We start from the raw sequence: 144179 nt of genomic DNA on the forward strand, positions 1-144179 counted from the left end.
AATTAACATACACTGCCAGTAAAACTATATTCAGTTGCGTATCAGGGTTGTAGTAAATAGGTAAATCCGCAGGACGGACCTGATGCCAAGGAGTAGCTCCCTACACAAGTCAACTCAAAAAATGAAATGGAAGTAGATAAAGAAGAAAAAAAGCATTCAGAGAAAGTGAGTGAAATTATTTTGAATAAAATAATTGAGTATGTACTTAAATTAGAATGATTGACATTCTAATACATATTGTCAAAAGCATTCCAACTTTACAGTTTCTTTTTTTACTCCAACAATACTGATTATTTGTTGGTGACTGACATATAATGAGAATGTCCTGTAAAACTGTGACACTTGCAGGCCAAAATGACTGACAAGACTTATTCAAAGTTTCGCAAATTCTGCTAACTGTGAGTATCCATGGTCAATATATTCATGGCCACGGTTAGGGTCAAGGTCAATTAGTGTACTACTGCTCTTGTTCGAATAACACATCACTGAACGGTCTGAACTTACAGCTATGTAATTAATCAGCTGCCTCAACTCCCATCCATCAAACTGGGAGTAATTGTTCTTCTGCAGCCAAGTTCCCTCACTGACCACAGGGTACAGGGATGTGTGGGGCTGGGGACCAGTGACATCAGAGTATGGTCTCAATCCTGCCACGGCAGCTGAAAGAAAAAAGAAAAATGCACAATCAATGAAGTTTAAATAATTTTTTCTTTTTTCTTAGGTACTTAGGGAACACAGGGACATTAACTGAAGTTCTTGTAGGCATAAAGTCTCAAGCAAGATCTAATCTTAATCCATCATGCTTTTTCAAGTTTGACACAAATCAATATCGTGTGTTTAACACAGTGGTCACTTCAGTTAACAACCTTCTTTATCACACTGATCAGCCCATTTTGGGAACAACTTAGAAACCCAAAATGTCACATCTTTTTTTAATTGGATTCATGGGAAATTGAAGACTTTCAATGTGAATCCGTAAAGCGTACTTTGACTAAAAACTCCGTGGAAAATACAGATAATCTGTATGAGTAAACAGTTCTGCTGAAATCCAGTGCAAATCATTCATATTTTTTATTTAAACAGGTTGGGAACACTTCCCCTATAGCGAGATATTCTTGCTAAAACGCGATTATCCCTCTTTAGCCAGAGTAAATATATCCCGTACAACTGAGATAAACACCAGTGGAGTACATCTCTTCATGTTTCACGTGAAAAGAAAAAGTGCTAAAATGTCTGATACCTCTGCAAATATATTAATCAAAACAAAAACACTCACGATGTGTATTGGATTTCATACTGCTTCCCTCTTACGCAGCAACACTGATATGAAATTTCTTGACTATGTTGTCAATTTCATAGAATAAATTCGCATCATGTTGAGGGTGTGTCGCACTTATTCAGTGTTGCACAGGATTTGCCATTATTTTCAATAAAGATGCCAAAACATCTGTTTATGGCAATGTTTATTTCTCGCTAAAGAGGAGTAATCACGTTTTAGCGAGAGTATCTCGCTATAGGGGAAGTGTTCCCAACCTGTTAAATAGTTGCAGTAGTATCTGACATCTTTGCACTTTTTTTCACATGAAACACGAATAAATGTATTCCTAGGGTGTTTTTCTCCGTTGCACGGGATATATTTACTCCCGCTAAAGAGGGATAATCGCGTTGCAGCCAGAAAATCTTGCTATAGGGGAAGTGTTCCCAAAATGTCTGATGAGAGGCCAACCTTTTAAAGTAGCTGATGACCTAGAGAAAATGCTCAGCAAAGAATACTACCTAAGGTGCCTGAATAAACAAAGCATCAGAAGATGGGGATGTTAAGGGTGTCTGAGAAAAAAGCTGCATCAAACATTGGTGCATGGTGATAAACATGTCCCTATAGATTTCATTTTCAACGTTAATCTCACACCATTTAATTTACAGCTTGTTAAGGTTAAAAGAAATTCGAAATGTATATATCTATGAACAAACCACTAGGACATCCTGATTTGACTTGTTGTTTAACAGCGTTGGCGGCAGTAATGCCTATTCTTTTACATGCAGAGCGGATCATTTTGTTCGTGTTATGACCTTCCCCGGCTCCGTTGTGTTCAAGATTTACTGAGTGCTTCATTGGAACATCATGTACGGGTAAAATTAAGGAAACCGGATAAAATATCGCAGGCAGATATGCTGTTTAAGTTATGGTAGTATACGATATTTATTACTTTAAAATATCTAAATATGGAATAAGTTTTTATGATGTATATAAAGAAAAATCTCTGAATATATTCGACATTTAAAACTTTTACATCTTTGCTTTTTCCGTTTTCATCAGAGAATTATTATTTCAATTACAAGCTACCTAGTGACACAGATTCAAGATGGTCATCAAGTGAAGGATGGTAGATTTCTGTTCAAAAAAGAAAATGGCTCTTGCCATTTTCTTATTATTTAGGTAATCATACTGGTTATTTTTTTTTAAAGAAGAGTTGTTTATAGAGGATTGAAGGATTGAAGTCCATTTAGTGACACTTTAAATGAACCTTTTTAGTAGACCTACACGTGTAATGTTGTAGACGGATAGATAAACAGGTTGGGAACATTTCCCCTATAGCGAGATATTCTCGCTAAAACGCGATTATCCCTCTCTAGCGAGAGTAAATACTGTATATCCCGTACAACCGAGAAAAACACCCGCGGAATACATCTCTTCGTGTTTCACGTGTAAAGAAGAAAAAGTGCGAAAATTTGTGATGCTTCTGCAAATATATTACTCAAAACAAAAACACTCACAGTGCATATTGGATTTCAGACTGCTTCTCTCTTACGCAGCAACTTTGATATGAAATTTCTTGACTATGTTGTCAATTTCATAGAAACAATTCGCTTCATGTTGCGTGTGTGTCGCTCTTATTCAGCGTTGCATGGTATTTGCCATTATTCTCAATATTAAAGACGCCAAAATACCTGTTTATGGTAATGTTTATTTCTCACTAAAGAGGGATAATCGCGTTTTAGCGAGAATATCTTGCTATAGGGGAAGTGTTCCCAAGCTGATAAATCGGGTCTACGTGAACGTTTTAAAATGATAACTCAACTGACAGTTGGTGTGTAACCTGAAGTTCATTTAAACAAGACAAAAATAACAATTTTCGAAATTAATGTTATACAGCACAGCTGTTAGGGTGGTCAAAGCCAGGTTGATTTTATAGGTGGAATTATTTTTTAGTGGTTTAGTATTCTACTATGCATAAAACAACAATTGTGTTTGTCAAAACATTTCTTCCACTGTACTGTAAACAAAAACTGTTTCTGTGTTTTGGAATCTTTTAGTGCATAATAAATAACTTAATAAGTCAATAGATATAATTTTGTTGTAGTGATGACATTCGCAAAATCTGTGAGAATGGAAAAAAATGTGTAAGGGTCGGTTGGAAAAGTGGAAACCAACATATATTTTTTTTTTGGTCTTAGAGAAGTGAAGAGGTTGGAAACACTTCCCCTATAGCGAGATATTGTCACTAAAACGCGATTATCTCTCTCTAGCGAGAGTAAATATATCCCGTACAACTGAGAAAAACACCCATGGAGTACATCTCTTCATGTCTCACGTGAAAAGAAAAAAAGTGCTAAAATGTCCGATACTTCTACAAATATATAAATCAAAACAAAAACACTCAACGATGTGTATTGGATTTCAGACTGCTTCCCTCTTACGCAGCAACTTTGATATGAAATTTCTTGACTGTGTTGTAAATTTTATAGAGACAATTCGCGTCATGCTGAGCGTGTGTTGCACTTATTCAGCATTGCACTGAATTTGCCATTATTTTCAATAATGACACCAAAACACCTGTTTATGGTCATGTTTACTTTCTCGCTAATGAGGGATAATCATGTTTTAGCGAGAAGATCTCGCTATAGGGGAAGTGTTCCTGACCTGGTGAATAGGTGTATCCTACATCCACTTATCTTCGCAAAATTTCATGTTTTGATCCTGGAAAACGCGTAAACGTCAGGATCTGTGATGGTTTACAACTCTACACTTTGATCACAGGCACTCGACGTTTTAAATATCTATAATTAAAAAATTGTCCTCCTGTAAACATAATATTCACAAGGTATATCATGCTGCTATCTTGGTTTTCTTTTTTACCAGCTGCATCACTTAAAAAATTCGGAGAAAAGTTCGATATAATATGATAATTAGACCCCTACCGTTTAGAAGCAACTCTGTCAAGGTCTTACCTCTCGCATCTTCATGGTGAACTGGAAATAAAGTCCATTTATCGGCTATAATCAACCATCGCATGTAGCGAGGAGGGGGTTATTTTGCATCAAGCTTTAAGTTCACCGGTCATTCCACAATTACAATTATTTTCATCATGACTGGTTTAAAAAAGATCCACTGCATTATACATGTACCTTCTCTTCATACGTTAGATATTTCTACACTATGAGTGATAATTGATTTTCATAAGTAATTGGAACATATGTATTTGAAATGATATCTTGATAACAAAAAATAAGTAAAACATGACTTTTTTAAATTCACAATTTTGAAACGCTTAAAAAATTTTGTGTTTATATAGTATGTAAAAAAACATTCAAATAATCATCAAAACTGGCATTAATTTCCAGTAAGAACAATGATGACAGCCGAGTCGTGCCCAGTTGGGCAGACTTTTGGGAGATGCAACACCATTGCACCCTTTTAAAACTTAATCTTCTAAATGTGTGAAATACAATGTCCCTAAGAATGTTTTCTGTCAAAACATGGGTGATACACATACGAGCACAAGTTCAGTAGTGGGTATATAAATAGTACACAGGTGGAAAAAAAATCGGAAGAAAAAGAGCCTTTATTAAAATATATGTAATAAACAATGTAATTTACTTATTTTTCCTTTTGAATCGGAACTTCATATTTCTCTGTTAGTGTTGATTACAAATAATTGTTTCTAGACAAGCAAATGTTTATGAACTTCAGATGAAGAAGCTTTCATATTTACTGTCCCCGGTTTGCTCGGCAAACCACTGCCTACTTTTCATACTACTTAGAATGAAATTGTGATAAATTTTCACCCTCTCTGGACAGACAAATAGCTCTTCTTCTGCCTTAAAATCGACAGCTTTATGTTCTCCTTCAAATATACTGTCTTTTCTCTATTCCTAAAAATAGCTTCTTTAACAAAAAAGAATAAAGCTTTCGAAAAGTATCGTACTTTTTCATTAGATTTAATATACAATTCTGATAGTTTCCGAAGCTACACGATAAACGATTTTCACGATAAACGGAAAACCTAATACACACAAAACACGATCCACAATAGACCTGATAAACGCAAAACACGATAGAAAACAGAAAACTTGATAAACGCAAAACACAATATGATAGGATACACGCACGATACGATAGGATACACGCACGATAGAACAAGATAGGAATGTCCAGAATAACATTGCGGGTACTGTAAAACATATTTTTAGTGTAACAGAGACATGTTTATGCCTCTGATGGGATTTTAAACCCTGGTCTCTGGCACACAAGTCCTGCACTATACCATGCAATCGAGCCAGAGCAAGTAGGAATGTCATATCACTCACACTACCACACTAGCCCTGGGTTTGAATTATACCCGGCTTGTAATTAAAAAAAAAAAAACTTTTCAAGAAAACAAAATGCTTGTTTATTGATTTTTCCAAATTATCCAACATCGGATGTAGTGAATCAACAGTACATGATGTATACATAAGGAGTTAGAGGGCGGGAGATCTTTCTTATCAGTGACCAGACTCCATAACAAAAATGTGCATCATCCAATCGGTGAATTGATTAAAAAAAAAAAATCAAGAATTTTACTCTATTTGACATGAGCTCCCAACACTTTCCTTCTTAATTACATGAATGTTGGGGAGAAATCTCATATTTGAAGAATTATTAGATAGAATAAGACAGTTGGGATTTTCTTGGAAACGTCCAAAGTCAGCATAAGTTAGTAAATATTATGTTTTAATAAGTTCATGTGGTCAATATTTAAGGAAATATTTTCAGCGGATGTAAAATAATTGTGGGATTTTTTTAGCTCATAGGTATAATTATAATTTTAGTAGAAAATATTCTGGTGGACATGAAGTTCCAAAACCTAAAAATTGGTAGACAGTTCACATAAAAAACAACAACAGTAGTTTATTTATCTCCCAAGTTCAAGAGTGCTACATGTACCTTGGACATAAAAACTCCTGATATACAGAGTTATCTTTCTTGCAAAAATATGTTATTATGATTGCAGAAGCATTTAGGTGCAAATTTAGCTATAAAAAAATTTGGCCACAGGATACCAAACTGTTAGAATAAGCCAAAATATTCATTCATGGGAAAAAAACACTACCTTGTATCTGTTATATTACAGTAAAGTCACATAAAGAGATATGATTATTATGTACCATTAGGGGAGTTGATGCAGTCTGGATAGCTTAATGATGAAAATATAATACTACTCTAACTTTTCATGTAGTTAAGATGGTAACATTTACTCCGAGTGAATTGAAATAATAAGACAGTACCAGTTTAACTAATGATATTGAAGACAGAAAATCAAGTCATCCAGATCCGCAAAACAACTTCAGAATATAAAAATCATGAAATGGAAAATAGAAATATCCCCAAAATGAATGAATCATATGAAATGGAGTAGATAGTACCACACTTGTAAATGTTACACATGCAAGCTTAATATGCCGGCCTTTTGTTTCTTTACAGTATTTCTGTAGTGATACTCATGGTAGAAAGTGCTTGGCCCACACGCCATAAAATCCAAGAAGTGAAATATTTATCCCATCTTGGTAAGCTATTGCAATTTTCTTACATTATTATAATGGGGCCATCATCATTATAATGGGCCTTCATTCTTATGATGGGCCTTCATTATTGCTTCATTATTGTAATGTGCCTTCATTATTGTAATGGTCCTTCATTATTTCTAAAGACTTTCAATACATGTATATCAGAGTTCAGTCACCAAGAGATTTGTATTCCATTACTTGTACAGGTGTGTGGACAATTAATCTAGGGAGGATTTTTTTTTAGCAAAAGTATGTCTATAACTCACTTGTTTTTTAAGAAATGTTTTTTGTCCATAACTTTATAACTAGATTATTTCTGTGACAACATAATTAAGGTATAAAGTTACTTTGTGTGCAGCACTAAATTTTCTCAACATAGTCTTTCTACCAAATAACGCAGTTCAAATATTTCAAATATAAGAAGAAAATCATGGAAGCAGTTTTCAGTATGATTCCAGCTGTCAGAGTGTGATGTGAAACATTGCTTAACACAGACATTTTGATGACAGATGATAAACCTGTGGCAGTTTAACAGTGTAGGAGTTGTCTTTCTTGTCTGATGGACACTAACATTCCACATTTGATTCTTTTTCAGTGCCATTGAACAAATCATGTCCTTCAAAAAAGGCGAAGGCTATATCGGACTGTGAGAGGTGTAGTAAAGATGAGCTGGTAAAGTTTAACTTTAGTGTCACAATTCTATCAGCCTGTCACACATAACGAATTATTTATTCAGCAATCGTAGAATTATAGAACACTTTCCAATGTGAATGAATGTCTGACAGGAAATATGATAGAAATTTTTGTATGGGACTGTTGTTAAGAAATGATATTTGATAGGATAGACTAAGAAATTTTATAATGAGACTGTTGTTAAGTGAAATTTAATACGCACTGTATTATTATTTATGAAATTATGTGATTTTAGAGAAAATTACAACCTGAGTGTCAGGAAACAGGTTTTAAGCAGAAGATACAATGTGATAACAAGGAGACATTTTATCAAAAGTAAGTAAAGATTTCTGTATAACGAGTTTTTTCCGTGGGTGCAAATTTTGTTGATATGTATACAAATAATTTTTGCAGAATATATTTTGGTACTGAATGGAATTCCAAAACATAAAAAATTGACAAGCAGTGTAGTCACTATTAATTACTTCTCTTGAAAAGTTATGACTCTCTTCAGAAACAAAGGACATAAAGATAAATCTAATAGTTTATTTACCTCCCAAGCTGAAGAGTGCTACATGTACCTTTGTCATAATGCAACTGCTATGCAGAGTTGTCTTTCAAAAGAAATTGGCAGCATGATCCCAAACTGCTGAAATAAGCCAAAACTATCACCCTGTGGAAAAGAAAACGCTATGTGGTTTTATGTCAAGTTTCGAATATTCCACATATTTCATTCCACGCATATTCTTCAACTAAATTTTGCAGCCCTTCACCAGCAATGGTGACATCTCCTTATATAACCAAGCAACCAACATATTCTTCAAAATTCATTTAAGACAAGTAAAATAGCTTTGGTGATTTCATAGCAGTAATTTGACTACATTGATAGCACTTGATTCTTGCCTTTGTTTTAAAAATTTGCTGAAAAATTCTTCAAATCTGAGTGAAGGTTCTTTGTGTAAAAGGAATGGGCAGGCAACACATTGACATGTGATGTAGTGCATCCCAACATAAACCTACCCCTTCTCATAAAAACAAAATAGTGGTAAAGATGGGACCACTTAACCTCACAGTTAAGACAGGTCAATAACTAGGATGTTTTGAAATATTAGCTGGTGCTTCACTCTGTTAACTTGAACCACTAGTTGTATTTTTGCATCACAAGTAGTGTGATGTCACCACTTGACCCTGTGGCTGGGGTTAAAGAAACTGGGAGCTTTTCAGATTCAGCATTTATGGTTACTGTATGTATATTGTAACACCACTTGACCCCGGGGGGTATGGGATCAAGAAAAGGGACATTTAAGATGGAGCTGCACCCAGCATACCATATGGGATAACTTGATTCTGAGGATGGCCGGGATCAAACTGGGGTTATAAGCAACCACTCAGCACTGATAAGCCATTAGGTAAAGTTATGTAACCTATAGGAGACAGAAGGATTGACTTTATCTGTATATCTGTATTTTTTCAGCTGTGAGATTACCCCTTACATAGATGAGAGAAACTTTTGGATATTCCAAGTAGTGACATTTACACTATTTGCTGCGTCATACTCCATGGTTCGCGTGAGACAGAAAAAGCTAGACGGACTATTGATGGACAAAATCAACAGACAAATAGCATCTGGTATCTGAGAGTCGAACAATTATACAAAGATTCAATGTTCTGAAATTAAACTTTATTATTGAAGCATTTAGGATGTCCTATTTTTGTGATAATTTATTTAAGTTTAAGGCAAATTTTCAATAGCTGTGTTTGGCCAAACTTTTGTGTAGTTGTGTAAGGTCCTTCTCTGTTTAGATGTTTAAGACAATTCTGTGTGTAGCTGTATAAGGCCAATCTCCATGTAGCTGTGTAAGGCCAATCTGTATGTAGCTGTGTAAGGCCAATCTGTGTGTAGCTGTGTAAGGCCAATCTGTGTGTAAGGCCAGTTTGTGTGTAGTTGTGTAAGGTCCTTCTCTGTTTAGATGTTTAAGACAATTCTGTGTGTAGCTGTATAAGGCCAATCTCCATGTAGCTGTGTAAGGCCAATCCGTGTGCAGCTGTGTAAGGCCAGTTTGTGTGTAGTTGTGTAAGGTCCTTCTCTCTTTAGATGTTTAAGACAATTCTGTATGTAGCTGTATAAGACCAATCTCTTGTAGCCTTGTAAGGCTAATCTCCATGTAGCTGTGTAAGGCCAATCTGTGTGTAAGGCTAATTTGTGTGTAGCTGTGTAAGGCCAATCTCCATGTAGCTGTGTATTAAAGACCAATCTGTGTGTATGGCCAACTGTATAGCCATGTGTTGCTAATCTTGTAGCCAGTCTGAACTAGACAGAAAAACAAGGTGTAAAATGCTATGTATTTGTTCCTACCAGCACATGCATTCCTATTTCAGTGCGTGGTAAAAGTATTTTGTTTTGAACTTGTTTTACATTTATCATTTGTTTAAGGATCATATTTATAAAGATGCATAATCTTACAACATAGAGTTCAACATATGTGTAGGTATTTAGAGGTAGTTGTCGAAGTCATTGTTAGTTTGTGTCGCAACAAGAATGTGGACAAGAGATTTTTTGTTCAGACTTTATTTTGAACAATTTGTAACATACAGTGCTTGAAATTTTTAATTAGGACCTGATGATTAATTACTATTTAACATTAAAACCTGGAAGTGGAAGACTGTAATTTCCTCATGATAATCAGGAAATATACCACAATGAAATTTTTTTTTTTAGGATTTTGTTGTTATGTGCAAGTGGAGAGAGAGACAATGAGAGAGAGAGAGAGAGACACACACACAATGAGAGAGACACACAATGAGAGAGAGAGAGACTTGTTAATTGATGGGGAAATCATCAGTGTTTTATGATATTGTGCAGACTTTTTATCTGATTAAATATGAATTACAAAGAGAGAAGCACTTTGTTATGACTAACGAAGGCTAGTGTTATTGATGTTCATAATTGTGAGAACAGTACATGATATTTGGATACTCTCTATGCATGTAGTTGTTTACAGGAGGGGGGGGGGGTTACTGAAGGGATGCACCAACTTTAGAAACATGAAATGAATGGAAAGTTTTCTAAGAGTTTTTGACATTTTCTTGATAAGTGAACAGGGTGAATTTTTTTGCAGCAATTCCACCAGTTATTAACAATAACTTTTTTTGGGTTTGCCCAAGTGGCTGACCACACCATATACATTTGGCACATACACATTGTATACTACTCTTTCCCCCCAAAATTTTACCTCACCAAAAATAAAATCCGTTTTCTTCTTGTTTTGATGTTCCTTCTTTTAAACTGGATGTATTTTGAGGTACTAGTTATAGAATGGGTCACCACTACCAAGTGGCAATGGGAGAATGCATCTTGTTTTATGAGCTCAACTTAACCAGGGGCTCACATAATTATTTCTGACAGACAATTGATTATCCATTGTCTGTCCCTCTGTTTGCATATATCATGTCAGTTTTCACTATTCCAGCTTCTTCTCGAGAAGCGGTTATAGTTGGCTCACATGAAGTACCATACACCCTTGTAAAGGGAAATGGTTTAAATATTAGGGTAGGGTGTTTAGAAAAATTCATAAACCACTCAATGAGAAAAGGCATTACTTGTTTGAAATATTTTATGAAAGGTGAAGATAACGAACATTGATCAGTCTCATAACTCCTGTAAGGAATACAAAATGGAGAGTTGGGCAAACACAGACCCCTGGATATACCAGAGGTGGGATCAGGTGCCTAGGAGAAGCAAGCATTCCCTGTCGACCGGTCACACCTGCCGTGAGCCCTATACGTTGATCATATTTTATTTGATCAGATCATTATTCATTGTCTTCAGATGGGACCATAAGAAGGACTTAATCCTTGTAGTTTTCCTAAGACTGTACAGGACAATTCTTCCACAATCTTGTGAAGATCCACAAGGGTACACAACGTCAGCTATATACACAAGGATCCTCATGTTGTGTACATTCAATTTCATTCACTTCATGAGTCTGAGAGGCAGGAGGTGAGCGCTAAAGCGTATTAAAACTTTACACAAGAATACATAGGAAAACTAAAAATGCTGATTAATGTTGTACTTTGGGACCACGAGAGGGGTTTGGATTGATATAGCCCCACAGTCCTCTCGTAATTCCCGCCATTCCAAATTTCTTTTCATCTTGCAGTACTTATTGTCTGAATTTTAAACGGCATCTTCCAAGGGCTGCCTATAAACCAGCAAGCCATGGTGTGTACATCGTTCGATCAAGAAATAAATGAAAAAACGAAGCAACCATTATTTAAGCAGTTTGTGACTGCATGTTTACCAAATTAAAAAAATATTTATTGACAAACAGTAATAGTTTATTCAAATTTTAAAATGGCATTTTTGGAATTTTAACGTAGACTTTCTCCACAGAAAATGCTAAAACCCACGAGCTTTCGGAAAGTTCACCCCCAGACCCTCTCTGCCTTTTTTTTTTTTTTTTTTTTTGGCGTGCACATTCATCTGTTCTAGCTACATGTACGCTCCTGTCCTTTACCGAGAGTTTCTGATACGCTAGAGATATGTTACGTAAATGTATAACCCGACATTTCATATTTACTTCCGGCTGATAACGATGATGTATTGACATTGTTACGATTTATTGATCGGATTATGCGTGGTATAAGCACTGGTTGCCACAACGAGTTACTTCAACGTAGAGCCATAAATCCAGATAAGAAACTCTGTGTTTGGAGAATAGATCGGCCCCCATATCTGTCTGTATGGGTTAAAGATATTATTATCTCAAACTAAAGACCTACAAAACATTACACTCTCCTGGCATCATTTATTTCCATTGTTTTTACCTTCAGTATTTCTACCAATTGAAATGATAACCATTTCCGCTACCTGCAGAACTGTAGCTCTCTAAAAAAAAAATATTGAGACAGATATTTTTTTCCGGAGAGCTGCATGAATGTGAACAATGTGCGTATGAATCTTGATATTAAACAGTTTACGACTATTTCAGCTGCTGGGAATATCTGGACAGAAATGAAAACTAAATGTAAATATATAGAAAATTATTAAATTTTATTTTTGAAAGTGAATGAGAGTATGAACAACAACAATGCTTGACGCTAACCTACTTTACTTGACGCTAACCTACTTTACTTGACGCTAACCTACTTTTAATGAAAGGCTAACGTTAACGCGCTCTATGAAGAATGCTGGCATAAAGCGCCGCAGATTATGCCCTCGGGTATTTTCAAAACTGAAATTTATTTCTTAATGTATCGAAATCTGGCATTGTTCTGCACGAGCATTTGTTAATGTTTTTCCTTAGATACAATTAAAATATTGGTCAACCAATTTGAGATTTTATACTAAATGTTATCATGCAGACTTTGTAAGCAACAAGGGAACCAAGGACCAATTTAATCTCTCACCCGATTCATCTTGCTCATTCTGAAAACTCATTACATGACTTGGGGATAGCTCTTCGAATTCCTTAGTTTGAACTGACCTTCGTATATACACACAATCTGATTAGAATGAGATGAGGTGACTGGGGTTTCAACAGTCGCATTTAAAGTCAGCATTTCGTGAATTATGTGGTCATGATACCAATTGATAGGCCATTCTATGACTAGCAGTAGCGTAGCTAGGTTTGAAATATTTGTAAGCAGAGGTTTTTTGGGGGCGGCAGCCCCCCCCCCCTCTCCCCAGAAGCTGAAGACATTTTTTCGTAATATGTAATAAAAATTTAACGAAAAGATTTGTAAGCACGTGCTTACAGTGCTACAATGTAGCTACGCCACTGACTACGGATTACTCCGTTTACCTGATCAAGATATATAGGGCTCACAGCGGCTGTCACATGTCAACAGGAGATGCTTACTCCTCCTAGACATCTTACCCCACCTCTGGTATGTCCAGGGGCCCGTGTTTATCCAACGTTTTATTTTACATTCCTTATAGGAGTTATGAGATTGATCACTGTTCGTTATCTTCACCTTTCTTTACTAGAACACTTCCGCAGAAATACACGCGTCTTCTCAAGTTTTATTTCATATGATGGAGCGGCCCATAATAAAACACCGTAAACCTTGTTGTAACATCATGGACGAGCAGTACGAGATTCTGAGATTTATCAAGAAAAGCTCAACAACTTGTTTTACGTCCTTTTGAGAAGTTTTCATTCATATCGAGACTTCACCAGCTCTATAAGTGAAATACCATGAAATTTGCTCCATGCAGGGGTTCTACGTAGTAGTGACGGTTCTTCATCGTGCCAACGCTCTGTCATGACACAGGACCTCAGTGTGTAAAGTCTCAACCGAGAATCTCGCGATTCTCACTTCAAAATGTCTCACACTCTGATTCTCACTTCTAAATATCTCACACTGTGATTCACACTTCTAAATATCTCACACTCTGATTCTCACTTCTAAATATCTCACACTCTGATTCTCACATCTAAATATCTCACACTGTGATTCTCACTTCTAAATGTCTCACACTGTGATTCTCACTTCTAAATATCTCACACTGTGATTCTCACTTCTAAATATCTCACACTGTGATTCTCACTTCTAAATATCTCACACTGTGATTCTCTCTTCTAAATATCTCACACTCTGACTCTTACTTCTAAATATCTCACACTCTGATTCTCACTTCTAAATATCTCACACTGTGATTCTCACTTCTAAATGTCTCACACTCTGATTCTCACTTCTAAATATCTCACACTGTGATTCTCACTTCTAAATGTCTCACACTCTGATTCTCACTTCTAAATATCTCACACTGTTATTCTCACTTCTAAATATCACACCGTGATTCTCACTTCTAAAAAAAAAAACCCGGGTATTTCCCTGCAAAGGTAAGTTTAAACCTGCAGTGGTTTATTTCTTTACCCAATTTAACATCCAAAGACTCGATTGGTTTTAAAACCTTCCCAGTGAGAATAAGTATTTTCTATTGATATTTTTTTTTAAATATGCATGTGACCTAATGTTATTTATGATTAGCCAATACCCTGACGGGTTTATAATAAAACAGGGAAGTAGAGGGGGAATATTGCATTGTGGCGACCGCAGGGTAAGTTAATCTTTGTAGAATTTTGTTACATGTGCATTATTCAATTTTCCAAATTTTGGTTCAATACGAATAACATGTATTGTCTATTCATAAAAATAGAGAGATAGATGAATAATACATGGCGTATATGCACACGTGGTTCTGTGTTGTGTGTCTGTATTGTGAGCATCTACAACACTCATCAGCTGTGAAAGACGGAAAACTGCATCATTGCGCATAGCGCATGATGCAAAAAGTTTTCCTTCTTTTTTTTCGTGGTATACCTCCATCCAACGAAAAAATAATAAATTCATTCCTTATCATTTGATATTTTAAAACATTGAGTTAATATGATAAAACATGATTTGATTTGATTTGAATTAACGAGTTATTCTTGGACTACATTCTGTGTCATTTCGAGATGGGCGTAGTAATTTGTGATAACACAACTTTAAGAAAAAACTAAATCCGTTAGGCCTAATGGCGACTTCCACGAACTGTTGTTTACTGTTGAGCAAACGGGTTTCTTGTGGACTGAAGAATACAGTGTTAAAAGGATGAGTTAGAGATAAGTCCTGTTGAGAGAAATTGCAGGAATTTTGTTGAATGGAACTGGAATTAAGTGCAAAGTTCGATGTCGGCACTAACGGAAAGCATGGGACATGTGCATAATCAAGATGTGGGATACCAGGTAGGGTTCTCTTGAGGGTTGTCACGGCTTCCAGGTGGACAAGTGAGTGTTACAGAGGTTTTTCGAGTTTTATCAGTGAATTCCTAAGGCGTCACAGCTGTTGTAACGTCGTACGGAAGCCTCGTTTCGATGCCCACTCAAAAACATATTATTCCGGAGTTAGAAACCATAGTCATTAAGGGCTACGATATTGGAGTATCTCTGAGGCAGTGTGCGGTGTATCTGGCATTTGAGTTTGTGACATTAAGGAAGTTGTCACAAGGTGCAAATTGGACTATTGTCATCCCCGGTTGAATACATTTAACTCTCAGCCCGGAATTGCAGAAGCAGACGTGTGTTGTTTGGGGGGGGGGGGTGTCCTCAAATAGCCATGTTTATTTCATTTTGCATAATTAATTATTATTTATATTTGATTTTATTTAATAAATTTATACAGATCGATAGAACTGTTAAGTTCTTCTTTTCTGGATTCCCTAATCTATATATAAATACGAAGCATCCAGAGGAATCCCCAGCATTCCAATAGAAAGTAGTTCCAGCCATTTATTTTTTTTTTCGTTGGATACCATATTCCATTAATTTTTCAACCAATGAAAAAGCGTGTAACATGTAAAATTAAATGATATAAAATATATACATGACATCACTGAAATACAAAGTATATCTATCACTTGTTTGAATTATGTCTGATTTGATGCTTTTAAGAATCGAGTGAAAAATCACAAGTTCAATTAATACAAAGAATGGGATTCATAAAATTACTTACTTACTTACTTAATCCACTTCTTCCCATGGAGGACATAGGGCAACCACAACAGCAGCTTTCCACTTTTTTCTGTCTTGGGCTTTTCTTTTGGTTTCTCCCCATGTTTTATTGATGGCCTGTAGCTCTGTATTGATCCCTCTACGCCATGTGTTTTTCGGTCTGCCTCTCTTACGTTTGCCTTGTGGCTTCCATTCTAGAGCTTGTTTAGTTATGTCGGTGTTAGGTTTTCTTAAGGTGTGTCCAATCCACTTCCATCTTCTTGTTCTAATTGTTATCTCAATTGGTTCTTGTTTGGTTCTTTTCCACAGTTCTTTGTTACTAATCGTATCTGGCCATCTCGCACCAAGGATGTTTCTTAGACAGCGGTTTAAGAAGACTTGGAGTGTCTTGATGGATGCTGATGTTTCTCTCCAAGTTTCGGACCCATAGAGAAGGACAGATTTGACATTAGAGTTGAAAAGCCTTACTTTGGTACTAGTTCTCAAGGTGGTGCTTCTCCAGACTGGTTTTAGCATGGCAAAGGCTTGTTGAGCTTTCCTTTTCCGAGCTTTTATGTCTTCGTCGGTTTCACCTGTAGTGCTGATGATACTGCCCAGGTATGTGAATTCTTCTATATTTTCTACTTTGTGTCTTATTTGTAGTTTCTCTGTCCGAGCAGTGTTTATTTTCATTATCTTTGTCTTTACTGGATTGATTAGAAGCCCTGTATGTCTTGCTGTTGATTCATAACTGATGGTCTGTTCTTTTGCGTCTTGAAATCTATGTGATAGCATACATATCTCATCAGCAAAGTCAAGATCTTCCAGGCGGTTTTGCATTGTCCACTGTATACCTTTTGTGTTTTTATATGCTGTTTTAGTTACCCAGTCTATAACCATCAAGAATAGGAGAGGGGACAGGAGACAGCCTTGCCTTACACCAGTAGTGACATCAAACGGACCGGTCAGGTTTCCATCATGAACTATTTGGCAGTTATATCCATCATAAAGCTGTTGAATGATAGAGATGATTTTATGAGGTATGCCATAGTGTTTGAGTACCTGGTGATCGATACTGTCAAAGGCCTTTTCGAAGGCTACAAAGATCATACAAAGAGATGTTTGCCATTCAATTGTCTGTTCTACTATGATTCTTAAGGTTGCTATCTGGTCTACACAGGAACGCTCTTGTCTAAATCCTGCTTGTTCATCTCTAAGCATTTTGTCTAATTTTGCTTTAATGCGATATACATGTAGTATGACATAACATAGGATTTTGCTTGGAATGGATAACAGGGTGATCCCTCTTACATGAGGAAAGGTCACCTTTCTTTGGAAGTTTGATAAGGAGTCCTTTTCGCCAATCATCTGGAATTTGTTCTTCCTTCCATATTCTGTTTATCAGGCGGTGAAGGGCCTCAACTGAAATATAGTCCATGGCTTTAATTGCCTCTGGTGGAATGTTATCAACTCCTCCTGATTTCCCATTTTAAGATGTTTTATTGCTCTATCTATTTCATCTCTTGTAACTTCTTCAATATTTATGTCTAGTGGTTGCCCCGTTTCTATATCAGGTGGATTCGTCGGTGGTGGTCTATTTAGTATTTCCTGAAAATGTTCTTTCCATCTCTTAAGTTGTTCGTCAATCTTGGTTATTACATTTCCGTTTTTATCCTTTACCGGTGTATTGGTAGTGGGTGGCTTACCACTCAGTTGTCTGGTGATGTTATAGAGAGTTTTGATGTCTCCTTTACTACATGCTGTTTCTGCCTCTTGTGCTAGATGTTCTACATACTTTCTTTTGTCTTTTTTACAATTATTCTTCACCTCCTGATCTTTTTGGGTGTAGTTCTCCTGTGCTTGACGTGTTTGGTGTCTGGTTGTAGCTCTTACCACTTTCTCTTTAGCTTGCCTTCTTTCCTCTACTCTAGCCCAAGTGTCATCTGACATCCAATGTTTACTATTCTTTTGGACATAACCTATGGTTTCTTCACATGTTTGTATAATGGCATTTTTAGTTTTCTCCCATATAGTATTAATATCTTAGAATTGATTCATAAAATGCAGAGTCACAATTACAATGTCAAAAAACTGCTGACAAAGTGCGCTCTTTGCATCAAATTCAGAAAATTCCACCATAGTGACCTAATTTTAGACAACAAACATGGATTATCTTTAGAAACCAAGTGTTTCCGTGTAATGCTCTTTCAATTAGCAACAAACCTCAAGGGAACCAATTTAATTTGCATTGTTGGTAAATAAAGGGCTAAAACAGGGCATTAAGTTCCTTATCTATTTTCGTTCCGTACATGTTGTACAGTGACCCATTAGATGATTTAATGTATCGAAATTAGGAAATGAGATATGTTCAAACCTTTCATTTATTAGTATTACCATCACCGCCCAAACAGGTGATAACGAATGGAGTGTATGCATAGGCAGAATCTCATCTGCACTACATACATGTATGTCAATTTCAACCTATAATTGGGAAATAGGAATCACATTGTGGTGTCGGTGACCTAGTGGTTAGGCCGTCAGACTCTCGACCGAAAGGTCGTGTGTTCGAGTCCTGGCCGCGGCAGGGCTGACGTTGTGTCCTTGGTAAAGACACTTTACATGAATTTCCTCACTCCACCCACGTGTAAAAGGGTACCTGGCTATAGACAGTGAAAGATATTGTTAGAATGTTAGTGCTTTAGCGCTTGTAATGTATGCTTCCTAGGAGGCTGAGGAAGTTCTAGATTGATATAAGGTCTGCTGGGGTAATAATGTACATTGATTATTGTAAAGCGCTTTGAGCAGCATACCCTGGATAAGGCGCTATATAAAACCAATTATTATTATTATTGCCTGTCTAGGAAGGGTTACATTTTCTCACAAATATACCGAACTTTAATTTCTATGATGTATTTTCATGAATCCCAAAGTATTGTGATATTATCAGTTCACAGTCGCTTTCCACAAGGTTACTATCACAAGAGGCAACACGTGTTCTCCCTCTCATGTGATTTCGAAAATGAGTTTGCAAGGCAGTAAATAGAAACTTTACTAAATGTTGTTGAAATGTTTTAAAGAAACTTTCCCTTCCTTTTTAGGTAATAAAAATGGGAGAACACCTTTACATCCCATATGCCATCTTTTCAATTTTAGCTGCATTTGTGAGTGCAACAAACAGATGTGATACGTGCCAGTCGACATCTACCATAGACCTTTCAAACTGCAATTTCCACAGTATGTCACAAGCCATAAATAAATCTTGTAATGCTGCACGAAGTGCGCAGATTTTGAAGCTGAACGGAAATTTCATCACCAATATTTCCAGCAGTGATTTCACAATGCTTGACAACACCGGCTATTTCTGGCAACTTAAAAAACTCGAAATAAGTAACAATAACATCTCTTATATCGCTGAAGATGCCTTCTGGACATTGCGCGTTCTAGAGCATCTAAATGTCTCATACAACGCCATAACAGATTTGGACGATTGGATTCTTAAAGACAAGACTGCATTAAGAACTGTTGATTTTTCTCACAATAAGATAAATTTCATTAGTGTAGAAGCCTTTACAAGATATCATTCCGCGCTGAAAGAAGTTCACCTTGCACATAACCAACTCGTGTCCATGGAACCCTGGGCGTATATTACCCCAGCTTTGACGAAATTTGATGTTTCAAACAACTTTATCGTAAACTTCACAAATAGGATGAATTGGACGTACAATTTGATAGAACCTTACCATGCAAGCGTCGACCTACGTAACAATGAATTAAGACACTGGAACGATAACTTTTTTCGTCAGTACAACCCTGACCCGAAAGAGAATTATTATAACGACTTCATTACATACAACGTGGACATCCGGGACAATCCGTGGTTCTGTGACTGTAACTTGCATGGCTTTTCAAAGCGATTCCAGAACTCCATCTTCAAACACGCGGATACGAATCTTATTGAAGTTAAGTGCGATGGACCACCAGAACTGAAAGGAAAATCTATTTTAGAAGATGTCGATTTGAATGACTTAATTTGTAATGTGACAGAGGACTGCCCTCCGGATTGCTTATGTCAGGACAAACCTGATGATAACATGTTTCATGTCATTTGTAACAACAGAAGTCATTTAAAGTTACCGAATACGTTACCATATAACACATACGAAAGACTGAAATTGGAAATGGATAATAATCACACAAAACATTGTCTATCAGAAACTACACATCGTATCTCATCGATCTTTCACTCTCCGGAAATGGGCTTACATCCGTTGAAAGTACTGCAATTAAAGAAATGAAACAAATAACACATTTGAACCTGGAAAACAACGATTTGCAAAGCATTCCGAAGGACCTTCGGTACTTAATGCGATACGAGTTAACAGAATTAAAGAACAATCCTTTCAAGTGCAGTTGCGACATGGTTTGGATGGCAGAGTGGATCAATTATGCACCTTCAGACAACCCTAATCGTAATATCCAATGTACATCTGACGATGACGACGTCTACCTGATACGTGAGGTGACGGAGAGGTTGCTGAACTGTACTTATGACGTTGCTATTGGGCTGACAATCGGCTTTGCAATCTTGCTAAGCTTAGTCATCGTTTCGGTTATCTGGGCCAAAAGGTGCCCCTACGAAACCAAAGTTATCTTGTACAGAATTTTTCGGTACCATCCGTGGGACAAGTATCGCGTCGACCGAGAACTTCTAGCGGAATATGACGCTTATGTATCGTTCGATGACAACAACATCCACATCCGCCAGTGGGTGCTTCGAAAATTCGTCAAACGGCTTGAGGAAGAGAAACCGTGCTATAGGTTTTTTGTTCCCGTGCGGGACCTCATCTTTGGTCAAGACAAAGCAGACTCCATCATAGAGAATATGGAGAAAAGTAAACGAGTGATTGTTATTTTATCTGACAAATATGACGAGAATGAATGGTGTAAATTCGAGTGTCAGAGAGCGGAAATATTAGAATTAAATAATGGACGAATTATCTTTATCAAATATCATCCTGATGCAGACGAAATGATAGAAAACGAACCGTGGAAGTCTCGAGTAAAAGGAAGAAAAGTGTTTTCTCCCGGAGAGAAGAAAAACGAGCGGCGGTGGTTCTGGGGCAAAATCAAATACGAATTACCAGTGCGTTAACTTGTGGTGTTCCTATTTACATATGGAACAGTTAACTGTAATAAATGTACATTATCTCATGTGCGAATCCGTCCCATTATGTATATAATACTCACCCCTTATGATCACACAACATGCATTTTGTACAGAAATAACTTTTGTAGCATAGTAAAAGACATGTGTATGATTACTAATCTGATATATATAATATGTGTCTAATGTCGAATTATGAAAATGATGATGACGTTTTAGCATATTGTATAAAGGTAATATGTACAATGTACAGTATTTTGCATGTGCAATGATCTGCTTTTATGAAAGGTGAAGATAACGAACAGTGATCAATATGAAGCGCTTGTTGAGAATAAAACAAGAAAACAATTTTTACGGGGATTTTGTTTTTAATATCTCAACCTCTTCAATCAATCTATCAGGTAATATAAACTCCACATTCTTGCTGAAACTAAAGCACCACATCTAATGTAAATATTTAGCCTGGTCTTCAATGCTAAATTTAATCTGGTGTATGCATAATTTACACCGCCTTCAAACTAGATCAACTCCCAACATTTCCAACCCCAGTTCGTTATCGCTTTTGACATTTATCAAAAACAGTCAATGAGAGACATCCATTATTCATAAATATGGGATTAAAACAAGGTGTGTTATAAGATTTGGTATGATCTAAAATCACATAACATGAATTCAGAGAAATGCTCTTCAATAACTGAATGGTTAAAATAAATTTAATTTCACAGTGTAATATGTACATAATTGTACGATACTTTTTGACTGAGAAATTGAAATAACAATTATCTTTACGTATCTACATGTGAATTACCTGTCATGGTGTAGAATGTGTAAATGGATTAAGTGGACAGCAATTCAAATTGTTTGATTTAATTTTTTTGCGTATTTAGACATGTAAGGACTAAAATGTACCGGGAATACGATCCGATATATGTCTGAAATATCGCCACTTAGGCTTGAATAAACAAAACGTGTAACATACATAAATACAGATACGTATAAATAAAGATCAGTATTATATACATCAAAATATAATGTATGTGGGAAATCAAATCTACATATCTATTTTTAGAAAAAAGTAAAATTTTAGACTAGTTAGCCTATTTTGCAATATGACAATAATTACATAGCTAAACACCTTAAACAAATTTTAATGCAGTTCGTAATATACACACATCACTATATTACACCAAACACACTACACTAATAACACATTGTCACATGACACATTTACGCATCGTCACATTGCATCAATACACATCATCGCATTATAACAATACACAGCGTCGCATTATATCAATACACAGCGTCACATTGCAATAATACACAGCGTCACATTACAACAATACACATCGTCACATTACAACAATACACAGCGTCACATTACAACAATACACAGCGTCGCATTACAACAATACACAGCGTCTCATTACAACAATACACAGCGTCACATTACAACAATACACAGCGTCACATTACAACAATACACTGCGTCACATTACAACAATACACAACGTCACATTACAACAATACACAGCGTCACATTACAATATACAGCGTTACATTACAACAATACACAGTGTCACATTACAACAATACACAGCGTCACATTACAATATGCAGCGTTATATTACAACAATACACAGTGTCAGATTACAACAATACACAGTGTCACATTACAACAATACACAGTGTCACATTACAACAATACACAGTGTCACATTACAACAATACACAGTGTCACATTACAACAATACACTGCGTCACATTACAACAATACACAGCGTCACATTACAACAGTACACAGCGTCACATTACAACAATACACAGTGTCACATTACAAAAATACACAGCGTCACATTACAACCATACACAGTGTCACATTACAACAATACACAGTGTCACATTACAACAATACACAGCGTCACATTACAACAATACACATCGTAAAATTACACTAAATTCACAACAGGTTATTTTTATAGAAATCTTATGTGGAACCAGGGTAGATCCATCACAAAGCGTGAATTAACTTGACACATTCTGCCGACACTTTCGTTTTCACTAAGGACAGGGATCTGAGAGGAAACAATCTGAGTCTAGTGAACTAATCTGTTGATGTCCGGATGTTCTGTTTGCAGTTTTTCTATGGCGTCACTGAATTTCATTAAATTCTCCAAACTCTTCATGCCCAATTTCTCTTCTATGCATCTATAGAAATATTCTGGAGCCTGAGGAAGATAACAATCAACAATCGATAGAAGTACTCGATAAATCATATGTAGAAGAACACGATAAATCATCTACAGAAATACTCATTAAATCATGTATAGAAGAACTCGATAAATCATGTATAGAAGAACTCGATAAATCATGTATAGAAGAACTCGATAAATCATCTATAGAAACTCGATAAATCATGTATAGAAGAATTCGATAAATCATCTATATACTATAGAAACTCGATAAATTATCTACAGAAATACTCGATAAATCATCTGTGGAAGCACTCGATGAATCATCTACAGAAGTACTCGATAAATCATCTGCAGAAGAACTCAATAAATCATCTATAGAAACTCGATAAATCATGTATAGAAGAAATCGATAAATCATCTATATACTATAGAAACTCGATAAATTATCAACAGAAATACTCGATAAATCATCTGTAGAAGTACTCGATGAATCATCTACAGAAGTACTCGATAAATCATCTGTAGAACATCTATAGAAACTCGATAAATCATGTATAGAAGAAATCGATAAATCATCTATATACTATAGAAACTTGATAAATTATCTACAGAAATACTCGATAAATCATCTATAGAAGAACTCGATCTATCTCGTGTTATCAAAAGTGGATAGTAAATTTGTTTGTTTCACATCCTTTCGAGAATATTTCACTGAAATTGAGACGTCACGAGCTGCAAATTCAGATCTATATCATAGAGGATTCTTTAACTTGCTAGTGCCTGCCGCTTGAGTGTGCGAAGAAGAAATAACTACCTATTCTTACGTATTTTCATGCGGCCAACGTACGAGCGGAGTTCGAACTCACATCCTCTTTCTCACAAAGTGAACGCTCTAACTACAAAGCTATAGCAACCAGCCTCTGTTTGTTTTGTATAAATCATGTCGATGTTCAAGAAATAAGATAAATCATATCAACATTCAAGAAATAGAATATACATGTATCATGTCGATGCTTATAGGAAATAAAATAAATAATGTTAATGTTTCGGAAATAAGATAAATCATGTCAATGTTTCGAAAATAAGAATACACGAGGGCACGAACTGCGACGCTATTGGCGATAATGTTTGCAGTTCATACCATTATGTATTTTACAAAATTGAATTTACATTTCACTTTCATTTCCGTCAGAATTCTAGCCGTTAAAATAGTCGTACTATATTTTCAAGATTCATACGCTCATTATTCACATTCACGAGGATATTGACTATCATTACAACTGCTAAAGCTATCGAAGGCAAATCATTGGAAATATGAAATTTTAACGGTTGCCTGGCTAGATGATTTCCCATCTGACAATCAGAGACAACATACCCATGCCTGGTAGATAATTTCCCATCTGACAATCAGAGACAACATACCCATGCCTGGTAGATAATTTCCCATCTGACAATCAGAGACAACATACCCATGCCTGGTAGATAATTTCCCATCTGACAATCAGACACAACATACCCATGCCTGGTAGATAATTTCCCATCACTTGCCTATCTTCTAATCCTGCCTTGTCTTGAAAAGGATCGTCGATGCATTTGTCAAGTAGCGTATACAATTCTGAGAATGTATCTTCTGTTACTTTGCCGTCCATCTCTTTAAGCTGTAAGTAATTGATATCTATATGGAAATAAAACTGCATGCTGATTTTATATTTTGATGAAGCAGAATTTATTCAAAAGCTTCTACATGAAAAGAAAAAATAATCTTGCTGTGGACTTCAACTCGACATTTAATATATCGACGATGTTTTGTCTATTAACAATAATCATTTTCAATGACATGTCCAATTGATACATCACTGTGAACTCGAAATAAAAGACACAACAGAGTACTCCACATCTGCTTCGCACTAAAATATTTTATTAAAAATAGATATTTACGGCAAATAACTTAACTTTATGACAAACCGGATGAATCAGCTTCTCCATTGTCAACTTCCCATATTTATGTAACAATAATTGATTGATCACAAATGTACATAAACTTTCAATTTGGGGAAGCAAATACTGTAGATGCCTTATTTTACACGAGTACCCGGCGAGATGTATATACGTCAAATTGCGTGATCATAAATTCGCGTTTGGTCTGTTAATCAAGATTTCTTACATGTGTTTAAACGACAGAAAAAGAAAAGCTTATGGTTGTATTTCGCTACTGTTGTCTCTAGCGATATTACGCGATGATAAATTGATCGCATATATTTAAAAATTTACAGTAGTTGCTATGGTGTCTGTCTGTCCGTCAGAGCTCATATTTCCTAAACTTTTTATCAAAAATTAATTTGTTTGATCACAAATGCCATGGTCATTTTGAAAAGGTTGATTTCACTCAGAACGTGTAAATGTTCCTTATTTCAACAGGTTTTTTATATAAAGTTCCCATCTCCTAAGACATTTATCAGAAATTTATCATGATTCATTACAAATATTCCTTTGGCCTTTGGATCAAGGGCATTTTGGAAAGGTCAAGGTCACTCAGAATATATACCTTATACAAGGAAAGAGTTCCTCATTTCAACAGTGTTAGGCAGTTATTGGTCATAGATGTACATATATATCACCCAATTAAGTAACAGGTAAATGGGTCTCAAAGAAAGGCCACTCAAAAACATTTTGTAAAGGTCAAGGACACTCAGAACATATACCTTGTAAATAAAAAATTCCTTTCAAGAATTATTGATGACTCTCAAAGTCGTTTTGGCAAGGTCAAGGTCAATCAGAACATTAAATATTCTACAATCAAAGCTAATAAAAATAATGAAATTGTACAGTTAGAAGTAATGAAAAGTTTGAAACTTTAAAGTCAAATGTAATGAAAAATTATTGATTACGGTTTTATGCTGTTTTGGCAGTATTTCATCCATTTTACGGCGGGTGAAAACATTGAAATACTGAAACTCTAAAGTCAAAGGTAATGAAAAGATTGAAATTCTACACTTATAAAGTAATTCCACCCTCCTGTGATGTCATTAGTTTTGCGAAATCAATGATTTATTTAGATTTATTCATGATAGGAACATAAATTTGGTTAGAATCTTTTAAGATAGTTATTGCCAAAAAGCATGCTAAAAAACTATTTCAAAAGTTATAAGATGAATAATCAATGATATGTTTCAAAATATTGAATCCAAAGGCAATAACTGTTTTTAATAGCTCATCTGAGCTGAAAGCTCAAGTGAGCTTTTCTGATCGCCTGTTGTCTGTCGTCTGTCTGTCTGTCTGTGAACTTTTTACATTTTCGACTTCTTCTCCAGAACCACTAGGCCAATTTCAACCAAACTTGACCAAAAGCATCCTTCGGTGAAGGGCTTTCAAGTTTGTTCAAATGAAGGACTATGTCCCTTTCAAAAGGGAGTAATCACAAAAATGCAAGAATAGGGGGTCATTTAATTTTTTTTATCAAGAACCACTGGGTCAGAAAAGCTGAGATTTACATGAAAGCTTCCTGACATAGTGCAGACTCTAGTTTGTTAAAATCATGCCCCCCCCCCCCCCCCCCCCGAAGTTGACATTTACATGTATATGGAAAGTCTTCAGATATGGGCCAGGGTGACTCAAGTGAGCGATGTGGCCCAATGGCCTCTTGTTGATTTCTTAATCAAGTCTATTATGCAATAGATTTCCTTTATTTTTACAGACATTTTGTATATTTTTGTGAAGAAACAGTTTCATGAAATGCTTATGAATCCTTTTGTATCATCATATCCAGTTTTTATGAAATTTTGATAACACTGTTTAAGGAAAATTACAATTTTTTCTGATGGTGATATATGATTCTGTTTATGTCTCGCATCTTTTAAAAATAGTATTACGACCCGCATGCATATATTATATTTGATAATTTATCAGTCTTAACTTTAATAAATGGAATTAAATATACTATTTAAACTTGCATTGGATAAAACTGCAAGTATGGGGTTACCTTAAAAGTAATGAAAAGACAGAAATTGAAAAGGTTGTTATTTCATAGCAAAAAGTAATAAAACGATAATAATTCAGCTGTTAATCCTCTCCTTACCTTGGAAATGACTGTCGAACTCCCTCAGCGTCGGGTTCAATTCTGGGTGTTTCAGTAACAGACCTTCAAAGACCCCCCCCCCCCCCTACCACCGATTTCGTCCTCACCGGACGACTCATCTGTTCCATAACTACGTGATGAGAGTGTTTTTTCCTGTAACTACAGCTGATTAAAATGTTTTGTTACCGTGAGAATTGTCTAAAGCTCTTATAGTAAAAATAGTTCTATCATTATTTTGTGATAACATACGTTTTCGTAGCACTAGCTTTATCTTAACTTAAGTACATGTGTACCGGAAGCCCCCTATTTTGTAGTTGTACCTATATGGTTGTCTTCCTCGCCCTCGCTGCTGACCAACTCCGTTTTAGAAAGATGTTCAGAACTGCTTGAAGATCTTATCCTCCATATTAAGCATCATCTTACAAAGCATACTTAGAAGTTAAAGAGAAATCCACTCCAGTCTAACCGGAACTTTGCTTATCAACGCTTCCTACACCCCCTTCCCACCTCATTCTACGTGCCTGGAAATATCTGGTGTCGCTCACATTAGACCTACTGTGTTATAACACACACACACACACACACACACACACACACACACACACACACACACAAGGTCGTATATATATATATATAAAGTCACAAAATGAAATCCAATTCTCAAACTTTTATCTATCTTATTTGTTTATGTTTATCTGTTTGAGTATTGGATTTTATTTTTTGACTTTATATATATATACGACCTTTGTAAAATAACCCGGGTATTTCCCTTTAAAGGTAAGTTTAAACCTGTAGTGGTTTATTTCTTGACCTAATTTAACATCCAAAGACTCGATTGGTTTTAAAACCTACCCAGTGAGAATAAGGCTTTTTATTGATACTTTTTTTTTTAGATATGCATGTGACCTAGTGCAACCAATAAGCTGACGGGTTTATAATAAAACAGGGAAGTAGAGGGGAATATTGCATTGTGGCGACCGCAGTCAGCAGGGTAAGTTCTGTGTGTTGTTGCATGTGCATTATTCAATTTTTCAAATTTTGGTTCAATACGAATTACATGTATTGTCTATTCATAACAATAGAGAGAGAGATGAATACAACATGACGTGTACACACACGTGGTTCCGTGTTGTGTGCCTGTATTGTCGGCATCGACAACACTTGTCAACTGTAAAGCTATCTCCTTTTCGGTGTACACTTGTTACTTGTATACGAAATAGGTTCACTTAAAAGCACTAACAATATATATTTGTTTCGTGTCCATAAGCAGCAGTTTAAAGATCAAAGTACCCGTAATACGCCATGGTATGATTGTGGAAAATGGAAATTTTAATTCCCTTTTATAAACTTCCGAATAACAGTGGGCATCTTCCTTTAGTAAAGATTATTCCATCAAACGTACAAAGCTGTAAAAAGTTTCCAATACATATATTCTATTTACATACCCGTAAGAAGATTATAAACCAGATACTTTAAGTCTTCCATAGCATAAGTTTACTTATACATTAGCTGTTACAGGTACATTTATGTAGGCCTAATGATAATAATAAATTCTTTTCTTTAGACAGGATATTACAATTAGTATCAAATGACTAGTTCACACTGTGGTCCTGTATAAAACATATTTATAAACAGGTAAATGAGAGAAAAAAAAACCAAGACTGTGTTATATACAAAAATATATACGTAAAATATATACATGACATCACCGAAAATCAAGTATATCTGTCACTTGTTTGAATAATGTCTGATGATGCTTTTAACAATCAAGCGAAAAATGACAAGTTCAATAATCAATACAAAGAATGACTTCATACAGTGCACAGCATTCATAAAATTCAGAGCCACAATTACAATGTCCACAAACTGTTGATAAAGTGCGCTCTTTGCATGGAATTCAGAAAATTCCACCATAGTGACCTAATTTTAGACAACAAGTACGGGTTATCTTTAGAAACCAAGTGTTTCCGTGTAATGCTCTTTCAATTAGCAACAAACCTCAAGGGAACAAATTTAAATTGCATTATTGGTAAATAAAGGGCTAAAACAGGGCATTAAGTTCCTTATCTCTTTCCGTTCCGTACATGTTGTACAGTGACCCATTAGATGATTTAATGTATCGAAATTAGGAAATGAGATATGTTCAAACCTTTCATTTATTAGTATTACCATCACCGCCCAAACAGGTGATAACTAATGGAGTGTATGCATAGGCAGAATCTCCTCTGCACTACATACATGGATGTCGATTTCAGCCTATATAAGAGAAATAGGAATCACATTGCCCGTCTTGGAAGGCTTACAATTTCTCACAAATGTACCAAACTTTAATTTCTATGTGTATTTTTATGAATCTCAAAGTATTGGGATATTATCAGTTCACAAGGTCACTATCACAAGGTCACTATCACAAGAGACAACACGTCTTCTCCCTCTCATGTGATTTCGAAAATGAGTTTGCATGGCAGTATAAAATAGAAACTTTACTAAATGTTGTTGAAATGTTTTAAAGAAACTTTCCTTTCCTTTTCAGGTTAAAAAAATGGGAGACCACCTTTACATCCCATATGCCATCTTTTCAATTTTAGCTGCATTTGTGAGTGCAACAAACAGATGTGACACGTGCCAGTCGACATCTACCATAGACCTTTCAAACTGCACTTTCCACAGCATGTCACAAGCCATAAATAAATCTTGTAATGCTGCACGAAGTGCGCAGATTTTGAAGCTAAACGGAAATTTCATCACCAATATTTCCAGCAGTGACTTCACAATGCTTGATAACACCGGCTATTTCTGGCAACTAAAAAAACTCGAAATAAGTAACAATAACATCTCTTATATAGCTGAAGATGCCTTCTGGACATTGCGCGTTCTAGAGCATCTAAATGTCTCATACAACGCCATGACAGATTTGGACGATTGGATTCTTAAAGACAAGACTGCATTAAGAACTGTTGATTTTTCTCACAATAAGATAAATTTCATTAGTGTAGAAGCCTTTACAAGATATCATTCCGCGCTGAAAGAAGTTCACCTTGCACATAACCAACTCGTGTCCATGGAACCCTGGGCGTATATTCCCCCAGCTTTGACGAAATTTGATGTTTCAAACAACTTTATCGTTAACTTCACAAACAGGATGAATTGGACGTACAATTTGAGAGAGCCTTACCATGCAAGCGTCGACCTACGTAACAATGAATTAAGACACTGGAACGATAACTTTTTTCGTCAGTACAACCCTGCTCCGAAAGCGGATTATTATACCGACTTCGTTACATACAACGTGGACATCCGGGACAATCCGTGGTTCTGTGACTGTAACTTGCATGGCTTTTCAGAACGATACCAGAACTCCTTCTTCAAACACGCGGATACGAATCTTATTGAAGTTAAGTGCGATGGACCACCAGAACTGAAAGGAAAATCTATTTTAGAAGATGTCGATTTGAATGACTTAATTTGTAATGTGACAGAGGACTGCCCTGCTGATTGCTTATGTCAGGACAAACCTGATGATAACATGTTTCATGTGATTTGTAACAACAGAAGTAATTCAAAGTTACCGAATACGTTACCATATAACAAATACGAAAGACTGAAATTGGAAATGGATAATAATCAAATCAAAACATTGTCTATCAGAAACTACACATCGTATCTCATTGATCTTTCACTCTCCGGAAATGGGCTTAATTACGTTACAAGTACGGCAATTAAAGAAATGAAACAAATAACACATTTGAACCTGGAAAACAACGATTTGCAAAGCATTCCGAAGGACCTTCGGTACTTAATGCGATACGAGTTAACAGAATTAAAGAACAATCCTTTCAAGTGCAGTTGCGACATGGTTTGGATGGCAGAGTGGATCAATTATGCACCTTCAGACAACCCTAATCGTAATATCCAATGTACATCTGACGATGACGACGTCTACCTGATACGTGAGGTGACGGAGAGGTTGCTGAACTGTACTTATGACGTTGCTATTGGGCTGACAATCGGCTTTGCAATCTTGCTAAGCTTAGTCATCATTGCTGTTATTTGGGCCAAAAGGTGCCCCTACGAAACCAAAGTTATCTTGTACAGAATTTTTCGGTACCATCCGTGGGACAAGTATCGCGTCGACCGAGAACTTCTAGCGGAATACGACGCTTATGTATCGTTCGATGACAACAACATCCACATCCGCCAGTGGGTGCTTCGAAAATTCGTCAAACGGCTTGAGGAAGAGAAACCGTGCTATAGGTTTTTTGTTCCCGTGCGGGACCTCATCTTTGGTCAAGACAAAGCAGACTCCATCATAGAAAATATGGAGAAAAGTAAACGAGTGATTGTCATTTTATCTGACAAATATGACGAGAATGAATGGTGTAAATTCGAGTGTCAGAGAGCGGAAATATTAGAATTAAATAATGGACGAATTATCTTTATCAAATATCATCCCGAGGCAGACGAGATGATAGAAAACGAACCGTGGAAGTCTCGAGTAAAAGGAAGAAAGGTGTTTTCTCCCGGAGAGAAGAAAAACGAGCGGCGGTGGTTCTGGGGCAAAATCAAATACGAATTACCAGTGCGTTAACTTGTGGTGTTCCTATTTACATATGGAACAGTTAACTGTAATAAATGTACATTATCTCATGTGCGAATCCGTCCCATTATGTATGTAATACTTAGCCCTTATGATCACACAACATGCATTTTGTACAGAAATAACTTTTGTAGCATAGTAAAAAGATAGGTGTATGATTACTAATCTGATATATATAATGTTTGTCTAATGTCAAATTATAAAAATGATGATGATGTTGTAGCATATTGTAAATGTAGTATGTACAATGTACAACATTTTGCACGTGCAAAGATAGCCGGTTCATGATTGTATATTGTGAAACTTGGTGTTATATATGATATGCTTTTATATGAAGCGCTTGTTGAAAATAAAAGAAGAAAACTATTTTTACGGGGATTTTGTGTTTAATATCTCAATCTCTTCAATCAACTACCAAGTAATCTAAACTCCACATTCTTGCTGAAACTGAAGCATCACATCTAATGTAAATATTTAACCTGGTCTTCAATGCTAAATTTAATCTGATTTATGCATAATTTACACCGCCTTCAGACCAGATCCACTCCCAACATGTCCAAACCCCAGTTCGTTATCGCTTTTCACATTTATCAAAAACAGTCAATGAGATACATCCATTATTCATAGATATGGGATTAAAACGAGGTGTGTTATGAGATTTGGTATATTCTAAAATCACATAACATGAATTCAGAGTAATAGTCTTCAGTAACTAAATGGTCAAAATAAATTTAATATCACAGTGTAATATGTACATAATTGTACGATACTTTTTGACTGAGAAATTGAAATAACAATTATCTTTACGTATCTACATGTGAATTACCTGTCATGGTGTAGAATGTGTAAATGGATTATGTGGATAGCAATTCAAATTGTTTGATTTAAAATTTAAAAACAAATTGCGTATTTAGACATGTAAGGATTAAAATGTACCTGGAATACGATCCGATATATGTCTGAAATATTGCCGCTTAGGCTTGAATAAACAAAACATGTAACATATATAAATACAGATACGTATAAATAAAGATCAGTATTATATACATCAAAATATAATGTTTGTGGGAAATCAAATCTACATAATCTATTTTAAGAAAAGAGTATAATTTTCGACTAGTTAGCCTATTTTGCAATATGTTAAATCAACATTTTAAACATATTTAAACGCAGTTCGTAATATACACTCATCACTATATTACACCAATCACATTACACTAATATTACATGGTTCAATACACATCGTCACATGACACCAATCTACATCGTCACATTACATCAAAATTGGTACCGAATAAGTTTTACATCAATACACATCGTCATATTAGACTAAATTCACAACAGGTTATTTTCATAGAAATGTTATGTGGAACCAGGGTAGATCCATCACAAAGCGTGAATTAACTTGACACATTCTGCCAACACTTTCGTTTTCACTAAGGACAGGGATCTGAGAGGAAACAATCTGAGTCTAGTGAACTAATCTGTTGATGTCCGGATGTTCTGTTTGCAGTTTTTCTATGGCGTCACTGAATTTCATTAAATCCTCCAAACTCTTCATGCCCAATTTCTCTTCTATGCATCTATAGAAATATTCTGGAGCCTGAAGAAGATAACAATCAACGATCGATAGAAGTACTCGATAAATCATCAGTAGAACACGATAAATCATCTACAGAAATACTCATTAAATCATGCATAGAAGAACTCGATAAATCATCAGTAGAACACGATAAATCATCTACAGAAATACTCATTAAATCATGCATAGAAGAACTCGATAAATCATCAGTAGAACACGATAAATCATCTACAGAAATACTCATTAAATCATGCATAGAAGAACTCGATAAATCATCAGTAGAACACGATAAATCATCTACAGAAATACTCATTAAATCATGCATAGAAGAACTTGATAAATCATCAGTAGAACACGATAAATCATCTACAGAAATACTCATTAAATCATGCATAGAAGAACTCGATAAATCATCTGTAGAACACGATAAATCATCTACAGAAATACTCATTAAATCATGCATAGAAGTACTCGATAAATCATCAGTAGAACACGATAAATCATCTACAGAAATACTCATTAAATCATGCATAGAAGAACTCGATAAATCATCTGTAGAAGAACTCGATAAATCATGTATAGAAGAACTCGATAAATCATGTATAGAAGAATTTGATAAATCAGGTATAGAAGAATTCAATAAATCATGTATAGAAGAATTCGACAAATCATCTACAGAAACTCGATAAATCATCTTTGAAAGTATTTGATACATCATCTATAGAAGAGGTCAATAAATCATCTATAGAAGAACTCGATAAATTAATTATAGAAATACTCGATAAATCATCTGTAGAAGAACTTGATAAATCACCTCTAGATATACTCGCTAAAACATCTAAAGAGGAACTCAATAAATCATCCATAGAAATACTCTATAAATCATCTATAGAAGAACTCGATGAATTATCTTTAGAAGTTCTTGAAAAGTCATCTATAGAAGTATTCAATAAACCATATGTACAATTATTCAATAAATCATCTGTACAATTATTCAATAAATCATCTGTACAATTATTCGATAAATCATCTGTACAAGTATTCAATAAATCATCTGTAGAAGAACTCGATAAATCATCAATAAAAACTCGAAAAATCATCTACAGAAGTCGATAAATCATCTGTAGAAGACGTCGATAAATCATCTATAAGAGAACTCAATAAATCATCTATATAAACTCGATAAATCATCTATAGAAACTCAATAAATTATCTATAGAAGAACTCGATAAATCATCTAGAGAAATACTCAATAAATCATCTATAAAAGTGTTCGACAAATCATCTATAGAAATACTCAATAAATCATCTATAGAAGAACTTGATAAATCATCTACCGATAAAGAAGAACTCGATAAATCATCTATATAAAATTCGGGGCCTGGAGAAAATAGCAATCGATAAATCATCGATAGTAGTATTCAGATGCCTGGAGATTACAACAATCGATAAAGCATTGGTTAATTGATGGGATATTGTTTAACATCCATATATGTACGTAAGTGTATATATGGATGTTACAATTACACGTGAAACAATTTCTAGTCACAAATTTTTTACGAAGACTACCTTATCAATGGAGGAAAGACGACTCTTGTATTTCCCCAATTTCAGATATGACAATTGTGTTACTTTTCTTGAACGTATCAAGTATTTCTTTTTTCTACTTGCCCTTCGAAATAATTTATAAAGGAATACAAGTTGTTCGCCTGATAGATTCTTCAATCCAGAAAACCTATTAAAATAGAATAAGGATGTTTGTTATGAGTACTAAATTATGTTTGTTACTCTTCGAATGTGACATATACAATGTTTATGATAAGATATTTGATCAGAGACCCAATTTTATCTAGCTCACATTCCTTCTCTTTGTACTCACGCTGTTAATTGATTGTGATTCAGCCATTTCTGCATATCAGCTTTCGTCCACTTCAATAAGATAATGGTTTCGTCTTCGGATGATGACATCAGGGATCTCTGACCACCATTCTGCAATCAACAAGAACTACTTTGTAGATGACCACAGTTACTTGAAAACTGCAATTGATTGACTACAACGCAACCAATACCCGATTTTGAAGTGGAGAGCATTTGTCTGTTTGCAAAAATAAACTGGGGTATCATGCAGCAAAAAAGAAAAAAGTTAATTAATCTAAAGAAAAATTAGCAAAGGAGAAAAATCTAAACATTTTCTTATATTTTCCTTTGCTAATCATCTCCGAAGTTGAGCGTACGATTAATTTATAAACGTTCTTTAATAGTGATCAGACAACATACCTCAGTAATGGTTGACAATTTCGGTCCCTTTGTTAATATTTTTCCGGACAATGCGGAATCAAGTTCTCCGAATTTTTTGTCGAAATCGTACTTGCCACTGAAATCGTAAAATAACTTGGCCCCAATCATGATGCCTAGCCATCCCGTTGCTGCATAACCTTTCTGCATGCGAAGTGGCACGATATCTTTCTTCTGTGAGTATGCATATTCCGCCTCTGTCAAGACATTTTTCATCATTACTACAGGATACCTTTCTCATGCAAGAAAAAGAAACATACTACTGTGACCGACAATAGAGGCATAATACAGTAAAACACGGTGACAGCGAACATGTTCATAATGAATTCACACATACAGTGAAGTGATTCACATTTCCTGTTGTTTTAAAACATACTTATTGGATGAAAGAATCACGTTTAACAGGGGATACTTACTCCTCCTAGGCACCTGATCCCACCTCTGGTGTGTCCAGGCGTCCGTGTTTGCCCAACTATCTATCTTGTATTGCGTGTAGGAGTTATGAGATTGATCACTGTTCGTTATCTTTACCTTGCATACATGTAACAAATTGAAATTGCTCACCTCCATCAATTCACTGTAAGCGTGTTTTACGGTGGTACTGTACATGTAATAATGATAATCTTTATTTATCCAGGATTTTACACATTATTATGTAAAACTTATACGGTACCAATTTTGATGCACCAGATGCGCATTTCGACAAATAATGTCTTCAGTGATGCTAAAGACGAAATTTTGGAAATTCGAAATGACAAAACACTTGTAGAGCTAATAGGAAAACTAGAGTGCCAAAACAACTGGAGCCAAATTCGTCCAAGGATCAGAGCTATACATGAGGGGGATATCATCCTTAAATTTGAAATGAATTTCTAAATTTTATCCCAGCAATTAAATATACATCCGTAAATACAGCTTTTTTACATTGTGGTCCTGTATATCCTATGGAGATTATTCTATTTTAGAGGTCCAAGCTTTACGACGTCTTGCAGTTTTTTCTGCATGTCTTGACAGAAATAGTTTTGAACAATTATTGCCGTTTCTTCTTTTTCGCTTGAATACTGATATTCAATGTTTTTATGCTTGTGACCAGACCTCGAAATCAGGGTCTCCGCGAAATATTGATTGTTTGTTTTACGTCTTGTCGCGAATTTTTCACTCATATTGAGACGTCATCACCTGTAAGGGAAGTACCACAAATTTAGACCTATGCTTAGCTCTCAGGTTCGTAACAGTGAGGGTTCTTTAAATAGCATGCCAACGCCTGCCCCGACACGGACATCCATTTTAAAGGTCATGTCCGAAAGACCCGTTATTCTCACTTCTAAAATGCCAAGCGTTTGGCGAAGGAGCAATCACTACCTATGTTAACGTCTTAGGTTTGACGCGGCCATGGCATGAGCGGGGCTTGAACTTATGACCTCCCGGTTACGAAGCGAACGCTCTACCACTGAGCTACCGCGACCGATCTGTGAAATGTAGTTTTTGCTCATGACAAAACACCATATAGTAGCTTTCCACGAAATTAATATACAATGAAATTGTATTTCGCTTATTAATCCTTGAAAATTTATACCAACAAAAATGTATGAAAATACATTATCACAAATGCTCAAGTTTTAATAATATTTAATGAATATCTTGATATTAAACCAAGTCATCAACTCTCAATCTTTACAAAGAAAATGTGGAAATAACGAACAGTGATCAATCCCTAACCTCTACAATGAAAACAAAATTGAGAATTGGGCAAACACGGACCCCTGCACACCAGAAGTGGGAACAGGTGCTACTGATTTAAGGTCAAAAGTGATTAGCTGTGACCGGTCGATAGGAGATGTTTACTCATTCTATTCACTAGAGACCACCTCTGGTATATCCAGGGGTCTGTGTTTGTCAAACGCTCTATTTTGTATTCGTTATAGGAGTTATGAGATTGATCATTTTTCTTTATCTTCACCTTTGTTTTAACGTCACGTTTTTTTTCCCTACCAGTTCTACAATTCTGACTGTCTTTGTACTTTTCGGAGTAGCAGACGAGTACGATCCTGGCGTCCTCTACTGCCCTCGCCATAGCTTCGAGAATCGATCCTTCCATATTGTCCACGTCCATCCATACCGACATCCCTCGCTGCTGCAGACGATCCCGGATCTGAAAACGAAACATGAATAAAGAAATGTTTTGGCTATATGTACATGTATATATAGTATTACCGTCTTTAGGTCATTTAAAAACCTGAAGCTACATCTACATATTTCCTCTATTGGTGATGATTGTGTGTTTTCCTACTCTGATTAATTTGAAATGAGCATGTTTAATATCATGGAATCTATATGCTTAAAGATAAATATTTTCTAAAACTGGTCATTTACCTGTAACAGAATTTTCTGATCTGCCCAGTTGTAGCTTAACATGATATGTCCTTTATTTTTCTCCTTGGGTTTGGACTTTTCTCTTTCTACAACGAAAACAACACACATATACATGGATACTTAATCTAGTAATTACCTCTTAAATAAAACTATATATGCTTCTTGATATAAAACAATGGTCCAACATTTACCTCTATCCTGTCCTTCATTTATAACAAAACAAGCGCCTTGGGCTGCCTTTGCAAGTTCTTCAGTTTCACTGTTGCATAGAGCTTGAAGAGTTTTCCAAACCTCTTTATCATTCTGAAATTCAACAATAAAATTTGAATGACAAAGATCAACAAAAATAACAACAAATCCACGAACGCACACCACTTTAAGTCTATCTAGATGACGGTCTCTCCTGTTACCTTAAATAGATCTTTATTTTTCTTTGAGAAACACAATTCCCAAATGACATTGACAACTGCAATCTGTTCAGCTTCAATTCCGTGTTTTAAAATTCTCTTAAGAGATGCAAAGGCACCTTTGTTCATAATTTTTTCTTTGTTTTCGTCATTTTTGGCCAGTTTTGCCAAACCATTTATGAGTTCGTGAATAGAAAAGCCCCATTGTCTGCGATCTTTCGACTTCTCTGCCTTGTGCACCATGTCAAGAAGAAAGTCAAATATGGATTCATCAGCAGAAAGTTCTTTGTTTTGTTCTTCATTTACCATATAGGACAATGCCAACAGCACAACAAGTTTAACATCTGTTCCAGGAAACAAAGGTAAATACAATAACATCTCTGGTATTCTAAAATTTGAGTTGCTTTATGTTTACTTTCAGAAAATTGTGGTAAATAACAATTTAAAAAGATTTACTTTAACATTAATTATATGCAAGACTACATATAAGTATGATCATATGCAAAAAAAAAAATCAAAAAAAAAAAAATCACAAAATATGCATAATTCACTTACAAGTTATATCCGTTTTCAACAGGTTTTCCAGTATCTCTACCATATTAGCATCTGCATTGGTTTTCCCGCCTTTTTTCATCAGACGTTTGACATTGTACACTTCCTTTGTAGCAGCGTTCCTAGCGCAGTTGTTGAGTATTCCGAGAGTAGAATTAAAAGGAAAGTGGTTTTCATTCTAAAATAAGAAAATGTATATATGATTACTCATATCTGAATTTTAAAGATTTGTGGCGACTTTGTGTAAAGTATTTAAAAAACATTACTGTGATTTCGTCCTCTAAATCTTCCAAGTCATCCTTCACAGCTAGTAAGTCCTCTGTTAGATATTGAAAAAGGGGCGTGTCATTTACAATAGATTCAGCAAATTTAGAACTTCCATCGGCATAATTCCATAAAATTGTTCGGATCAGTTGTAAAAGTTTAAAAAATGCCGACTCGGATTCGTCCTCTTCTAAATCATCGTCAAAGAATTCTAGATCATGGTTCGACCACACAGCTTGGTACACGTCAACTAAATAAGGCACAAACCTGGAAATATATATGAACAGTTTCGATAATTTTACGATACAGCTTAGACATACATGTACAAATGTGCATAGCCAGCTATGGCATGTGGCTCCATTAGATAGTATCTACAAGTCTGGTCGTCGCGGTTTTTACTTTGTTATGATATAAAAATGAAATAATGGTGTTATAAAGAGTGGATAGTAAATTTGTTTGTTTTACATCCTATGGAGAATATTTCACTCAAATTGAGACGTCATCAGCTGCAAGTGAAGTACCAGAAATTCAGATCTATATCATAGAGGGTTCTTTAACTTGCAAGCGCTTGCCGCGACACGGAGCGTTGCTTTTTAGATATGATACAAAACGACTCGTGACACTCGAGTGTGCGAAGAAGAAATAACTACCTATTCTTACGTATTTTCATGCGGCCAACGCACGAGCGGAGTTCGAACTCACATCCTCTTTCTCACAAAGTGACGCTCTAACTACAAAGCTATAACAACCAGCCTCTGTTTGTTTTGTATATAAATCATGTCGATGTTCAGGAAATAAGATAAATCATATCGACATTCAAGAAATGAAATATATCATGTCGATGTTTATAGGAAATAAAATAAATCATGTCGATTTTTAGGATAAAATAAATCATGTCGATGTTTAGGAAATAAGATAAATCATGTCGATCTTTAGGAAATAAAATAAATCATGTCAATGTTTCGGAGATGAAATAAATCATGTCGATCTTTAGGAAATAAAATAACTCATGTCAATGTTTCCGAAATGAAATAAATCATGTCGATATTTACGAAATAAAATAAATCATGTCGATATTTACGAAATAAAATAAATCATGTCGATGCTTCAGAAATAAAATAGATCATGTTGATGTTTCAGAAATAAAATAGATCATGTTGATGTTTCGAAAATAAAAAATAAAATAAAAAAAAAAACATGTGGGCACGAACTGTGACGCTACTGGCGTGAAAGTTTGCAGTTTATACTATTATGTACTTTTCAAAATTGAATTTACATTTCACTTTCATTTCCGTCAGAATTCTAGCCGTTAAAATAGTCGTACTACATTTTCAAGATTCATACGCTCATTGTTCACATTCATGAGGACATTGACTACCATTACAACTGCAAAAGCTTTCAAAGGCAAACCATTGGAAATATGAATATTTAATGGTGAATGAAGCAGTACAGGAATGTATCATTGTTAAGGAATAGGTATGAGACGTGTATCAGCTATGTCTATTTTATCGACAATCAGAGACAACATACCCATGCCTGGTAGATAATTTCCCATCTGACAATCAGAGACAACATACCCATGCCTGGTAGATAATTTCCCATCTGACAATCAGAGACAACATACCCATGCCTGGTAGATAATTTCCCATGACGATCAGAGACAACATACCCATGCCTGGTAGATAATTTCCCATGACGATCAGAGACAACATACCCATGCCTGGTAGATAATTTCCCATGACGATCAGAGACAACATACCCATGCCTGGTAGATAATTTCCCATCTGACAATCAGAGACAACATACCCATGCCTGGTAGATAATTTCCCATCTGACAATCAGAGACAACATACCCATGCCTGGTAGATAATTTCCCATCTGACAATCAGAGACAACATACCCATAATTAACTAGATAATTTCCCATCTGACAATCAGAGACAACATACCCATGATTAGCTAGATAATTTCCCATATGACAATCAGAGACAACATACCCATGATTAGCTAGATAATTTCTCATCTGACAATCAGAGACAACATACCCATGTCTGGTAGATAATTTCCCATCTGACATTCACAGACAACATACCCATGATTAGCTAGATAATTTCCCATCTGACAATCAGAGACAACATACCCATGCCTGGTAGATAATTTCCCATCTGACAATCAGAGACAACATACCCATGCCTGGTAGATAATTTCCCATCTGACAATCAGAGACAACATACCCATGCCTGGTAGATAATTTCCCATCTGACAATCAGAGACAACATACCCATGCCTGGTAGATAATTCCCATCTGACAATCACAGACAACATACCCATGATTAGCTAGATAATTTCCCATCTGACAATCAGAGACAACATACCCATGCCTGGTAGATAATTTCCCATCTGACAATCAGATCTATTGAAAGTAGACATTAACGGCAAACTAACAACTCAACTGTATGACAAACGGGATGATTTCAGCTTCTCCATCGTCAGCTTCCCACATTTATGTAGCAATATTCCATTATCACCTGCATATGGTGTTTATATATCTCAACTGATTCGATATGCAAGAGCTTGTTCTGGGTATAGTCAGTTTTTAAATCGAGGTAAGCTACTGACAAACAAGTTCATGGTACAGGGATTTCAACAGTTTCGATTGAAGTCAGCATTTCGCAAATTCTATGGTCGTTATAACGATCTAGTTCGTCAATACAACCTCGCATTGGGTCAAATGCTGTCTGACGTGTTTCATACCGATTGTTAAGCCGTTCTTGGCACATTGATTTTGACTGCGGATAACTCCGTTTACCTGATCAGGATATGGGGCTCACGGCGGGTGTGACCGGTCAACAGGGGATGCTTACTCCTCCTAGACACCTGATCCCACCTCTGGTGTGTCCAGGGGTCCGTGTTTGCCCAACTATCTATTTTGTATTGCTTGTAGGAGTTATGAGATTGATCACTGTTCGTTATCTTCACCTTGCATACAACATACCAATGTTTGGCTGGATAATTTCCCATCTGACAATCAGAGACAACATACCCATGCCTGGTAGATAATTTCTCATCTGACAATCAGAGACAACATACCCATGCCTGGTAGATAATTCCCATCTGACAATCAGAGACAACATACCCATGTTTGGCTAGATAATTTCCCAACACTTGTCTTTCTTCTAATCCTGCCTTGTCTTGAAAAGGATCGTCGATGTATTTGTCAAGTAGCGAATACAAATCTGAGTATGTATCTTCTGTTATTTTGCCGTCCATCTCTTTAAGCTGTAAGTAATTGATATTTATATGGAAATAAAACAGTATACTGATTTTATATTCTTATGAAGCAGAATTTATTCAAAAGCTTCTACGTGAAAAGAACAAAAATTCTTGCTGTGGACTTTAACTCGACATTTAGATATATCGACGACGTTTTATCTATGAACAATAATCGTTTCCAATGATATGTCCATTTGATACATCCCTGTGAACTCGAAATAAAAAACACCACAGAGTCCTCCACATCCGCTTTGCACCAAAATATTTTATTGAAAATAGACATTAACGGAAAACTAACAACTTAAGTTTATGACAAACCAGATAATTAAGGTTCTCCATCGTCAACTTCTCATATTTATGTAAAAATATTCCATTATCACCTGCATATGGTGTTTCTATCTCTCAACTGATTCGATACACAAGAGCTTGTTCTGCATTTGATCAGTGTTTAAATCGAGGCAGGCTACCGACAAACAAGTTGATGTTACAGGATTTTTAATAATCTCATAACTCCCATAAGCAATACAAAATAGAATCTTGGGCAAACACGGATCTCTGGATATACCAGAGGTGGAATCAGGTGCCTAGTAGGAGTAAGCATCCCCTGTCGACCGGTCACATCCGTCGTAAGCCCTACATGTATATCTTGAGCGGGTAAACGCAGTAATCCGTAGTCAAAACCAGTATGCCAAGAATGGCCTAACAATCAGTATCAAACACATAAGACAGCATTTGACCCAATTTTAGGTTGTAATGGCAAACTAGATCGTTATAACGATCATAAAATTTGCGAAATGCTGACTTTAAACGAGACTGTTGAAATCTCTGCACCATCAACTTGTTTGTCAGTAGCCTGCCTCGATTTAAAAACTGATCATACGCAGAACATACGCAGAACAAGCTCTTGCGTATCGAATCAGTTGAGAGATATACACACCATATGCAGGTAATAATGGAATATTGCTACATAAATGTTGATTTATTTTATTTCATTTTATTTTTCTGTTCCCCATAAAATTTCAATTTGGGGAAGCAAATACTGTAGATGCCTTATTTTAAGCGAGTAATCGGTGAAATGACTGGTATATACGTCAAATTGCGTGACCATAAATTCGCGTTTGGTCTGTTAAAATCTGTTAATTTCTTACCTGTATTTAAACGACAGAAAAAGAAAAGCTAATAATTTTATTTCGCGATTGATGTCGCTAGCGAAATTTCGCGATAATAAATTAATCGCGTATATTTAGAAATCTACAGTAGTTGCTGTGGTGTCTGTCTGTCCGTCAGATCTCATATCTCCTAAACCTTTTATCAAAAATTGATATGATTGATCACAAATGTTCCTTGAGACAAGGTCTCCCATGGTCATTTTGAAAAGGTTGATATCATGCAGAACATATAAATGTTCCTTATTTCAACAGGTTTTGATATAAAAGTTCACATCTCCTAAGACATTTATCAGAAATTGATCATGATTCATTACATATATTCCTTGTGACTTTTGGACCAAGGGCATTTTGGAAAGGTCAAGGTCACTCAGAATATATACCTTATACCAGGAAAGAGTTCCTTATTACAACAGTTTTAGGCCGTTATTGATCATACATGTACATCTATATCACTCAATTAAGTAACTTAAGAACATTTTGTAAAGGTCAAGGACTCAAGAACATTTTGTAAAGGTCAAGGACACTCAGAACATATACCTTGTAAATAAAAAATTTCTTTAAACAGTTATTGATGTCTCTCAAAGTCGTTTTGGTAAGTCCAAGGTCAATCAAAACATGTACCTTAAACATTCTACAGTCAAAGATAATAAAAAGAATGAAATTGTACAGTTAGAAGTAATGAAAAGTTTGAAACTTTAAAGTCAAAGGTTATGAAAATTGATTGATTACGGTTTTATGCTGTTTTGGCAGTATTTCATCCATTTTACGGCGGGTGAAAACATTGAAATACTGAAACTCTAAAGTCAAAGGTAATGAAAAGATTGAAATTCTACACTTAAAGTAAATCCACCCTCCTGTGATGTCATTAGATTTTGCAAAATCAATGATTTATTTAGATTTATTCATGATAGGAACATAAATTTTGTTAGAATCTTTTCCGATAGTTATTGTAAAAAATCATGCTAAAAATAAACTATTTCAAAAGTCTAAGTTATAGATGAATAATCGAAATATTGAATCCAAATGCAATAACTGTTTTTATTGATTTTTTAATCAAGTCTATTATGGAATAGATTTCCTTTATTTTTACGGACATTTTGTATATTTTTGTGAAGAAACAGTTTCATGCAATGGTTATGAATCCTTTTGTATCATCATAACCAGTTTTTATGAAATGTTTATAACACTGTGTAAGGAAAATTACAATTTTTTTCTGATGGTGATATATGATTCTGTTTATGTCTCGCATCTTTTAAAAATAGTGTTACGACCCGCATGCATATATTATATTTGATAATTTATCAGTCTTAACTTTAATAAATGGAAATAAATATACTATCTAAACTTGTATCCGATAAAACTGCAAGTATGGGGTTACCTTAAAAGTAATGAAAAGACTGAAATTGAAAAGGTTGTTATTTCATAGCTACAGGTAATAAAACGATAATAATTCAGCTGTTAATTCTCTCCTTACCTTGGAAATGACTCTGTCGAACTCCCTCAGTGTCGGTTTCAATTCTGGGTGTTTCAGTAACAGACCGTCAAAGACCTCCCCCTCTACCACCGACTTAGTCCTCACCGGACGCCTCTTCCCGTCCATGACTAGGTGATGTGAGTGGTTTATTCATGTAAATACAGCCGATTAAAATGCTTTCTTACCGTGAAAATTGTCTAAAGCTCTTATAGTAAAAATAGTTCTATCATTATTTTGTGATTACATACGTTTTCGTAGCACTAGCACTATCTTAACTTAAGTACATGTGTACCGGAAGCCTATTTCTCTACTTAGTAGTTTTACCTATATGGATGTCTTTCTCGCCCTCGCTGCTGACTAACTCCGCTTTAGAAAGATGTTCAGAACTGCATGAAGATCCCATCCTCCATCTTGAGCATCATCTTACAAAACATACTTAGAAGTTAAAGAGAAATCCACTCCAGTCTAACCGGAACTTTGCTTATCAATGCTTCCTACACCCCCTTCCCACCTCATTCTACGTGCCTGGAATACCTGGTTTCGCTTACATTAGACCTACTGTGTTATATACCCCCCCCCCCCCCACACACACATAGTTTGTAAAAAAAAGAATCCAGTATTTGATACAGTAAATATATCCAATAATAAAAGTCAAGAAACAGAAAACTCGAATAACATTTCACTGTTGGCGCTTCCTGCTTTAATGCCTCTTTAGACAGTTATAAAATGTAAAAATATAAATCATAACTGCCTGAAGAGGCATTAAAGTCGAAAGCTCCAACAGTGAAATGTTATTCGAGTTTTGTGTTTTTTTGACGTTTATTATTGGATATATTTATCCAAATAACTCTGTATGTGAAAGAACTATGATGCGGCTATAATTCATACACCAACATCTCTGAAACGAAGAGTACTATACTTTAATGAATGCAATGTGTACAAATTTTTAATGCATCTTTTTCAGACAATTTGGTGGTAAAAGTACATGTAAGGTATGACCTCATAAATGCATTGTTTTTCTCATATTAATTTTAATTTTTTCATATTTTCGAAAATTTTGACGTCAAATTTCAAAAAGACGAAATCAGTGGGAAATATATTTAATAAAATTTGTTAAATACGTATTGGACATTGAAATACTGTATTTGAAATTTTCAAAGATTTTACTTCATATCTAACGTATGAGTTACATGAACAAGTGAAGATAACGAACAGTAATCAATCTCATAACTCTTATTTAACAATCAAGAGAAAAGCGACACATCCTCCTTAATTTCTGTATCCTGATCAGGTGAAGGAAATAATCAGTAGTCAAAATCAGTACGTAGGGAAGTAATCACTATTCAAAATCAGTACGTAAGAAAGTAATCAGAAGTCAAAATCAGTACCCAAGGAAGTAATCAGTAGTCAAAATCAGTGCGTAAGGACGTAATCAGTAGTCAAAATCAGTACGTAAAGACGTAATCCGTAATTTTAAAATTTTAATTTTAGGAGAATTACCACTTATTAAAGACAACATGAAAATTAACTTTATTATTTTGTATACTAAACAGTATATTTTCAATACCTCATTACAAGGTAAAACACTAAACATTTTAGGTCTTTTGAACCATTTGAAAATAAAATACAGTATTGAAAGGTGTATATCTATTTACAATTCCAATCAGTTATCTTTTGAAAAACAATAGAATTTGTGGAACAATATATTTGAATCCACGGAATAGTATAGTTTTTATTGCATTTCTTGTACAAATTTATATTTTTTTGATACTATTGTAGCAACCTCAATAATTTTTTTTTTTTGTTGGTATAATTTCAGTTAATTTTGAAATGTATGAGTGGAGTATGAATGGTTGGTATGAGTGATTATATATCCATTGTACATCTTACCTATAAAAGTATATACTATGATGCATTTAATTTCTATTTGTACAATGGACAATGCTAATAAAAAAAAAGAAAGAAAGAGGCAATCCGTAGTCAAAATCAGTATGCAAAAAAGTAATCAGTAGTCAAAATCAGTATGTAAGGACGTAATCAGTAGTCAAAATCAGTATGTAAGGAAGTAATCAGTAGTCAAAATCAGTACGCAAGGAAATAATCCGTAGTCAAAATCAATATGTAAGGAAATACTCCGTAGTCAAAATCAGTACATAAGGAAGTAATCAGTAGTCAAAATCAGTACGTAAGGAAGTAATCAGTAGTCAAAATCAGTATGTAGGGAAATATTCAGTAATCAAAATCAGTATATAAATAGGTAATCAGTAGTCAAAATCAGTACGTAAATAGGTAATCAGTTGTCAAAATCAGTACGCAAGGAAATACTCCGTAGTCAAAATCAGTACGTAAAGAAGTAAGAGAGTATACAAAAGAGTTGAAATACCTCCTCAAACAATCACTGCTTTTCTCTCTTCTTCTTTTTTTTTTTTATAGTATGTCATTCATCCGATTACCCCTCCCCCTCCCCCGATTGGATTTCTCAAAATCGTAGTCATTTGTTTTCCTTGTCTAGACGTATATTTATAGATGAAGCCATTACTATTTAACTTGGTGACAAGCAATGAAACGGTGAAGATAACAGTGATCAATCTCATAACTCAATGGAATACAAAATTAAGTGTAGGGCAAATATGGTCCCCTGGATATACCAGAGGTGGAATCAGGTGCCTAAGAGTACTAAGCATCCCCTGTCGACCGGACACACCCGCCGTGAGCCCTATATCTTGATCAAGTAAACGGAGTAATCTGTAGTCAAAATCAGTGTGCAAAGAACGGCCTAAAAATCGGTATGAAACACGTCAGACAGCATTTGACTCAATGACAGGTTGTGTTGGCAAACTAGATCGTTATAACGACCATTTCAAACGAAGACGACACATAGGCTACAATGCATTTAAGTACTATTGTATGTGGATACTGTTGTACAAATGTATGTAAACCAATTATGAAATATTGTATGCACTTATGAATGAATCGATAATGAGTTCAGGACAATCATTGGTTACTAAAAACAATATCGACATCCATAACTTGCACACACACAAAAAACCGGGGACATATCAAGCAGGGAGATATACATGTAAATCAAACCTTATTGAAATAAACTTCATTCGATTAGCACAATTGGCATGATACATGAAGCGTTCAACTTATCATAATTACCACACGAACCGGTTATTTCCTTAGGCTGTCTAGTAATGATAAAGTTAAACTTTAAATGTCCATTTCCTATCTTTAAATGTCCAGACAATATGTCAGTATGACGGATCTTCACGATTGGAGTGTTGTTTTTTCGTCATGGTAAATAAACAGTCGTAAAATTTGTAACAAAATGAAGACAACAAATTTGGATACATTTCCATCTTGTCGCTAATCAATGCAAAACAACTGTAAACCGTGCAAGTCAATTCTCCGTGATTTTTAACCTTAACGTACATAAATATAATCTATAGAACTTACAGAGACAATGACAGATTCTGTACAATGACACAATAAGTTATATGTTTATTACGGCGACACATCAACATCATTCTTTCTGGTAGTAAATCAACATTCGTGACAGATGCGAAAATATTTGGCAATAAATTAAAAAAAAAGTTAATTGATTAAGAAATGCATGTTACCTTACCTGCACCCTTCACACGAGCATTATTCTTATCGCCGTTGGTATTTAACTTCCGGGACACAGGTAAACAGTATAGAGCGACATCTATTGTGCTGAGAGAACGCGTAAAAACACCCGAAAATCAATAGCTGTACAATAATCGATGTCTGTGTGATCAATAAATAGTTTAAATCCTGGTATATTTGATGACCGTAGTATTTGTTACATTACATGCAAAGTATTCAAATTTGCTTCAACTGACTGTCACAAAAAAATGGTTATTACATTTTAAAATTCATTTCATTCTGATGTTAATTAAAATAAGACAAGCATGTAAATGTTTCGTAAGCTTGGAAAGAAAGAATCTAGGAAAATACTAATCAAGATGGATTTCTAAGCACATGCACCAAGGTTATATTATTTACTGATCATTTTCCTAATGTACAACTCATATAATATAGGCAATGCCTGTTGTCTACTCCATGTATGTTTATACATAATAAAATATTGTTTAAATCAATATAAGGAACAGTGATCAGTCTCTCTAAAAACCCCTAAAATAACTTACAGCTTAATGCAATATTTACTTATCTAAATGGATGTACAGAATACGTGACTTACAACTCAATGTACCAGTCGCGGTTGTTCAGAGGTAGAGCGTTCGATTCGTAACCAGGAGGTTGTGAGTTCGAGCCTCCCGCATGCCATGGCCGCGTCAAACCTCAAACCTGGCAGGCTTTGGTATGATCTACAACTGGTGACGTCTCAATATGAGTGAAAAATGCTCGATGGGACGTTAAACAGAAGAAAAAAAATCAACTCAATAGTGAAAAATTGTCGAAGAGTCATCAAACAAACAAAAATACTCCCAAGACAGTTTCTTAGTGATTGTAAGACATGACGTAACGAGTGTATAACGTTTCGCGGATAATTGAATTTCTGGTGAAAATGCTCATATTGTGAACTAGACTATTATAGATACAACATATGTAAATGTGTCTGTCAAAGATACATCACTGGTATAAAAATCAAATGTGGCAATGGAGTATCTAAATGTTTTGGAAATTTAGAAAGACCACTAATAATTACAGTTTTGCCCCCCCCCCCCCCACCACCACCAAAGAGAGATGACGACATACAATAAAGATAGCGCGAAAATGAACATTAAAATTTTCACAAGAATGAAAGCCTGCAAAAAAAAAAAAAAAAAAAAAAATTGAAGGGCCAAAATGATAAGTAGTAAAATACGCTTATCATATTAACTAATTCATACTCTCATTGAAGTTGAACTATTTAAAGGGATCTGGTGTAAATAAATTAACATATAAGAACGACTGCATTAAATACCTGATCCTGAACAGAAGACCCTTCAGAACTCGTGAAAGCCGCACTGCTTCACACAATGTAAAGAAGAAATTCGAGAACTTGTCATTTTTCATAATGAAACAAAAAGACTTCACTCGTCTAGAAATTTCACTTACATTAAATAATGGGTTCCGTGAAGGGATTTTTCAAACTCTTACATAAAATAAGCTGTATTTGCCTGTCTAACATAAATACCACTCGCTGTGTTCTGTTTCTATGTTGCCTTCTCTTGAATATCTGAATATTTACTCAGAGATTTGAGTTATCGTGTAATTCTGTTGATATTAGCCCTCAATGAATCCTCGTTGTCAAGACAAGTACCGCGAAAGGAATGAAAAAAATGATATGCAGTAAGTATTGAAAGATTCCATGAGGGATCATTGAAGAAAAGGTAAATGCATTTTTGTACAGATGTAAAATCTAAAAGTTTGAATATACTTGGTGTGATATTTTTAGTAAACGTGGAGAAAATATTGTTTCCATATTTGATTTTTCCTTGCATGTGGCATGAATGGGTGGAAATATATTGTTGTTTTCCATATTTGATGTTTTCCATATATATATATATATATATATATATATATATATATATATATATATATATCATATCTTCCTTGCATGTAGTATGAATGGGTGGAAACAGCAGTAAACAGACAGAAACATCCTCTCGTCCTAAGCAGGTATAGTGCGTTCTCAATTCCAAATAAATGTAATCAACTATCCTACAGACAACTACTCAATAATTCATACAGCATTACAATGGCCATATAAAACACAGTAGATTACAATCACGACAGCAAAATGTCTCTGATTCAGGATAAAAAGCAGAACAGAGAGGATGGCAGACAGAAGGCAACTGGACATCAGAGAATCTCGCAACGGACACACAGAGCAGGTGGTGGGCTCAAACCCGTGCCTCCATCCACCAGACGAAAAGATATCTTCAACAAAGACTCACTTAAACAGGCGACTCAGAATGCTTCTCTAGAGGTAAGGACTTAGTCAGTGCTATGGTTGGTTGGTTGTGTATTGTTTAACGTCCCTCTCGCGAATTTTTCACTCCTATGGAGACGTCACCATTGCCGGTGAAAGGCTGCAAAATTTAGGCCTAAGTCCGGCGCTTACGGCCTTTGAGCAGGGAGGGAACTTTATCATGCCACACCTGTTGTGACACGGAGCCTAGGTTTCCGCGGCCTCATCCGAAGGACCACTCCATTTAGTCGCCTCTTACGAAAAGCAAGGGGTAGTGAGTGGAGGTAGTTATGTATATGTTTATGTATAATCTCGGTTGAGATTCGGCTTGGCTGAATATTTGGACTGACGCCATCACCGAATCTCGGAGCAGTCCTTCATAATTCATGTCTAGAAATTTACTTTCAGCTTCGACCGGTTCTAGCAATTAATGTGCACTTAGATGACACTGCCGTTCACTTCAAATCAGTTAGTTGAATATCAAACCAAATCTGTATCACTATTAATGCTGTATTATTTACCGTCTAAATATGTAAATTCCATAAAATAAACCATCACTAATTTTTCCGTTCAAATGAAGACTTCTATGGCGCTATGTCTTATCTCCCAAAATCGAAGAGTTCCTATAGTTTTTTTTAATTAGCGAAATGCAAGTAGGTATACACATGTATAGAGATACGATGTATCAGTAACTAGATAAAGCAGACTATAGGAACTCTTCAATTCCAGGAGATAAAATATTGTGCCATGGAAGTCTTCATTTGAATGGAAAATTTAGTGCCTATTTTCATTTTGGGATTTTTGTACCTAAACGGTAAGTAATACAGCATTATTAGTGCTAGAAAGTTAGTTTAACAGTCAAATAACTTATTTGAAGCGAACAGCAGTGTCACCTAAGTGCAAATTAATTGCTAGAACTGGCCGAAGCTGAAAGTAAATTTCCAGACATGAATTATGAAGGACTGCTCCGAGATTCGGTGAAGGCATCAGTCCAAATATTCAGCCGAGCCGAATCTCAACCGAGATTATTTTATGCACTGTTTTGAACTTCTTCTCAGATGAAGTTCGTTTCAAGAGTGACAAATCGTTCAACACACTACTACGCTTTGACATTTCATATGTGACCTTGGCACTATATCAATTTTTAAAATTGTATTTTAAAAAAAAACAAAAAACTACACCAGTATTGTTATACTGTTTGCAATTTTTCAGTTAATTCAATGTAAACAATATTTTATCATGTAGAAAGTATAATTGGATTGGACAATAGTCATTGGCTATATAAGCCCTCTCCATACAATTTTTCAGTTGATGCAATACATAATTTGTAAACTGTTCACAGGTTTCCGCAAAAGAGTTGAATTCCTATGAAACTCTCGTGTCCCGACTTACTGAAGGATTAAAGGACGATGTGGAGAAAGCGTGGGTGTTTTACCTCTGGGTTGTGAATTTGGATCTTAAAATCCAGGAAACACCAAAAGGTGGTGCTAAGAATACACCAAAGGGCGACTTAAAGGAAGTCAAGGGCGGGAAAACTCGTATTGCAGATTTTTTCACGTCGCTTTGCAGGTAAAATTTTCAGTGATATTTCATTTAGAACGAAGTAATCAGGAGGCATATTTATTTTTCTGATCAAAAGATGTAATTCTCAAATCAAACTGAAACAAACTGCAATCACAGAAATTTATAACATTTCTACTTTAGTAAAGGTGGGTTAAAATGCAAGAACATAGAGGGATTTCAAAAAGATGACAACTTTGAAATTGGATGGACTGAGAAAAAATTAGTCGAAGGGAAGTGGAATGCTATTTACATCAGAGAATCTTGGCGATTACTACATTTAGAATATGGAATGTCTGCCAATCAAAAGGTAACTCAGTAAAACATAAAAATCAGAAGAATATATTTACAATATCCATATACTGTGGAATCATCATTGTTCGCGGGGGTTTGATGTTCGTGGATTTCGTGGGTCACTCTTACACACGAATTCACGTGTCTTCGAACATTTTTTAAACCAAGTAGAGTTATCTTTCCTTGTGACATCGTATCGCTTAACCACGAAATTAAGTCCCCATGAACCAGTAAAAATTTTGCTTACCCACGAACATTGGCCCCTACGAATTAAAATGATTCCACAGTATTGCTCTGATTTTGCAAATTTTAAAGTATTTTTTAATCATTCTATTGCAGTGGAAGGCCCTGTATTTTCTCATTGATCCGGAGGACTTGATACATTGGTGCTATCCAAACGAAATTGAATGGCAGTTACTGGCTACGTCAGTTACCAAACAAGACTTCCTGTCCATGCCAAACTGTCGACGGAAATGTTTAGAAATGGGAGTCAAAATCATACAGCCTGCACTCGGAAAAGTGAAAGTAGACCAAGGACGAATTAGTGTGGAAGTTTTCATTGACAAAACGTATTCACAAAACACTGTTCTAAATTACACATTACGGGGTAAGAAGGTTAAGAATGGAAAACTAGAACCTGACACGGGAAATGCAGGAAACACGACCGCTAGAAAAAATGGAAAACTAGAATCCGACACACCCGGAAATACAGGAAACACGACGGCTAGAACAGATGGAAAGCTGACAGATAGAAGTTACACGAAAGAACATGAAACGCAAAATATGGACAACACCGAGGGGGAGCTCGCGGACAAACCCAATTCACAATTCCCATCAGACCTGGAAAAATATGTGTTCATGAATCGCGCCGATTCTCGGGTGGTATTCGACGTAGTGTTTCCGGTTCCCGGGTCCTATGTTTTGGATATTGAAGGAAAGACATTCAGCGAGAAAGGTGGCCACAACACCATGTCTGTACTTTGTCAATTTAAATTTGCTTGTGTTAAATGTGTCCCACGGGATGATGAAAATGTCCCATTACCAGAGGTTCCGGAAATTGGATGGGGGCCAACACCTCACTGTATTAAATATGGTGTTCGTCCCGTGTCACATGGATATGGAACTATTTACATTCTACCAAGTGAGCCGGTGAAAGTGCGCTTTGAGTATACAGGAAAATACGAGTTTAAAACGGACTTGATCGGTATGAATCCATCCAGTGGGACAGAAAGTAATCCTACATGCGCAGTTTCTCCCAATAAACTAACAGTCGAAGTGAATATTGCAGATGAAGGTCATTACGCCCTAAAAGTGTTCGCTAAAAAAGATGGAGATAGTGATTTCATTAATATCATAAACTACATGCTGATTTATAACAGAAAAAACGCAAATGTTGAGGTAATGGTTTAGGGTCTACTCTTGTACAGTTTACAGTAATTCCACACGTACTTTACTTAGAAAAAAGTACTTTTGTCTAGCATATACCCGACTCTCAAACTCCACAAGCGTACTTTATTAGATAAATGGGTAATTTTCGTCAAGTACTTGCCCGACAAACGTTTTGTACTTATTTCATTTGTTTGATTTTCGTCCCACTCGAGAATTTTTTCAATTTTACAGGGACGTCACCAGCTTTGGGTGTAATTTCACAAACTAATCAATGGCGCTCAAAGCAGTAGCAATAAAGGTTATGTATCGTGTCGACGCCTACTTTGACACGGGCACTCCGTTATAAAAACCACGTCCAAAAGACCCGTGACTTTTACTGCTACTGCTTGACGCTTAACGAAGGAACAATCACTGTCTATTTTAACATCCAGGGTTTGACGGGTGGGGAGCAATAGTTGATCCTGGTTTCGAAGGTTGGTTGGTTGTATGTTGTTAAACTTCTTGCTCAAGAATTTTCACTCATATGGAGGCGTCACTATTGCCGGTGAAGGACTGCAAAATTTAGGCCTATGCTCGGCGCTTGCAGCCTATGAGCAGAGAGGGATCTTTATCGTGTCATATCTGACACGGATCCTCGGTTTTTGCGGTCTCATCCTAAGGACCTCCCAATTTAGTCGCCTCTTACGACAAGCAAGAGTACTGAGGACCTATTCTAACCCAGATCTGCATGGCTTCGAAGGAGTTTACTTGATAATTTGGTGCTTTTACCAGTATGATTTACTTAACAATCATACGTAAATTCACACATACTTACCAGACTGTAATACTATAAACGTACTTTACATAGTAAATGAGTACTTTTCGTCAAATATTTAGTCGACTATCAGACTTCGCACATGTACTTTACATGGTAATTTGATGTTTAAGATTTTCCCGATCATATGGACTCGGTGCTCTTTGAATTCCGAGTATTGTAAAATCACTGTAGTGTTTCATGAGTCCATATGGTTTTGATTTTGAGGTGAAGATTTCTTTTTTCATGGTACATGTAGTTATTTGATTAAGTTTGTGGAGAAATTGAATTTCTGGGTTTTTTTGTAGTTACTTTACTGTGGCTGTGGAAAATTAAAATTTATGGATAAACATATCACAAAAGCATGGGGAAATATACGTAACAAAATTCTCATTTTATAGTATCACGTTCCACGTTGAACTAATGTTCACTTTAAAGGATGTAAAATACTAGTTTGATTATCTATTGATTTCTATAATTTTTGGCTTTAGCAATGTCTGAACATACATAGAAAGAAATAACTGATACACATGATTGCCTTAATGATATGATGTTTTACAGAAGTTCAACAAGCGAATGATGCGCGAAAGGTTGTTGAAAGCGACAGAAAACGGAACGGAACGGGAAGTGGATGAAGCGCTGCAGAATTTCATATTCCACAGAGTTCCAGACCAAGGCGAGGTTCCAAAGGCAAAACTAAAACTAAAGTCCTTCGAGGCGAAAAGAGGTCTGCTGCTTGATTTGTTTTAAATACTCTATGTTTCACACAGATTTGAAGTTTAATAGTTTTTTACTTCTTTCTTTTACGTCCGGTCGTGGTAGCTCAGTGGTGGAACATTCATTTCGTAGTCGGGAGATCCTAAGTTCGAGCCCCGCTCGTGTCATGACCGCGTCAAACGTAAGACCTAAATATGGGTAATGATTGCTCCGTCGCCAAACGCTCGGCATTTAGAAGTGAGAATGACAGGTCTTTCGGATATGACCTTAAAAACGAAGGCCCTTTGTAGAGGCAGGCGTTGCCACGTTAAAGAACCCTCACTGCTACGTCCCTGAGCGCTAAAGCATAGGTCTAAATGTGTGGTACTTCACCTACAGCTGACGACGTCTTAATGTGAATATAAATTCTCGACTGAGCGTAAAATAAACAAACCCTTGGAGAATATTTCGCTCATATTGAGATATCACCAGCGGTAGGTAAAGTACCATGAATTGAGCGCTCAGTGTTTAAAAAGCTGTGATTCTATCTATTTGGCGAAGGAGCAATCACTATCTAAATCTACGTCTTAGATTTGAAACGGCCATGGCAAGAACGAGGATCGAATTCGTGACCTCCTGGTCTCGAAGCAAACGTTCTACCACTGAGCTATTACGACCGAAAGTTAGTAAAACAGAACAGTCGTACGAATTTAAAGTAAATATACATGTGTATAGATAAACTGTATTCTGATTGTAGAACTTAGCAACGCCATGCAACGGAGAAATGTTAAAGTTTTAGAAGCTGCTATCGAAAATGCTAAAAATTCTCCAAACATGGATGAACTGAAAGAAGACATCAAAAAGGCAGAGGGGTTACTCAACAGATTAAGGAATCTGGAAGGGTCTTTACACCCAATCACGAAAATGGAAAGCAACACGCTGTCTGAAATACGGCGGTATTCTAATCCTACGCCAGCAGTCAAAGACGTCCTAACGGCAACCTATATCATACTTGGTCATGATATAGAATCCGCAAGGGTACATCATTTCTCTTTTAAGTATTGTTGCAATGCCTGATTTCGTAGATAAAGTTTAGAGGGAAAAAGGAATTGAAAATAAGCCGGTGTGGGGGAAATAAGTGTTACTGTCACCGAAAAGTTTCGCATACGATTAAAACTTGACTATCGTATTCAATTGTATGTTACAGATATATATATATATATATATAATTTTCAATATTGCCCTGTATTCAATTATATGTCTAAGAAACAGACCTTAGTATCGCCCTATATTCAATTTTATATTACAGAGACATGCTTTAATACTGCCTCCAGTGGCGTAGGTACACTGTAGCACTGTATGCACGTGCTTACAAATATTTTCGTTAAATTTTTATAACATATTACGAAAAATGTCCTCAGCTTCTGGGGGACTGCCCCCCCCCCCCCCCCCGACCCCATGCTTACAAATATTTCAAACCTAGCTACGCCACTGGCGTCTATTCAATTGTTCATGTATGTTACAGAGACAATTTCTAATATTGCCCTGTATTCAATTGTATGTTATCCTGACATACTTTAATATTCTCCAGAATCCAATTATATATTACAGAGATAATCTCTGATATTGCCCTGTATTCAATTGTATGTTACAGAGACGTATTCTAATGTTTCTCTGTATTAAATTTTATGTTAAAGAAATATATTCTAGCATTGCCCTGTATTGAATTATGTTACAGAGACATATTTTGATATTACCCTGTATTGAATTATACATGTATGTTACAGAGACATATTTTTATATTACCCTGTATTTAATTGTTTGTTACAGAGAAATATTTTGATAATACTCAGTTTTTAAGTTGTATGTTACAGAGGTGGGACTACATCCAGTCACAACTAACCAAGACAGGGCGCGACGGATTACAAAGCTTGGTGGTACATTGTGATATCGAGTCTGTGTCGCGCATGAGGGCTGAGCTCGCTGACCAGTTACTGAAACCGCTAAATCAGAAAGCAATACGGGATGCCAGCACAGGAGCCGCCTCAGTTTATCACTGGGTTTGTTTAACCCTAATTCTATTTACTACATTATAAACAATCATTCTGAGAGTATTGCATGACAATACATAGTCCCCTACCGGTTGCAAAAATTACTGTACCACAACAGTATTCAAAGTTCATTATGTAGGTTATGGTAAAAGGGAAAATTGGGGAACCAGGATAGGAAATCAACTACTATTCGAGTAGAGACTAGACCAGGGGAAAAAAAGAGAAATTTACATTTAGGTTTAATTAGGTCTTTCACCAAGTCAATAAACTGTGACATGTAGGTGATAATGAATAATTGAGTTATATTGTTGTATTACTACATGTATCCTAGAAGTTTTAATGAGTGTAGTACTCTTATCTACAGAGATAAGAAACTTGGATGTAAACTAACAATCCATGTTATTTTTCTAAGTCTAAGGGCCATTACTTAATGAAAAATCAACGGACCGAGACGAAATTCGAACTTGATATGTAACTTGTTATGGCAAAGCAATGTACCAAATATCAAATGAATATCTGCAAGCACAACCAAAAAAAGTCCGGAAAACTGATAATTCTTGCTATTTTTCTAAGTCCAAGGACCTTAACTTAATGAATAATCAACGGACCGAGACAAAATTCGAATTTACTTGTTATGGCAAAGCAATGTACCAAATATGAAATAAATATCTGCAAAAACAGAGAGAGAAAGGTGCGGAAAACTGGACTGGCGGACGGAGCGCAAAGCTAAAGTCCCCTTCGACTTCGTCGGTAGGAGATAGCTTGGCAAAGTACATATTGCATCTTAATTTATCTTACCGTATTCAAATTTGGCACAAATTGAGGTTATGTACAATATGATATAACCGTGATCTAGTGTTTCTCCTATGTGCGAAAGTGGACGAATAGGCCTTTCCGAAAACGTGAGTTATCTCTCTTTGTATTCTTACATTTAGTGTGAATATGACAACTTCCGGGTAGTAACCCACTCATACTTCGCATATATTATAAGAGTTATATTAGTATGGGTGCTGTTCAAACTCGAAAACAGTTGAAATCATTTGTATGAGAGAGTAAGAAAATGTTAATGGAAACAAAAACGAATTTCTTGATCGAGTCGGGTGTGATTTTTCGGGGTGGGGTGGGGGGGTTTAAAAATTAAATTGGAAATCATGCAGACATTCATTCGTTTACATATGTCTCCAATAACGACTGACATAATTATTTTGTATGAAATCAGAACAGAACTTCTGATTCTCAAGAGATGATGGCATCTCATCAACTCAAAGCTCGGGTTTTTACAAGGATCGACACGTGCAAAGATCTTGCATAACATCCCCCCTTTCCAAAATAGTAAAAAAAAATAATTAAATTAGGAAATCAACGCTCTCATTGTTTTATCAGGGCTAAAATTATCCCACCACTACCAATCGACTCTTTCAAAAATAAACCAGACTGCAATGTTTGGGTAACTTTCTCCAAAGTATCTGGACGTGTTCATTCTGTGTGCAAATCATTTGTACACTGCAGCATGAGGCCGGAATTGTTAATATCAACTGATATGTTTAAAATGCAGAAAAATAGGTAATTAAATAAAAGAAATTTAAAATTAATCTTGGTCAATATTGCTCGATTGATATAAATTATTTTTCATACATCTGTGTAATCCCGGGGGGGGGGGGGGGGGGGGGCTGCCATATTCTGAAATGTACTCTCTGGGGGAAGGTAAGTTTAACCCCCCAATAGAATGCTTTTGACGTCTTGACGTCTCTGTATCTTCCCTCTTTTATTCGTTTTAGCCCCCTTGAAATGTACTTGATTATGTATAGGCACGTATCGTGTCATAACAGAAATTGCAATGACAGATTTAGACCCCCCTTTTCGCCACAAATTTACAAAATAATTTGAGTAAAACTCCAAATGTTTTAATCAAAATGGCTGTATTGACAGGTACACACTCTTGCCGACTATAAATTCAGAGCGTTCAATTTTAAGTTATTTTATTTTCAAAACATTGCATGTGTAAATGTCACTTTAAAGATGGTTTGTGACGACGAATTTCTTTATGGTTATACTTGTATTTGTAACTGTATAAAATTTGTGGGCAGACAGCTGGAAATCTGTCAGTGGCCTTTCACTTACAAGTACAGGCTGGGATAAATTTTACTCGCTAATCGAAGAGATGGACATTTTCAGAATCCAGAGGTGTCAGTCCGACATACCTAGACGTACATCGTGGCAGAACTTTTATCGCTGAATGTACTTCATTGATATTGAACAAGTAACTTCTGATATTTTATTATAAATCTGACTATTAAAACACGGGCTAAAGATTCTGAGGAAATGTATGCAATGTATGATATATACTAATTTCAGTCATACAACACGTACAATCTTGGAAAATGGGGGGGGGGGTCTAGTTAGAATAATCTAACTGCGTCTCGGGAAAGGCCCTTCACTTTAACTATAGAACATTCTATCGGGGGGGGGGGGGGGGTCCTCCTCCACTTACAACATTAATTTTCTATTATTTTTACATGCAAAGTTGGTTATTTTCACGTGTATGAAGTAAACCTATGCATTGGGATTTTGTTGTTAATGTTAAAATATTTGTTGGCGTGATTACTGTAAAATTATACAGCAATATCTTTGCGGCCTTCTGCACTGTTGATAATGACGCTTCTCGAATATACTACCCGGAAGTCTTAAACTACTGTTACGCAAGCACACTACGTCCCGGATCAAGGAAAGATAACTCATGTTTTCGGATTGGCCTATAGGGATTGTATTTTTTTTTTTTACGATAGACTAGCATTCTTGCTTCCTTGCCAAAGTCGCTAAAATATTAATTCCGCTAAAAAAAAAGTACACATACAGTAATTTACCGATGTGATTATTTGAGAGGAATAAACAGTAAAACAGTACACATTTGAATTTAATTTGACTTGACTTTGGAAAGAAATATACAAACTAATTTGATTAACATTTTATCGTTTTAGGCTTCTGAAATTGTTGGGGTCAAATTAAAGGAACCAGAAAAAGAGCCCGAAGTGGCAATTAAAATTGAAGAAAAAACTGCAGAAACTGAAACCAAGAAAACTCCCAAGAGATCCTCCATTACACCCAGAAATCCATCGCTTAGATCGATTCAACCTAAAGTGGACTCTGTGTGGAAGAAAGGCGATAAAGCGATTATACCCAAAAGGCACCACGAAGAAACCGTGCCATCTTCCTCAGACCGGTTTATTTGGCCCAAACGATAGCGTCCATATTGGATTACTGCATATTCATAAGAAATGATGGATTTTGCTTAAATTTCACAGCGAGCAGACGCTAAAGTCAGAGTTTACCTCAGATACATTGGGGCTCGCTTTCTGTATTCGTGTTGTGTTACGATTTTATATTCTACTATAATTTCAGATGCAATATTTGCACTATGATTATGGCGAAATACCGGTGACAGTACTGAGTAGTCTATTTTTTTGGTAGCTCGCTTCTCATGTCCGGGATGTCCGGGGTTCGATTCTCGATCCTGGTGCAGCTTCAAACCCGAAACGATAACAAGAGTGACTGTTCCTTCTCCAAGGACTCGGCATTAAAAGTGAAAGTAAAAGTCATGCTGTGATCTCAAAAACGAATTCTCGTGTCGCATTTGGCTTTAATATGATCTAAAGTAACCCTTATTTGATGCAACCTTCAGCACTCTGCATAGGTTACATGTAAACTTCACTTACAGCTAGTGACGTCGATATGTATGTGAAGAATACTCGAATTGAGTGTAAGCCACATACATGTATAATACCGTAGAAATTGATAAGAAACAATTTATGTTCCAAGTTTACTTATATGGTCATTAAATTTTGCTCTGACCAATCAGTTCTGTCTGGAGATCGCTACTTAAATTTATATTTATCCCTTTTTAAAATCTAAATCCTATGTCGATGGTCAATTAATGATTTCATAATTTTATAAACCCCTGACAGTAATGAAAATATGTGTGCAGTTAATATTATGAAACCATGGTGTTTAAGAAAATAAAGTCTGGGTTACAAAAGTCGGAACTATTTTACCTATCAACATTCAGAACGCACACTTTCAAGCCGTTTCTCCTCTTTCTTTGTATGAAAGGCGAAGATAACGAACAGGGATCAATCTCATAACTTCTATAAGCAATATAAAATAGATAGTTGGGCAAACTCAGACCCCTGGGCACACCAAAGGTGATATCAGGTGCCTAGGAGGAGTAAGCATCCCCTGTCGACCGGTCACACCCGCCGTGAGCCCTATATCCTGATCAGGTAAACGGAGTTATTCGTAGTCAAAATCAGTGTGCGAAGATTCCAGTGCATCCAGTTCCCTTCACAAGAACTATTCTTAGCTATCAGATTGTTATACTACCCAAGGTTATTTTTCAAGGTATACATATAGCGATTGTCACTTCCGCAGACATATGGAGGAAAAGAGAGATTATACATTAGTTCAAATGTTCCCCCTTACAGATGAGCCCTTTTTTATTTGTGTATACCTTCAAAGAAGAGGGGCATATTGTTTTACACCTGTCAGTCGGTCGGCCGGTCGGTAAACCACATGTTGCCCGCTCAATATCTTGAGAACCATTCACTTGATCATAATGATATTTCATATGTGGGTTGGTTATGAGTGCCGGGTAGAAGGGGCCCTATTGATTTTCAGGTCAAGAGTCAATCCACTCTGGACATAGGAAGAATATGTCTGCGCAATATTTTGAGAACTCTTTCCTTGACATACATCAAACTTGAATACTTGTACATTCTAAGGAGTAGATGATCCCTATTGATTTTGAGGTCAAAGGTCAAACTGGACATTAGGAATGTGTTCAATATGTTGAGAACTCTGCTTGACAGACATCAAAGTTGGTACATCCTAAGGAGTAGATAACTCCATTTGATTTTGAGGTCACGTGGTCAAGGGTCTCTGGACATAACAAAATATCTTTAGAACTCTTTGCTTGACAGACATCGACTTTGGTACACTGGTACATCATAAGGAGCAGATGACCCCTATTAACTGTGGGTTCACATGATCAAAGGTCAAGATGGACATAGTAATATATTGTATCCTATACTTTAAGAATCATTTGCTTGATTGACACCAACCATGGTACATCCTAAGGAGTAGATTACCCCTATTCAGCTAAGTACTTCGAAAAGCAAGCGATACACACGTATCTTCAAAACGAAATCCTTATTCAGTATCCAGTTTTATATTCTTTGTGGTATTTAAAAGATTGATCATTTGTTCTTTTTGAGAATAGGAAATCGGCTTGCTATATGGAAGAAGAAGACCAAAACAAAAAATTCAAATATTTCATCTGGTGCAACAATTTACACATTACTTGGGATATACATATAAATATAGAAGGAATAAATAACAAATGTTTGAAATGGTTTCAGGTCGTTTACGCTTCATAAACCACGAAAATGCGTAAAGGACCTTATTTTTTTTTTACACGATATCTTATCAATTCAATTCTTATTATTGCAAACAATGCACATGTATTACTGCACATTTGGTTTTTTAAATCACTGATATAATCTTTCTCATCAATTGAAATAAATAATTTTTGTTGAATGGATTTCTTGCACAGAAAGCGCCTTAGCAATTGTTCTAAAGATATTGCTGGTGCGCCATACATCATTTCAATAGCTTTCATATGTAACAACTTCATGTCTGTCATCAATTGTAAGTCACCTCTGGTTTCAAGCGATTGATACAATCACTGTCTGTTTCTATATGCCCCACATCTCGCACGTGCATATATCGGATGGGCAGAAGTCCATCTGGTTCGGCTTACAGTTCGTTGCACACAAGTTGTTCACGTGTTGATCCCACGCGTCTATTGCAAAGCATTTCGGTCCCCCGCCAGTGGGTGACGTATTTCCTTTCACAAAAATTCGTTTTCTGGCGGGACATGTGCACATGCACATCGACATTGGGCAATGTCCTTGTGGGCAAATAGAGCCACAGAATCGGTCGTTTGAGCGTCCATCTCCCCACATTGTATTACCTTTACAAGTCGGCTGCGCACTTTCTGCGCATTCTACATAGGCATTATCACTTCCGGTCTCACCGGCAAGCGTTGACAAAATGGCAGCGGCCGCCATGACAGACTGCGAGGTATAATACTGCCCAGCTGTTGCTGCTTGTAATGACATCGAGGGCCCGGGCTGCCGCGAGGTTCCCGCGGAATTAAAATCAAGCAAAGGGGGAGCATTGGGGGTAAGGAAATCATTGAAAAACGGATTGTAAGCTGGTCCGAAATTTTGATTTGTAGATGGTTGTTCCACGTACTGGTTTTGTGTTGGTTGCTGATTATTCAAGGTATCAAAATGCAGTGATGGGTCAATATATAATGTACTTTGACCAATAAGATCCAGGAATACGCGATCCGCAATAGCCTCTTGAAAGTTTTCATTATTAAATGCCGATTCGTGATATTGATGTGGTTGGTACTGCTGAGCGATATCCGTGCGCGGTGTCTTGGGGATTTCTTTCCTGGTAATTGTGGTCCGTGTTACACTCAGTTTCGGCCCTTGGGTAATTGGTGCTCTGGTGGTAGCCGGCTTGGGAATGCGGCTAATAGCCTTATCCCCAATAGCTATATCTGCACAGTTCACAAAATATTCTTGCGGTCCGCATCCAAAGCATTCCTTTCCTGTTCCTTTGTCGATGCCTCTATTTTGTGCTACAATAGAAAGGAAAGCATGCATCATTATGTAATGAGGATAAATGATTTATAACTTTGAACTTTGAACTTCTATTTTTTAGGATAAATGAATTAGCATAATATTGTTATCAAAGGTTACGGTAAAGTTGTCAATAGCTGACAACGTGTGGCAGGCACCTCATATTAATTTTCATAAAAACCACATTTACCTGCTCTCCATTTCCACTGCAGGACACACTGGGAGCACTTCAGGCCCGGCGGAAGTAGAAGTTTCATATCCAACATGAGAGTTTTCTCATCATAGATCATGTATCGTTTCCCGTATCCCATTATGTTTAACACGTGTTTCTCTAAGCAAGCTTCTGTAATGGGGGTGTAAGGATTGTTCTGTGGACAGAGCCGGAACTCAAAATACCCCTTGTGGTTTGTTGTGAGTTCTATTGTGATATTGATCACCGATCCCACTTTATACTGTTTGGTTATAATTCCAAGAGCGTATTTCCCGCCAGCCTCGTTTTCGCGAGCCTTGAGATATGGATCACCGCATATTCCACACTTTCCATTCGCCTTTTCCATCATTTCCTGTTAAAAATAGAAAATTGATAATATAGCTGTTACATCAATCAGCTGGAAAGTACCTAAACTTGTTATATAGAGAGGGTTCTTGTTTGCTCTGATTGTGTATTCTGTATGGGGTTTATGTATGGGATTAATCACTGAAGTCTGCACCCTTTTTTCATCATAGGAAATGAACCAGATCCAAAGTATCAGATAATATTTACGTGGGATTGTTCCAAAATGAGAAACAAAAATATTCTTTAAAAAAACTAAATTTAAAAAAAAAAAAAAAGCAGCGTCCAATGTTATCACGCAATTCTTCGATTTTCTTATTTTCAATTTTCTGAAATTCATCTTCATGGAAATTCAAGCAATTTATATACAGTATTTGACGAATTTTCGTCATCTTACAAACAGGCCAAGTGCCCGATATACAGTCGTCACTTCGAGCAAATGAAAAATATGCCGACTTTCAAAGACATTTAAGAATGCATCGTCTTCTAATTGTCGAATTAAAACCTATAGAGAATTCAATTGAACCTGTTATCATCAGGAACATGTTAAACATTCCGTCCACCGGTAAGATTACACACGACGCACTTCTTTACGGTTATAATGATCGCAATCCTATTCAAGTATACATCAACAACTCGTTTCATTTACCACAAGAGGTTTGACCGCAACCAATAACTCATTCAAAGACAATAAATATTTCAACTTTACTCGATGTGAAGGGCGGTTTTTTTGTGTCCCAGTGCACCAAGAGGTCATGATTGAAGAATCAGCGAATTTCCACACGAACTGTCCAATTACATGAAAGGTGAAGATAGCGAACAGTGATCAATCTCATAACTCCTATAAACAATACAAAATAGATAGCTGGACACACCAGAGGTGTATATTTCATATTCATCGATCGTGAACATTAGACAAGCTGAATACAAAATTTCCGTTACTTATGTAATATAAATAGTTTTGGATATACAAATGTACTTGCACTAGATTAAGTATCCTTAAAAAGGAAAATTGCATATTATGAAAAAAAATATCTTAAATACACAATAGATTTTCTTATGTACTTATACTGACACATTTAGACGATGGGTGTTTAAACGTGACGTCACAATTACTTTTCCCCATTCATCGAGGTCTAAGTCTAACCTACTTTAAAACACAACCAGGGGTACATTTCCTACGCCCCCTGACTACACCTGATGAATTGATAATTATATCTCCGCCTAGAAAGTGCGCTTAATTTGAATCTAAATACCGTATTATTACATTTTGCATATAGTTATATATTACTTATCCAAATATCAACATACTTGCATAAAAAGTTTGGTGGCAAACCTACTTAAATTTTTTTTTTTTTTTTTTTTTTTTTTTTTTTTTTTTTTTTTTTACAAATTTCCCTTATCATCACCACCTTCTGACTCTGTACAAGTCTGTGCTCCATAAATTCCCTCCATTATCTTGTATATTTCGGATGAATTTTCACGCGTATTATGTATGTTGTTTACTTCTTCATCATATTGTGCACTCAGGTACCATTTAGTGATTTGAGACTGAAATGGATAAATTGAAATTGACTCGCGGTGCAATCGCATTAGCAGCAGATGATAAACTGCATATAAATTATTCATCAATATATCAGCGGTAACGTGCATCGTCTATGATAAATACCCGAAGTAAAGCCGGAAGTGGAGCTATTCTCTGGACAATGGTGGTCATTCACTATCCCTGGTCAGGTGTTACTTTATCATTTAATGGTTACTATCTACTTTATCATTGTTACTGGTCACCATCTATACAAACACCTGTTTTGCCTATTCGGTAATTTTAGACATACTTCTTTATGATATTAGTCAGGCTTTTTATAGAGAATAATGAATATATTGATTTGCGCCTTTGAAGCAGGTCATGCACTTCATGGATATGGATATCCATCACACGTCTGTGGAGAGTATTTCTCGGATTTTCAAATCCTTACCCAAGGATTTTTTTTTTCTTTCAACAACTGATTACAATCAAATGAAAATAACCAGTGGAATTAATTACTTAATATTTAGTATGTGAAATGTAAAGATATTTTTGAAGACCTTACGACCCCCCCCCCACCCCCAAATAAATTGTTGTTACCTCCAATTTCGAAAGAAATGGGCTTTTGTAGGGACATTCGAGTGAGATACAGTTGACGTTTCCATGAACGGACACTTGTTCATTTCACTGGACGCTGTAGCGGTCAAAACGTCACCACTCAGATACGTAGCGAGCAATAAACGCCATCATCATTGACAAAGTTTACCTTCCGCTGCGAGGAAAACCGTGTCAGTTTCTCTCTGAAAATGGTATTAAGCACTTCTGCACGTGACGAGTTGTCTAGTAATGTTGCATTAGCTTTGATGAAAATGTAGAAATGTGTAGACAGCTTCGCACGTGGACAGCGGATATGTATTATTTATCATATGCACATAGATTAATTCTTTGGTGTGTGTGTTGTTAGGAATTATAATATTTTGTCAGCCCAATAACACTAGATTTTCTTTTAGATTAAACGAGTGAGGTAAATCTGTGCAGATATACATGCATAAATGAAATAAAAATTCACAACACAACCCTCCCTGAGATTGAAATATAATGTATATACACATTTTTCCAATGTTTTCGCCTTTGATATCTATAAAATGTAACCAAAGCCATTTTCTCATGAACGTAGTTGCAGTTGTAAATAATGCGCGGCTGAATCCTGCTAAATATAGAACGTCTGTTTCTGTTTCAACGAATGAGATTTCCGACAGAAAATGAAAGCAGAATGTAATTAGAAGAAATAATTAAGTTTTGAAAATACATGAGGATAAGAACGGCAACGCTTCACGCCGGTCTACTTTTGATGACGCGCTGCACTTCCTGCAGTACGCCGGAGTGAATCGTCGTAATTCATACCCTCCTGTATTTTCAGAAATGTTTATCCCATCATTAAACGGTCGTTGCTGTTAAATAATTACATTGTACTTTCATCAAATCACTTCTATACTCTTAAATCGTATGACTGGCGTATTTTGTGTACTTTTCAGTGTGGTTTTCAATACACTTTCCCCCAATAAATTATATTAACAATTCTGTATGCAAAAGCGTATTTCAAAATGGTTATTAATCAAAGACAATATTAACCACAAACATGAAAGTTTAATGATCGTAATTAAAGTCTTGTCAAATTGTCATTTTAATGTTTCCTTGCTATGTATAAAATTCAATCAAAATCGCATTCAGAATGACATGAAACACATTCCCACACATCATTAAGAGTTTTTAATTACACGAAAGGTTATAACCGTACGTCTGCGAAAATTTCATAATGAGCTAAAACAAAAGATCAGCATGCAATTGCACCTCTCAGGGTTAAGCAATGACATTGACCTTTTTATATGTAGGTGAATTAGGTCACAGCAATGAGTCTCATCAACCATCAAAGCATTAAAAGGTGCATAACCAAATCACGATAATAGAATTTTCGCAATTTTTCCCGCATTGCTATAATGATTTTTTTAAGTCCAGGAAATAAAAGTTAGACTTGATGGTGTTTGATCAATGATTATATAATTACAAATGCTAAAGGAAAAAAATCATTTTATAACCCTTCCATCAAAACCGCTTCCAATTTCATGGATGAAGAATCAGCTAACATGACTTTAGTAGTAAGAAATTGAAACGGAATCTGATGATTGAAGAATTATCAAACATTCTTACACTCTAGATTTCTATTTCCCCAGGACTGAAAAATACTCTAGGACTTAATACAACAAAATTTCAGAATGGAAAACAATATTTGCATTGCAATATAGTTCTTTATTTCTTAGGGGTATAATGCATATGTCTTTGTTCCTGGTTCACTGGTGTGGCGAAGCAGCAATTATTACATTCACATATATATTGACGCGGAAGGACACGAGCAGGGTTCGAAATTCCGGTCACGAAGCGAACGTTCTAACCATTTGGCTACCGCGACCGGTCATGTGATCAAGTGAAAAGTACTCACAACTTATGATAACTCCCTTTAATTTGGAGTTAAGGTATCATTTTTACTTTTATATTTGTTGGATAAAGAGGGAGGAAAATTAGATAACAAAAGTTAGATTATAGTTGTACGCCTGAGTGCCAAAGTTTCTGTTCCGCTCAACGATTATAACAGGCGCATTACGTACTATAGGAATTTATGTGTACATACATGTATATATCTTTTCTAAAGAGATGTTTACGTGTTATTTACAGTATATCAAAATATTGGTTTGTACCTCATGTAAGGATAGGGCTTTAATACGCGCCCAAGCCCATCAATCCCATCAAGCCCTCCCTGTTGGTTATCGAGTAATGTTTTATTAGTAAACCCAGAAAGACCAGCATAAGCCGCACGGAAGGCGCCGCTAAGAGGTTTCTTCTGTCGTGTGCCTCGGTTCCACCGCTCAGGTGATCTATGTGTAATCTGATCGCCGACCTCGTGTCATTCCCGACAGTAATGAACATCTAATTGCCATCGCTTAGTGTGTATTTCATATAGGACAGACACATTGTGTGTATAAATATAGACCCTTTTATGTTAATGTTTACAGTGATAATTGACAAAGTGGTCTAATTAAACTTAGACGTGTAAAGTATATAAATGTCATATTTTACAGCGTTAATTAAAATGAATTTGTTGTACCACAGTGTTATGTTAATGCTGATCATTATTGTCATCAACTATTCAAATTGATATATATCATTATAAAGAACCGTGTTCTAGTAAATTGTCCAAAAAATTTACTCTTTTTTTGTATTTAATTTTCTCTTGCACTGCCTTGTAGACTTAAAAGTAACAAGTCATTTCATAGTTTTACAATCTTTAACACTGCGATTAAACCGATATATACGGAAGCTCATTTAGGACCTATGAAAAAAATATTTTTAATTTGAAATAGCGAATTTCAGAATTCGTTATTTCGATTTTAATTCGTTACATCGGATTTAATTCGTTATAACGAATTTGTAAACTTCGTGATAACCGATTTCAAAAAACAAATTAGATTTAAAATAACGAATTCTGAAATCGTTATATCAAAATGCCTAATTCGTTACAACAAATCTTTAAAGAATGCACTGATGGAAAGGTGAAAACAACGAACAGTTATCAATCTCGTAACTCCTATAAGGAATACAAGAGTTGGGCGATCATGGATCCCTAGATATACATGTACCAGAAGTGGGATCAGGTGCCTGATTTTGTGACATCTTCCTCCAACTACATTTTATTAACTACTCGCTTTCACAAATTGTAGTAATTTATTTTAACGAATTAAACTCCGAGTTAATGAATTGAAAAAACCTTATGATTTCAAGCTATTTATTCTATACTTACTAATTCTGCAATTTGTTATTATGAATTTTATACTAATTTGATATCAACGATTTCATAAATAGTTATATCGAATTTGATAATTTGATATAACTACATGTATTTCTAAAATTCGTGTTTTCAAATTGAATTCGTTAAAACAAATTTTTTAAATTTTATCATAACAAATTCGCTACAGCAAATTTAATCCGTTATAACGAATTTTAAAGTTTGAAATAAATCTGTAATCATAACGAAATCTGGAATTCATCATTTCAAATTTAAAAATGTTTAATGGTCCTAAATGGGCTTTCGTAGATATACATGTAATTGAGATAATTACAAATACACTTTTTTCCTGAAACTTTTACATCTTTCAGATTGATATATTATGGTGAAAATGATTAAAGAAATAATATTCCCCAGTGCAATAGATAGCTTGTTCTCTAACTAAACGTAGATAAGGTGGTGTAATAGATAACTTGTTCTCTAACTAAAGGTAGATAAGGTGGTGTAATAGATAACTTGTTCTCTAACTAAAGGTACATAAGGTGGTGTAATAGATAACTTGTTCTCTAACTAAAGGTACATAAGGTGGTGTAATAGATAACTTGTTCTTTATATGTCTAAGTCTTCCTGCATAATGATGTAATAAACACGAATAAATATGCAATAAGAAACAATCAATTAATACGACACCTCATTAAACAATGCACTTTGCTACTCAAGGGTCGTCCGCTTAATGTCCACGTCCATAAAATTATTCACCTGCAATGACAGGGCATATCGCTTCGGATTCTCACTTCGAAGTGTTCTATATCATATAATGAGCAAAATTACACGGTTAGAAGTGTTCTATAATGAACTGGAGTGTGAGATTTACATAGAAGTGTTCTATAATGAACTGGAGTGAGAGATTTACATAGAAGTGTTCTATAATGAACTGGAGTGTGAGATTTACATAGAAGTGTTCTATAATGAACTGGAGTAAGAGATTTACATAGAAGTGTTCTATAATGAACTGTTGAGAGATTTACACAGTTAGAAATGTTCAATAATGAACTGGAGTAAGAGATTTACGTAGAAGTGTTCTATACTGAACTGGAGTGAGAAATTTACACAGAAGTGTTCTATAATGAAATGGAGTGAGAAATTTACACAGAAGTGTTCTATAATGAAATGGAGTAAGAGATTTACATAGAAGTGTTCTATAATGAACTGGAGTAAGAGATTTACATAGAAGTGTTCTATAATGAACTGGAGTGAGCGATTTACATAGAAGTGTTCTATAATGAATTGGGGAGAAATTTACACAGTTAGAAGTGTTCTATAATGAACTGGATTAAGAGATTTACATAGAGGTGTTCTATAATGAACTGGAGAGAGAGAGAGAGAGAGAGAGAGAGAGAGAGAGAGAGAGAGAGAGAGAGAGAGAGAGAGATTTACACAGAAGTGTTCTATAATGAACTGGATTAAGAGATTTACATAGAGGTGTTCTATAATGAACTGGAGAGAGAGAGAGAGAGAGAGAGAGAGAGAGAGAGAGAGAGAGAGAGAGAGAGAGAGAGAGAGAGAGAGAGAGATTTACACAGAAGTGTTCTATAATGAAATGGAGTGAGAGATTTACATAGAGGTGTTCTATAATGAACTGGAGTGAGCGATTTACATAGAAGTGTTCTATAATGAAATGGAGTGAGAGATTTACATAGAGGTGTTCTATAATGAAATGGAGTGAGCGATTTACATAGAAGTGTTCTATAATGAAATGGAGTAAGAGATTTACATAGAAGTGTTCTATAATGAAATGGAGTGAGAAATTTACATAGAGGTGTTCTATAATGAAATGGAGTGAGCGATTTACATAGAAGTGTTCTATAATGAAATGGAGTAAGAGATTTACATAGAAGTGTTCTATAATGAAATGGAGTAAGAGATTTACATAGAAGTGTTCTATAATGAAATGGAGTAAGAGATTTACATAGAAGTGTTCTATAATGAACTGGAGTGAGCGATTTACATAGAAGTGTTCTATAATGAATTGGGGAGAAATTTACACAGTTAGAAGTGTTCTATAATGAACTGGATTAAGAGATTTACATAGAGGTGTTCTATAATGAACTGGAGAGAGAGAGAGAGAGAGAGAGAGAGAGAGAGAGAGAGAGAGAGAGAGAGAGAGAGAGAGAGAGCGATTTACACAGAAGTGTTCTATAATGAACTGGAGTAAGAGATTTACTTAGAAGTGTTCTACAATGAACTGGAGTGAGAAATTTACACATAAGTGTTCTATAATGAACCAGGGGGGGGGGGTGGGGGGGTGGGGGGGGGGTTACACAACTGGAGTTTTAGGTATTAAACTGCGGCCTTGGTACTTGAAACACAAAGTAATGACTACATGTAAATTTTGATACTCAAATACTCCATCTTTTGACTTTTCTTCATAAACAGTACCAATTAATAAAATACCACGATAGTTTTCAAGTACATTTCAAATTGATAAGTAGCTCGTATAGATAATTTTTTGGGGATAAATCCACTCGAATAAAGCTATGATTGTGAATAGCAAGGTTTATTTATATACATGAACCATCTGCTTATGAAGTTAATTGATCTACTATCGTTGATTAAAACTGAAATATTTAACCCGCCAGAAGGTAATATCGCTTGTTAAAACGAAATGTTTGCTCCGCCACAATGTATTATCGCTGTTAAAATTTAAATACTAGTATGTTTGATCCGCCAAAATGTAACACCGCTTGTTAAAGCTTAAATGTTTGATCCGCTAAATGTAATAGCACTTGTTAAAACTTTAAAAATGTTTAACCCACAACAAACCCTCCACAATATGACATGGCTTGTGTATATAAGTTAAACTCACCACAAAGCCGCCACAGTTGAGTTCGTTATCATTATAATTTTTTGGCGTGTTGAATCCATACCGCCACATGGAGGATCGCATGGGTGGATCTATCATTCGTCCGTGCCCTTCCGCGTAATAGAAGATGCTGACCAGAGCAATAAGTCCAAACAGAAATTCCATCACTATTCACTACTTTTTCACTTCAGTTTTCTCTTTGTGTCGATTAAAAAAAAAACTTACACTAAAACCTTAAAGTTTTCTTTTCTTTTTGATATAAATAAATTTCTTAAAACAGAAATTAACGAATCGGCCGATGTGAAGAATACCGCGGTGATCTAATTTCATGAATGTCTTTGGGGCCGTGAAATGGTATTGTGAGAGCTATACGGAGCTGTCATTGAATATAAGGCTCGGTAGACCAGAGAGAAATATGACATATTTATAACGACAGGAACGACTCCAGTGAACGCGCCATCATTCACTAAATCACGACTTCCTCAGTTATCAATTAATACAGATACATAAACAGCACGGTCATCTATATATGCACATGTTGACCGCCGCCTTAAAGTTCTTGTAATACATGTGTTGTCGGGTTTGGAACCCCTTCCTGGTAAAGCAGAAGTGATGTATCGCTTTGTTTGATTTACGTCTCTTCGAGAATTTTCACTCATATCGAGACTTCATGAACTGTTGGTGAAGTACCACAAATTTAAACCTATGTTTAGTGGTCGGAGCCGTAGCAGTGAGGGTTTTTTTAACGTGTCAACGCCTGCCGCGACATGAGACCTCCGTTTGTGGGGTCCCATTCGAAAGATCCTTTAAAGGTAATGAGAAACGGTGGTTTGTATGAGGATCTGTTTGGGTTTTACCGATTCAAACAGGTGATATCAGCTACTCAGATGAGTGACGTCATCTATTCAAATTCAATAGGTTATATTATCTATTAAAATAAGTAGTCCAGAAATTATTGAACGGGGGAGGCTGTAACAGGATGTGGGTCTGGGCGGTCTTTAAGTCCTCACGGAGTCTAGGACAGAGCCATGGTGGAGGTCCAAGAGGCAAAGGCCTTTTAAATTACCGATTTCTGACAAAATAAGACGTGTATATTTTAAGACATATTTCTATATTAAAAAAATATTGTCAGACTTTACAAGTAATATTAGATTTATCAATAAACGAATTTTGAGGATTAAAAGATTCTCCTTTGAGCCACACTCTGGATGACCATCAAATTACCGAAACAAAGTTTGAGTGATTGTTTATGTAATATTTCAATCATTGTACGGCGGTTAACTAACTGAAAGTGCATTTTTTGTCGCTTTGGTGTTGCCATGAATACCAATATGACTTAGAATCCAGCAGAACTAAACAATTTTCCCTTGTTTAGTTAGAAGTGCTGGTTCAAAATATCTAAAATTTATGGATGATCAATATTCATGTTGTTTATTGAATGTAGACAAGATAAGGAGTCTATGAATATAGCAACATGTTTGTCATTAAAAATTTAGCTATACTCAAAAGCAAGTTTAAGGTAACTCCATACTCGCAGTTTTATTTGATACAAGTTTTAAAAGTGTATTTATTTCCATTCATTAGAGTTAAAACCAACAAATTATCAAATAAAATACATAGGTTCATCACACTTTTTAAGATGCGATACATACATAAACAGAATCGTATATCACCGTCAGAAAATTGCAATTTTTCTTAAACAGTGTTATCAAAATTTCATACAAACTGGTTATGACGATATAATAGCATTCATAACAATTTCATGAAACTGTATTTTCACAAAAATATACAAAATGTCCAAAAATAGAGTACATCTATCACATAATAGACTTGATAAAGAAATCAATGAAAACAGTTATTGCCTTTGGATTCAATATTTTAAAACGTATCATTGATTATTCATCTATACCTTAGACTTTTGAAATAGTTTATTTTTAACAAAGATTTTTTACACAATAACTATCGGGAAAGACTCGAACAAAATTCATATTCTTATCATGCATAAATCTAAATAAATCATTGATTTTGCAAAATCTGATGACATCACAGGAGGGTGGAATTACTTTAATACCCTTTAATTTGGCGGTATAAAATTGTTGTCTCATTCAGAAGTCATGTAGAGAAAACGTCGTTCGTGATTACTGCAACATCAGCGGGTTTTAGCAAATCAAAATCACTCGGGAAAAATACAAACTGAGTCAAAGCAATTTTGAAAGCAAGTAAATGTTTGGATCCACCCGAAAATATGCATATGCTCATTTTACATAGTTTTACATTCAATGAATCTTTTCTCTTGTATTTCTTTTGAAATTGATATTGCTTTCATCCTCGACAATGAATACATGTTTTAGCACCACTTCTCCTCGTAATCATAAAACAAAATTTTATTGTTTAAGTAGGATCATTTACAGACTAAATGATGAAGTTTAACTTCACGTATAGATGTTGTAACAACAGTAATTTAATTCATTTCATCATACATTTTTAATCAATTGTTCTTTTTTGAAAGAATGACACATAATATTTTAACCATTCTGGTTATTTATAGTCTCGACCGCTCCAGGTATCTATATTTTCGGAATCCCCCGTGACCTGATTTCTGTCTGGTGAAGTGATATATGAATGAACGGCGGAAACATTGTCGCATGTGATAGGGGGTACATCACAACAGAAAGAACAAAAGAATGCGGCAATACCTGTAAACATGGGCACATGATTCCACCTCTGGTGTTTCCAGGGGCCCGTGTTTCGTGACTTTCCTTGAATCGGAAATTGAATTTTCAATACATTCAAAGCCAAAATTGATTTTCATTTGCATTTTTCGTGAAACTATTCTCAAAAGTACCTAACTAGATAGACGTAAAAGAAAATGTGTGACTTTGTATACACATATAATTCCAGTCTTCATGTAGATTCACAGAACCGAGAAAAGCATTTTTATTTATTACTATCAGTATATTATTAATATCACTGTAATTAGTATTATTAATCATTACGCGTTTTTATGTTTGTCTAAATATTTTTAAACAGTTGCGTTTAGATACGTACATTCACCACGTGATAATTCACTCCCTTGTGTCACTATTTTCTGTGTCAAGTGTTAGCTTCGTCATAACGTCTGCGTGAGTGCGCATGTTTGGGACTTCGGTAGGACGCATTATATAAGTCGCAGACGCACGGACGGAGCATTTCTAAGCGTTTCATTTCCTACACTGCAATTTGTTTGATGATGTAATAATTCTACAAGAGTACAATTGATTGGTTGTTGGTTTGATGATGTAATAATTCTACAAGAGTACAATTGATTGGTTGTTTGTTTGATGATGTAATAATTCTACAAGAGTACAATTGATTGGTTGTTTGTTTGATGATGTAATAATTCTACAAGAGTACAATTGATTGGTTGTTTGTTTGATTATGTAATAATTCTACAAGTGTACAATTGATTGATTGATTGTTTTCCGTCCCGTCGAGAAGTTTCCACTCATATTGAGACGTCACCATCTGTGGATGAAGTACAAGCATAACGCTCATAGGTGCTCAGTGAGGGTTCTTTAACGTGCCAATGTCTGTCGCGACACGGGACCTCCGTTTACTGTACATAAGGTTGTTCCTAAAGATGGCAAGCTTTGTTAAAAAGCTATACTTGTAGGGAATCTCTTACTCCTGCAGAGGAATCGCCAGTCTTGACAGAAGTGCACCAAATTTTGACGTCTGCATGTAGTTCAAGGTCGTAGCGGTGGTGATTCTTTAACGTGCCTACGGATACCGCAATATAAACTTCATTTTCAAGGTCATTTCTTAAAGATTCTCAAATGAAACAATCACAACGTAGGTTACATGTCTTAAGTTTGACGTGACAGGAAGATCGAAAATCGAACCAGACCTCCCGGATGTGAGGCGAGTATGTTATTAATCAGACTAAGGTTCTTAAAAAAGATCATGTATTTATACTGAATACAGAAATATCGCGCCTAAACGCATTGCAAGTAATTTCTTCAAAGGTCGTTTCGCCCTATGTTGAAGTATAAATTAATCCATATTCGCGTGGTTTTAAATTCGCTTAAAGGATGAGAGAGAAACAGGCGAAAAATAAAATGGAAACAATGATGTACAAGATAAACTTGCAGAAATGCGTTGGTGCATTCTCCTCAATCCTGGTTATCTATGTCTCACTTTTACTGATTTCGTGAATGTGAAGTAAATTCCCCAAGAGATTATACAATGTTGTATTGTTATAGGATAACTGTACAGTGTATGTAAGTGTCACATCATTCGTACAAACACTTGACTTATTACAGGTGTCAGTCAAAGAGGTTTATCGTGTTCTTAGACTTAGCAGAACATTCTACAACCACCGTACCCTACAGGTATACAACTGATATTAAAAGCAGAACATTCTACAACCACCGTACCCTACAGGTATACAACTGATATCAAAAGCAGAATATCCTACAACCACGTTACCCTACAGGTATACAACTGATATCAAAAGCAGAATATCCTACAACCACGTTACCCTACAGGTATACAACTGATATCAAAAGCAGAATATCCTACAACCACCTTACCCTACAGGTATACAACTGATATCAAAAGCAGAATATCCTACAACCACGTTACCCTACAGGTATACAACTGATATCAAAAGCAGAATATCCTACAACCACGTTACCCTACAGGTATACAACTGATATCAAAAGCAGAATATCCTACAACCACCTTACCCTACAGGTATACAACTGATATCAAAAGCAGAATATCCTACAACCACCTTACCCTACAGGTACTAGTATACAACTGATATCAAAATTTCAAAAGTGTTCAAGACGTTGACTTTGTTAACATCAGCCGATACTCCATTGTTTCTGCAATCACAGCATCCGCCATCAGCCTTAAAGCATCCGGAAATAAAGTAAAATTCAACAAAAATCCACATTACATCACCATCATGATACGGAGTGCCATGAAGCTGATAGAATTTCTAAAACACAATGTCAGAGTCGTAACAATGTGTTTTCCTTTAAACGTTTATAATGGCCCTTACCTATGATCAAAATCTTGGAGATTTAACATTACTTTGTAAAAATCACTGCAGATTTGTGTTGATTGCTGTCGCGGACAGTAGGGGGGAACCCAACCAGCGGAATGAGTATCGACTACCTGATGAAAGGTGAAGATAACGAACAGTGATCAATGAAAGGTGAAGATAACGAACAGAGATCAATGAAAGGTGAAGATAACGAACAGTGATCAATGAAAGGTGAAGATAACGAACAGTGATCAACGAAAGGTGAAGATAACGAACAGTGATCAATCTCATAACTCCTATAAGCAATACAAAATAGAGAGTTGGACAAACACGGACCCCTGGACACGTCAGAGGTGGAATCAGGTGCCTAGGAGGAGTAAACATCCCCTGTTGACCGGTCACATCTGCCGTGAGCCCTATATCCTGATCTGGCAAACGGAGTTATCCGTAGTCAAAATCAATGTGCCAAGAACGGCCTAACAATCGGTATGAAACACGTCAGACAGCATTTGACTCAATGATAGGTTGTATTGACGAACTAGATCGTTATATCGACCAAGTCACCATAGAATTTACGAAATGCTGACTTCAACCGAGACTGTTGAAACCCCTGTACCATCAACTTGTTTGTCAGTAGCCTGCCTCGATTGAAAACCTGGCCATACGCAGAAGAAGCTCTTGCGTATCGAATCAGTTGAGAGATATAAACACCATATGCAGGTGATAATGGAATATTGCTACATAAATATGGGAAGTTGACGATGGAGAAGCTGAAATCATCCTGTTTGTCATAAAGTTGAGTTGTCTATCTCAAAACTCCTATAAGCAATACAAAATAGATAGGAGGGAAAACGAGGACCCCTGGACACACCAGACGTGGGATCAGATGTCTAGGAGGAGTAAGCATCCCCTGTTGACCGGTCACACCCGCCGTGAGCCCTATATCCTGATCAGGTAAACGGAGTTATCCATAGTCAAAATCAGTGTACCAAGAACGGCCAAACAACTGATAAACATTAATAGTTACTCTAACTCAGCCACATAAGTCTTTACTAAGTGACAAACATTAATAGTTCTCTAACTCAGCCACATAAGTCTTTACTAAGTGATAAACATTAATACTTACTCTAAATGCCACACAAATCTTTACTAAGTGATAAACATTAATAGTTACTCTAACTCAGCCACATAAGTCTTTACTAAGTGACAATCATTAATAGTTACATATGTACTCTAACAGCCACATAAGTCTTTACTAAGTGACAATCATTAATAGTTACATATGTACTCTAACAGCCACATAAGTCTTTACTAAGTGACAATCATTAATAGTTACATATGTACTCTAACAGCTACATAAGTCTTTACTGAGTGATAAACATTAATACTTACTCTAACAGCCACATAAGTCTTTACTAATTGATAAACATTGATAGTTACTCTACTTCAGCCACATAAGTCTTTACTAAGTGATAAACATGAATACTTACTCTAAATGCCACACAAATCTTTACTGAGTGATAAACATTAATACTCACTCTAACTCAGCCACATAAGTCTTTACTGAGTGATAAACATTAATAGTTCCTCTAACTCAGCCAGATAAGTCTTTACTAATTGATAAACATTAATATTTACTCTAACAAGCACATAGGTCTTTACTGAGTGATAAACATTAATAGTTCCTCTAACTCAGCCACATAAGTCTTTACTAAGTGATAAACATTAATAGTTACTCTAACTCAGCCAAATAAGTCTTTACTAAGTGATAAACATTAATAGTTACTCTAACGCAGCCACATAAGTCTTTACTAAGTGATAAACATTAATAGTTACTCTAACAAGCACATAAGTCTTTACTGAGTGATAAACATTAATAGTTCCTCTAACTCAGCCACATAAGTCTTTACTAAGTGATAAACATTAATAGTTACTCTAACTCAGTCAGATAAGTCTTTACTAAGTGATAAACATGAATAGTTACTCTAACGCAGCCACATAAGTCTTTACTAAGTGATAAACATTAATAGTTACTCTAACTCAGCCACATAAGTCTTTACTAAGTGACAAACATTAATAGGTCTTGGATTGAAACTTTTAGAGGCTCTCCTAGTTTTATGGTTTTAGTTTCTCATCCTCTATGCAACATTCATATCATTTGGTCTACTACAGGTTTATTTAACTTCATAAGTACAATTAAAAGACAACTAATAGAGAGCCTCGATCCCCGTTCAGAAATCTGAATAGTCACAAAAAATCTGTATTCATCAGTTTTTAGATGTCTAACTTTGGAAATATCCAGTCAAACGTATTCGCTTAAATTCATTATTAGCTACCAGTAATTCATATATTAATTGATAAGTGATTTATCAATCTAGAAATAAAATACACCTGCAATCCTACAGTTATTTACACGATATGGAACGAACCACATATGATGATATAGAAAAATGACAAGAACATTATTGTAAAAGTCTATTGACCTCGGACTTTAATTTTATGTACTTTTTCTTAGGTCGATAATTCAGGTATTGACCTCTTCAAAAAGTTATAATTTCATAAATTATTTGACGACAGAGTCAGTAAATATAGGTAACTATACATAAATAGTTTTGCTAATTACAAACATAATTAATCAACTTTCTTTCTTACATGTAAGCGGAATGGCAGGTGCTGGCGGATACCGTATTGCCTAATTTGTGTAAATCTCATATGAAATACATATTTACGACAATACTTGTATTGTATATTGATAATATATTGTTTAACGTCCCACTCGAGAATGTTTCACTCATATGGCGACGTGTGACAATATTTGTAAGCACTAGAATTATTTGAATGATTTATCATTATACTAAAACATGATAGTGGTATTGTTATATCGTAATTATCAGATAACTCCATTACATGCTTAATTATTCTAGTGATTTGTCTACATTTCAGACTGGTTCTTAAAGCCTGGCGTCTCTTAGGTTGGGGGGTAACATTCTGGGATCGCCATCTACTCAATAATATGCACAAAACTTTGATATCAAATATTTAGGTTATTATTGAATGCCAAATAATTCAACAGCAACAGGTGATGCAATGGAAATGGGTAAACGTAAGTTTCTACACGGTATTCAATTATACAATTACAAGACTCATGACGCTTCACTCGAGAATCGTGGACTCAAATTGACACGTGACCAGCTGTAGACAAAAGTGCCATAATTGCTGACTATGCTGGTACTTTAAATATGCCCGATATGTGAAAAAAAAAAGATTGACGGAAATGAATATAAAAACTGCCGGAAATGCTGAGTATAATGCCGGAAACAAAATGCAGCGTATGCAAGGCGCTCAAGGTCGTAAACATGAAAGTTCCTGATGTCGACGTCTTAACTGACACGAGACTTGTATTTTTATTGTCTCAACAGAGGGACCTGAGACTTTCATTTCTAATGTCGGGATTGTGGTGAAGGATTGGTCACACCGTCACTCTTTGACGTTTCCTAGGTTTTACGATAGACCACTTACCGAATACTGATGTTATAATACCCTGAGTAGAGAGTAAAAGAGAGAAGGTCTACAACATGACCTAAACTTTTCCGGTGAAATTCCGCATACCATCGAATCAGCAACTTGAAACATATTGAACATCAGTAAATCATTTTGGGGTTCGTTGACCGTTCACCTGTATCTTTGTTTCAATCAAATCAGGCGTCTAAGTTGAGTTTAAGCCCTTTTTTCTAAGGTCCTCCATCATTCTCACTTCATTGCTTGATGCATTTCAAGTGACGGATGGTGTCACATTAACGATGTCTCGCATTATTTACTGAAATAAGAAATTACTCAAAATAACCTCTTCTTGTATGGGAAACATTGAACATAACAAATCTGTAGCAATCATCCAGATGACAAGTTTCAACCTTACGCCAACAACGAAAACTGATATTGCATCCAAATTAAGTGAGCATAGTCACAGAACGCAGGGACAACCTACCTACAGAGTAAGCAACAAAACACATATCAAACTCTGCTCAGTATCGACTGCAACAAGGTCCTTTCAATGCAGGTCGATCAACATCACGTCAGGAGGCCTCAAGACCATAAACGGAGAAACGACTTCAATCTAAATTTCGAATCTAACTAACTTTTCGAATTTAATCATGGTGCTCATACTAAATACACCATTGGTAGAGAATTACACCATTGGTTGTATATCGGTAATTTTGTTTGTAAAATAAGAAAACGGGTCTATATCACGCAACCTTCTTATCTAAAAACGCAAGGAATGAAACGAGTTTTCACTCAAAATTAATAGCTCTAAAAATCTGCTTTTATCGTAAGCCACCTCATTTCAATATTTATTCCATTGATACACCATAACCAGGAATATTCAACAGTTCTCTGCGATCACTTCTTGTGTCACCCCTTTATCTAAAGAGATCTATTATTTAACTGCCCTTCAATTTCAAATGCTAATAGTTGAATATTGAAGAACAATAGTTTAAGAACTCTTTAAATATTGTGATGCTGTTACATCAAACATAAATTTCTTAACACAAAAAGGTTCATATAATTCTATTCAATCAATGTAATGTATATTGACAATCGGAACACCTCGCCCTTTACTCCGTTCCCCCTTTTTATGAAGTAAAGGGCGAGGGGTTCCGATTGATATATTGAGTGTGGGATACCGGAAGTGACATTATCTATGGTTATCGAGATAAACAACATCTTGCCATGAATCATTACTCAGTAATGAAGACCGTCTTCTTGAAAAGTTATTTCTGCTATTACATACATGTTCCCGTCCAGAATCACTCCAATGAACAAACCCATACTTGGTTCTTGCTTTTATTTGTGTATACATAACATTTTTTACTAAATAAAATGTTTCATGATGTATGAAAATGAAAAGCTTACTTGACATAATACAGATTAAACCGGTCGCCTAGCGCTTAATGTGTTTCATTCACAACTTCCCATATTTATGTAGCAATATTCCATTATTACCTGCATTTAGCGTTTATATATCTCAACTGATCCGATACGCAAGAGCTTGTTCTGCGTAGGATCAGTTTTTGAAATAAAGACAGGCTACTGACAAACAAGCTGATGTTACAGGGGTTTCAACAGTCTCGTTAAAAGTCAACATTTCGCAAATTCTAAGGTCGTTATAATGATCTAGTTTGCCCGTATAACCTATCATTGGGTCAAATGCTGTTTGATGCGTTTCATACTGATTGTTACGCCATTCTTGGCACACTGGTTCTGAATACGGACTACGCCGTTTGTCTGATCAAGATGTGGGGATCACGGAGGGTGTGACCGGTCGACAGGGGATCTTACTCCTCCTAGGCACCTGATCCTATCTCTGGTATATCCAGGGGTCTATGTTTGCCCAACTCTCTATTTTGTACTCCTTATAGGATTTATGAGATTGATCACTGTTCGTTATCTTCACATTTCACAACCAGGAAGGCCCGGTGGTGCGTCAAACCTTAGCATCAACCTATTTGTTAGTAGCTTGCCTCGGTTAAAAAATTGATCATACCCAGAACCTGCTTTCACTCATCGAATCAGTTGAGTTGTGTTCGAATTATTAGGACTTATACTTATATATGTGATTGAAAAAGTTAAAGAACACTGATCAAACTTATAAATACCCCAGGTACACGAGAGCTACGAAATTCAGAAATATTGTCCTGTCGGCCTATTATATTTTCAAAGAAATCATTCTCTGGTTTATACTCAGATTATACTGGGTAATTATGGTATATATGTCAAGAAAATGATGGAGAAAACTCAGGAGATATTCTTGATTTTAAAAGGTTAATAATGTTCCACTCTCATGTGACATCATGTAGGTTTTTATAAAATTTTAATCTAATTAAACTTGTACACGTTAAAATATTTTTAAAGGAAATTTATTTACTAGGTACAATAAAAAATGTAATAAACTATTTAATTGTGAAACAGTTTAAATCATTCCATGTGATATTTTATATGAAATAATCAATTATTTTCATTTATAAAATCATATCAAGAGCGATAACTCCTATGCTGGTATTTTATCTATTGTATGTCTATGATACAATGATTTATTATATACCCATCAATGTATCGTTCTTTGATACTGTGGATTTCACAGCGTGTGATCTGGTTTTCCGGATCATCACACTGTGGTTTTCTGATTCCATATCAGTATCCTCTGAAACTGATGCCGTCACAATGCATCAACGCAACGTTATTTGTGGAAAATATTGAACGCGTCACAAACGGAACTGCGTACACAAAACATAATTTCATAGTATGTCTGTGTTTTTGATAGTTTGGATTACATTTATTATCTTAGAAATGTGGATTTAAAATGCAGAAGGGGGTATATAATAAATTTATCATTACTACAGTAACTTGATCCGAAGAGTTGGATCACGTCTTTGCGTCTCGTGTGATCTGATGATCCGCGCCTGTCAACTCGACGTGATCCGACTCTTCGGATCAAGTTACTGTAGTAATAATATATATTTCTCTGAGGAAAAGAACGTGTTATTTAACCAGTTTTTATGTAGTTTTAGTATACGGTGTAATGAAAAACTGCAATTTTTTATGTTGATACATACTTCTGTTTGTGCACGTCTGAATTCTTTGAAAGGTGGCAACAAGACTTAGTACATTTTCTTTGATTATTGGTTACATTAAATTATATTAAGTGGAACGATTTTTCTACTTTGAACCCATAACAGTCTCAAGAAAATTCGGGAAGTATTACATTTGTAGCGGTCAGTATAAGAGGGAACTTATACTGTCTCACCAAAGAACTAGCTTTTCTGGGGATGTGATAGAGTCTCTCTTTTGATCACACAAGTTAAGCAACGGCGAGCGTGATCAGCACTTGACTGGGTGACTGCAAATTGATGGTTTGTTAAATGGTTATTTATAATAATTCATATCAATATTAAAGCATTTTACATTATATTACATTTTATAACCTGATTTCTAGGAACAGATTTTTCTACCTCTAATCAAAAGGAGTTGTAATTAAGAGCAAATAATTAACACTGGTATTAAAGTTAATAATCAGTTACTTATGAATTCTATTTTGCATTAAAAGATTTCATTAGCAAAAATTGCATTTAAAAAAAAAGAAAAAAGTATACGAGCTTAAAATGTAGGCAGGAATCCAGAGTTATCGTGTGTAGTTCTTGTTATGATTTCATAGAATAAAGTTTTTTATACTGTAAATCATAGGTGTAATTTATTTGTAAAATTGTTTGCATCTATTGTAAGCTACAGTGCTGCAAGTTCAACTTGTCAGAATAGGAACATTCTTCCACAAAATGAGGGAATGTAGTGATTTGAAGTGGAGTTTAGAGTTTCCGGTCGGGCTCGGCGTTCTCGGGTATTGCAGGTGTTGCCATCAATCTCTACCCAGAGTTATCGTTCATTACACCCACTTACACCTTTGTCAACGTCTCAAGGGTTTTACAAGATTTTTGTAAAATGGCACGTATGCTCAAATAAAGTATTTTTTTTTACTTCAATTACAAAAATATACGTAAATAAATAAATATTGAGCAAATGTCAAGTCTTTTTGTGACACAAGAAGCACTGATTTGGATTGAAACGTGGATATTGGATAGTTCTATTGCACCAGGCCTATGTCATATGTTCATGAAGAATAGTAATGGGAAAGAAATCTACAAATACTTGCTTGTCCTACATTTTCCCGATATTTTATGAAATAGTTCTTAGTTTTAGTAGCTGTAAAAAAAAAAAAGAAAAAAGAAGTGGATTTACATATGGAATAACATTGCTTATTTTGAGACGTTAACAGAGGTGTAAGTGAGAGCAAGGAACGACAACTCTGGGTAGAGATTGGTGTTGCCCTGTCTCTATTGCTCTCGAACTCTCAAGGCGAGCGGACGAGTTTTGTAGAGCGCAGTTCTACAAGTACATCTAGTCAAGTTGTTCTGTTTATCAGGGGTTCTGTTTATTAGGGGTTTTCTGGTGTTCTAGAAAGTCACTTTAATATGAAAACCCTCATTAGAACATTCTGTTTATAGAAAATCACTAAAATATAAATACCAGACCATCAACAATCATTTTATGTGACCTTTGATGTGTAGTCATTGAAGTGATTCTGTTGATCCATGCACTGAACGTATTTCCTTGTACTGAGTGTTGCTGTTTTATAATGGGCGCCAAACTTCAAGGTTTTATACCCGTAATTCTCCAATCAAAATGAACTTGTACAGTATATTTAAAGGAATAAATGTTTTGATGGGCGAATTTTCTCATTTTCCTCATTCTTTTCTCTTAAAAATTGTTGTACCCCCGATTAGGAAATTTTGTGTAATTTGGAGTTGTCTACAATGGAGCTATCGGTATTTGATGTTGACAGCTGAGACTACTTCCCGAGGTGCACTCGGGCCGTTTACACACCTGAAAATCATGTGGATATGAGTGTTGTGTGAACTATGTCACCATCCCCTAAATGCTGATCATTCGTACGCTCCGTAACCGGGAGGTCGTGCGTTCGAGCCCCGCTTGTGCCAATGCCGCTTCAAACCCAAGACGTTAACATAGGTAGTGATTGCTCTTTCGCCAAACGCTTGGCATTTAGAAGTGAGAATCATAGGTCTTTCGGATATAACCTTCAAATCGGAGGTCCCGTGTCTGGACAGGCTTTGGCACGTTAAAGAACTTCACTGCTATGGCCGTGAGCGCTAAGCATATGTCTAGTACTTCACCTACGGTGATGTCTCAATGTGAGTGACGTAAAACATACAACCAACCACATTCGCTAATCGTTAACTGTTATCGCCGCCAGCTTTAGGTGAAGTGCCACAAATTTTGACCTTTGAATGGAGCTCAACACCGAAGTAATGAGGATTCTTTAACGTACTAATGACGGCCTCGTAAGCTTAGCTTTTAATGCCGGACCCATGGTGAACAAGATATACTATCGTTTCAATACCGGATCGCCGAGCGTTTGGCGTTTACGTCTAAGGTTTGACGCAGCCAAGACATGAGCGGGGCTCGAACTCGAACTCACGACCTCCCGGTTACGAAACGAAGGTCCTACTACTGATCTACTGTTATCTCGAATGTTTCATTAAAAGACCAAAAACAACTCCTACAATTACTATGGCAGATATATCGGAACAGTTTATATAAAATGTTTTCCCAAACTTCTCGCATGCCGTACTAACTTTCTGTATTAACTCATCAGCGATAGCATCGTAGACAATGAGATTAAAATATATAGTCCGTGTTTTATTAAGCCATTTGTGTAATTAAATAAATGAGATAGATATAAAAGACGTTCATAATCTTAATTTTTCATGCAGTAACTAGTCTTCATTAAAATGTTACAATAGTTTTACATAAGATACAGTATTTAACAATTTATGCCGCCAATATATCGTTTACTGCAGTAAACTGAATAAATACAAGTACATTCCCGTTACAAAGAACTACACTACAGAGATTGTCATCCATTATCTCTCGTACTGTCCAAGAATACATTTTCGTTTCTTCAAATCTTCATGATAGTGGAAACGTATTTCCGTAATTGGAAACACAATTTCACGTATTCCTGATGGATAAAATTGGGTGTGTCCTCTTTGAAATATAAAAATAACGATAATTTAATACAACGAAAATAAATTATAAATAGATATGAGACATACATTAATATCGCTTTCTTACAATCACAGTACTGCAGTAGATCATTCAACAGCCAATGATTCACTAAAACATCCATTAGTTGTTATTCTAGAATAAAAGTTCTGACAATGCAATTCCCAGGGATGACCCCTACAACTAAAACGTCCTCAAAATGTCTGGCAAAATTTCTTGCTTTCTCGTTCCATGGAGAAATATGCAGATCTAAAGTATCTTCGTCCGTCAAATCTATTATATTACATGTATTTATGTTGATGTTCATTTCCACAGCCCTTTTGGGATACGTAAACGTATTGGCGCTGAATCTCTTTATGGCCGACATTGACTTGCAGCAGGATATAAATTGCGAGCCCGGCCCTTTCGATCCATGCTCCACATGATCTTCGACGCTCATATTGGAATTCGATTTTTTTGCACTGAGGCCAACCGCAGGATCCTCATCTGGCCGCAGTAGTCTGTACAATGTTATCTGGAAATAAAATTCCTATTTAAGATATCTTATACAGAAATGTTTTGCATCCGTTCCTCCGTCCAAAAGTATATGAATCATGATTATAGATCCTGATTAAATCGGTAACAAATATACATAATCAACACATTAGTACATTTAAAGAAAAATTCAGAACAATGAAAAAGTAAAGATAACAAACAATGATCAATCTCCTTTTCATTTATACGTAAAAATTCAGAACAATGAAAAAGTAAAGATAACAAACAATGATCAATCTCCTTTTCATTTATACGTTGATTTAGTCCCGTGAGGATCTGGGTTAGAATAGGTCCTCAGTATTCCTTGCTTGTCGTAAGAGGCGACTAAATGGGGCGGTCTTTCAGATGAGACGGCACAAACCGAGGTCCCGTTTACAGCAGGTGTGGCACGATAAAGAGCCCTCCCTGCTCAAAGGCCGTAAGCGTCGAGCACATGCGTAAATTTAATAGCCCTTTACCGGCGATGTTGATGTCTTGATATGTGTAAAATATTCTCGAAAGGGACGTTAAACATTATACAATCAATCAAAACGTTGATTCGACATAACCCAGTGAACTTGAAATAAAAGACACCACAGAGTCTTCCATATCTGCTTCGTATTTGGAAACTGTATTCTATGGTCGTTATAATGATATCGTTTGCCATTACAGCATGTCATTGGGTCAAATACTGTTTGAAGTGTGTCATACCGATTCTTAGGCCGTTTTATACACACTGAATTTGATTACGGATTACTCCGTTTACCTGATCAATATACACGGCGTCTAACCGATCAAGATACAAGGCTCACGTCGTGTGACTGGTCAACAGGGGATGCTTAACACTTAGGCACCTGATTACATATCTGGTATATCCAGGAGTCCATGTTTGTCCTACTGCTAATTTCGCATTCTTAATGAGATTGGTCACTGTTATTGTAACGTGTTCTCTTCCGTTTACGGGATCCCTCAGTTACTAAACTGAGACCGAGACTCTATAATGATGTTTACTTATATATAAAACTAATAATCGCCTGCCAAAATATACAAATACGGCGAAACGAGTTCCTCTCGTGAAAATAAAATGATTACCCTTAATTACTTAACTAACTAATCACTAATAAAAATCACTATCAAAATAATCAACTAAGATCAACCAACTATATACAAAATGTTACTTTAGAAAAAATATTACTCAACGGATGAGCAAAACCTCCTGCCTTAAAAAAGGTGAAATGAGTGCTCAACAAATGAGTACTCAGCTACTCAGCACTTTTATTTTATAACGATAAACACTATATCTGTCCACTAAGGACTAGTCGAGCTATTCCCGCGAGAGTAAGGATACTTTATCCACGTTCTCTTATGGGAAACTGTCGGCTTACCTAAAATCTTCTCGCAGCAACTTTACACTTCGAAAGCCAAACTAACACTGAAAGTGCTGACGCTAGCGGGATGACGTTTATATACCCTTATAGCGGAAGTCAAGGTCACATGCCAACTAATGGCGCCAAATTCAAATTTAATAACACTATTTACATTACACTACCCCCTCCCAAGAGGAATGCGTCCCGCATTTCTACATTCTAATCATTTCTATGAATCCACTTAACTAAACTCTTCATACTAACTGTAACTCAAAAACATCTTGGCATTTATCTCAAAAGAGCTCAAGTAAGACAAAAATTTTCATCATATATCAATATACATGTACAATATAATATGCAATACTACTTTAAGCAAATCTCTACATAACAAAGAATAAACCACATGAGGAGAAAAAAAATGTTATATTATATAACCAGTTTACTCAGGAACAAATATGAGTATTATCTATACATTAAACTGAGTAAACTAGAAAAATTACTGTTCCTTTTACAGTTTGATAACAACTTCTTCCTCTACTACATGACTAACTCTAATGGTACCATCATCAGATCTAGTTGTGACAGTCTTTTCAACTCTGCTATACTGAGTTGGCTCAGTCTGCACTGCAACATGTTTTAGTGTCTTATCTTTATTGTTCACAGACCGCGCTTGAGAAGGTCCAGGGATAGATGGTACAACCGCATCCACTTCACATCCATGACCTGAGTTTCTTCTCACGTCGGGAGCATGCGTTGTCTTTATACTTCCAGTTGAGAACTTGGATTTCTTTGCAGGAATGAATATTTCAGGCATTGTTCTTTTTCTTACGACTCTACCAAGAATCAACGAATTCTGCACCTCCGCTTCTCTCTCACTCACTTGATCTCTTCGAGCTGAAGACTCATCAGGATCCTCATCGAAGTTTATTACACTATTGTCAGGTACAACGTTGCTTATGTTCTGTTCTTCTGCATCAGTGTCATTAGGACTTGAGTCACTGGAGAGCTGTAAGTCTTCACGAAGACTAGATATAGGTGCTGGAACCTTCTCATTTTGCTCAGTTTTCTCATTTGGGTGCTTAGACTTTTTGTGTCTGTTTAAATTAACTTTTCTCAGTGAAACATAAGGGCACTTATCACACTTCAACTGTTTTTCTTGTTGTTTCTTTCCGCACTCTAGAACATGATTAAGTAGAGCTTCGGGATTTGATGTGCAAAATGTACACATCGGACAATTCTCAGGCTGTTTCCTCGGGGTTGTCTTGGTGTTAACCATGATGTGATTCTACAAAGAGAAAAATCATGACTTTAAATGCTTTAGTACCATTTAGTGTCATAATCAGCTAACCATGTTGGTAATTGCTTGGTACGTTGTGGTCTGAGATTTTGCTCAAGTGGAGATGAGTTATCTGACTCATTTGGTACATTATTATCTGACTCTTGTGCATAACTGTCTGCGTAAACTTCAGGCAAATTCTCCCTTTCGCCTGAGATTAATTGAGATCGTACAGGTCTCATACGATCTACATGAATTACGTGAGGTATCCCTCTTGGTCCGCAATCTACTTTGTAATTTATATTGGAACATTTGGCTATAACTTTAAATGGACCATGCCAAAAGCTGGTTAGTTTTGGCGACAGACCACTTTTATGTCTAGGGAAGTATACATAAACAAGGTCGCCATTTTTGTAATCTTCCCAGTTGAGTTAAATTTCATTTCTGCTTTATCACTCGCTCTCTTTGTCTCACGTGAACGATTTCGTCTCATTGTTATGACGTCTTCATCTTTTCTAAGCGCATATGGACTCTCATTTTCTTCAAAATTTGGCAACTTATGCTCATCAATTGTTCTACTCATTGATCTTGAGTTTCTCACTCTAGCCTCTAAATGTGTGTCATTTTCTGTCTCTTCTACTTTTCCTGTTGAGAATCTTACTTTAGGTCTGGCACCACTATATTCTTCTCGATCACAAGTCTCCGTACCTGGGAAGTCTGCATACTCGGAAGGACGCCCCGATGCTAGCCCAGAATCATGCTCGTCAACTGGGTTACTCACTGCCAGAGTCGACTTTGGGGTCGAATGCTCAATCCTGCCGGCCTCTCTCTTAAATGAGTTCTCAATTCTTATCTGCTCAATTTGTCCTTCAAGGGCAGTGATCTCGTTCTCTATTTCTTCTATACTTTTATCCATATTCATTTCAAGAGTACAAAAAAAACAACAAAAAAACCTGAGTCTCGAGGATCCCACCGCTGCCACCAAAAATATGTAACGTGTTCTCTTCCGTTTACGGGATCCCTCAGTTACTAAACTGAGACCGAGACTCTATAATGATGTTTACTTATATATAAAACTAATAATCGCCTGCCAAAATATACAAATACGGCGAAACGAGTTCCTCTCGTGAAAATAAAATGATTACCCTTAATTACTTAACTAACTAATCACTAATAAAAATCACTATCAAAATAATCAACTAAGATCAACCAACTATATACAAAATGTTACTTTAGAAAAAAATATTACTCAACGGATGAGCAAAACCTCCTGCCTTAAAAAAGGTGAAATGAGTGCTCAACAAATGAGTACTCAGCTACTCAGCACTTTTATTTTATAACGATAAACACTATATCTGTCCACTAAGGACTAGTCGAGCTATTCCCGCGAGAGTAAGGATACTTTATCCACGTTCTCTTATGGGAAACTGTCGGCTTACCTAAAATCTTCTCGCAGCAACTTTACACTTCGAAAGCCAAACTAACACTGAAAGTGCTGACGCTAGCGGGATGACGTTTATATACCTTATAGCGGAAGTCAAGGTCACATGCCAACTAATGGCGCCAAATTCAAATTTAATAACACTATTTACATTACATTATCTTCACATTTTCATACCTTTTATGACAGTTGTACGCTTGCCACTTTCTTGACGTCACTACATGATTACCGGGATTTCCCTTTATGTTATCTCGTTTGAATGCCTCATATATCCATGCAACACATCCGACCTTCCATATATATTTATCCCTATGCGAGGTGAGTAAGCAATCTGTATTACCCAAACTTCCTCTATTATTTAACATTTTCCATTTTACTAGAATTGGACTTTGAATTTGCAAATCAGCTGTTATTTCATAAGCAAGAGACCCACAGGCCTTATCGGTCACCTGGGTACCAGTGAAAAAGTATCACTACTCCCAAAGGCTATGAAATCTAGAAAAAAAATCCTGTTCTGATTATCTAAGTTAAATTCTAATATTCAGCAACAGTATAAAACAATATGTGTTCTTAAAACTTCAATTCCCTCAAAAGTGCATATACTGATGAAAGGGTTTACATAATATAATGGATGTATGAACATTAAAAGAAATGACTAATTTGGGCCCGTCCTAGAGTCAAAACCCTGGGTTGTGAAATTCACCATTTTCTTCTCAATCCTTTTCTGTAATTCCTAAGTATGCAGTTTTAATTTTATACAGTATCAACAAACTTCCACATAAATACTATATACTAAATTTGGCCCCACCCTTGAGTCAGAACCACTACCTCTGGGATCATCAAATTTACAACTTTGGTAAAGGAGTACTTGATCTTTCTGAATATCTATTTAGTTTTAATTTAGTACCAATAGCACTAAAGAAGATACCATTTAAGTGTTTTACACATAAACACTATAAAGTAAGTTTGGCCCCGCCCTGGGATTAGAGCCCCTGCCCCGGGATCACAAAATTTACAATTTTTGTAGAGGCCTTCTTGTTCTACATCACTATGCATTTAGTTTTTCTTACACATGTGATATAGATTTTTGAAAATTTGTCATTTTTGGACAGTTTTTGCCCCAACCCTAAGGCCCCAGGGGTGCTGGAGTCCTGAAATTTACAATTTATGTCCCCCTTGTTCCAAAGATGCTTCATAGCAAATTTTAAAAGAATTGGAATGATGGTCATCAAGAAGTTAAAAATTTCTATTGTTCACACGTTTAATAACTAACCATTTTGGCCCCCAACTAATACCAACCCCTACACCTTTATTCATAAAATATACAATTTTCGTAAATGACTACCCGCTCTTTGTAAACATCCATTTAGTTTCAATTTAGTATCAATAACACTAAAGAAGATGTTATTTAAGTGTTTTACACATAAACACTATATACCAGGTTTGGTCCCGCCTTGGGGTCAGAACCCCTACCCCGGGGTCATGAAATTTCCAATTTTGGTAGAGGCCGTCCTGTTGTACATCACTATGCATTTAGGTTTTTTCACGTGCGGTTTTAGAGAAGAAGATATTTGAAAATTGGTCAATTTTAGGCGGTTTTTGCCCACCCCTAAGGCCCCAGGGGTTCAGGAATCCTGAAATTTTCAGTTTATGTCCCCCTGTTCCAAAGATGCTTCATACCAAATTTGAAAAGAATTGAAGCGATAGTTATCAAGAAGAAGCAGAATTTGCATTGTTCACACATTTCATAACTAACCATTTTGGCCCCATCCTGATATCAAAACCCCTTACCCTGGGATCATTAAATTTACAATTATAATTAAGGACTACCTGGTCTCTCTAAATATCTTGTATTCTAAATATCCATTTAGTTTCAATTTAGTATCAATAGCACTAAATATTCTGTTATTTAAGTGTTTTACACTTAAACGCCATATACCAAGTTTTGCACCGCCCTCGGGTCAGATGCCCTACCCAAGGGATCATGAAACTTACAATTTTGGTAGAAGCCTTCTTGCTCTATATCACTATCCATTTAGTTTTTCTTACACGTGTGCGGTTCTAGAGAAGATTTTTGAATTTATTTTTGTTTGCCCTGTCCCTACATGTAGGACCCTAGGAGTCCTGAAATTTACAAGTTATGTCGCACTTGTCCAAAAGATGCTTGATACGAAATTTAAAAAGAATTGGAATAGTATTTTTCAAGAATAAATCAAGAAATTGCAATTGTTAAAGCACGACGACGGACAACAACCAATTGCAAACTCAGGTGACCTAAAACAAAACTGTCATCAAGGACATTTTTCCTAAGGTAGTGTTTTTCTAAGCTTTGTATGTATATGCTTGCAAAGAGTTGCAATAATTAAAGTTAGCAAAACATTGTAATTTACAAGTTAGCATTGTAATTGTGTTTCCTATGTATCGGGGTTTTGAAGTTGAGAACCTTTCTTGGGAACAAATGTCTACGTAAGACCCTGGATACCTGTCTTTAATCTTAGGTCTGATTAATTTTGTAATTTAAATGGTTCAAAAGGTGTAAAATTGATTTTCAGTGATACCCTTAAATTTTTAAACTAAAATTCCAATAGCCAATTACATTTTACACAAATATGTACTTCCTACATTTATCAATACTCACCATCTTTTCCAGATTATGCAAACAAATCTTGTTAAATTGTGTTAAAAGATGTGTGATAAAGCGATTTCCGTCTGTCTGTATACAGAGAGTACGAGGAAAATTTAGTTTTCCTTTCTTTTTAATTTCGTAGAATGTTTTAAATACTCTATTGTTTGTTTAAGTTATTTATACCTCTGGTATATTCAGGGGTCCGTCATATAACCCATCTAATTCTTTCATTACTTTTGGTTTAGTAAACTCAGAAAGATAGATGGTACACATTTTTGTTTTAACATGCCATAAATAAATAGAAATAAAAACAAATCGTACAAACATAAACACATTGCTGGATCCAGTATTGTATTGTTTATTTCTAGGAACCATACCGTTCACAGGTTTTACGTATATATATAAAATAATTTGCACAATAATCTTTTAACAACTAAAAACTCAACTTGATGACAAATGGGATGACTTCAGCTTCATCATCGTCAAATTCCAACATTCATGTAGCAATATTTCATTATCACCTGTAAATGGCGTTTACATCCCTCAATTGATTCGACACGCAAGTGCTTGTTCTGTGTATGATCTGTTTTTAAATCGAGGCAAACTACTGACAAACAAGTTGATGTAACAGGGATTTCAACAGTCTCGATGAAAGTCAGATTTCGTAAATTATACGGTCGTTATTACGATCTAGTTTGCCAATACAAACAAATGTGTCATAAACATAGAAGGCCCTGACCTGTACTTACATGTAATCTCTTTATTGGAGAAGACCAATTTGTTCAAAGATGAATAAAGAGGGGGATTTAAGGTAATGCTTATTTGATACGCCCATCATAATCGTATTCTAGAAAGGTGCAAAGCGTCTATCCGATAGCGAATCTGTTCCGTCTATAAGCACCTTGTAAGGCTAAGATCAACAAACCTCTTTCTTTTGCTGGACGAAGTCTATTAATTTTCAATGTCAAGGTAAAATTTACGTCAATAAGTTTGTAGTTACTTGCTTGATTGATGTTTTCCGCCACACTCAACAATTTTTCAGTTATCTGGTGGCGCCCAGTTTTTATTGGTGGAAGAGAGAACCCAGATACAATGTACCTGGAAAGAGACCACCGACTTTCGGAAGTAAACTGGGAAACTTTCTCACTTACCGGCGCGAGTGGGATTACAAAACAAGATATAAACAGCACTAATAAATCTAAGATAATCAAACCAGATGGTATAATTTCTCCATTGTAAACTTTCCATATTTATGTAGCATGTTTACATTATCACCTTCATATGGTGTTTATGTCTCTCAGCTGATTCGATACGCAAAAGCTTGTTCTCCGTATGATCAATTGCTAAACCGAGGCAACCTACTAACAAATAACTTTATATTATAGGGTTCCAACAGCTCGTTTAAAGTAATATATTTGCGAATTAAATGGTACTAAAAATGGTTTTGTTTGCAAATATAAGCTATCATCGACTGAATGCTGTCTGATGTGTTTTGTCTATTGTTAAGCCGTTCGTCTCATACTAGTTTTGCTTACAAATTATTCCATTGCAGGTGAAGGTTTGCAAAATTTAGGCTTAAGACCTTTGAACAGGAGGGAATCTTTATCTGTCCACACCTTTTGTGACACGGGGCCTCGGATTTTGCGGTCACATCCGAAGGACCGCCCCATTTAGTCACCTCTTACGACAAGTAAGGGGTGCTGTAGAGTTATTATAACCCGGATCCCACGAGACCTAGGGAATTTCGTAGGCACAAAACAAGATAGGAATAGTACTGATTAGGCCAAACTTATGCACATTTAAGCATCATGAACGCGATCTACATTAGTAATAGTATGGTGATATGTTTCAGTCTCAATACCTTATGGAAAAAGATGAAAATGTTACTAATAAAACTAAGATAACCAAACCTAGTATACACATTTCCCATAGCAAAAAGGATCCTTATTACGTGTATGTTTTGTGTCAATTGTCATACTTTCATGGGTAATAATGCTGGAAACACAGTTCTAGAAAGGTTAGGGTCGAACATGATGTACTCGCTCCCCTTAGTGTTGGTACCAAGTGTATTTTCCAAGTAATTATGATGTTGCTTATCAAGTTAAACTTTATCAAAGTGAAATCTTTCTTCCATTCAATGTTTAACAAAACCATCTTGGAACTAACATTTTATTGATTGTTTCCTATGGTAGAGAAAGTTCCGGGGAAACCCCCCCCCCCCCATCAGACCTATTTTTAACCAATGAATAGTTTATGATTTTGATCTCAAATCTTTCATGAAATACTACATTTCTGAAAGTATTGGACGTGCGCATTCTGGTATGTGAGCGTTGCTCTTGTTTTCAAAAACAAAAAAACAAAACAAAACAAAAAAACACGACAGCAACATTTTTCATACACCCTTCATGTAAGATACTCACCATTTTAACCAGAATTACTCTGTAAACGAATCCCGCTGACCTGTGTAAGAGAATGTCTGAAACCTAAAGTACAGGAAAAATTTAGTTTTGTTTCCATTTTGATTACATAGAATGCTTTAAATTTCAGAAAATACGCACATAGCAATGGGTTTTTCCCCCCAATAAAACATTTTTATTACTTTGAAATATATATCTATCTATTTATCTATCTATACCATAACTTTCACTGGAACTTTCAGAGAACTGAATATTTAATTCTTGGATATCAATATTCCTTACCTAAATTTTATCGGAACGATTCTCTCTATTTCACAACTGACAATTGAATAGTCTTTATTAAAAACTTCCTTGAGCAGTGTACAGATTATGTTAACTATGATCATTGAAACGCGGAGGAAAGCATGCATATATTAGCACAACGGTGCGTCTCCTCGACAATGATTTCTAAAAATAGATCAATTCATTTCATCAGAGACATACATCTATATATAGCAGCTTAGTCATCAGACAAGCATCTATAAACTCAACCACAGAATGCATATAATTCATATTGGGTACAGGTACAAATTTCATTTGGATCCACTGGAACAGTACTTCGGACATTTTCTTCATAAAGGAGGAGCCAACCATAATCGCACAGTTTACGATGTTCGAAATACAATGACATAACTTATATAACCCAAACCTTGATCCCGAAACAAGGAATACGACAGATGAGAACATGATAGTCAAGAAGAAGACAATGATTCAACTGACACTGAATGAATTTGATGCAGTATCTAAATTATTCTCGACACTATTGCAAAAAATGACTTCTTTGAACACTATACATGCAACTATGTCGACATTGCAATCCCGTGGGGATCCGGGTTAGAATAGGTCCTCAGTGCCCCTTGCCTTTCGTGAGAGGCGACTAAATGGGGCGGTCCTTCTGATGAGACCGCAAAAACCGAGGTCCCGTGCCACAGCAAGTGTGGCACGATAAAGATCCCTCCCTGCTCCATGGCCATAAGCGCCGAGCATAGGCCTAAATTTTGCAGCCCTTCACCGGCAATGATGACGTCTCCATATGAGTGAAATATTCTCGAGAGGGACGTAAAATAATATTCAATCAATCAATCGACATTGAATACTCTAATTTGTTATTGTTGATATGATTAACGGCAAACTAACAACTCAACTTTATGACAAACGGGATGATTTCAGCTTCTTCATCGTCAACTTTATGTAGCAATATTCCATTATCACCTGCATCTGGTGTTTATACCTCTCTACAGATTTGATACGCAAGACCTTGTTCTCCGTATAATCAATATTTAAATTGACACAGGCTGCTGACAAACATTTTGGTAGAGGCCTTCCTGCTCTACATCACTATGCATTTAGTTTTTGTCAACATGTGCAATTCTATAGAAGAAGATTTTTTGAAAATTGGTCATTTCATGGCAGTTTTTGCTCCAGCCCTAAGTCCACAAGGTGCAGGAATCCTGAAATTTTAAATTTATACCCCCCCCCCCTTGTTCCAAATATGTTTCATACCAAATTTGAAAACAATTGGAATGATAGCTATCAAGAAGAAGTTAAAACGTCTATTGTTCACACATTTAATAAGTGACCATTTTGGCCCCTCTCTGATACCAAAACCCCTAGCCCTGGGATCATCAAATTTACAATTTTGGTGAATTACTACTTACTAAATATCTATTTATTTTCAATTTACTATCAATAGCACTAAAGAAGATGTTTTTTCAGTGTATTACACACAAACATTATATACCAAGTTTCGCCCTGCTCTGGGGTCAGAAGCCCTACCCCGGGGATCATGAAATTTACAATTGTGGTAGAGGCTTTCCTGCTCTACGTCAGTATGCATTTAGTTTTTCTTACACGTGTGTGGTTCTTGTGAAGATTTTTGAAAATTGGTAAATTTGAGCAGCTCTTGCCCTGCCCCTAGGAGAACAACAGTCCTGAAACTCATAATCTATGTCCCCCTCGTCCAAATGATGCTTCATGCTAAAATTGAAAAGAATTGGACTGCTAGTTATCAAGAAAAAGGTAAAAATGTTCAAATGTTAACACACGACGACGGAAGACAACCAATTGCAATAGGTCACCTGAGTTTACTCAGGTGACTTAAAAACGGATCTCCCGTGTCACAGTAAGTGTGACACGCTAAAGAACCCTCACTGCTCAATGGCCGTAAGCGCCGGCCATAGGACTAGATTTGAAGCCCTTCAACGGCAATGGTGAAGTCTCCATGTGAGTGAAAAAGTTAAGGAAGATACAATCAATCAATTTCAACTAATTCGATACGCAACATTTTCGTCTGCGTATGATGAATTTCTTAACCGAGGCAGGCTACTGACAAATAAGTTGATGATTTTGTTTGCAAATATAACCAATCATTATCATGATTTTGTTTGCAAATATAACCTATTATTGGGTCGAATGAATGCTCCCAGAAGTGTTTTATAGCTATTCGTTTCATACTAGTTTTGCGTACGAATTATCCCGTATACATAATCAAGATAGAGGGTTCTCAGCAAGTTAATCCGACATTCCTCTGGCTCTTACTCCCGCTTTTATATCATGACATGTCCGTGGGAGAGTCAGATAAACTCCGACAAATGAAGCATCTCTTGAATTAGGTCGCTGCTTCTTTGAGCATGACGTCAGCACGCGATGAACACAACATTCCATCGTTTAAACGGCGATAGGATCGTATTAATCATGGTCTGTTTGTAGAATATTCTTCCGATAACTGAATCCTCACGTCTTGGAAGATACATCCGCGAAATAAAGTTGTTAGAGATAGGTAAAACGGCGACAGCAGTGGGTGTCGCTCAATTCCCACTTTTCAATATGGAGTCCGCTCTGACTCTCCCCCGCACATCTCACAATATAAGAGCAGGGGAAAGAGTCAGAGGAATCTCGGATTATCGGCAAATGCGATTGAAAAAGAATGAATATTTGGTAACTTCACCTTCATGGAGACTTCACCTTTGGTATTTAGATGGGTTCCCATAAGCTTGGACTTCAATTTGCCTAGATATAGACCATCTTATTCGTGTTCTTGTTCTTCATCTTCTTTCAACCATAGTCCAGCTGGACATGTCATTACTGGTGATGTTGATATAGTTGAAAATGAGGACCTCAAATCATTTATTCTAAAAGGTCCTAAATACAAAGAACCTTGGCCTTTCAATTGGCGATAGATCTTCATCAATATTATGAATTCTGTCGAAGATTATGACAAACGATGGCATAAATATGAAAAAGGGAGCTTGATACATTGTCAGAATAGGTTAAAAGCATAAGAGGAACATTAAAATCCCGCATTAGACATATTAAAACAAAATTATGTACCATCTATCCTTCTGTGTTTAGTAAACCAGAGGTGATAAAAGAATTAGATAGGTTACATGCGGAGTATGATTTGGTTCGAGTTGACAAAGCTTGTAACAACATTGTCTTTGTAAGGCTCATTATTGCAAACTGTATTTTAAACGAACTTGGCATTAATACCGCTTTTGGTAGTTCTACTTATACTCCAACTACCCTTTCAAAAGATGAAAATCTTCAAAACCATGATTCAGTTTTAGACACATTTAATATCCCAGTCAATGGCTCGAATGAACATGAGTTACCGTACCTATACTGGATTCCTAAACTACATAAAACCCTTGCAAACAAAAATACATTGCTAGGTCTAGTAAATTTTCTACCAAACCCCTAACGTTGCTCCTCACGAAAATATTAACACCTATAAAGGAGAAACTTCAAACTGACTGTGCGACTACACATACCGGAAGTGGTATAATCAAATGTGAATTCTAAAATTTTTTACAGAACTTTTAGTAAACTTGAAATCGCAAAACTTTTCCCAAATCAATAACATCAAAACCTATGACTTTTCAACACTTTACACGATAAATTAAAGACGAGATTTTTTGATAACATAGACAGTTTCTTCTTCAACAAAAAAGGGGAAAACGGAAATATTCATATCTAGTGATCAGTCATCCAAAAAATAACTGTTAAACACCACTCTGATTCCACGCACAAGTACTCTGAAGTTGAAATAAAAAATATGCTAGAGTTCCTCATTGACAATATCTTCGTGGTCTTTGGTGATCAGGTCTTCCAACAGTCTGTTGGAATCCCCATGGGCACGAATTGTGCTCTATTGTTAGCTGCCCTGTTTCTATATTCATATGAAGCAGAATTTATTCAAAAACTTCTACGTGAGAAGAAAAAAGCTCTTGCTGTGACCTTCAATTCGAAATTGGGATATATCGACGATGTTTTGTCTATTAACAATAATATGTTCATTCATATGTCTATTCAATATATACCTGTGAGCTCGAAATAAAATACACCATAGAGTCGTCCACTTCTGCTTCATACTTAGATATTTTATTGGAAGTAGACATTAATGACAAACTGACAACTCAACTGTATGATAAACGGGATTATTTCACCTTCTCCATCGTCAACTTCCCATACTTAAATAGCAATATTTCATTATCACCTGGATATGGTGTTTATATCTCTCAACTGATTCGATACGCAAGAGGTTGTTCTGCGTCTAGTCAGTTTTTAAATCGGGCCAAGCTACTGACAAACAAGTTGATGGAACAGGGGTTTCAACAGTCTCGATTGAAGTCAGTATTTTGCAAATTCTATGGTCGTTATAACGATCTAGTTCGTTAATACAACCTATCACTGGGTCAAATGCTGTCTGACGTGTTTCATACTGATATTTAGGCCGTTCTTAACACACTGATTTTGACTACGGATAAATATGTTTACCTGCTCAGGATATAGGGCTCACGGGGGGTTTGAACGGTCGACAGGGGATGCATACTCCTCCTAGGCACCTCATCCCACTGATCTCTGGTGTGTCCAGGGGTCCGTGTTTGCCCAATTGTGTTGCTTATAGGAGATATGAGATTGATCACTGTTTGTTATCTTCACCTTTCATTATAGGATTTTTTAGATTGATGATCACTGTTATTTTCAAATATCATAGATGTTTGTCTATCTAACCCTTTGTGGGTCAAATGAAAACAATACTTGCAAATCTAGGATTATCAAACGTGGTGCGCATGTTCCACATGGTGAGAGAAAGATGCTTATTGTTTTTCAAGGTCATAGATTAAAAGTCAAACGTACATTGTTAGGATTATTGTATGTTGTTTAGCGTCCCTCTCGAGAATTTTTAACTCATATGGAGACGTCACCATTGACAGTGAAAAGCTGCAAAATTTAGGCGTATGCTTGGCAATTACGACATTTGAACAGGGAAGGGCCTTTATCGTGCCACACCTGCTGTGGCTCAGGGCTTCGGATTTTGTGGTCTGTCTCATCCGAAGGACCGCACCATTTAGTTACTTTTTACGACAAACAAGGTGTATTGTAGAGTTATTCTATCCCGGATCCCCAAGGACGTAGGAAATTTGATAGGCATAAAACAAGACAGAAATAGTACTGTTTAGATCAAACTTATACACATTTAAGCATCATGAATAATGATAAATAATGGAGTGCGCATGTGTTTCAGTCTGTTCATTCATATTGATACCTTGTGGGAAAAGATTTAAAAAGTACTAATAAAACTAACCAAACAAACCTAGTATACACATTTCCCATAGCAAAAGAAGGGTGCTTATTATTTGTTTTGTCAATTGTCATACTTTCATGGGTAATAATGCTGGAAACACAATTCCAAAAAAGGTCAGGATCGAACATGTTGTGCAGGTTCCCCTTGGTGTTGATACCAAGTGGTTTTCAAAGTAATCATTATATTGCTTCTCAAGTTAAACTTAATCAAAGTGAAATCTTTCTTCAATTCAATATTTAACAACACCATCTTGGAACTGACATTTTATGGATTGTTTCTTATAGTAGAGAAAGTTCCGGTTGGAAACAAACATCAAACCTATTTTTAACCAATGAATGGTATATGATTTTGATCTCAGATTTTCCGTGAAATACTGCATTTCTGAATATATTGGACGTTCGCATTATGCTATGGGAGCGTTCCTCTTGTTTTTAAAAAAGCGACAGCAATATTTTTCATACACCCGTCATGGACGATACTATCTTCACCAGAATTAAAGGAAGTGGACATGAGCAAATATTTGCTGCATAATAAACTTACTAAACCTCCTGAAACTAAATAATGTGGCTGAATCTAATTTCCTTGTTTCTATTACGAGGTTGAATCAATTAAACACTCTAAGTTAAATGTTTATGGAGGTCATCCATTATTTCCCAACATGTCTCTGTGTTCTGACGTAGATGAGACGCATTACTGTTGTTGACTAGGTCACTGTTATACAGCAAAAGAAGTTCATGGACTCATATTAGAATTAATGGATAAGGTTTTGGAGCAAAAATAATTTATATCAAATCTAATTTTAATGCATTAAGAAAAAGAAGAAAACACCCTCTAAAAATATCTCCAGCAACTCCAACTTCTGAACTTACTCAGAAGAACTGTATATTTCAAGATGCCAAATCAATTAATTTTGTTACATTTTAGAATATTTAGAGATAATTAAGGAGACAGTGTCATATAAAAGTACTTCAACATTGTAATTTATAGATTTTATAATAATTGATGTACATGGACCACAGATAAATTTTGGAGATCAATTTACAATTTTTAAAAATATACTTATTCAGAATCTGTATCAAAGGCTGAGGTTTCAAGAAATCCTTGATAATTGCAGTGCTCTTTAGTAAATGATCTCTTAATTTGTCACAACAAATGAGGGTAAAACTACTCTGATCCCACCCGAGAGGCTGACCGCGTCTGACCTAGTTAATAAACTGTCTGTAGGGTATTAATCTTGATAGTATGTCTCCAACAGAATTGTTACTGTGTTCTATCACGTGTGTGTAATTGGAAATATCAACACCCAATGCCATGTTGTGTTTAGATTTAATACATGTGAATACAGAAGATATTTTTCATTTTCATGTTTTCCTTACTTGTTTAACAAGATGTTATACAAGTCCTCTGAGACCTTTCCTCTCTGGATATATAAATCCATGGATAAATGTAAGCTGTATCAATTATAACAGGACTTAGACACACCGTGTCAAAATATATGTGTAGAGAACTGCACTTTATTTGTATATATCTATGTAATCTGACACAAAATGTTCAAACTCGTGACAACGAAGATACCCCTTGAATGTACATAACTACAGTTTCCCTAAGCAAACAAATCAAGGAAAATTCCTCTCTCATTAATATCAACTGCTGATGAAGAGGTACCATTCTGAGAAACAATTTCTTCCTCTGTAACATCTGGTTCAAACTAATATCCCACATTTTATTAAATTTCTGCTGATGACATTTTAACGTTGATGCTTATAATGTGCCAAAAATACACAATGTGTAGTGCTGCCCTCTGGTGGATGCTAAGAGATAACCCAGCAGGGAAGTAACAATGTTTTGTCCCCCACCACAACGGGGAGGGGGACATAGAAATACCGGTGTCCGTCCGTCCCACTTCACTTTGTGGATACAACTCCTCAGAAACCACTCAACGGATTTTGTTCATATTTCATAGGATTGTTAGTCACCATTTGTAGTTGATCATATTACGCCCCCATTTTGATTCGACAATTTTTACAGTAACGTGACTTTGTTGAATTTGTACATGTTACACTGTAGGAACATTTTGTGGATGCAAACCCTCAGAAACCGCTCAAAGGATTTTGTTCATATTTTGTGGGATTGTTAGTCACCATATGTAGTTGATAATATTGCCCCGTCATTTGTTTCGACAAATTCTACAGGAGTTATGGGACTTTGTTGAATTTTTAGATGCAACACTTTGTGGACGCAACTACTCCAAACCGCTCAACGGATTTTGTTCAAATTTTGTAGGATAGTTAGTTACCATATGTAGGTGATCATATTGCGCCGTCATTTTTTTCGACTAATTTTACAGGAGTTACGGGACTTTTGTGCTTCAACTTTTTTTTTGCGGCGGTGGGGTACATGGCTATGTGTAGCAATCTTGTTCAATATGGAAGCTCCAAAGGATTAAAAAGATTAGTTAATCTTTATGAAATATCTCCCTACGGAAGAAAGCTACATCTTAAAGGACACATCTCATGTTTTCAAAGTATACAAAATTACATGCATTTTGTCTTCATTACGCTTATAGTAATTAATTCCCATAGCTCGTTTGCCGAAATATTGCGATAATTAACCACAATATAGACTTAAATCTAAGCTCCGATTTCAAAAATTCTAGTTAATTAGTTAGGTAGTGACGTGGTACAGTGACGTCACATGCGCCCTTCTTCGATCAACAGATTGTGAAAGTAGTGTAAGATATTATTCAAAACTCAGCTTTTAGGGGCCTAATTTATTCACCATGGACAACATTTGAATCGATGTTGACAAATTTCCCCGTGTCTTAAATGTTTTTGCCACCAGTGCATACAAATAGCGATGTAAATGCCCAAATATAGCGAGGAAAGCAAGTATGAAATCGGCAATGTTGCAAGTAAATAATGTTTATATCGGTCGCTGCCTACACTCTATTTGGTAATGTTATTCCTTTATACATCTGTAATTGGCGCTGTTTTTCTAAAATAAACAGTGTAATTATTATTTATTTTTGGATTAGACAAATTATAATACGTTACATTGCTGACAACTATACCCTATAGGTGTACAGTGTAGCTACTGTCGCGGGTGCATTTCGGAGAGAGAGAGAAAACACACACACGTCAATAAAAAATAATCAAATTTAAAGTGGAAATCACAATATTTTATTTTCAGAAAGCAATCTTATTATTTTTGAATTGTGATATGCACGTCGTTAGGTACATGTAGTGGGAGCACGGCGTTATACTGACGCACTCGGTCAAGATATTATGAGTTCAATGAGAAATAATTCTATAATTCTATTTAAAGTTAAGAAATGCAATATTCTATTATTTATAATTAAAAGTTCAATTATTTTGTATCTTTAAATTTTTTGTAAATCAACTAGCTGGTAGAAACTGGGAGCATAAGTTATATGTTGAATCACAAGGTGAAGGTCAGTTGATCCGAGTATGTATTGAATTCAAGATGCATATGCTATACGCACATCCTTGCTTAGCTTCGATATATCCATTTTCTCACAGTTTAGCTGGGTTTCTGTCCTAGCAGTTTTCGAAAAGGTGATTGGGTGTTTTTTAAAGGTAAAGTTCTTGCTCCAACAAAAAATTATCCCCGTGTTTTTTCTCATACCTTCCATTGAAAAATATTCAGTCTAATTCCTTTCTACCGATTTGTACATCCTTACACGGCACAAAACATATTAATGCAATGTTATTTACAAGCCGTTAATGTGGTAATTGGTGTTTTGTCGATTAAATCTAATCTGTTTATGAAATGGCTATTAGATGTTTTCAAACCTTAGGGCACATATGACGTCACACACGTAAAATAGCGAAAGTGAATATGCATATCGCAAAATTTGAATTTCATCGCTTTCCACTCAAAAACTACGCAAAATATTTTATTAAAAACATATTTGAAGTACTTTTACTTCTTGAAAAGAATTAATTTAGCTGAGAAAATGAAAAAGTTAAGAAACATGCGTTGTGTCATTTATTGATTTTCAGAATTCATTATATACATCCAAGTGACAAATTTAAACCCTTTGTCACATTTTCATGTTCACTTCCTTTAAATGAATCCCGTTGACCTGTGTAAGAGAATTTCAAATTTCTGAAACCTAAAGTACAGGAAAAGTTTGGTTTTGTTTTCATTTTGATTACACAGAATGCGATAAATTTCAGAAAATACGCACACAGCAATGAGTTTGTTTGTCAATATAAATATTTTTATTACTTTGAAATATCTATTTCTATCTATCTATCCATCCATAACTTTCATCTGAAATTCCAGAGAACGGAATATTTAATTCTTTAAACAATATTTATTCGTAAATAATTTGATAATAATGTTTACAAACACTGTCTTATAATAGATTGAGAAACAAGCCAAAAGGCTTATATTAATCTCGCTCTCAATAATGTTACAAGTAAGAGGTGAATAAAAATTCTAAGTATACTAATAAGTCATATACCAACTATTACAATAATACATGTAAACAAAAGACGTAGGAACGAGAAAGAAAAGCCGGATTCGAGTATAGAAAGAAATATAACACGTTTATATAATTATATGATAAATGTTGATACAGATCAAATGAATATAAACTACATGTATCAACAACGTTGAAATAACACAGGCTTTCTACTTATTACAACCCTGGTGCACAGAAGTATTCATTGATCATTAGAACGATGAGGAAAGCGTGCATATACTAGCACAAAGGTGCGTCTGCTCGACAATGATTTCTGAAAATAAGTCAATTCATTTCATCAGAGACATATATAGCAGCTCAGTCATCAGACAAGTATCCATGAAATCACAGGCACTCGAAATTATGTCAATAAGTCGCTCAATAAAGCCAAAGATGAAACCCCCTATCCCCTCTATATGTAAATACACAAGGTGTGCAAAGCCATTTTAACACCCTCGTCAATTCAAGGTTCAATTAACCATAGATTATGATGAAATCAACAACAAAATGCAAAGTATTCCACAGGCAGCTGAAATCATGTCAATAAGTCACTCAATAAAGCGAAAAATTAAAAATCGTACCCCGTCTATATATATAAATACACAAAGTGTCCAACGACATTTTGACCCCTTCGTCGATTCAGGCTTTAATTAACCATAGAAATCGGATATGCGTATCGGCGTGCGTATAACACAGAGTTCAATGATAATACTATGAACCATTATTTAGAGACGTCAACTGATGTTGATCACGCCACGGAAAAAAATTGGAAGTTTTCATGGATTTAAGTTCATAGCATTATCAGTGCATTAGAATTGAAAGTTTGGAAGGAATGAATAGTGAGAACAATTATATTTGACATACATTAACATTAACGGCAAACTGACAACTCAACTGTATGACAAACGGGATGATTTCAGCTTCTCCATCGTCAACTTCCCATATTTGTGTAGCAATATTCCATTATCACCTGCATATGGTGTTTATATATCTCAACTGATTCGATATGCAAGAGCTTGTTCTAGGTATAGTCAGTTTTTAAATCGCGGTAAGCTACTGACAAACAAGTTGATGGTACAGGGCTTTGAACAGTCTCGATTGAAGTCAGCATTTCGCAAATTCTATGGTCGTTATAACGATCTAGTTCGTCAATACAACCTCGCATTGGGTCAAATGCTGTCTGACGTGTTTCATACCGATTGTTAAGCCGTTCTTGGCACACTGATTTTGACTGCGGATAACTCCGTTTACCTGGTCAGGATATAGGGCTGACGGCGGGTGTGACCGGTCAACAGGGGATGCTTACTCCTCCTAGGCACCTGATTCCACCTCTGGTGTGTCCAGGGGTCCGTGTTTGCCCAACTATCTATTTTGTATGGCTTGTAGGAGTTATGAGATTGATCACTGTTCGTTATCTTCACCTTGCATTCCTACAATCACAGTACTGTAGTAGATCATTCAACAATCAATAATTCACTGAAACATCCATTTCATTGTTCCTGTTATTCTATAATAAAAGTTTCGTTAATGCCATGTGGAGGCATATACCCTACAACTAAAACTTCCTCAAAACGTCTGACATAATTTCTTGCTTTCTCGTTATATTATATATACAGATCTAAGGTATCTTCGTCCATCAAAATTCTTGTACTATCAATGTTGATGTTAATTTCCACAACCCTTTTGGGATACATAAACGTATTGGCGCTGAATCTCTCTATGCCCAACATTGACTTTCAGCAGGGTATGATGGATGAAAAGGTAAAGATAATGAACAATGATCAATCTCATTTTCATTCTTACGTTGATTTAGTTCCGTGGGGATCCAGGTTAGAATATGTCCTCAGTATTCCTTGCTTGTTGTATGAGGTGACTAAATCGAGCGGTCCTTATATTAGGATGAGACCTCACAAACCAAGTACCGAGCATAGCCTTAAATTTTGCAGGCTTTTACCGGCAATGTTGATGTCTTGATATGTATTCTAGAAAGGGACGTTAAACATTATACAATCATTCAATACGTTGCTTCGATATATCCCAGTGAACTTGAAATAAAAGACACCACATAGTTTTCCATATCTGCTTCATATTAGGATACTGTATTCAAAAGTCTGTTTAAGTAAGCATTTCACGAATTCTATGGTCGTCATGATAGTTTGCCATTACAACTTGTCATTGGGTGAAATACTGTCTAAAGTGTTTCATACCGATTGTTAGGCAGTTCTATACAAATTGAATTTGATTACGGATTTTTCCGTTACCTGATCAAGATACAAGGCTCACGGTGTGTGACCGGTCAACAGTAGATGCTTATTCCTAAGCACATGAACCCATCTCTGATATATCCAGGGGTCCATGTTTCTCCTACTCCTAATTTTATCATTCTTTAAAGAAGTTATGAAATTGCATGTTGTGTGATAGCACGAAGGCGTGTTGTGTGATACTGCGTTTTAAGAAACGTGCTATTATGCATTTGCACATGGCCTTATCCGGACACTATACCAATATGTACAATTCCATTTTACTTACATGCATATCCTACATTCATCATAGACAGTTGCTTCTTCAACAAAAACGGAAAACGGAAATATTCATATCTAGTGATCAGTCATTCAAAAACTTACTTTGTTAAACACCACTCTGATTCCACGCACACGTACTCTGAAGTTGAAATAAAAAATATGCTAGAGTTCCTCATTGACAATATCTTCGTGGTCTTTGGTGATCAGGTCTTCCAACAGTCTGTTGGAATTCCCATGGGCACGAATTGTGCTCCTTTGTTAGCTGACCTGTTTTTATATTCATATGAAGCAGAATTTATTCAAAAACTTCTACGTGAGAAGAAAAAATCTCTCGCTGTGACCTTAAATTCGACTTTTAGATATATCGATGACGTTTTGTCTATTAACAATGATAGCTTTCATTCATATGTCGATTTGATATATCCCTGTGAACTCGAAATAAAGGACACCACAGAGTCGTCCACTTCTGCTTCATACTTAGATATTTTATTGAAAGTAGACATTAACGGCAAACTAACAACTCAACTGTATGACAAACGGGATGATTTCAGCTTCTCCATCGTCAACTTCCCACAATTATGTAGCAATATTCCATTATCACCTGCATATGGTGTTTATATATCTCAACTGATTCGATATGCAAGAGCTTGTTCTGCGTATAGTCAGTTTTTAAATCGAGGTAAGCTACTGACAAACAAGTTGATGGTACAGGGCTTTGAACAGTCTCGATTAAAGTCAGCATTTCGCAAATTCTATGGTCGTTATAACGATCTAGTTCGTCAATACAACCTCGCATTGGGTCAAATGCTGTCTGACGTGTTTCATACCGATTGTTAAGCCGTTCTTGGCACACTGATTTTGACTGCGGATAACTCCGTTTACCTGATCAGGATATGGGGCTCACGGCGGGTGTGACCGGTCAACAGGGGATGCTTACTCCTCCTAGGCACCTGATCCCACCTCTGGTGTGTCCAGGGGTCCGTGTTTGCCCAACTATCTATTTTGTATGGCTTGTAGGAGTTATGAGATTGATCACTGTTCGTTATCTTCACCTTGCATTCACAATACTTAACATCTTTTCCAGATTATGCAAACGAATCTCGTCAAGTTGTGTAAAAAGATGTGTTAAAAAGAAAATATGAGAACTTTTTTTTCTATTGTGTGTTTAAGATATTTATCACTCTGGTATATCCAAGGGCCCGTATTTGCCCGACTCTTGCGCAAAGCTTCAAGGTTCCATACCGGTACTTCTCCAACCAAAATGAACTTGTACAGTAAATTTAAAGGAATACATGTAGATGTTTTGATGGGCGAATTTTCTCATTTTCCTCATTCTTTTCTCTTAATTGTTTTACGCCCAAGTAGAAAATTTTGAGTAATTTGGAGTTGTCTACAAAGGAACTAACGGTATTTGATGTTGATAGCTGAGTCTCCTTCCTGAGATGCACTCAGGCCGTTTACACACATGTGAAAAATCATGTGGATATGAGTGTTGTGTGAACTATGTCACCATCCCCTAAATGCTGATCATTCGTACGCTTCGTAACCGGGAGGTCGTGAATTCGAGCCATTTAGAAGTGAAGAATCACAGGTCTTTCGGATATGATCTTCAGGTTTTGGTACGTTAAAGAACTTCACTGCTGTGGCCCTGAGCGCTAAGCATAGGTGTGGTACTTCACCTACAGTTGGTGATGTCTCAATGTGAGTGACAATTTTCAAAGTGACGTAAAACATACAACCAACCACATTCGAGAATCGTTAACTGTTATCGCCACCAGCTTTAGGTGAAGTGCCACAAATTTTGACCTTTGGAGCTCAACACCGAAGTAGTGAGGGTTATCTAACGTACCAATATGCCGGACCCATGGCGAACAAGATATACTATCGTTTCAATGCCGGATTACCGAGCGTTTGGCACTTACATATAAGGTTTGACGCAGCGAAAACACGAGCAGGGCTCGAACTCACGACCTCCCGGTTACGCTCTACCACTGAGCTACCGTGACCGATATCTCGAATGTTTCATGAAAAGACCCCCCCCCCCCCAAAGAATAAAAAAGCACTCTGAGAGTACTGCACGACAATACATAGTCCCGTACCAGTTGTAAAAATTACTGTACCACAACAGTATTCAAAGTTCATTATGTAGGTTTTGTTAAAATGGAAAATTGGGGAACCGGGAAATCAACTACTATTCGAGTAGAGACTAGGTCAGGGGAAAAAAGAGAAATTTATAATTAGGTCTTGTTAGGTCTTTAACCAAGTCAATAAACTGTGACAAGTACGTGATCATGAATAATTTAGCTATATCGTTGTATTACTATGCTAGAAGTTTTAATGAGTGTAGTACTCTTTTCTATTTTTTTTAAGTCCAAGGGCTATAACTTGATGAAAAATCAACGGACCGAGACGAATTTCGAACTTGATCTGAAACTTGTTATGGCAAAGTAATGTACCAATTATCAAATAAATATCTTCGAGCATCACCAAAAAAAGTCCAGAAAACTGATAATTCATTGTATTTTTCTAAGTCCAAGGGCCATAACTTAAAGTGGGTCGATCCTTATGTGACTTATTAATCTTAATGGTTGAAAGTGGAAAAACTATATAAATTTCCACTCATAAATTTAATCTAATCAATAACCAAAGAGAATGTGTATGTTGCCACCCTTTTAACAATGTCAGACATACAAAAACAGAAGTATACATCAACATAAAAAATCACACATTTTCGTTAAACAGAATGATGAAAAATGAAAAATTAATAAAAACTTATTGAAGTGACAAATTTTAAATATCAACAGTTTAAGAAATCTGATAATTGATAGATGTATAAAAATCAATGGTGTATATTAGGGAAATCATTGTATCATAAACATGTAGTAGAGGAAATTCCAGCATAGGAGTTATTGCCCTTGACAACATTTCTAAAATTATAAATAATTGATTATCTATGGAAAACAAAAACTCGTTCAATATCAAAAGTTTACCAAATTTATTATTTTTATTCAGTGAATAAAATTCCTCTGAAAGATATATTTCAACCATGCGCAACATTTAATTTTACAAAGATTTTGTAAAACCTATGACATCACATGAGGATCAATCAACCTTAATGAAAAATCAACGGACCAAGATGAAACGCGAACTTGATCTGTAACTTGTTATGACAAAGCAATGTAAAAAAAAAAATATCAAATGAATATCTGCAAGCACTTAAAAAAGTCCGGAAATCCATGCTATTTCAAGGCCCATAACTTAGTGAAAAATGAGCGGACCGAGACGAAACTCGAACTTGATTTATAACTTGTTATGGCAAAGCAATGTACCTAATATCAAATGAATATCTGCAAGCACAACAAAACAAAATCTGGAAAACTGATATTTCACACTATTTCTCTAATTAAGTCCAAGGGCCATAACGAAGTAAAAACTCAATGGACCGGGGCCAAATTCGAAATTGATCAGTAACTTGTTATGGCAAAGGAATGTACCATATAAAATAAATATCTGCAAGAACCTAAAAAAAAAAATGTGCGGAAAACTGGACTGACGGACAGACGGACGGATGGAGTGCAAACCTAAAGTCCCCTTCGACTTCGTCGGTAGGGGACTAAAAACCCACACAATTACTATGGCACATATATCGGAACAGTTTATATAAAATGTTTTCCCAAACTTCTCGAATGCCGTACTAACATTCTGTATTAATTCATCCGTGACAGCATCGTAAACAATGAGATTAAAATATATAGTCCGTGTTTTATTAAGACATTTGTGTAATTAAATAAATGAGATAGATACAAAAGACGTTCATAATCTTGATTTTTCATGCAGTACCTAGTCTTCATTGAAATATTACAATAGGTTTATATATGTTCAATATTAAACAATCTATGCCAATTTAACTGAATGAATACAAGTACATTCCCGTTACAAAGAACTACACTACAGAGTTAGATTGTCATCCATTATCTCTGATCTATCATACTGTCCAAGAATACCTTTTCGTTTCTTCAAATCTTCATGAAAGTAACTGGGGCTAGGGTCCCTTATTGTAACACAATTTCACGTGTGCCTGAACGGTAAAATTTGGTATGTCCTCTTTGAAATATAAAAAGAACGATAATTTAACACAACGAAAATAAATTATAAATAGATATGATATATACATTAATATCACATTCTTACAATCAAAGTATTGCAGTAGATCATTCAACAGTCAATAATTCACTAAAACATCCATTTGTTGTTATGGTAGAATGAAATTGCGGACAATACAATTCCCAGGGATGACCCCTACAACTAAAACCTCCTCAAAACATCTGGCAAAATTTCTTTCTGTCTCGTTCCATGGAGAAATATGCTGATTTAAGGTATATTCGTTCGTCAAATCTATTACATGCATATTATTTATGTTGATGTTAATTTCCACAACCCTTTTGGGATACGTAACGCTGAATCTCTCTATGGCCGACCATGACTTGCAGCAGGATATATATTTCGAGTGGGTCCCTCTCGATCCATGCTCCACGTGATCTTCGACGCTAATATTGGAATTCGGGTTTTTTGCAATGAGGCCAAACACAGGGTTCTCATCTTTGTGCAATAATCTATACAGAGTCATCTGGAAATAAAATTTCACTTGGTTGAAGATATTTTATACGGAACTGTTTAGCATCCGCTCCTCCGTCCAAACGTATACGAAATATAATTATAGATCCTGATTAGATCGGTATCAAATATACATAATCAACTCTGGTCTAAAACGTATTAGTACATTTAAAAAAATTCAGGACAACGAAAAATTGTCGATTGTTTTGATGTTTTCTGCCACACTCAACAATTTTTCAGTTATCAGGTGGCACCTAGTTTTTGTTGGTGGAAGAGAGAACCCAGATACAATGCACCTGGGAAGAGATCACCGACCTTCCGACAAGAAACTGGGAAACTTTCTCACTTACCGGCGCGAGCGGGAATCGAACCCGTGCTGACAAGAGGTGAGAGGTGGTGTGATTTTGAGCGCGATGCTGTAACCACTCGGCCACGTAGGCCCCTAAACAAACAAAGATCAATCTCATATTCATTCATACGTTAATTTAGTCCCGTGGGGATCCGGGTTAGAATAGGTCCTCGGTACTCCTTGCTTGTCGTAAGAGGAAACTGAATTGGGCGGTCCTTATATTGTGATGTGACCGCACAAACCGAGGTCCCGTGGCACAGCAGAGGTGACACAATAAAGATCCGTCCCTGCTCAGAGGCCGTAAACACCGAGCATAGGCCTAAATTTTACAGCCCTTTACCGGCAATGTCTTGATATGAGAAAATATACTCGAAAATGGGTTAAACATTATAAAATCAATCAATACGTTGATTCAATAGATACCACCTAGTCTTCTAAATCAGCTTCGTACTTGGATGAAAGGTAAAGATAACGAACAGTGGTCAAATTCGTAACTCCTATGAGCAATTCAAAATAGAGACTCGGACAAACATGGACCCCTGGTTATACCAGAGGTAAGATCAAGTGCCTAGGAGGAATAAGCATCCCCTGTCGACCGGTCACACCCGCCGTGAACCCTATATCTTGATCACATAAACGGAGTTATCCGTTGTCAAAATCAGTGTGCCAATAACGGCCTAACAGTCGGTATGAAACACATCAGACAGCATTTGACTCAATGATAGGATGTATTGCCAAACTAGATCGTTATAACTATAAGGAATACAAATTAGATGGTTATGCAATCACGGACCCCTGGATATACCAGAGGTGGGATCAAGCACCTAGGAAAAGTAAGCATCCCCTGTCGACCGATCACACCCATCGTGAGCCATACCGACTGGTAGGCCGTTCTATACACACCGAATTTGATTACGGATTACTCCGTTTGCCCGATCAATATACAAGGCTCACGGCGTGTGACCGGTCAACAGCGAATTCTTACTCCTTGGAACATGATCCCTTCTCTGATATATCCTGAGGTCCATGTTTGTCCAACTTCTAATTTTGTAAAAGGGGTTATGAGATTGGCCACTGTTATCTTCACCTTTTCATATAACTTAGGATATCTGCACATTTTTGACGTCACTACGTGATTACAGGAATTTATCTCTATGTCATCTTGTTTGAATGCTTCATATATACATTTAACATACATGTATCCCACTTAAACATCATGGACATTCCTATGAGAACCAACCTATGAAAGGAGAGTAAGCAGTCTGTATTAACCAAGCTTCCTCTATTATCTAATATTTTCCATTTTACTAGAATTAGGGTTTGAATTTGCAGATCAGCTGTTATTTTAAAAACTAGAGACCCACAGGTCTTATTGGTCACCTGAGTACTAACGAAAAATTATCATTACGCCCAAGGGCTATGACATTTAGAAAACATTTCCTGTTCTGAATATCTGAGCTAAATTCTTATGTTCAGCAATAGTATAAAACAAGATGTGTTCTTAAAACTTTAATTCCCTCAAAAGTGCATACAGCGATGAAAGGCTTTACATAATAATATAATATTGTATTAACATTAAAAGATATGACTAATTTGAGCCCATTCTAGAGTCAAAACGTTGGGTTGTGAAATGAAATGAAAATTTCACCATTTTTTGTTCATCCTTTTCTGCTATTCCTAAGTATGCAGTTAGAAGTTATACAGTATCAGCAAACTTACACATAAATACTACATGTATATATTAAGTTTGGCCCCACCTTGGAACCACTACCTAGGGGATCATCAAATTTACAATTGTGGTAAGAGTACCTGATGTTTTTGATTTACTAAATATCCATTTAGTTTCAATTTAGTACTAAAGAAGATCTCATTTAAGTGTTTACACATCAACACTACATACCAAGTGTGGTCCCGCCTTGAGATCAGAACCCCTACCCGGGGTCATGATATTTACAATTTTGGTAGAGGCCTTCCTGCTCTACACTATGCATTTATTTTTTTCTTACACATGTGCGAGTTTAGGGAAGAAGATATTTGAAAATTGGTCAATTTTAGGCAGTTGTTGCATCAACCCTAAGGCCCCAGGAGTGCATGAATCCTTAAATTTACACTTTATGTCCACCTGTTCCAAACACGCTTCATAGCAAAATTTGAAAACAATTTCTATTGTTCACACATTTCATAACTGACCATTTTGGCCCCCATCCTGATATTAAAACCCGTTACTCTGGGATCATCAAATTTACAATTCTAATAAAGGACTGTCTAGATCTGGTCTTTCTAAATTTCCATTTAGTTTCGATTTAGTATCAATAGCACTAAAGATGGTGTTACTTACGTATTTTACACAAAAACACTATACACCAAGTTTGGCCCCGTCCTGGGGTCAGAACCTCTACCCCTAGGATCATGAAATTTTCAATTTTGATAGAAGTCTTTCTGCTCTACATCAATATGTATATAGTTTTTATTACCCGTGCGCGGTTCTAGAGAAGTTGGTCAGTTTTGGGCAGTATTTACCCTGCCCCTAGGACCCCAGGAGTCCTGAAATTTACACTTTATGTCGCCCTTGTCCAAAAGATACTTCATACCAGATTTAAAAAGAATTGCAATAGTAGTTTCCAAGAAAAAAATAATAAATTGCAATTGTTAACGCAAGACGACGGACGACAACCAACTGCAACCTCGGGTGACCTAAAAACAAATCTATCATCAAGAACATTTTCCCTAAGGTAGTATTTTTCTAAGCTTTGTATGTATATGCTTGTAAAGAGTTGCAATAATTAAAGTTAGCGGAAACAAATGTAATTTAGAAGTTAGCACTGTAATCGTGTTTCTTGTGTATCGGAGTTTTGAAGTTGAGAACCTTTCTTGGGATTCAAGGGCGCGTTTTACAAAAGAACTTACGGCTTACGACCAAGTTTACACACTGGAATTTTCTAGTTTATTGTAAGATCATTCACTCCAAATGCAATTTTTTTAAATATTGAAAACTTAGCCTCTGAAAAGTTTTACCTCATTCACTCATAGTAATAACAGTGTAATACAATTTAAGACTTACGACTTTGTCGTAAGTTGTTTTGTAAAACGGGGCTAGATGTCTAAAGACGACCCTGGACACCTGTCTTTAATCCTCGGTCTAATTGATTGTGTAATTTAAAAAAAATTAATTTTATTAAAACTCTTAAATTTTTAAACTAGAATTCCAATATGTAAAATTATATTTTACATGCACGTATATGTATATCCTACATTTACAATACTCACAATCTTTTCCAGATTATGCAAACGAATCTCGTTAGCCTGTGTACAAAGCTGTGTAATAAACAATCTAAATTGCAGACCTATATATAATAATATAGGTCTGTACTTTATTCAGATAGTGTGATAAAGAGAGTAAGCGGAATTTTAGTCTTGCTTTGTTTTTAATTTCGTTCTCTATTGTTTGTTTAAGATATTCATACCTCTGGTATATCCAGGGGTCTGTCATATAACCTATTTAATTCTTTCATTACTTCTGGTTTAGTAAACACAGACATATTTCATGCTTCTTTAATGCTTTCTATCTGACAAAACAATCGTGCATACATTGCTGGATCCAGTATTGTATTGTTTATTACCAAGACCCATATACCCGGTAGTTCACAGGTTTTTCGTATCTATCTATCTATCTATCTATCTATCTATCTATCTATCTATCTATCTATCTATATATATATATATATAATACTAATAACAATTTGTACAATTATTATGTTTAACAACTAATAACTCAACTTTATGAATAATGGGATGATTTCAGGCTCTTCATCGTCAAATTCCAATATTTATGTTTATCAGCTTCTATTACCCAAACTCTGCTCACCGTAGCTCGTTTTTGCTGTCATAAAAAATCTGAACAAAGAATGATTGAGATTGAAAATTTGTCATTTATTACAATACCAAATGACGAAAGAAATCTTCAACATAAGATTTTGGGGGAAATCAGATAATACATTCTACATGAAAGTACCTGCAAAGCTAAATTACTCAAAGTCTGATTTCCCCCAAAGAAGACAAAATAACTTAAATAATGCTACGCTATAAGATGACAAATAAAAATTCATCAAAACAAACCCAGAGCAAAAAGATGGCGAACAAATAAGGCCACAAGATATGAAACAGTATCATATCGGCACCATCCAAGGTGAGCAGAGAGAAATAACTAGTTTGACTGTGGAGAGTTAATAAACATTTATCACACATGAACAGTTAAATACTGACCCGATTGCAATTAACAGTGTATATGGTTACCAAAGTTGACACATTCCTGTGCTATAACATAAAGGATATTGTATATAACAAGACATACTTTGGACATATCTGTGTATAAAACGATAGCGTAACTAAGTGAGTCAGTAAGGTATATTGCACCAACCACATATAGCAATGTATACAGTACCAATGTGTAGCATATAAAACAGAAAAAATTTTCTCTACAACTTGCAAAAAAGAATTACTACAAAGAAAATATAACAGATACCAACTTGCAAAAAACCTATTTTGTTTAAATATTTACATAGTACCAAACTTTTTGCAGCAGTTAAACACTGACCTGCTCGAAGTCTTAAAATTGATATAACAGTCAATTGATACAGTCCTTAGCAGCAGTTAGACACTGACCTGCCCAAATTTTCCATTCATATATGCACGCAAGTGATGCAGTCTTTAGCAGCAGTTAGACACTGACCTGCCCACTGATTTATGCACGCAAGTGATGCAGTCTTTAGCAGCAGTTAGACACTGACCTGCCAAAGGTTGTTGCTGAACCTGAATGCGCCCTGACTACCAAGTAAAAAAAAAATCAGAGGATGGGGTAGAAAATAAGTTAAAGGTTGAACGTAGGTATTCTTATGTAGCGACGAAAGGCATTAGAGTTCCATCTGCCTAATTGTTTGATCAGATTCTCAGAATAACCCAGACTTGTGGCATATGTAGCAGCACCTATTCTAAAACTATGACCTTTGTACAACTTTGGGTTCAGACCAGCAAAGGTTGCAGCGGCATAGAGTTGAGTGGAGACATAAGAATATGTAACAGGGTTTTCCCCTATGAACTGGAATAAGGGTCCCGAAGAATGCTTGAAATGTGATAAATAGCGATGCAGAGCTGCCACAGGGCACATTGTTGGATCTATGCTGCTCACAAGTGTAATAACAAAAGGATTGTTATGTTTCTGATTTTTGAAATGATGTAGAACTATCTGCACTGATTTCAGTAAAGAACCCTCAAATTGAAAGGCGACATTTGACCGCTGCACCACCAAACTGCTACTTCCTGCAGATTTTGAAACCACTTCCCCAAGGCGAAGGAATGCATGAAAGCATAATTTAAACAGAGCATCTAATAATATGCAGTTGGCTTTTGCTGCAACCGTATGAGACAAAGCCGCAATAAGTTTTGCTAAAATATCTTTCGTTATCGGTAGCCTTGAGTCTACAGTCCCTGCCAATTTGTGACAACCACGCAGAAGTTTCTTTACTACAAAGGCTTGAGAAGGATCTGGCAAATTGAACAATTTGTGGACATAGCCCAGAGCAGATATGTGTGATGATATAGTGCTTGCACTCAAATTGGATTGAAATAAATGTCCAATGAAGTTGCATACATCAGAGACTTGCAAAGGTAAGTTAGTAACTGGTTTGTAATTCAGGAATAGGTCCCAAGACCGCCTATATGCAGCTCGAGATGCCTGTGTTAAGGAAGCTGTCAGAATATGAGCTGTTGCTGAAGTTAAATTTGCAATAAATGTTCCGGAACCGGGGTGGGATACTGCTCCAAATATGGAGCTTGGAACCGGGCTGTCTGAGAAAACTACATCTAAAATCGAACCCACATTAGAAATGTTGGGGGTGTCCATGGGAGAGACAGACTGTGGTCCAGGTAGGACATTGGTAGCCCCCACACTATGGGTTCCCAGGGCTCACACTAGACCAAAATTTTGTGTCGCAACCTGGCGAGCGTGCATCGACTCATACATGTTTACTGTAGATCTATATTTCATGTATATTATTCAAGAGGCATATACAACATATTATATCTCTGATTATTCTTACACAATGTATACAACATAGCTTTGTTTAGCTTATTGTGAAAATCGATCGTATTTCAGCAGATTGCTTTTTAGTCAGTCTGATGACATTGCAGCACAATCATGGTTTTATTTCTAAATATTGTTTTTGGCTAAGTTGACTCCATTCTATTTCAACCACAGTAAATCTGGGCATCAAGGGAAAAAGGGGCATGTCAACTTCCAACAAACTTGATGAGTGAGAAAGTTGGCAAACTAATACTACTGTAAACACCAAACAGTATACCACATGACATCCAGCAGTTCGCCTGTATAATAAAATGGACTTGTACATCGCAACAAGGGCTATTGTTCATGATAACTGAATTTGACTGAAATTCAATAGCCCAAAGAACACCTCTAGGCACAATAATATATAGATAATATAACTTGATAGAAAGAAACTAAATGCCAAATCTGGAGGCTGTTTTTAGTTATCAAAGAATATAAATATAGTACCATAAGTAGGTGTCAGGGAAATATGTAGTAATAGTAGCGTCATACCGCTAACCTTTCCCTACTTTTAAATCATGCTCATGTTAATTGATAACAATGGAATATCATACTGAAATGCCTCTCAGTGTAATAGACATTGCATTTTATGTATCTCTATAGCACAGGCCTTGCACTCTGCCCTGCTGCTACTTTACAATATAGACAGATATATACTAATAGTTTATATCTATATAACTCTGCAACCACACACTAAATGTTTCCGTGGCAATAATGACACATTATACTGAATGCTTCCTGGTAATTATGTAAACATTATACTGAATGTTTCTGGGTAAGTATGTAAACATTATACTGAATGTTTCCTTGCAATAATGAAACATTATACTGAATGCTTCCTGGTAATTATGTAAACATTATACTGAATGTTTCCTTGCAGTAATGAAACATTATACTGAATGTTTCCTGGTAATTATGTAAACATTATACTGAATGCTTCTTGGTAATTATGTAAACATTATACTGAATGTTTCCTTGCAGTAATGAAACATTATACTGAATGCTTCTTGGTAATTATGTAAACATTATACTGAATGTTTCCTTGCAATAATGAAACATTATACTGAATGCTTCCTGGTAATTATGTAAACATTATACTGAATGCTTCTTGGTAATTCTGAAAACATTATACTGAATGTTTCCATGCAATAATGAAACATTATACTGAATGCTTCTTGGTAATTATGTAAACATTATACTGAATGTTTCCTTGCAATAATGAAACATTATACTGAATGCTTCCTGGTAATTATGTAAACCTTATACTGAATGCTTCTTGGTAATTCTGAAAACATTATACTGAATGTTTCCTTGTAGTAATGAAACATTATACTGAATGCTTCTTGGTAATTATGTAAACATTATACTGAATGTGTCCTTGCAATAATGAAACATTATACTGAATGCTTCCTGGTAATTATGTAAACCTTATACTGAATGCTTCTTGGTAATTCTGAAAACATTATACTGAAGGTTTCCTTGCAATAATGAAACATTATAGTGAATGCTTCTTGGTAATATGTAAACATTATACTGAATGTTCCTAATAATAATGAAACAGTATACCAACTGCTTCTTTGTAATTATGTAAATAAACATTATACCCAATGTTTCTTTGAAGATATTGAAGAATGCTTTTTAAAGTGTTTCAAACACCAATAACACCCATGGCCTACATAGGCAAGGCCTAAAATAACTCAAGTTTGCATTTAATTTTTGATGTGTTTATACTGGCCTGAGATCTTTGGCGTTAATAATTATGGCGTTGCGTGTACTCCGCAGAAACTTCCTCATGGGCTGATCATTGGCTTGAGTACATAGCAGGTGTACTCCATCTGGGCCGATGTATGACAGGGACTCACATAATCCACGGTGTGGCCAAAACACAATCCCTTGGGCGTTGCAAATAAACATCCAAACGGCGCACATATGAATGTCCTATCACCATCACCTTGCACGTTTGATCCGCCATCATCACTGACGCGACGCGTCTGCTGAGCGAGTGCACAAAGTTACTGTACCAATGATTCAACCCACGAGGATGTTAACATGTACTAGTTAACAAAACAAAACTGCAAGTCACTTACACTTAGTGCAAATCTCCAATGCACAAACTATAAACCTTACTGGATTTCTCAAATTTCAACACGCTTTCTACAAGTCCAAACAATCAAAACTTTCTAACCCTACAATACATATGCATGCAGTATTTGCTCTCAACATATTCAAATTATGACATCCATATTAGCATTATCATCAACTGATGTTGAAAATACTATTTCAATAAATATCAGAATGAGATGATTGATCTTACCAAAATTGTAAGCTGTACTGAATCTAATTAGATGTGCTGTAGAAGATGAATAGGTGTTATCACCCATCATACAGTTTGTAGTATTATATAATGTAAAACGGAACTAACATCATCCATAGATGAGAATCAGCTGCTGTGCTTACAAATATGTACACCTTTTTAGACATATGCACTAGCCTCATCAGCAATGAACACCGAGACTTGCGTCCAAGGTAGAAAATGAAGGGACATAAATAAACAGCAGTATCACACAAATGTTGCATTAAAGCGAGTTCATTAAGAATAAGCTGAATATGCCACTTATTAGCTATATTATATATATCCTCACCAATGCACACACAGCATGAATTCACTTCTAGTGATAAAAATATCTTACTGGACAATAGAACAATGTATAAAATGTTCCTTTAGCATGTCTTAAATTTGCAGGTTATGTTATATGTAAAACATATATCATACATATATGGAAAACCCGGTCGTGCTACCCAAAGGAACTCAAATGTTTTACCCATATGTAATGTGTCAAGTTTCAGCAAAATTATACTGAAAATTACCACAGAGGGAATAATATCCTTAACCATTGACCTGCCTTTTAAATGTGTAATAGTTCATGACAAGTAGTCTGGTATCCTAGAACATTAAAGCCTTAATGTTTCTAAACACTACGAAATATCCATCATGTAATGTATTCACCAGCATTAATGCACACTTTGTATGTTAGCTGTCTGCTACAGAATTTGTACAGGATTTTAAGGCAAGCATGCAGTATATATTTAGGGAAACATTATATTGAATGTTTACCAGCTAAAATGCAATGCTAGTAGAAGGATAGCAACAGAGCAAGGGAGATGAGAATAATTATAGATGTATACATTATACTCGATGTTTCAAATGACCTTCAAGTACACATGTACTGACTATTCACAAAGCAGTATATCTCAGTGATACACATGACATGTAAACATACTTAATGTTTAATAGGTGATGTAAGTACACATACTAAATGTCTAACACTTAAATGCACTGCTCGGTTGAGGATAGCACCAGGGTAACATATATCAACAGTATAATGCATTTACTAGTAAACATGACACTGAATGTTTACAAACTTAGCATGATTGCCAGGGGTAATGTAGCAACAGACGATAGACTAATAATCATATATGAATGCTTCAATGTGAGATTTAAGACAACATTATACCGAATGCCTCCAATGAGATTTAGGTGAACAACTGAAGATATACTGAATGTTTCAATAATATATGAGATTCAAGTGAACATTATACTGAATACTTCAATATAGGATTTAAGTGAGCATTATACTGAATGCTTCAAATTAGATTCCCCTGAACATTATACTGAATGTTTCAATAATCTATGAGATTCAAGTGAACATTATACTGAATACCTCAATATATGATTTAAGTGAGCATTTATACTGAATGCTTCAAAATGAGATCCTGATGAACATTATACTGAAAGTTTCAATAATCTATGAGATTCAAGTGAACATTATACTGAATACTTCAATATAGGATTTAAGTGAGCATTATACTGAATGCTTCAAATTAGATTCCCCTGAACATTATACTGAATGTTTCAATAATCTATGAGATTCAAGTGAACATTATACTGAATACTTCAATATAGGATTTAAGTGAGCATTATACTGGATGCTTCAAAATGAGATCCCGATGAACATTATACTGAATGTTTCAATAATATAAAATTCTGAGATTCAAGTGAACATTATACTGAATGCTTCACCATGAGATTTAAATGAACATTATACTGAATGTTTCAATACTCTATGAGATTTAAGTGAACATTATACTGAATGTTTCAATACTCTATGAGATTCCAGTGAACATTATACTGAATGGTTAAGTTTGAGATTTAAGTCAAACATTACATGAATGTATCAGATATATATCATCAGCTGATATATTTAAATAGGTCTTTTTTTTTTTTTTTTTTTTTAGCTGTTATTATAACAGCATTCCTGATGCTTCTCAAGGAACTTTCTCATAGGTTGGCAATTGGAGGGCGTTGATAATAAGTGAACTCCGTCAGGTCCGAGGAAAGACAGATACTGCCAAAATCTTCGATGGGGCCAAAATATCAACCCCTGTAAATTATCTGTCATTACCCGTAGATGGTTATTAATGGCGATGACTTGGGAATTGAAACGCTGACCCGCAACGTATGGTAAATGACGCAGCAGTTGACCAATTAACACATGTTTAACCCCAACTCCTTCGTGTAAAAATTTTGCAACAGCGACAATGTCCGTGGCAATCTTAAGAGGGTCTGAATTCACTTTAATGTCATTTTCCCCGATTTGAATAAGCAAATATCTGGGATGGCGGAGGGGAAACTAAGTATTGTAGCATCCTGGGATAGATGCGATAAACGTAGACCTCCTTTACCCCTCATTGTTACGGAATATGCACCCGCATCCAAATTCAGATTAGAAATTTTATTTCTGATTGTGAATTCATCCAATCGCCTGATGAAGGAATGTCCCAAAATCACAACATCCATGATATGACCATTAGCCATTGTTTACAAAACGTACGCCACTCCAACGCCAACACTGTAGGAAAGTTCACCGAAAATACCAGCTCAAACCGAGCGAATAGATACGTAACTGAAGTTAACGAATCCGCACAGTCATTCAACTTACTTGTTGTTATAGAAATTAAATTTGGATCCTTCGATTTAAACAAAATGAAAAAACTTTGATCCGCTTTACAATTTGTATTCACTGAATCCCATGTATATGAAAAGGCTAACGTGTGCAAAACACAAGCTATCGCGTGCCTATCCAAGCCATTGATTGGCTAACAAACTTGAGGCCCCCAACGGGGTAAAGTTATACGAGGTCCCCAATAGGGCAAATGACACATATATACGCTTTAAACATAAATGCTATTATGTTCCATAATATTGATTTCATGTACATTATATATAGCAATATCCCATTATTACCTGCAAATGGTGTTTCTGTCTCTCAAGAGATTCGATACGCAACAGCTTGTTCTGTGTATGGTCAGTTTTTAAATCGAGACACACTACTGACAAGCAAATTGAAGTTACAAGGGTTTCAACAGTGTGGTTTAAAATCTGATTTCGTAAATTATATGGTCGTTATTACGATCTAGTTTGCCAATACAAACAAAGGTGTCATTAACATAGAAGGCTCAGAAGTTGTCCTGTATACTTGTACTTAATCTTCTAATTGGAGAACTCCAATTTGTTCAACGATGAATAAAGAAGATGATTTAAGGGAATGCTTAGTTTTGTACGTCCATAATAGTCGTATTATAGAATGGTGCAAAGCGTATATTCGACAGCGAATCGGTTCCGTCTATCAGCACCTTGTGGGTTAGATAAAAACAATACTTGTGGGGCTAAGATCAACAAACGTCACACGTTTTTCTCCTATAATTGCTGTACAAAGTCTATTGTTTTGCAAGGTAACATTTACGTCAGTAAGTGTGTAATTACAAAATAAGGTATAAACAGCAGTAATAACTCTAGGATAATCAAACCAGATGGGGTGGCTTCTCCAGTGTCAACTTCCCATGCTTATGTGTTTGCGTTATCGTCTTCATATGGTGTTTATATGTCTCTCAACTGCTTCATACGACCTAAGTCATTATAACAGGTAGTGACAGTTCCATCGTCATACACTCGGCATCAGGTGTGAATGGCACGGGTTCTCGGGGATGACCTAACAAGAGGCCCACAGGCCTTATCAGTCACCTGAGTACTAGTGAAAAAGTATCATTACTTCCTTGGGCTATGAAATCTAGAGAGAATTTCTTGTTCTGAATATCTAAGCTAAATTCTAATGTTCAGCAACAGTATAAAACAAGATGTGTTCTTAAAACTTCACTGCCCTCAAAAGTGCATACAATCATGAAAGGCTTTAAATAATAAGTGTATTAACATTAAAACATCAATAGATGTGACTAATTTGGACTGATCCTAAAGTCATAACCCTGGGTTATGAAATTCATCATTTTTTGTACATCATTTTCTGCTATTCCTAAGTATTTATCTAGATTTTATACAGTATCAGCAAACTTACACATAAATACTATACACTAAGTTTGGCCCCACCCTGGGCTCAAATCCCTTACTCTGGGAATCATAAAATTTACAACTTTGGTAGCGGCTTCACCGCTCTACATCACTTAGTTTTTTCGTACATGTGTGTGATTCTTGAGAAGAAGATTTTTGAAAATTGTTCAAATTGAAGCAGTTTTTACCCCGTCCCTAAGGCCCCAATTTATGTTCCCCTTGTTCCAAATGTATTTCATACCAAATTTGAAAAGAATTGAAATAACAGTTATCAAGAGTAAGTTAAATATATCTAATTGTTCACACATTTGATAACTGCCCATTTTGGCCCCACCCTGATACCAAAACCCCTACCCCTGGGATCATCAAATTTACAATTTTGGTAAAAGACTACATATGTACCTCCTTTATCCATTTAATTTAAATTTAGTATAAATAGCACTAAAGAAGATATTATTCAAGTGTTCTACACATTAACACTATAGAACAAATTTGACCCCGTCCTGGGGTCAGAACGCCTGGACTACATCACTATGCATTTAGTTTTTCTTACACATGTGCTGTTCTACACAAGATTTCTGAAAATTGATCCATCTTGGGTAGTTTTTGCCCCACACCTAAGTCCCAAAGGGTGTCAGAATCCTCAATTTATGCCCCCCTTGTTCCAAATATGTTTCATACCAAATATGAAAACAATTGGAATGCTAGTTATCAAGAAGAAGTTAAAAATGTATATTGTTCACACATTTAATAAGTGACCATTTTGGCCACTTCCTGATACCAAAATCCCTAGCCCCTGGGATCATCAAATTTACAATATTGGTGAAGGACTACTCGTTCTTACTAAATATTTATTTACTTTCAATTTACTATCAATAGCACTAAAGAAGATGTTATTTAAGTGTTTTACACATAAACACGATATACCAAGTTTCGCCCTGCTCTGGGGTCAGAAGCCCTACCCTGGGGATCATGAAATTTACAATTGTGGTAGAGGCTTTCCTGCTCTATGTACTATGCATTTATTTTATTTTTTACACGTGTGTGGTGCTTGTGAAGAAGATTTTTGAAAATTGGTCAATTTTTGGCAATTTTTGTCCTGCCCCTACGACCCCAGGAGTAATGAAACTAACAATCTATGCCCCCCTTGTTCCAATGATCCTTCATGCCAAATTTGAAAAGAATTGGACTGGTAGTTATCAAGACGAACGTAAAAATATTCAATTGTTACATGCAACGCACTGCGACGGAAGACAACCAATTGCAATAGGTCACCTGAGTTTTTACTCAGGTGACCTAAAAACGGATCTCCCCTGTCACAGTAGGTGTGGCACCCTAAAGAACCCTCGCTGCTGTATGGTCGTAAGCACCGGACATAGGCCTAAATTTGAAGCCCATTACCGGAAATGGTGACATCTCCATGTGAGTGAAAAAGTATCGAAATGGACGTTAAGCAAGATACAATCAATCAATTTCAACTAATTCGATACGCAACATTTTTTTTCTGCGTATGATGAATTTCTAAACCGAAGCAGGCTACTGTCAAATAACTTTATGATTTTGTTAACAAATATAACCTACCATTATCATGATTTTGTTTGCAAATATAACCTACCATCGGGTGAATGAATGCTCACAGAAGTGTTTTATATCTGTTGTTAAGCCGTTCGTTTCATACTAGTTTTGCCTACGAATTATTCTGTATACATAATCAAGATAGGTGGTTCTCTGCGAGTTAATCCGACATTCCTCTGGCTCTTACCCCCGCTTTTATATCATGACATATCCGTGGGAGAGTCAGATAAACTCCGACAAATGAAGCATCACTTGAATTAGGTCGCCGCCTCTTTGAGCATGACGTCAGCACGCGATGAACACAAAATTCCATCGTTTAGACGGCGATAGCATCGTATTAATCATGATCTATTTGTAGAATATTCTTCCGATAAATGAATCCTCGCGTCTTGGATGATACATCCGCGAAATAAAGTTGTAAGAGGTAGGTAAAGCAGAGACACCAGTGGTTGTCGGTGAATTCCCACTTTTCAATATGGAGTCCGCTCTGACTCTACCCCGCACGTCTCACAATACAAAAGCGGGGATAAGGGTAAGAGGAATCTCGAATTATCGGCAAATGTGATTGAAAAACAATGAATACTTCCCCCTTTGGTATTTCAAAAAGTTCGCGTTAGCTTTGATTTCAATTTGACTAGATGCAAGGTGAAGATAACGAACAGTGATCAATCTCATAACTCCTACAAGTAATACAAAATAGATAGTTGGGCAAACACGGACCCCTGGACACACCAGAGGTGGGATCAGGTGCCTATGAGGAGTAAGCATCCCCTGTTGACCGGTCACACCCGCTGTGAGCCCCATATCCTGATCAGGTAAACGGATTTATCCGCAGTCAAAATCAGTGTGCCAAGAACGGCTTAACAAACGGTATGAAACACGTCAGACAGCATTTGACCCAATGCGAGGTTGTATTGACGAACTAGATCGTTATAACGACCATAGAATTTGCGAAATGCTGACTTCAATCGAGACTGTTCAAAGCCCTGTACCATCAACTTGTTTGTCAGTAGCTTACCTCGATTTAAAAACTGACTATACGCAGAACAAGCTCTTGCATATCGAATCAGTTGAGATATATAAACACCATATGCAGGTGATAATGGAATATTGCTACATAAATGTGGGAAGTTGACGATGGAGAAGCTGAAATCATCCCGTTTGTCATACAGTTGAGTTGTCAGTTTGCCGTTAATGTCTACTTTCAATAAAATATCTAAGTATGAAGCAGAAGTGGACGACTCTGTGGTGTCCTTTATTTGGAGCTCACAGGGATATATCAAATCGACATATGAATGAAAGTTATTATTGTTAATAGACAAAACGTCATCGATATATCTAAATGTCGAATTGAAGGCCACATTCCTATTAGAACCAACCTATCAAAGGAGAGTAAGCGATCTGCATTACCCAAGCTTCCTCTATTATTTAATATTTTCCATTTTACTTGAATTAGGCTTTGAATTTGCAGATCGGTTCTTATTCTATAAACAAGAAACCTACAGGACTTATCGGTCACCTGAGTACTAGTGAAAAAGTACCAATACTCCCAAGGGCTATGACATCTAGAAAACAATTCCTGTTCTGAATATCTAAGCTAAATTCTAATGTTCAGCAATAGTATAAAACAGCATGTGTTCTTTTAACTTTAATCCCCTTAAAAGTGCATACACTGATGAAGGGTGTTGCTAAAACACGTAACGGAAAACGGAATAGAATTTAAGAATTAGAATGATTAACATAGCTAAGACAACACCGAAATTCGGAAGAAAATACTTTATTATAATTAAAATCAAATTGTGAAAATTATTTACAAGCGGTAAGACAATTTTATCTTAAAACTCTGCATCATAAATTTATTAAGCGAAGTTAAACGTCTCTATAAGAACTCACAAAGCCTTTTGCAAGAATTTTGACAGATGTGTAAGGGAGCAGTGACACCTATGGGACCAGGGTAGAGAAAGGAAAGAGCAACGTACTTTATATCCCCCCCCCACCGCCGGTGGCAAAACTTCATTAACGCACATTATCATGTAAATTTACATATAGTGTATGTATGTACCTACAACAGGGGAGTGTGGTATGTAGATAACAACGACAATTTATGTTCTTATTAAGTCGGCAAGTTAAACATCTTGTGTTTGATATATCATAGAGAGTTTGTGACCGCAGCACTCCAATCCTAAATAGTGAGGACTTCTAGCAGTTTATTTTTAAACTAAATACTTGTATCTTATTAGTTATATTAATGATGAGATGACTTTTTAATTCCATTCAAGAATAAATTGTCTGTTAGCCTTTAACCTATTTAATATCTGTTAAATTCTCATACTATGGATCGTAAACTTCACCTTAGTTTTCATTGGTTCTGTTTCAGTCTTTCTTTCCCGGTGTATCTCTTTGGGTTCAACACTAATCCGCATGATGTCAGTAAATGTACGAACTTTCAAATAAACTCATCCCAAATCCTTTATACACATCGGATTCGTTCGCTTTAAAAGTTGATGTGATACATAACACATACACTGTACATGTATTATTATACCAGGTGTATACATGTATCTAAATTATGAATAAAAGCAAGTTCGATTTAAGAAGGTTGTATTTGGGGGAAATTGTTGAATAAACGTTTTAAATTTTACAATGTTGTTTTCGTGGGAGGGGAGGGGGGGGGGGGCTTTTCTTCATTGGCTATAAAATGTGAAAATCCAAGCTTTTTTCATTATTAATAATTTTCATGGCAACTTAATGATTCTAAAATGCATATCCATTAGTATGAAGTATATCAAACGGTGCATTTTGTGAATGACTACCCGCTCTCTTTGTAATTTCGGCTTCCCTTGTTCATGATAAACCTTTTATTTTGCAAAATGTTGACCTCCTCATAAATAATTGCATACAATATTTTCCGTTCCGTCTTCCGTTTCATTTTCCGTTCCGCGTTTTAGCAACACCCACTGATGAAGGCTGTACATAATATAATAGGTGTATCAACATTAAAATATATGACTAATTTGGGCCCATTCTAGAGTCAAAACCCTGGATTGTGAAATTTTTTGTCCATCCTTTAAATCTACAATTTAGTAAAGGAGTAGCTTTTTCTTCTAAATATCCATTTAGTTTCAATTTAGTATCAATAGCACTAAAGAATATGTTATTTAAGTGTTTTACACATAAATACTACATACCAAGTGTGACCCTCTCCTGGGGGTCAGAACCCCTACCCCGGGGTCATGCAATTTACAATTTTGATCGAGGCCTTCCTGTTCTACATCACTATGCATTTAGTTTTTCTTGCACACGTGCGGTTTTAGAGAAGAAGATGTTTGAAAATTGGTCAAAATTGGGCAGTATTTGCCCTTCCCCTAAGACCCTGGGAGTCCTGAAATTTACCATCTATGTCGCCCTTTTCCAAAGATGCTTCATATCAAATTTAAAAAGAATTGGAATAGTAGTTTCAAAGAAATGCAACTGTTAACGCACGACATACGATAACCAATTGCAAACGCGGGTGACCTAAAAACAAATCTGTCATCAAGCACATTTTTCCTATGGCTGTATTTTTCTAAGTTTTGTATGTATATGCTTGTAGTTGCTACAATTAAAGTTAGTAAACAAATTTGTAATTTACAAGTTAGCATTGTAATTGTGTTTTCTATGTATCGGGCTTTTGAAGTTGAGAACCTTTTTTGGGATTGCAATGTCTAGGTAAGACCCTGGATACCTGTCTTTAATCTTAGGTCTGATTAATTTTGTAATTTTAATGGTTCAAAAGGTGTAAAATTGATTTTCATTAAAACGCTTAAATTTTTAAACTAGAATTCCAATAGTTACATATTACATACATGTACATCCTACATTTACAGTACTTGCCATCTTTTCCAGATTATGCAAAGGAATCTCGTTCAGCTGTGTACAAAGCTGTGTGATAAACAATCTGACTAAAGTACAGACTGATATTATTATCTACATAGCATCCGATCATATATATATATATATATATATAATATTATAGGTCTGTACTTTAGTCAGATTGTATGATAAAGAGAGTACGCAGAAATTTTAGTTTTGCTTTCTTTTTAATTTCGTACTCTATTGTTTGTTTGAGATATTCATACCTCTGGTATATCCAGGGGTGTGTAATCTAACTCTTTTATTATTTCTGGTTTAGTAAACACAGAAAGATAGATGGTACACATTTTTTATTTAACATGTCAAATACGAATTTTTCATGTTTCTCTAATGCTTTTTATCCGATCTGACAAAGTACAAAGTCCTTCCTATATATATATATATATATATATATATATATATATATATATATACATGCATATCATAGTCAACAAAACCCTGAATGAAATATATATGCTATAAATTAAGAAATACTGGCCTTGATTTTCCAATTGCGTGGGATATTTTATGATGGGTGCAGGGGAAATCCTAATACTCGACACGCCCAGATGGACACCATCGGGCCCAAGGTACCTCAGGTCTGTCCAGAATCCTCTGTGTTTCCAAAAATTAATTCTGTCAGAATCTGGTGATAATTGTTCCAAACAATGATTTATTTTAAACACTTCCTCATTATAATTAATCGGAGATTTCTTTGGGTCTCTGCGAAATAATTGTCCTATCACAACGCCAGATACACCTTGTCCATATATTAAATAATTGGCAAAGGAGAAAATGTCTTGTGCTATCACATCAGCCGGTCTCCTCGTTGCGTCATTGCTGCCTATTTGTAAAAACATAGGCTAGGCGGAACAGGGAAACTGCTTAAATGGGGCGAGTTCGCCAACATTTGTATTGTCAATCCTCCCTGAGTACGGAAGTACACTGTCGTTTCGTTCTGATCTAAACAGAGGTTATCATACGTTGGGTTCACCATGTTTTTTACACTGGACTTATTCTCTGAATAATCCGGATCGAGCCGGTCCGCCGATTAGGCTAACCGGCGATCCCTGCACTGTGCCGATGGGAAATTCCCCTACGAAAAGTTTACATAAAGCGTCACTTACGATTCTATTTGCACATCGAAAGTTCATCCAAATATGCCCACCTAAATCCTTATGATACAAGTCTATTCTATTGGAAGACATAAAACGGGAGCCAATAAAATTTCCCTCTATAATCACATAAAAGTAATGCTTCCTTTCACTTGGACAGCTAGAAACAAAGACATGATCACGTGACACTTAATCAGTATTTCATTGGCTGCTGAAGAGGGTGGATAAAAATATATCTCCGAATCAGCTAAAATGATTGGTCATGATTACTGATGACCTAACGTGTAAAATACGTACATGTCCTTCACTTGTGATCAAGAAACTAAACAAGATGATTACATAACACATACTACATGACATTATACATTTATGTACAGCATATAGTCATGACTAGACAAATTAGCCAAGTGTTAAAAATGATCATATAAAACGTTATTTGAAAAATAATATTTCACCATCAACATATTTTAACAATCGTTAAAATGTGGAAGTTAGTTCCGTCATCTTGCTGTCAACAACTTTTGCTAAGATTTTCGAATTCTGTTGCACTTGGGGTGTAAGATAACTAAAATTAGAATCCTCGTAAGATTTATTTAGTTCGTTACGCATTTGTATACATTCCTCTTTCCCATTTACCTCCAGATGACAAAGGAACATTAAGACGAAAGCGTATGATTTATCATATAATAGAAATTCTTCAAATGTCTTTGAGTCTTTACGTACAACGTTTTCAAGTGCCTTTGGCAGGAAACTACTATCTTTGTATAACTCCATCTTAAAGAATAAATTGCTTCTCATCAGATCTCTAAAGCTGCACCATGGTTTACTGAGATCATATCCTAGAGAAATGTCATATGAAATATGTGGAGAATCACTGTCCGGTAATTTCTTGAGAATGCTGGATACAAGCTTCATTGAGCGTTCAAATTTTCCACAACAGTACCACAATGTAGCTAAATAAAGTCCCCCCGATGCATCAGAATGTCGTGCAACGATGAATGCAGCTTCTGCAGTTAGTAGGTACTTAGTTTTCCCATAAAGTATGTATTTCTCATACAAAAGAACCCCTGCTCTTCTCATTAAAACCATAAAAAGGTAATTTAGCGTCGTGCGTTTTATTTCGTTCCTCTCATTCTGTAAGAGATGAATTGCTTTCAAAATGGACCACGTACATTCAAAATATGTTGAATGTTGTCCGCTCACTGATTTTAAGGCATGGCACAGTGTAAAATGTTTTCTCAAGTATGTGGGTATATTTTGCAATAATTTTACAGGGTATGTTTCGGACAAGTATTTCATATAAAACAACATGTTATACGCTCCAGATTGTAGGACTTTCAGTAGTGTTTCCTCAATTTTGCACTTTGTTTCTAAAATTCTATTCTTCAGAAAAAGATTGCATTCTGGAATAAAATAGTTTGGGCAAACTCCCCTCTTGACAAATAATAGAAGTCGTGTTAAACAAATCCATAAGCAATAGAAAATATTGCTAGGAATCCAGAAGTCGGAGTGGATATCTTCTAACACATGAAACAGAACGGTCTTCGCATGGTATGAACATAGTGTGTCGCGAGTTTCGTCGTACTTTTCAACTTCAAAATGGATTAGGATTTTTAATAATCCGTAACAGCAAAATTGCACGTGATTTAGTGAATGCACTATATGTTGTTCAAGGACTGAAAAAGACTTGAGCCATACAATACCCTCAATGTCACCTTCAGGGGGTCCTTTTGGAACCACATGCATAACGGTGATATTTTTCTCTATGATTTTTGATTTCACATTATTCCAAAATTTAGTCGAAAAGCGTTTCAAAAATTCATTCGAAGAAATAACATGAATCGGAAAAGCATGACACGAATCGAATCCGGGATCCATTGTTTGGCATGGTCCATTAATTCTTGTATTTATTATAACGTATTTACGTACACACAATTTTACTTGCTTACATAAAAATGTGACTCTAGAAAAATACGCACCAACATTTATATCTGTACTACATCTACAACAGTCAGGATTCCGTAGCAGCTTGCAAAACCCTGGTTGACAGTCCACATCAGAAGCTTGAAATAAAGAGTCTGTGTTTGTGTACCCTTTCCCTTGAATGACAACCTCCCAAGCCAAACAGGTAGTCATGACATCAATATCACTCCAGGGAAATATAAATCCTTCATTTCTACTCCCAGAAAAATAAAACCTAGTAACCTGTGAAGCGTTTTTCACTTCCATGAACAATTCAAGAACGTTCCTCCGAATTTGAACATCATTTTCTGTGCCAATGACTATTTCCAGAAATCTCCAAAGTTCCCTGGTATTTTTCATTAGTAATCTGGTTTTTTCGGAAGCCGAAACCTGTTCTGAAATATACGTATAGAAAACAATGAAAACATGTGATATGTCTCTAGCATGCAAATGAATTTATTGTCACAAATAATTTGAAAATCTACTCTGATAAGAGACACACGGGTCTTGACATTTACCTGAATTAGGTAAAAGTATCGCTAATCCTGATGTCTACGAAATCTGTAATAAGTTTCCCATATTTATCCCGCTCTTGGCTTGGAACATCTACCTTTGAGGTTGCGAAATTCACATATTTAGTACACCCCTCTCTCCCTTTTGATTTTTATATAGTATCAGCAAAATTAAAGAAGTCTTTCAAATGTTAGATATTTAATCATCTTGGTAATAAAACCTTTTCATTCTTTTAAATTCCTAGTATCATGGAATTTCTTACTGCTAAAGGGATTAACTACTCCTTTTAAATAATTATATGTTTAGTTTCAATTTAGTATTGATAGCATTAAAGGCCCATGGACACGATTTGAGCTGAACATTTTCAAAATTTATTTTTCCATTTTTGATGTTTAGTATACTTAACTAAGGCATTTCCTAGCAAACATTTCAATGTCAGTTGTCGAGGTATATGGGAGATACATAGCTCACAATTCGTTGTTATGTAAACAAGGCTCGTGCCATGTTTTTTTTTAACATGGGTGAAGATAACGAACACTAATCAATCTCATAACTCCTATAAGCAATACAAAATAGATAGTTGGAAAAACACGGACCCCTGGACACACCAGAGGTGGGTTCAGGTGCCTAGGAGGAGTAAGCATCCCCTGTCGACTGGCCACACCCGCCGTGAGCCCTTTATCCTTATCAGGTAAACGGAGTGATCCGTAGTTAAAATCAGTGTGCCAAGAACGACCTAACAATCGGTATGAAACACGTCAGACAACATTTGTCCTAATGATTGGTTGTATTGACGAACTAGGTCGTTATAATGACCATAGAATTTGCGAAATGCTGACTTCAATCGAGACTGTAGAAACCCCTGTACCATCAACTTGTTTGTCAGTATCGTACCTCGATTTAAAAACTAACTATACGCAGAACAAGCTCTTGCGTATCGAATCAGTTGAGAGATATAAACACCATATGCAGGTGATAATGGAATATTGTTACATAAATATGAGAAGTTGACGATGGAGAAGCTGAAATCATCCCGTTTGTCATACAGTTGAGTTGTCAGTTATGTAATAGTAAAAGCTCGTTTAAAGCAGATTTTTCAATTTACAAGTTAATTCTGAACACCAATAAACAGATAAAATGTTCAGCACAAGTCATTTTGTTTTAAATATCATATTTTCCTTTAATCAATCCACATAAAACAAAAACATGACACGAGCCACGTTTACATAACAAATAATTGTGAGTGCTGCATCTCACTTGTAACTCCAAAATTGATATCAAAATTTTGGTTGACCATTAGAAATACTTTACTTAAGCATTGTAAACAATAGAAATGGAAACATAAAATTGTCAGCTCAACCGTTTCCATGCCCCTTTAAAGCTGACATGAATGAATAAATATAGTATAATTCTATATATCCGCCATATTTCTTTACTAATCCGCCATATTAGTTGGATATTTTATTGTTATATGTATCAGGGTTCGCATGGTATATAAGGGGACGAGTTTTGCTACGCTTCACTTCACATCAGTGTCTTCGATTTACCTGTGCGGGTAGCTTCGACAGGTAACACGTACATCTCCGATACTAATTTATAGGACATCAAGAAGAAATAAAATCACGTTTTTCGAACACCACGCATTGCTCAAAATTACAATAAACATACCGGACAGTAGTAAATCATTTTAAAAGCCTTGGATAAATAAATATAGAATGCCTTTTCTTTACGTGAATGTACGTACATTTGCAGTAAATATGTCAAAACTATACAAAAACGCGGAGAAATATTTCATCTATTATCTATTGATAAAATAGAATAAGCAAAGGGTATAAAATCTATACCATTCACACTTACTTCAAGCAAAATGCAAATATATAAATACTACTGTATTTATGCACATGACATGTGTGCTCGCCATCAAAACGCATCGAATGCGGACGACTATCCTGGGTCTACTCGTAATATCTGTAAAGGATCGCAGATGTACTTGTACACTTGTCGAAAATACTCTAAGTAGTAGTAAAACTCCCTTTATTAACAATCCATGAAACAAAACGATAAACTCCATTTGTATTCCAACAGTAAATACCATTGTACAGACTGCGACACACTTCGCCCGTGCCGATCAGCTATCTTCAATCAGGGGAAGTATCATAGTAAAACTTATACGGTACCAATTTTGATGCACCAGATGCGCATTTCGACAAATTATGTCTCTTCAGTGATGCTCAACCGAAATGTTTGAAATCCGAAATAACAATGAAGTTTTAGAGCTATTATAGGCAAAAACAGTGAGCCAAAAAAGTGGAGTCAAATTCGTTTAAGGATAAGAGCTATGCGTGAGGGAGATAATCCTTAATTTTGAAATGAATTTCTAAATTTCATAACAGCAATTAAATATACATCCGTATTTTCAAGCTAGTAACGAAGTACTTAGCTACTGGGCTGTATAATATTTACCCTGTATTGTGCATGAATCCTTATGCCGTGTGATTTACTGGTCAGAGTATTGCAGATTTATAAATCAGGAAATCATTTACAGGTACTTAAATTGTTCATACATATATAATTTGCATATACAACACTGTAAGATTGTATGGTATGAGAGAGATATATGGATGGTGTGAGTGAAAATAAATGAACTTGAGAGGAAAGGTGGGATTCAAACGATGATCTTGTGATCATCTTGTAATAATCGCGCTCTTATTAAGACAAATGATATCGTTAATTCATTTAAAGGAGAACAGTAACTCAATATTGCTCTCGTTAATGGATAATACAGATTTATTTAATACATTTAAAGCACGCAATAATTAAAATTTAAACATAATTTTGGATAATGTTATTTTCAATTACTTCATTTTATGCTAATTTGGCATTTAATAGATCTTATATATCTATGACATTTTGCGTTATTACATTCTGCGTTGAACTCGATGCAAATTGTACTAATGCAAAATGTAATAATTGAATTTATCATATTATGCGTCGTTATCAAGTACATAGAATCAAGGGGAGGGGACAAGGGTGTCTGCTCCCCACTTTTGATAACAATATCCATATTTGTTATTTTGTAATGCAAATAAAAGATATATTGGGTGACAACCCCCTCCCCCCACTTGACCCCAGCTTGAAAGTTCTGATATAATAGAAGAAGACACACACCACCACCAATTAAGAAAATGAAGATATTATAAGGCACTCACAGTAGCTAGAGGACTCTAACCACCCCATCTCACCCCAACGATTGAAGAAAATGAAGTGTAGGGGGGAATTATTGAGGCAGTCAAAGTAAAAGACTCTTTAACCCTTCACCCCCACATTAGGCCTTTGAACATCGGACTAAACATCTTGGTTTGTTTGGGTTTTTTGTTTTATTTTATTGCTGTTTTCGTTAATCTTTTTTAAATTATTATTTTCAAAAGGCAATAAATTTTGAAGAATCCAATTCTCGATTTTGTCTTCATGTTGTACCCCCCCCCCCTCCCATGAAAAATGACGATACATGTCTGGTTATTACATGTACATTTTACGTTGCAACACATGTATGTATACTAATTGTATGGTGTATAATTGCACCCTTTACCAAGTGTTCCTTCATTTCCACAGTGTAAGGAATGGTAAACCAAAATTACAAAACAAAATGCATAAATACATGTAGTCAGAAAAATCGCTTGCGTGCATTGCAGGACTAGATTATATATGTGTTTTAACGTTTCTGTAACATGCCATAATGATTACTTTCAGGCTTGAGTGTAACACATTTATTCATAAATATTTTCTTTTCGTAGATCTGGCGCAATGGATATATACTGAAAGTAGACATACCTCTGTACGTTGAAATTTCAAATTCAAATGTATTCGATTAGATGTTAGTATTCATAAATCAGTAAAATTCGTGTTGAAGTTTTATTTGATATGAGATTGATCACTGTTCGTTGCATGATACAGTGTCAATATACTGTAATGCATTAGTAGGATATGCAAAAGGCAAGAGTATAAACCTTTTCCTTTTTCATTATTAGTATCAATACCGATATGATCACGAAAAAACATTATATAATTTATATCCGGATTCATTTATACCGATTTAGATATCAATAAAAACAAAGCTGCATAGTTTGGGTGAGGGGTTTCTAATGAGTCTGATGAAATTAAAAGAAGGAACCCCACATTTGCATTCAAGCTGGATGTACTTCAAAATGAATTCATTTCTGCTCTGACTGAAAGCATGATTCTGAATTCGGGAACGAATCTTGCATACAAAATCATTAATAGGGAACATACATAAATTTGATCTCCTTTGGAATTTGATAAAATGCAGATATGCACCTTTCTTTCAACACGAATTGATATATTGTTTCAGGCATGTATACAGGGGATTGGGGTAGGCAGGGAGGCTGGTCTGCTCTCCCCACTTTTTTGACAATTTACTTTTTTCCGTTATTCTAACATACAAAGTCAGTATTGTCTACATCCACAGTTCAAACTAATATTTTTTTTTAAAACTTGTAATGAATACAATTATAACCATCAACTTCTGTAAGTTTCCAATATATTGTCAATCACAAATTTTTAAATAGCTGGAAATTTTTAATGCTTGTAAGCTTACATTTACATCCGTGATCAGTTTTCTTTCTTTCTGTGAAATGATATATTATACATCGAAGTAAGACGCTCTCTCTCTCTCTCTCTCTCTCTCTCTCTCTCTCTCAATGAATATGGACATACAGAGACCGTAAACAATTATATGGTTCCCAAAGAGACAATAAAATTATATTTTCGTTTATATATTTCCTTTTATATGTGTCTTTGTGTAATCAACTGTTTATTATGGATCGCAAGTGTAATACCCGCATTTTCACACAGATGTATATTTCGATTCTTATTCCCTTATTTGTATATCCAAGTTTGTATATGATCATCGATAAATTTTGATTTGTGCATGCAATATATCCAACCAGATGCTCAGTTTATATGATTAGATTCCCGATTTCTATAAACTGCAAAACCTCGACCAGACAAGCATTCAATACAGGAAAACTTTTCAACTCTGACATCTCCCCTGATTGAAGATAACCTGTTTGGCACGGGTGAAGTGTGTCGCAGTCTGTATAATGGAATGAGACAACGTGTTGTAAAGTTCTAACGAGATACAAATGGAGTTTTATCATTTTGTTTCGTGGATTTATCAGAATAAAGAGAATCTAATATTTTCGGTGAGTGCACATCTCCGATACCTGTTGAGTAGACGTCCGTATGTGATCCATGCTTTTTTTTTTTGGCGAATATGCCATGTGCATTACATATTATGCATATGGCATGCACCTGTATTTTGCAAAAATTGATATAAATAATAGATTTTTTGCTCTTTGCTTATTCCATTCTATCAGTAAGTAATTGGCAAATGATTTATCCGCATTTATTTCATAAGAAACTGCAAATACTTGCATGCACTTGCAAGTATGCAAGAAAAGCTTTTTTTTATTTATTTATTTATTATTTTTTACATTTTTGTCTAAATTATCTAAACTTTCAGAATGTTGCATTGGTATACAATAAATGTTTTGTAGTTTTGAGCAAAGCATAATGTTTTAAAATGTTATTTTATTTGTTTCTCATTCCCTATATATTACTTATGGAGATGTGCACTGGTCGAGTCCATCTAGAAAAATCACTCAGGTGTGACAATCACATTTGGGGTATATACGGGTAGAGTAAATTAGGCTACCTGAGAGAAATATGGCGGATAAGATGAGAAAGGTGTTAAAGCTGACATGAATTAATAAATACGTACACCTTTCTCATCTTATCCGCCATATTTCTCTCAGGTAGCCTAATTTACTCTACCCGTATATACCCCAAATGTGATTGTCACACCTGAGTGATTTTTCTAGGTGGACTGGACCAGTGCACATCTCCGATAGTAATATATAGGGAATGAGAAACAAATAAAATAACATTTTAAAACATTATGCTTTGCTCAAAATTACAAAATATTGATTGTATACTAATGCAACATTCTGGAAGTTTTGATAAGTTAGACAAAAATGCAAAAAAAAGAAGCTTTTCTTGCATACTTGCAAGTGCATGCAAGTATTTCCATTTTCTAATAAAATAAATGCGGATAACTCATTTGCCAATTACATACTGATAGAATGGAATAGACAAAGAGCATAAAATATATTATTTTTATGAATTCTTGCAAAATAAAGGTGCATGCCATATGCATAATATGCAATGCACAAGGTATAATCGCCAAAAAAAGTATCAAATACGGGCGTCTATTTAACAGGTATCGGAGATGTGCACTTACCGAAAATATTAGATTCTCTTTATTCTGATAAATCCACGAAACAAAATGATAAACTCCATTTGTATCTCGTTAGAACTTTACAACACGTTGTCATTCCATTATACAGACTGCGACACATTTCACCCGTGCCAAACAGGGTGTCTTCAATCAGGGGAGATGTCAGAGTCGAAAAAATTTCCTGTTTTGAATGCTTGTCTGGTCGAGGTTTTGCAGTTTGTAGAAATCGGGAATCTAATATCTGGTTGGATATATTGCGTGCACAATTCAAAATTTCTCGATGATCATATACAAACTTGGATATACAAATAAGGGAATAATGATCGAAAATATACATCTGTGTGCAAACGCGTGTATTACATTTGCAATCCATAATAAACAGTTCATTACACAAAGACACATATGAAAGGAAATTTATAAACGAAAATATAGTTTTGTTGTCTCATTTGGAACCACATAATTGTTTACGGTCTCTGTATGTCCATATTCATTGAGAGAGAGAGAGAGAGAGAGAGAGAGAGCGACCGTCCTACTTTGATTTAAAATATATCATTTCACAGAAGGAAAGAAAATTGATCACTTATATAAATGTAAGCATACAAGCATTAAAAATTTCCAGCTACATGTATTTAAAAATTTGTGATTGACAATATATTGGAAACTTACAGGAGTTGATACTTATAATTGAATTCATTACAAATTTAAAAAAATTAGTTTGAACTGTGCATGTAGAAAATACTGACTTTGTATGTTAGAATAACGGGGAAAAAGA

At 35.8% G+C, this 144179-nt stretch overlaps 9 protein-coding genes across 23 annotated transcripts in view; 3 read left to right on the forward strand and 6 right to left on the reverse strand.

The window, feature by feature from the left end:
• Positions 1-2122, reverse strand: part of LOC125650019 (cytochrome c oxidase subunit 5A, mitochondrial) — a 5388-nt gene extending 3266 nt beyond the window's left edge. Inside the window, exons 1-2 of the mRNA XM_048877960.2 lie at positions 1972-2122; positions 505-659 (exon numbers count right to left, since the gene is read on the reverse strand). Of these exons, the coding sequence (XP_048733917.2) occupies positions 505-659; positions 1972-2113 (297 nt within the window). The 5' untranslated portion in view covers positions 2114-2122. The remainder of the gene's footprint in view (positions 1-504; positions 660-1971) is intronic.
• A 204-nt stretch (positions 2123-2326) lies between these two features.
• LOC125650023 (protein JTB-like) lies at positions 2327-10394 on the forward strand. Its single transcript, XM_048877965.2, has 5 exons — positions 2327-2437; positions 6746-6828; positions 7424-7500; positions 7757-7836; positions 8975-10394. Exons 1-5 carry the CDS (start codon positions 2382-2384, stop codon positions 9135-9137), a joined length of 459 nt encoding a protein of 152 aa, XP_048733922.1. The 5' UTR covers positions 2327-2381; the 3' UTR covers positions 9138-10394.
• Positions 10395-19687: 9293 nt separating this feature from the next.
• On the forward strand, positions 19688-32002 carry LOC125649991 (protein toll-like). Its single transcript, XM_048877913.2, has 4 exons — positions 19688-20087; positions 20180-21130; positions 28338-28405; positions 29948-32002. Exons 1-4 carry the CDS (start codon positions 19688-19690, stop codon positions 32000-32002), a joined length of 3474 nt encoding a protein of 1157 aa, XP_048733870.2.
• On the reverse strand, positions 29947-49102 carry LOC125649989 (uncharacterized). 2 transcript variants are annotated; one of them, XM_048877910.2, is made up of 14 exons: positions 49028-49102; positions 45724-45821; positions 45400-45527; positions 42620-42762; positions 39487-39751; positions 39224-39398; positions 38672-39012; positions 38453-38564; positions 38262-38347; positions 37881-38040; positions 35871-36085; positions 35473-35582; positions 35265-35328; positions 29947-33614 (listed from the first exon to the last, which is right to left on the reverse strand). In XM_048877910.2, the coding sequence occupies exons 2-14, from the start codon at positions 45800-45802 to the stop codon at positions 33483-33485; spliced, it is 2010 nt and encodes a 669-aa protein (XP_048733867.2). In that variant the 5' UTR covers positions 45803-45821; positions 49028-49102; the 3' UTR covers positions 29947-33482. The 2 variants fall into 2 exon arrangements, with proteins under 2 accessions (XP_048733867.2, XP_056023122.1); XM_056167147.1 differs by having other exon boundaries at positions 49023-49078.
• Positions 49103-50562: 1460 nt separating this feature from the next.
• On the forward strand, positions 50563-62339 carry LOC125649986 (uncharacterized). Its single transcript, XM_048877903.2, has 10 exons — positions 50563-50759; positions 50993-51048; positions 51185-51358; positions 52683-52909; positions 53045-53210; positions 53534-54592; positions 55938-56103; positions 56830-57110; positions 57947-58132; positions 61102-62339. The coding sequence occupies exons 2-10, from the start codon at positions 50998-51000 to the stop codon at positions 61363-61365; spliced, it is 2574 nt and encodes an 857-aa protein (XP_048733860.2). The 5' UTR covers positions 50563-50759; positions 50993-50997; the 3' UTR covers positions 61366-62339.
• A 1094-nt stretch (positions 62340-63433) lies between these two features.
• On the reverse strand, positions 63434-73771 carry LOC125651357 (uncharacterized). The gene is made up of 3 exons (XM_048879918.2): positions 73610-73771; positions 65018-65390; positions 63434-64826 (listed from the first exon to the last, which is right to left on the reverse strand). Exons 1-3 carry the CDS (start codon positions 73769-73771, stop codon positions 63871-63873), a joined length of 1491 nt encoding a protein of 496 aa, XP_048735875.2. The 3' UTR covers positions 63434-63870.
• A 14876-nt stretch (positions 73772-88647) lies between these two features.
• LOC125650008 (uncharacterized) lies at positions 88648-103910 on the reverse strand. Of its 8 annotated transcripts, none has more exons than XR_007360863.2 (3): positions 102727-103882; positions 97915-97977; positions 88648-88785 (listed from the first exon to the last, which is right to left on the reverse strand). XR_007360863.2 is itself a non-coding variant. In XM_048877946.2 (3 exons), exons 2-3 carry the CDS (start codon positions 97915-97917, stop codon positions 90660-90662), a joined length of 780 nt encoding a protein of 259 aa, XP_048733903.1. In that variant the 5' UTR covers positions 97918-97977; positions 102727-103910; the 3' UTR covers positions 88972-90659. The 8 variants fall into 8 exon arrangements, 3 of the variants coding, with proteins under 3 accessions (XP_048733903.1, XP_048733894.1, XP_048733899.1); XR_007360861.2 differs by lacking the exon at positions 102727-103882 and adding an exon at positions 98194-98617; XR_007360860.2 differs by lacking the exon at positions 102727-103882 and adding an exon at positions 98194-98566 and having other exon boundaries at positions 97915-97970.
• Positions 103911-107530: 3620 nt separating this feature from the next.
• LOC125650022 (uncharacterized) overlaps positions 107531-144179 on the reverse strand; it is a 41590-nt gene continuing 4941 nt past the window's right edge. The window contains exons 1-6 of one of the 7 annotated variants that reach the window (XR_008803519.1): positions 119289-132549; positions 114553-115175; positions 110651-110687; positions 109830-110008; positions 109278-109456; positions 107531-108300 (exon numbers count right to left, since the gene is read on the reverse strand). Coding sequence is in view for 1 of the 7 variants with exons in the window: in XM_048877964.2 (XP_048733921.1) it covers positions 115162-115175; positions 136596-136973 (392 nt within the window). In the remaining 6 variants the exon portion in view is untranslated. Of the gene's footprint in view, positions 108301-109277; positions 109457-109829; positions 110009-110650; positions 110688-114290; positions 115176-119288; positions 132550-136595; positions 136974-144179 lie in introns of those variants that run through there. The other 6 variants (XR_008803521.1, XR_008803518.1, XR_008803520.1 and 3 more) reach the window with 6 other exon arrangements.
• Positions 134971-136577, reverse strand: LOC130055235 (uncharacterized). The gene has a single exon (XM_056167148.1). The coding sequence runs from the start codon at positions 136492-136494 to the stop codon at positions 135094-135096; it is 1401 nt and encodes a 466-aa protein (XP_056023123.1). The 5' UTR covers positions 136495-136577; the 3' UTR covers positions 134971-135093.

This window comes from Ostrea edulis, chromosome 5, assembly GCF_947568905.1.
Source record: "Ostrea edulis chromosome 5, xbOstEdul1.1, whole genome shotgun sequence".
Classification (NCBI taxonomy): Eukaryota; Metazoa; Mollusca; class Bivalvia; order Ostreida; family Ostreidae; genus Ostrea; species Ostrea edulis.

Excerpts from the sequence above, each read along its gene's own strand:
- LOC125650023 (XM_048877965.2), top strand. The coding sequence starts at position 2,382 with ATGGTAGATTTCTGTTCAAAAAAGAAAATGGCTCTTGCCATTTTCTTA. Across the intron at positions 2,438-6,745 it reads GCCATTTTCTTATTATTTAG|TATTTCTGTAGTGATACTCA; the intron begins GTAATCATACTG and ends GTTTCTTTACAG. Across the intron at positions 7,501-7,756 it reads GGTGTAGTAAAGATGAGCTG|AGAAAATTACAACCTGAGTG; the intron begins GTAAAGTTTAAC and ends ATGTGATTTTAG.
- LOC125649991 (XM_048877913.2), top strand. The coding sequence starts at position 19,688 with ATGAATTGGACGTACAATTTGATAGAACCTTACCATGCAAGCGTCGAC. Across the intron at positions 21,131-28,337 it reads ATACGAATTACCAGTGCGTT|CTGACGGGTTTATAATAAAA; the intron begins AACTTGTGGTGT and ends GCAACCAATAAG. Across the intron at positions 28,406-29,947 it reads TGGCGACCGCAGTCAGCAGG|GTTAAAAAAATGGGAGACCA; the intron begins GTAAGTTCTGTG and ends TTTCCTTTTCAG.
- LOC125649989 (XM_048877910.2), bottom strand. The coding sequence starts at position 45,802 with ATGGGATCTTCATGCAGTTCTGAACATCTTTCTAAAGCGGAGTTAGTC. Across the intron at positions 39,399-39,486 it reads ATTTAGAGGACGAAATCACA|AATGAAAACCACTTTCCTTT; the intron begins GTAATGTTTTTT and ends TTCTTATTTTAG. Across the intron at positions 38,041-38,261 it reads ATCAGAAAATTCTGTTACAG|ATCCGGGATCGTCTGCAGCA; the intron begins GTAAATGACCAG and ends TTTCGTTTTCAG.
- LOC125649986 (XM_048877903.2), top strand. The coding sequence starts at position 50,998 with ATGGGTGGAAACAGCAGTAAACAGACAGAAACATCCTCTCGTCCTAAG. Across the intron at positions 54,593-55,937 it reads GAAAAAACGCAAATGTTGAG|AAGTTCAACAAGCGAATGAT; the intron begins GTAATGGTTTAG and ends GATGTTTTACAG. Across the intron at positions 56,104-56,829 it reads GTCCTTCGAGGCGAAAAGAG|AACTTAGCAACGCCATGCAA; the intron begins GTCTGCTGCTTG and ends TTCTGATTGTAG.
- LOC125651357 (XM_048879918.2), bottom strand. The coding sequence starts at position 73,771 with ATGGAATTTCTGTTTGGACTTATTGCTCTGGTCAGCATCTTCTATTAC. Across the intron at positions 65,391-73,609 it reads TCAACTGTGGCGGCTTTGTG|GAAATGATGGAAAAGGCGAA; the intron begins GTGAGTTTAACT and ends TATTTTTAACAG. Across the intron at positions 64,827-65,017 it reads GCAGTGGAAATGGAGAGCAG|CACAAAATAGAGGCATCGAC; the intron begins GTAAATGTGGTT and ends TTTCTATTGTAG.
- LOC125650008 (XM_048877937.2), bottom strand. The coding sequence starts at position 98,321 with ATGCATGCTTTCCTCCGCGTTTCAATGATCATAGTTAACATAATCTGT. Across the intron at positions 97,955-98,193 it reads ATCGTTCCGATAAAATTTAG|GTCAGCGGGATTCGTTTACA; the intron begins GTAAGGAATATT and ends TCTCTTACACAG. Across the intron at positions 91,437-97,914 it reads GAGTAATTCTGGTTAAAATG|AATCACATCATGGTTAACAC; the intron begins GTGAGTATCTTA and ends TTCTCTTTGTAG.
- LOC130055235 (XM_056167148.1), bottom strand. The coding sequence starts at position 136,494 with ATGGATCCCGGATTCGATTCGTGTCATGCTTTTCCGATTCATGTTATT.